The sequence below is a fragment of the Choloepus didactylus genome, chromosome 4, assembly GCF_015220235.1.
Source record: "Choloepus didactylus isolate mChoDid1 chromosome 4, mChoDid1.pri, whole genome shotgun sequence".
NCBI classification, from domain to species: domain Eukaryota; kingdom Metazoa; phylum Chordata; class Mammalia; order Pilosa; family Megalonychidae; genus Choloepus; species Choloepus didactylus.
In genome coordinates this window covers 122004413-122148591 of record NC_051310.1, presented here as the reverse complement: position 1 = coordinate 122148591, position 144179 = coordinate 122004413, and the positions used below count along the sequence as shown (strand labels likewise).

The 144179-nt window shown below is 41.7% G+C and overlaps 2 protein-coding genes and 1 pseudogene across 5 annotated transcripts in view; all 3 read left to right on the top strand.

Annotated features, from left to right (window-relative positions):
- Positions 1 to 31691: 31691 nt before the first annotated feature.
- Positions 31692 to 122264, top strand: LOC119531961 (myocardial zonula adherens protein). Of its 3 annotated transcripts, none has more exons than XM_037833857.1 (13): positions 31692 to 31903; positions 43441 to 43527; positions 55820 to 55972; positions 59903 to 59995; positions 64523 to 64636; positions 67581 to 67733; positions 73647 to 73772; positions 74711 to 74839; positions 79723 to 79802; positions 81272 to 81377; positions 102828 to 102911; positions 113780 to 113880; positions 121311 to 121407. In XM_037833857.1, the coding sequence occupies exons 1-13, from the start codon at positions 31829 to 31831 to the stop codon at positions 121405 to 121407; spliced, it is 1398 nt and encodes a 465-aa protein (XP_037689785.1). In that variant the 5' UTR covers positions 31692 to 31828. The 3 variants fall into 3 exon arrangements, with proteins under 3 accessions (XP_037689785.1, XP_037689784.1, XP_037689786.1); XM_037833856.1 differs by having other exon boundaries at positions 31829 to 31903; positions 55817 to 55972; positions 121311 to 122264; XM_037833858.1 differs by lacking the exons at positions 102828 to 102911; positions 113780 to 113880; positions 121311 to 121407 and adding an exon at positions 87505 to 91582 and having other exon boundaries at positions 31829 to 31903; positions 55817 to 55972.
- Positions 91974 to 92128, top strand: LOC119533722 (annotated as a pseudogene).
- A 15356-nt stretch (positions 122265 to 137620) lies between the features above and the next one.
- Positions 137621 to 144179, top strand: part of POLR2M (RNA polymerase II subunit M) — a 9489-nt gene continuing 2930 nt past the window's right edge. The window contains exons 1-4 of one of the 2 annotated variants that reach the window (XM_037833860.1): positions 137621 to 137867; positions 139977 to 140150; positions 142102 to 142306; positions 144037 to 144179. The exon at positions 144037 to 144179 is cut by the window's right edge and continues 2930 nt beyond it. In XM_037833860.1, coding sequence (XP_037689788.1) covers positions 137755 to 137867; positions 139977 to 140150; positions 142102 to 142306; positions 144037 to 144179 — 635 coding nt within the window. In that variant the 5' untranslated portion in view covers positions 137621 to 137754. Of the gene's footprint in view, positions 137868 to 139502; positions 140151 to 142101; positions 142307 to 144036 lie in introns of both variants that reach the window. The other variant, XM_037833859.1, reaches the window with a different exon arrangement.

The following is a 144179-nucleotide window of genomic DNA, read 5'->3' as shown; positions in this document are numbered from 1 at the left end:
ATTGGGGGTTAATAGGCAAGCCTCACCCACCCACACACACAACAGTCAGAGGGCAAACCTTAACTCCAACAGGGACTCTATAAAATCTAATCAATTGTGCCCTGCTGAAGGACCCAGTGGTATTTTGGGGCAGTGGGGACGATTCTTTAGTAATGCCTAAAGTCCCTTAACAGGGCAGGAGCCACAGTTGGGCAAATTCTTGTGTGCCAGGAATTTTTGTACTTTATCTGATTTGGTCTGCACCTGTTAGGGGTGGGAGGGTAGGACCCCTTTCACATGTCCAGGAACATGTTCAGAAAGGTAAATAATTTGCTGAGTTCCCCCAACTAGAAAATAGTGGAGCTGGGATAAAATCCCAGGTCTGTTGCTCTTGCCCACCCGTGGATTTCCCTGTGCCTTAGCTATTCTCTCTCTGCTGCTCTCTGAAGTAGCCATGCTGATCTCCCCTGCTGAGGACAGGAAGGCACAAAAGCTGGGTGGTTTGTCGGAGTTCACAGCGTCCTGGCCTCTGGATTCCAAGTTCTGCCCTGAGGGCAGGTGGCCTGCAGGAAAGGAAAGCAGACAGCCTGCTCTCTCCTCCTTGCCTGCCACCATCTTCACTAACCAGCTGCCTCTGGGCCTTGTGGCCCTTCCAGGACACGGTTGCTTTCCAGGAAAGGGCTTGGAGATTAAGATAAACCAGGTGTCTCCAGGTAAATGCCTTCCTGCCTTTGAAAGGGCTGGGCCCTTAAGCCTGCCAGTCCAGCATCCAGGTTTGCTTGGTTCTATCTCTGTGGCCAGGGCTACATTTCATGGGTTCCTGTGGCTCACGGCTTATCACTGGGCGTGAACACTGGGGCTCTTTGGAGATAGGCACAGAGCTCCCTGCAGAGCTAGGCAAGGGAAATCAGATCTGAAAAAGACTGCTGCCCAATTTCCCTTTTGGGCTCTTGGCTTCTCCAGGAGGCATCCAACCCTGTCTGCTCTCCCAAGGGAGACTCCTCCTGGCATTTGGATAATGAAGACACTAGAAAATAGAGCCGGCCTCCACACAACCTGCCTGTCTGCAGGCTCTGGCCCAGGTATAATCCAAAGCACTGGTCCTCCTAAGCCGTGCTTGTTCCTGATTCATACATGGCTTCCTAAACCAGAGTCATTTTCTGAAACGGGGTCTTAGAGGAAATGAGTAACTCACCTACTAGCCCCTCCCCTTTCTTCTCTTTTGTCTGGTGCATTGCTGCTGGAGCCTAAAATCAAGGTGCAAAGTGCTTTGGGGCTTCCTAGTTCCTAAAACTATGTGGCCCACTCAGGACCCTGGAAAGGTGGGCGTGCCCAAGACTACCAGGGGTGGCCTTTGGAGGTGTGCAGGTAAACTCCTGGTGTTTTGGGCTGGCTTCACATGGTGTGGGCTTTTCAGAGTGTATCCAGAGCTTTCCAGGTGCTAAGAGGCCAGCTGTGGAGTTAGTGTTCAGTGACTTTGCTACCAACATCCTCAACATAGACATTTAATGAATACCAAATGAAAGTAAGGTAACCGATCATGGCCTCTGATCTCTGAGAATTTCAAATTGAGGATTTGGGGGTTTGTTTTATCGAGAAATTTTTGTTCCCATCAACAAGAATTAACAGGGGTTAGCATGTGGTCATATCTGCTTCACATTTTAAAACAAAAGAAATTAAACCAGATTATGTTGGAAATTTCCCTTTGTCCCTGACTTACAGTCTCATTCCTTTTTTACTCTCCCAAAGGCAATTGCTGTTCTGTATTCTTCCATTCAATTTTTAATATTTTTACTTACATGTATTCATGAATACTATATAGTATTCTTTGGTGTATTTTTAAATTCTATATACATTTTAGCATCTTGTACATTTTAATCTGTGACTTTTTTTCATTCAAAATTAGGTTTTTGAGACCTATCTATATTGATGTAGATAGGTTTAGCCAATTCCTTTTTTTGTTTTGTTTTTGGTTTTGGTCAATTTCTCTTTAAGTGCTGAATATTGAGTTTTTAAAACACTGATTGATTTATTAGGCCATTCACTTTCAAAAAGGATTTGAGTTTTGCATCAAGCATGATACAGTAGCTGGTATACGATTAACCCTGGAACTGAGAACAACTATAAAACTGGATAAAATATTTTTTAAAACAGCTGCTTGAAGGCATTGAGGAACACCCAAGGTAGCCAGGACACAGGGGGCTGTGATCCCCAAAAAATGTTAACTGCAGAGAAATGCACTTGGCCTTCTCTATGCGATTTCCCCTTAATGCATGGGCTGCCTCCTAAGCTGGACAGGATGCCAAGAAACCAAGAAGACAATGGCTGCTGAGAGGCTGAGATTCTATTAGCAGAACTACTGGCAGTTTCACAGTTCTGGGAAGACAAAAGTTTGGGGCTTGCAGTGGAAGGGATAAGGAAGGCTTTCAATTGATATCCCAAAAAGGGCTGTGTCCTACAAGTTAGGACAAATTAGAAGGTGACCTGGCTTAACTGAATCCAATTGCCTACCTGAAGAAAATGAAATCTCCTCAGAGGAAAATAACATAATACAGATTCTGTATAATTTTTAAAATAGTATGTCTGGTGTTCAACACATTATTAGGCATGCTGGGAAATAGGAACAAATACCCAAAACCAAGAGAAAAATAGGGGATGGACACAGGTGATTCTGATATTGGAGCTATCAGAGACAAACTTTAAAATAATTTTGATCAATATGTTTAAGAAGATAGATAATAAGATGGAGAATTTCACCAGAAAACTGGAATTCTGAAAAAAAAAAAAAATCAAATGGAAATCCAAGAACTAAGAAACAAGTAACTGAAATCAAGATTTCAACAGATGGGTTTAATAGCAGATGAGACACTACAGAAGATAGGCCTGAGGAACTGGCAGGTCAGTAGAAAATATCCAGATTGAATACAGAGAGAATAAAACATAGAAAATTGAGAAAAAAATGTCAGACAAATGAGATCCAGTAAAAAGTCTATCATATATGAAATTGGAGCCCCTGGAGGAGAGAATGGGACAGAAACAATATTTGAAGAGATACTGAGAGTTCTCCAAAAGTAATAAAAGGCATCAAGCCACAAACTCAATAAGGCCTATAAAATCCAAACAAAATAAATATCAAGAAACCCATACCTAGGCACATCAGAATAAGACTGCTGGAAACTAAAGGCAAAGAGAAAATCTTAAAAGTTCCAAGAGAGTAAAAGACACTTGTGGTGGTTTGAAGCTGTATGTACCCCAGAAAAACATGTACCTAAATTTAATCCATTCCTGTAGGTGTGGACCCACTGTAAGTAGGACCTATTGATGAGGCTACTTCAGTTAAGGTGTGACCCACTTCAATCATGATGGGCCTTAATCCTATTACTAGAATATTTTATAAGAGAATGAAATTCAGACACAGAGAGAGGGAAAGCCATGGAAGGAAGAAGCTGAAATCAACAAAACCCAGAAGAGAAGGGCGAGATGAGCAGATGCCGCCATGTGCCTTGTCATGTGGCGGAGGAGCCGAGGATCACTGGGAGGAAAGCATTGCCTTGATGAAGCCTTGATTTGGACATTTTCCTGGTCTCAAACTGTGAGCAAATCCATTTACATTGTTTAAGCCAAACCATTTCATGGTATTTGCTTAAGCAGCCTTGGAAACTAAAACAACAACAAAAGTGCAACAGTAAGACTGGTGACTGGTTTCTCAACAACAACAAAAAAATGGAAGATGAGATTGAGTGTCATCTTTAAAGTACCAAAAGAAAATAAATGCTAACTCAGAATTCTATATCCAGTGAAAATATTCTTTAAAAATAAAACAAAATGAAGACATTTGCAGACAAGTAAAAACTGGGATGATTTATTGCCTGCAGACCTTCTGTAGATGAAATTGATCAGAAAATCTGATTCTGAGTTTCCTAGAATCTGGGGAATAGAGAGAAACACAATCCAGTTAGTGAAAGATGAATCAAAATGACCAGATTGCAAGAACTATAGTAAATGCTAATGGAGTTTAGAAAGAGGAAGAAATTTGTAATGGCTGCGGTAGCTAGGAAAGCTTCATAACTGAAGACCTTTTCCCTAAAAATGGTTCAGGAAAAAAGAGTGGGAGGAAGAGTATAAAAAATGAGCAGAGGTGTAGGGCCAGGAACATGTAACTCTGTGTTTGCAGAACCATGAATCTTTCTAATTTTTAATCTCCCTCCCTCCCTCCCTTCATTCCTTCCTCCTAAAGGGACTGATGTAGAAAACATTGGAATAATTAGTCAGAATTAGTTGGTAATAAACCTGATTTCATCCCATTGGCAATTGGAGCCATAGAAAAGGTTTTCCAGGATAATGACTTGCACAGTCTATATTTTTAAGAAAATTAACTAATGACAGTACCTATTGGAAGCGAGGATACTTGATTGGAAAAATTCACCTAAGATTGGCAATATATAGCTGGATGTAGCTAGATGATGGATCCATAGGTGTTCATTATAATATTCCCTCTTAGGCTTGTGCATATTTGAAATTTTTAATAATAAAAATTTATTTTAAATATTTTTTAAAGGATTGTGTAACAATGATAAAGATCTTACTTAGAATAATCGGAGTGAGTATGAAAAGGTAGAGAAATCTAGTTGAATCGTGAGGAACACAAAACAAGAATCCACCTGCCTGTGGATAGAGGCCTAGCAGGAAGAGCTACTTTGACCAGATACATTGGCTTCCTGAGTACAGTGAAAGCAAACCAAACACCCCAGGCATGGCTTTGAAAACCTACAAGAGAAGGAGGGTTTTAAAAAAAGCTGATTTGCAAAATCATGAGTATGCTATGCTGTGTGTGTGTGTGTGTGTGTGTGTGTGTGTGTGTGCATGCGTGTGTCTGTTTATAAGACCAAATACCCAAAAAATGTTTAAAAATGAAAGATCATTCTCTAGTTAGAAACTGAAGGCCAATATAGAGGAATTTCTGATAGTGGGGAGTGTGGATACCAGAAGAGCTTGCAGAGTGACCCCATAGAGCAGTCCAGTTGGGTACCATTTTGTAGGTTGCTCAAAGTCCACCACCACTAAGACATCATTGGAAATGCAGCTTTATGGAGAAAATTGTTTAAAACAAGTGTGCTATGGGAAGTCAGGGAGTGGTAAGACACCTACAGGGTGTACTTGACTAATAGTATGAGGAGTAAGCTGCCTTCTGTGGTGGGTGGGCTCAGATAGGGGCAGGGCCTTGGTTTAGCTGAGTCTGGAAATCCAAGTTTGGGATGGAGCTGAAGTGCCCTGAACAGTGGAGGAGAGACGGGGTTGCCACCCGAGATTGGCTTTCTTCATCCTAACCCCATCATACTGCTTCCCCTTGTCCCTCAAATATGGTGAACAAACATTAAAGAATATAGATTTGAAGGAACACTAAGTTATTAGCCTGTTTGGAAAGTGGCATTTTCAGCTTGCCGGGGGGTGCTCACATGTCAAGTTCTAGGCTCATAGAGACCAACATTTCACCAGCTTTATCCCCTGGAGAACAAACAGCTGTGACATCCTGTGTCATCCCCAGCTTCCGCCTGGAATTGGCCATTGTTCCTCCCTGTCGGTTGTCTCTATGGGCCCTTATGCTCGCAACCTGCCTTTGGAAAGTCAGGCAGGTGAAGGGGGATGCTGTGACTTCACTCAGGATGAGCTGGGAGCTAGCTGCTCTTTTTATTTTCCCATACTTCATGTGGACCCTTTACAACTGGAGTTTGAATTACATTTGGTAAACTCCTTTGAACTTCAGTATAGTAGAGCTGGAGTCCTTACATCCCAGCAGTAGTTTTCAAATACTTTGGAAATGGAGGCATGTGTCATGGTGTTTGTTCTTCCTTCACTATGCATTTCCTGGCCAGAAGTTTCTGAAAATAGCCTAACACTTCAGCTTACAAGAGGCCTCATGGGTGCTCTGCTTTGCAGACTGGGGGGATGGAAAGATCTCATTTCTTTCTTCACATAGTTTTCCATATAGAATAGGGTAACTATTACAAGAAAGATTAGAAAATAATCCTACCAGCCTATTGCAAACATTAGTATTTAGGTACATTTCCTTCTAGTCCTTTTTTCTGTGCACTCTTTTAAACATAGCTAAGAACATAGTGTTTATGTAATTTTGTATATATTTTGATTGTCACTTAACATTATAAAATAGGCACATTTCCTGTTATTAGATAATTTTTATTACCTTTTTAAATGCTGCATAACCTCAAATTGAGTAAATCATTCAGTTAATTACCCGTCCCTCTATTGTTGGACACTTAGGATTCCAAATTCTGCTTTCTTATAACAAACATCCTTGTATCTATAGTGTTTTCCATATTTCAGGTTATTTGCTTTGGCTGGATAACCAGAAATAGAATTACTGCGGTATCAAATGAAAAAAAAAATCTATCTCTATAAATGCTGCCAAATTGCTTTTCAAAAGATTTTACCAGTTTGTATAGATGCCAGCAAAGTACAGATGTGACAGATTCTTCACTCTGCCCCCCACTCCTAGTTTTCATTATTAACATCTCTTTCTGAATAATAGACTAATCTCTCTTTAATCAGATTAATCTCCTTTTTTATTGTGAGGTTTGTTTTATAAGATGTCTTTTTGTGACTTGTCTATTCTTGTCTTTTAAATTTTTATCTATTATATTCAGCTTATTTCTTAAATGGCATATAATAAAAATTTCAAATAATACAATATGGTAAAACAGTGCAAAATAAGTCCCCTGTCGTTGACCGAATTTCTCCAGTTTTTCTACCCAGAAGCAACACTATTTCTACTATCTTTTATTCCTTTCAGTCTGACTTCTTGTTTTATCCAGGCCCTAGAAGTTATAAATGTCGCACTAGACACATTCATAGAAAAGTAAACAAAAGCAGCTTGAGGGGATTTGTAAAAGATGGTGAGGTAAGTGTGGGCACGAGGAGCCCCTCAAGCCATCCCCTCCTCCACACGGGCTCCTCAGACCCCCCCCCCCACCTTCCCCTCCATAAAGCATTTGGGTAGCTCCCTAGAATCATTATAACCAGGCACAGGACTTTGAGTCCCAGTTATGGGACTTTAAGGTGACCCTAAAAGAAGATTGTCCATAAACTTACTTTCAGTGACCCTCCTATCAAATACATGAGGGAGCTTCAACTTAAGAGGCCGAGGTCTGTCTGAAGCAGCCTAGGTCTTCCAACGGGCCCCAGGCACCCAAATCCCTGTGCCTTGGACTAGATGTGCTGGAGCCCCAGGCCCTTGTTGTGTCAGCCCCAGTCTCCCTGGTGGGTTGTCCTTTCCCATTTGCCCACTCAGGCTTCAATAGCTCTTGCTGTTTTGGTGATTGCTTTCTGCTTCTTATAAGATTTTCTCTGCGGGTCCCAGATTCCTCACAGTCTGGCTTCCCACTGGCTATCAGGTTCTCTTTCAAGGCACCCTCTGCCCCAGCTCCAGTGTCAGTCTGGTGGCTCTCTCTTCCCCAGCAGGTCCACAACCATCAAAACCATATAGGGCCATGTAATGGGAAGGGCAGTGTGGATGGAGACCGGTGGGGCAAGTGGCCTGGGAGAACATATCTGGACCAAAAGCTCAGGTCTGTGGGAGCAGCATTCCTAAAAAGATATTAGTGGCTGCAAGGATGGAGTTTTCTGAAGGGTACCTGTGTTTTCCAGGGGGCTTGTTAAGGGCCTGGTGGGATAGAAGGTTTCCCAGAGCTACCTGGTGGATACCTGGAGTAATACCTGGAGTGCCAGCAGGGGGAGCTAGTGGTCTATCCTGGCCCAATATAGAAGGTAGATTAGCCGGTACTGGGGATCCTTTTTGGCAGAATCCCAAAAAAGACTTTGGTCAATATCAAGGTTTTTCCTCCCAGCCTTGCCAAGGTCATCTGGTGCTCCTAAATTACCCTTACGTACATTTTCCTGTTGCAATGTCTGCATCACCCTGATTTTAATTCCAACATTTGTTGTGAGCTGCTGTTTGTGAGAGACCAAAGTCATTCATTTACACCTTTCAAAGAGCATTTGCCGTGCACCTGCCCTGCATTAGGTTACACTGAGATGAGTAGGACTCAGTCCCTGTCCTAAGGGGTAATAAATGTCCATGAAGAACTGAAATGCAAAGGGTGAAGTCCATAGCAGTAAAAGAGAGATATAGATGAATATAGTGGTGGTTCCTGGTTGGAAAGATCATTACTGGCTGAGCAAGCAGGGAAGACTTCAAAGGGGAAGTGGTATTTGAGAGGGACTTAAAATGGGTACAATATTTTAGAACTCTTTATTTTGAAACTTTGGTCTTAGAGATCTTAGAGATGGGTGCATCTTTGATGAGTGAAAAGGAATAGGGTAAATGCAGGGATGAGGCTAGATTCAGAGAATCAGCCAGTTGCATTAGAGTTTAGGATAACTGAAGTGAAGGAATGATGGAAGGTGAGACTGGGAAACAGGTGTGGGGCCAGATTTTTGGAGGCCTTTGAATGCTACTCTCAGAAACAGGGAAACAGTGGATGTTTATAAGCAGGAGCTTCTCGGTAAAAGCAGAGTTGCATTTTGTGCCTTCTTGTCTCTCCTTGGAATCAGATGAATAATATTTAAAGTGGCCAATAAAATTTAGTGCTTATAAAAGGCATGACCTTTGCACATCAATAAAAATCAGCCTCTCCCAATTGAGAAATCTCTGATTATCCATTTCATGCCTCCCAGGGTGCAAATAACTATTCAAACTTGAGTTTGACAAACTTGCTTGTCAAACTTGAGTGTGCATCAGAATCACCTGAAGGACTTGTTAAAACACAGGCTGCTGGCCCCACTCCCAGAGTTTCTGGATATGACGCTGATGACGCTGGTCTGGGGACCACACTGAGAAACTCTAAACTTCCTACCTGAGAGTTCTCAATGGATCCACTGGGTGGCAGTAGAGCACATCATAGCCACTGCACTGCAGCTAAACCTGGATTCACGGACTGAGGCTGCGGAGGGCTGTTTGCACGAGTCTCTATTTTGGTCTTCTATGCTAGCAAATGAGAACTCAAACGAAGCACAAAATCAAAGCTATTCAAAGCACAGGGATGCATTGTAGAAGGAGTGATTTGTTACTTGGATCTTGTTCCTTCTCTAAGACATCCCCTCTGCAACACCACCCCAGAGACCTTGGAAAGGGAACCCAGGGTCCAGAATGGAAGGGCTGTGGCTGCATCCTCAAACCAGATCACTCAAACCACTGCCCACTGTCTCAGCAGAGACCAGCCCTACTGAGACACAATTCTGAAATTAGCAAGATGCCATCCTGAGTGAGGTGGCTTTCTGCCTGCCCCTCCAGATGTCTGCAGTGCCTACTCCATCTCCCAATAGTTGACCCCGCCAGCAACTTCACACTTGTGGGAAGGTGTGGACATCTGCCCTGATGTCGCAGCTTCCCTTCAAAGCCCAGTGGTGGAAGGATGGTCAGGGACCCTTGCTTCTGCTTCCAGGTCCTGTCTTCTCTCTCCTGTCCCCCTAAACTCATTATGACCCTTCTTGGGCTTATTTATAGTTTCACCTTGTATACCCTTTCGTAGATTCTGATAGAATTGCAGAATTGAATGTGATGTTAGAAGTGACAGTGTATGTTCCGCCCTTTGGGATTGTGTCAATCAAGTTTTCCCCCTTTTCTCATAGCAGCTCTTTATTCAAGAAGGCTGTTGTGACCCTTTTGTGTTTTTCTTCTTCCAGGCTAATGTTCCTTGCTTCTTTAATCATTCCATATTTGACATGATTTTGAGTCAACTCCCAACCCCAACCCCCACCGCTAGCCCATGCCAGTCATTCTTGCATCACTCTGCAAGTGAAGGGGCCCCTTTGGAGCACCACCTTGGGGGTACTCCCCAGGCAGACTGTCACTTTCTGTCTCTATGAATTTGCCTATCTGGACATTTCATAGAAATGGAATCATACAATATTGGCCTTTTGTGTCTGGCTTAATTCACCTAGCATGATGTTTTCAAGATTCGTCCATGTTGTCATATGTATCAGTACTTTGTTCTTTTTTATGGATGAATAATAGTCCATTGTATATATGCATACCACATTTTGTCCATTTGTCAGTTGATGGACATTTAGGTTGTTTCCAATTTTGACTATTATGAATAAGGCTGCTATGAATATTCATTTGTAAGTTTTTGTTTGGGGATGTTTTCCTTTCTTTTTGGTATGTACCCAGGAGTGAAATTGCTGGGTCATATGATTACTCTAAGTTTAACATTTTGAAGAACTTCTAGATTGTTTTCCAAAGTAGCTACACCATTTTTCAATCCCCCCAGCAAAGTATGAAGATTTCATATCTTTTTAATTGCACTTACCATGACAGTCCCTAAAAGCCAAGCAGTTGCAAGCTGACTGGCTCACCTGCTCCTAGGCTCACAATTCCACAGTGCAGAGGAAATTCTCAACTCAGGTGGGATCCTTTTACCTTTCTGCAAGACAAGTTAGAGGGTATACCAGGTCTTTGTGCCCCAAGATTGCATACATTTTTAGGTAATCATCTCTGTTTAGTGTCTAGAAGTGCTACTGATACCTGACTTTGTCATCATTGATGACCTATGAGCTTGATGATGTCAGTGCAGTGCTTCCATCACACTTTTACCCAGATTCCTGTTGCTTGGGAGAAATAAGAATAACACTCTCTTTGTACAGCAATTTGTGGTAACAAAGCACTATTCTACATCCCTTTCCTTCAGGGCCTTGTGCTCGGCTTTCCAAGGTGTTGGCCTTCTTATAACAAAATAATCCCACTTGGCCTTGTTAATGGCCAATAAGACTTTGGCCTTTCAGCAAGGGACTCACTGAATCCTAAAGAATCCTAATGAATCTTTGATGATGAGAGCACTGGGCCCTATAGCAGAGCAGAATAGCCTTTGAGGCCATCTCAAATCTGGCTCTAGAGGATCCTTAGATGTGCAGGCTGGAAGCTTGGCATTGTTAGAGGAACTTAGTACCATGGTCAAGCCAGCAGATATTTCTAGATCTTCCTTCTTACATAAAGAACACTTAAGAAAAAGCTAAAATGGGTGGTGGGATTTGAAGCGATTGATTTTTCTTCTTGCTTACTTTTATTTTATGAATCTAAAGAGTGAGCATGTAACAATTGAAAGTTTTTAAAAGAAAAAAGAAATTGGTGGTAGGCTCAGTATCTAGGAGCCTTTGGGTTTACAGTTCTTCTACAAGGACAGTTCCTGTTTATGCCTGGTCCTGACTTCCTGTCTCTAAGCCATTTCAAAACATTCCCCCAACCAGGGCTCCGTTAAAAGGACCAACCTTTGCAGAAGAATCTTGTCACACGCTTCTTCATTGTCTATAAGTTATACACAACTGTTTTCCCTTGACATGAACATTAATGTTTATGTTAATTTCCTCTGAAATTGGTGGGGCATGATTTCTCCTTAGAGAAGCCATATTCTTGCCCTTTCCCAGTAGTTTAAATATTCCCAAGCATTCTCTGTATTAGCTATTTCTTGTGTAAACTCAACCTAGAGGAAATGGATAACAGAGTCCATGGATGAACTCCTTCAAAACTCAACTCCAGGAACGCTGCACAGTTCCTGAACCTGAGCAGGCCAGAACCCTAGTGCTGAAGGGCCTGTGCTCAATCTAATGGCTGGGCGTTCCTTGTCTGAATTCACATTTATTTTCCAGCTCTAATGCAAATACACACTTGCAATACATCCCTGCACTGCCTACTACTGTAATTCATCTGCGCATTTCCTGTCCTCACATTATGTCAATCTATATGCTCTTATAATATTCCAATAAGCTCCCAGCCTGGAAAATGAAGCAATTCAAATACCTAGGAACAAAAGGCTGTTATATTACCATTGCCCTATTTCCCTGTGATATTTATTTATCAGAGATAAATTGATTCTTTTTAATTTTAGAGGTCATCTCATCCAGTCCTCTGCTTCCAGGAAGGACTATATCTAAAATAACCCAGGCTGTGACTATCCATCAGATATTTAAAATTTTATGGGTGTGGAAAAATGACATCTTTAACAAACAGTTACTTCCAGAGGGGATCTGCTACATAGCAATAGTTGCCATTATCTATTGAGCACATACTATGTGCGAGAAACCACAAAAAGTGCTTTATAAACATTACTTCATTTTATTTTCAAAACAGCCCTGAGAATTATGTATTATTAACAGTCTTTTCCATATGAGAAAGAAGAGGCACAGAGACATGAAATAGCTCACCAAGATGACATGGGTGCTAAACATGACTGGCTGAAAACACTCATTGCCATCACCCCTTCCCTAAATCCTGCTAAAACGACACTAAACATATATATATTTAAGTCATAAAACAACATTGATAGAAGAGAACAGGAGAGGAAATAACAGCAATAAAATCTGGGAAGTAGGGAAGAGATGGACAAGGGTCAATTTAGCAGACTCCAGAGAGAGGTATAACCCATAAAGACAGTTGGAAAAGCTTGAAGTAGGCAGAATCCTCTGATAATGGTGCGTGAGTGGGGCTAAAATTAGGAGGATTTGTTGCAAATTTGTATATGAAGCAGTTAGGTCCCCTCAGATCCTCTCCCTCCTCCTAGCAGAAGGCCAGACCCTTATGCTCTGGAGCTGCTGACCTGGGCAGCACGATGCTACACCCAGGGGATGAAGTGGAAGTTTGGATACCAAACGGTGAGACCACTGGCCCCTCCTCCCACCCTGCCCCAAGAGCCCTGGCAGCCTATTTTCTATCTTCCAAGCTGAGGAGTGGATGATCCCTTTCAGGGGAAGATGACTGGGCCAGGGCATGGTACCTAAAATGCCCAGCCGTTTGTCCTCCTTTGCATGTACCTGTCAGTGGGTCCTACCCACCCACATAGGTTGCCCGTCAGCTACTCAATGCCCCGTTCTTAAATGTGAGTGCACAGCCAAGGGTCAGCAGGTATCTGAGAAAACCTCTAAAATCAACGACAGAGATGAAAACAACGAAAAAGAAAAAAATAAAATGAAATAAGAGGAACTTGAAAGAAACGGACAATCTAGGCAGCAGAAGGAAACCATCTCCACGCCAGCATCCTCTAAGTCCTAGGATTAATGGACCCTCAGAGAATACACCCTCAAGATCAGGAGACTATAATAAAGGAGCATTCAGAGAACAAAAGTAACTCATGGAAATTCAAAGTTTGAAAGCAGAAGGAAAAATTGAATAAAAGGGTTAGAAAATGAGGTTAAGGGAATCACCCAGAGAGTAGAACACTGACAACATAAATGCGATGGGAAATAAGGAAGCACAGGTGGGCTGGGCAGACAAGTCAGCAGGTGTCCATCATGCACAGCCTCATATCCTCCAAGAGAGCTGTAAATATTTCATATGGGCCTACAAATAAGGAGTGATTAGGGACTTGGGAAAGGGATGAGATAAACCAGCTTGAAAGCCAAGTTCTGGAGGGTTGGAGGAGAGGTCCCAGTTGGAAATGAAGGGAGTCTTCTAAATGAAGGGGCTTTTGGTTCCAGGACCCTGGCTTCCCTGAAGGTATTTGCCTTGTGCTGTGAGGTCTCATCAGACCTCAGACTATGACAGATGGCCATAACCTGGATGGGTGGCTGGGCTGGGGGACCTTTAAAGGTATCCACAGAGAAGTCATTCACTTGCATTGGAACCAAAGAGGCTTTGTGTGGCAGACTTGGGGTCTGAGGAAGGGGGTCTTAATTTTGGCTCCTTCACTTACTAGCCCTAGCCCTGTGTTGTGTGGCTATTAATCACTTGAAATGTAACTCGTCCAAATTGAGATGTGCTGTGTGTGTAAAATGCACACTGGATTTTGAAGACTTAGTAAAAAAAAATGTAAAACATCTCATTAGTATTTTAACATTATTAATATTAACATTTTAATATTAATGTGAAATGATAATATTTTGGATATACTGGGCTAAAAAACATAAAATCTTAAATTTTATTTCACCTGTTGCTTTTTACCTTTTGTTTTCATGTGGCTACTAGAAAAATGGAAATTACAAAAATGACTCATTTCTATTGGACAGCGGCGATCTAGACACTAGACCTGATGAGTTGCCTTTATTGAAAAGAACAAAATCACAGAGACTTGGCACTACTCTAGAAAGGTGGAGAGAGGTGTTTATGAAATTTTGATGCTGAGCCCTCATTTCGTTTTAAGTAAATAGCATCTTGTCCTCCAGGGACCCAAACTCTGGCCCAAATCACAGCGCCCTACCCAATGCACTGCCTGCTAACAAGCCAGCTCTAACCATCAGAGACAATGTGAGAACAAAGATTCTGGACATAGGACCTCACGTACCTGTAGAGGCCTGGAGATGTTCTAATGGCCATTCTACTACTCTGGCGAGCTTGACAGAAAGAATCTGTAGAGCTATCCAAGTATAGCTGTCCAGCCAATGAAATCATTTCTTGGCTTGGTGGTCTCAGCTGATCAGAAGCCCTAATTGGCAATTGTAAATCACTTTGATTAATGAAAAGGGTGAAGCCATATTAATTACTTATAAAATGTAGTTTGGCAGGCAAAATCTTTCCAAATGCGCAATTCTTGGGAGTGTTTTCAAAACAACACTAAGTTCCTAAGTCCCCAAACCCAGAGGAAACAGCCTTTTCAAGAACATCAACCAGTTGCGTCCCCTTTTCCCATAATGTTGACATTCCTTTTCAACATGAACAAGTTACGGTGGTCACTGCCTAGACATCCCTGAAGATCGGGAAAGTGATTAAACTAGAGGAAGGGGTAGCAACAGACAAGATGTAATTCAACAATGGGTTATGAATACTGAATCTCTATGTAATTTTCTTTTTCTTAGTTGCTAGGGTATTAGAATAGCTAGAAGGAAAGACCTGAAATGGTGGAACTGTAACCCATAATATTCTTTGAAATTTCCTATATAGCTACTTGTTAAATTAAATTTAAAAATTATCACCTTTTTGTATATATATTTCAAAATAAGGAAATAACTGAAACTATGGTACTGTAACTCATAACATTTTTGGAAATTTGCTCACTAACTACTTGTTAAATTGTACTTGGAAAGTTATCACTTCTATGTAAGTATGTTATATTCCAGAATAATAATACTAAAAAAAGATGCCCTTGGTGATGGAAAATGTGGGACCACTGACAAAAAGCAATTGTATCCTTCAAGGTCCTGGTTCTTGCATGTTCTGTCTTGACATTTGGTTGGTAATTGACAGGCAATCCTTTAGTTTTTCCCCAGGGATATGTCTTTGGCATGTACATCCCTCAGAAATTCACAGAATTCATAAAATTTTCATTTTGACATCTGGGATGATGCACAACCTGTTGCCCATCGTCAAAGCCCCAGGGCTGATCCTCATGCTCTTTGTTTCCCTTCCTCCCGCCACTTCCTGCACACTTTGGAACGGCCACATCTTTAGACCACCCTGTCTCCCAGGACTCAAAATCAGAATCATAACCACAAATTCCTTAGCTTATGCTGCAGCTCTCCATCCCCACTGCCATACTCAGAGAACAAGTTCTTCAGCTCATGGAGACACTGATGCCTGGACCCCTCCCAGTGAAATAACACCACACTTCTCCTTGACCTCCACCTTCGCTTCCAGCACCAGCCCCCACCCTCTGGGAAGAAAGCTGGACCAAGCATGATGTGCAAGTGCTGGGGAGTCAGACTGTGTCCTCACGCCTTCCTTACTGGCTGTGAGACTATGGGCAAGCTACTTAATCTTTCTGGAATTCAAGTTCCTCATCTATAAATGGGTTTATGAGGGCACCTAGCTCATTGGGATGTTGTGAGGATGCAATACCATATAATGAAATAATGTGGGTGAAGCCTTTAATAGTGTGTGGCCCATAGAAGTTCTCAGTAACTGTTAGCTGTCGTTATCATTATTGGTCTTTCTTTTCACTTGCTTTCTTCACTCTGCCACTGGGGCTTCTCAGAAAAAGCCAAAGAATCAGACTGAACGGCTCTGCTGCAAAATCATGCTATCTACTTCCACTGGGCCATGATGTGGCCTGGCAAACATTGTGTGCGTGTGTGTGTGTAAAATTTTATTTCACAAATATGTCTGTCACAGTGTCTTTTTCTTTTGGTAACAGCTTTATTGGGATATAATTCACATACCATATAATTAACCCATTTAAAGTGCACAATTCAATAGTTTTAAATATATTCACAGAGTTGTGAAACCATCACCATTATCAATTTTAGAACATTTCCATCACCCCAAAAAGAAACAACATGCCCTTTAGTAATCACTACCCATGTTCCCCCAGGCTCTACTAACCCTAGGTACCCAGTAAGCAACTTTCTGTCTCTATGGATTTGCCTATTTTGGACGTTTCATATGTCATATTCCTTTTAGGAATCATAGATTATGTGGCCTTTTAGGTCTGGCTTCTTTCACTTAGCATAATTCCTTCAAATTCATCCATGTTGTAATGTGCATCAATACTTCATTCCTTTACATGGACAAATAGTATTCTATTGAATGGATGTACCATGTTTGTTTATCCATCAGTTGATGGACATTTGGTTTGTTTTCACTTTTTGGCTATTATAAATAATATTACTATGAAATGTGCAAATTTTTGTATGGACACATGTTTCCGGGTCTCTTGGGTATGTACCTAGGAGTGGAATTACTGGGCCATATGGTAACTCTATGTTTATCCTTTTGAGGAACTTCCAGATGGTTTTCCAAAATGACCACACCGTTTTACATTCTCACCAGCAGTGCATGAGGGTCCGGATTTCTCCATATCCTCACAACATTTGTTAGCATTTGTCTTTCTGTTGATAGCCGTCCTAGTGGTTGTGCAGTGGTACTTCACTGTGGTTTTTATTTGCATTTCCCTGTTGGCTAATGATGTCGTGCAGCCTGGCAAGCTTTTTATCCATCATTCATCATCTCTTGGATTCCCATCTCTTTTCCAAACTTCACTAGGTCCCTATCCCTGCCAGCCTCTTAACCTCCAGAGAGCCTTTCCTTTTTGCTCTTATGAAAATGTTTTCACTCATTCATTAATTCTTCAACAAATATTTATTGAGACGGTTTTGTAGGGTGTGTGCTAATGGCTAGGGAGACACAACTGAATAGGCCCTGTTCTTTGCCTTCATCATGCTCTCCCCTACTTAAGTGCTTCAGTGGATTCCCATTGCCTTTGGGATAAAATTCCAACGGCAAATCTCAGGGCAAAAGTCATGGTGACTAAGGTCCTGTGATATACAATCTGGGCCCTGAGTGTCAGCCCAGCCCAGCCACCCACCCGGCCATTCTCCCACCCTCTTGCCTCCTGCTACCCTGTTAGGTCTCTGAGCAAACACTTCTTTCCTGCAGCCCTGCTCTTCTTTTCCACTATCCCCCTCCACACTGTAAACAGAGCAGGAGGTGACTCTGAGGCATGCTTGCAGTTCCTGCAGCCCTGGTGCAATGCTTGACACATTAAAGATACTCAACAAACGGCTGTCTCTTGAGTTAGTAACTGAATAGATGACTAAGCAAGTGAATGTGATTCTGCCAAGCAGTGCAATTTATTCACTTTATTTTAGTTTTTAGTGGGCTGAAGTTGGGCACTGTTCTGATCCCCATTGCAAACCGGCCAACCAGAATAACATGCTGAGCCAGCTAAACTGGGGAGGTTTTACTTTAGTCAAGTATTTATATTAAATTATGTTTCCGTAGAGAATTTTAAGTCATGGCGTATTCGTATCTGTTTGTACACTCTAGGTTTTTTTTTTTTTTTAATTAAATTAAGTTTTATTGAAATACATTCACATACCATGCAGTCATCCATGGTATACAATCCACTGTTCAGAGCATCATCATATAGTTAACACATTCATCACAATCTATTTCTGAACATTTTCCTTATATCAGAAAGAATCAGAATAAGAATAAAAAATGAAAGTAAAAAAGAACACCCAACCATCACCCCATCCCACCCTATTTTTCATTTAGTTTTTGTCCCCATTTTTTCTACTCATCCATCCATACACTAGATAAAGGGAGTGTGATCCACAAGGTTTTCACAGTCACACTGTCACCCCTTGTAAACTGCATTGATATACAGTCATCTACAGGAGTCCAGACTACTGGGTTGGAGTTTGATAGTTTCAGGTATTTATTTCTAGCTATTGCAATACATTAAAACCTAAGACGTGTTATCTATATAGTGCATAAGAAAGCCCTCCAGAGTGATCTCTAGACTCCATTTGAAATCTCTCAGCCACTGAAACTTTATTGCGTTTCATTTTGCTTTCCCCTTTTGGTCAAGTAGATATTCTCAATCCCACGATGCCAGGCCCAGATTCATCCCTGGGCGTCATATCCTCCATTGCCAGGGAGATTTACACCCCTAGGAGTCAGGTCCCATGTAGTGGGAGGGTAGTGAGTTCACCTGCTGAGGTGGCTCAGTTAGACAGAGAGACCCTCTAGGTTTTTAAGCAAAATAAAGTAAAATCAAATACCCCACAATCCAAATATAAATATGTTAACAGAGTCATGTTAAGGGAGCCTGTGTTTAAATTTGTCAGGAAGGCTAGGCTGGAAAGTATCAGTTGTCGTGTACCTTCCCCTTTCACCCTCATTTAGACAGGACAAAGGTCTGTGTTCACACAGGACAGGAAAATGCTTCTCTCATGGACAGTTTTGTTGAAGGAGGGTATGGGAAGGGCGGAAGTGGGCTTCCAGTGGGGGATCCTAGGGGGCCGGGCCCTGTGGGTGACAGGATGTGGCGAGCCAGGCCCTCCAGTCCCCGCTAATGCAGGCGGTTTCCTATTTGCAGCAGTATGTGTGGTGGCCCCTATGATGAAACCGTGATAAATACATTGTCCTGAAATCTAAATTGGAGAGGGAGGAAACGCCTGGCAATTATGATATATGGTCTGCTTATGCACTGAGAACGTTGTTTGGGAGAGATAATAAGCAGGGTGCAGACAGTGTATTCAGAGATCTTTGTGAAGATAACGTCTTGGTGAAGGGCTCAGGCATCGATGATGGTCTGAAATGGGTCTCACAGCCAGGGCTGTGCTTGCCCCTGGTCCTCTCAACTCCCACCCCACCCTGCCCAGCCCAGCCCTCCCAGCTGTCTGCTGTCTGTCCACTGAAGCCCAGCCTCTGGCCTCATTTCTCCCTGACGCCCCTTCACTGCCAAGGGGCAGAGGCTCCTCAGGATGCCCACTCATGTCCACCGCTACCCCCAGCTTCTTCCTCCCTGACTCTTTCTCCCCTAACCCTCCTGAAACTAAAGAATCAGATCTTCCTTAATAGGTCAGTGAGTAAAGGCTACAGGACACAGCCCTCCCTGCTCCTCTCCTTTATGAAGAATTTACCATGTGCCAGGTTCTACATACACCATTCATTTAATCTGAACAAAGTTTAGGCAGCGAGAACAGACATTTTTGCATTTTACAGACTGAGAAACTAGGGCTCAGGGAAGGAAACTGACTGCCCTGGTAATGGGTAGTGCTGGGATTTGAACTTGAACAGTCTGATGCAGAGCCTTTGCTCTTATTCAATATTTTCTAGTGCCTTCATATTTGCCAGGCACCATATAAATATCTGATGCAACAGGCATGCATAAGGCAAGTCCTTCCCTTGAGGAGTTCCCAGTTACACAAGAAATGATGAGGCACCGGGAGGAGCACTGCCACAGCAGTGACGGGAGGGGAGAAGAGTGGGGAGCTAAGGGCAGGTGCTCAAGAAAGGTGTCACCTGTGGGAGAGGGAGAAGCACATGCAAAGGCACTGTGGGAGAAGCTGCAGTGTGCCATGCACATCCCCATTCACCCAGCTGCTGGGATTTGACGGATGCCAATGGCTCACAGGAATTGTCTGTGACTGGAGGGAGCTGCCTCACTCAGTGTTAAGCTGTCTCCCAGAAGATGCCTGCATCCAGTGACTGGTCCACAGAGAGGCACAAAAGTCTGGCCCCCTTGCCTCAGTGGAGGACAACTCTGAAGGGCCATCCTCCGCCAAGCTCGCTGTGGGTTCGGCTGAGGCTGAGGCCCCTGCTATAACCGCATCCTAGGTAGGCTCTTCCCTCTACCTATCCCACTTTCCTTGCCCCAGGACACGTATGTCTCCTGAGAGCAGTCCCCTTAAAAACTTTCTGCATGCAAACCTCCAGTTCAGAGTCTGTTTCCCAGGGAATCCAAGCTGACAGGCACGGAGATGTAAAAGCATGCAGCATGTTCCCGAAAGCAAGACTATCCCAGGGTTGCCAGGATGTAGGGTGTGTAGCAGATACTGTCCAGGCGACTCTTCTTTCCTTTTAACCTGAACACCCAATACGAGACCTAAATCTAGAACCCTCAAGAACTGGGTTCTCTTCTTTGCCCAGTGGTGCAGAGACTTAACCTATCATGTGAGTCAAACTGCTTAAGAGTTAGAGGAAATGACAGTCTATATACCCCGAATAAACAACAAAAGACTGTTTGGGAAACATTTTGTTCATCAATGTTTTGGGGATGTCAAAGCTAAAAAGCAACCTTAGGGAGCACCCAGTCCAAAGCCCTGCAGTTAACACTTGCAAGTGTAAAGCCCCCGAGAGGTGGAATGATAGGGCCAACACAAATAGTGTCAGTACTACTACCAGAAACCAGGTTTCCTGGACTCCAATTCATTGGTCACGTCGCCTGGTAAGAATTGTAAACAGAATCTTTGATGGTCTTATTCCTCTTTGGCCTCCCACAGTGACTTGTCCAAAAGAGTGCAAATACGCCCTTGAAGACCCTCAGCCAGCTTCCCCCTCAGGCTCCAGCAATTTTCACAAGGCTCTGTACCCAATGAGTCTGCTTTGCCAGTGCCAAAGCTCATTGCTGTTCCAGAACTTTCTGCATTTCCTGTGGGCCCCCGCCCACCAGGTCAGATTGAGCTGCTTTTCCCCCAACCACCATCAAGATCAATGCAGAAGCCATAGAAACAACAACCTGGAACAGCTCCGCCGGTGTCTGTACTTGTTCAGCGTTTGGTTCTGGCCCAGGATGGGGGCAGTGGCTTCTAGTCCCGTCACTGGCTGGATGAGCCGGGCTGCTCCTTCTCTGGGGAAAGTCTCACCAGGTAACTCCGCCTTCGGCTGGGCATTTGTTAGGATGAATAACAGTCCTCAGCTGGGGTACTTTAACCTCATAAACGGATGACGCTAGGTCTGTCACTTGGTAGGAGACGGAGATGGCAGGGCTCAGTTTAGCTGTCGTGCCTAAAACAGACTTTGTCCCTCCATGTGCTTGGCAATTATTAACCCACAGTATCAGACTCTCTGTGAACTTCTCTTTCCAGATTAGGCACATTCCTGAAGGGTTCCCTTAAGAGCAGCCTCCCCAGCTGGGTTTGGTGTTTTGGTGGCTTCCTCTGGGTGCTATTTTAATAGGTATTCCATGGGGTGGGGAAGTGTCCTGTGGTTAAGTGGGAGAAATGCTGCATAATTATTCATCTTCTGAAGACGCTTCATATACTCTAGAGCTTTAAGTTCTTTCATAAACCTGTCTACTTTTGTTTAGCCTGGAATTTCCCAATTTTATTTGACTACAGAAACTTTTAAATTTTTAATGGAACACATTTTAGCCTCCTTGAAGGGATTTAATTCCACCTCCCTCGAAGCCCAGTTTCTCTCATCGCCTTGACTCTTACCCCTGGGCTTTCTACCTGAGTCGCTCTTCTGGAGTCACTGTGTTTAAGTCTCCCGGGTGTCCCTGGCCTTGCTCTGGGGCTTCATGCCCTGCTCCTGAACTGGAGTGACAAACCATCCCAGTTTGCTCAGTCCTGATAGAGTTTCTCAGAACGTGGGACTTGCACTGCTAACACTGTGAAAGTTCAGGCAAACTGGGACAGGGTGGCCATCCTGTCCTGGCCTCTGCTCCATGGCTAAGTCCCACTTGTCCCTGGCAGCACCCTGGTGCTTCTCTGGCGTCTTCTCTGGGATTCCCTGCTGCTGGGCCCAGCCCACCTGTTTGGCTGGGCAGCCATTTAACCTTAGATTCCCAGTACCTGATTGCTGGCCTGGGGCTGTAACCTGAAATTGCTTCGATTCCCACCCCCATCTGTTTCCCAGCTAAACTCAATCTCCTGTCAGCCCCGGGGGCTGGGGCAGATCCTAATGTGCTCCTCCTGGCCCTCTAAGCAGACCCTGGCCCCGGAAGTGGATGAGAGTACACGGCCCAGGGTGTCCTCTGGTCTGGCTGCAGTGGGGTTGCTCAGTGGCTCTCAAGAGGAGTCTAAGTGATGTGACCTTGGCTGAGAGGTGCTGATGGGGAAGGGGTTGCCTGGGCTTGTTGGTGTGAAAGGCAGAGAGGAAGCCCATTTGTCTAGGAGAAATGGAAGTGCCCTCCCAAGATGTCCCCAGAATGGGAGGAAGGTGAGGGTGTAGCCTCCCAGACTCTCCTCCACCTCTGCCCCGTGATGGAGTTAAGCAGGGTGTGGGGGTTGGCATCTGAGACCCATGAGCTCTGACATCAAGGGCTCCTTCACAACTGAGGAAGGTGAGGCAGACATGGGAATGAATGAGAGCAATGAAATGTTAAGGCGTGTCTCAGCACAGTGGATGGAGAGATTAATTTGCCCCTTGTTTTTACTGCTGTAGGTAGTTTTCCTTATACCTCCTTCTTTCCCCAGATCTTTCTGTTCTCTTTTGTGTAGGTCCAAATCAGGAATTCCTTTTGTTCTGTAAAGCCCTTATTGAGGAATTGGCATTTGTTCTTGATGGGGAGTGGGTGAGATGAAGTGTTGAGTGGTGGAGGCAGAAATAGATTAGAAGGAGCTTTGGACCAGAAGTTGATTTTTTTTTTTTTTTCCCAGGTCCTGTGAGTAATGGAGCCCGCAGTCGGAAGGTCCCTCTGCTTACCCCTAGAGGTGCCAGGACCTTGGATGCACTGATTTGAGCATGCCGTAGCCCTGGGGACCATGGCAAAAGATCACTCATTCATTCAAGAATGATTTATTGGATATCTATTCTGTACCAGGCACCATTCTAGATGCTGGGCGGAGAGAAATGAACAAAACAGACCAAAATCTCTGCCCTCATAGAACTTAAATCTTAATTAGGGGAGTTGGACACAAACCAAATACACAAGACTTTGGCTTCATCTGAAGAGCTGTGAAGCCACTGGAGGATTCTGAGCAGAGGAGTGTGGATACAAAGGATCACCGGGACTGCTGTGCTGGGAGTGGGCTGCAGGGGGTGAGGGCAGAAGCCGGAAGACCAGTGAGAAGGCTGTTCCAAGGATCCAAGGGAGAGGTGATGGTGACATGAACCCTGACGATAGGAAGGGCTTAGATTCGGGACATGTTTTAAAAACGCAGACACATAGATGAAATGTGGGGCATGAGATGACAGGAAGGAGTCGAGGGTGACCCCAGGGAGTCTGACCTGAGCTACTAGAAGACTGGAATGAGTCCCCAGTAACTGAAATGGTCAAGGCTGTGACAGGAGCAGGGTTATTTTAATTTATGGCCAGGAGATCAGGCACAGAAATAGCAAAGCCCCCCACCTTCCAGGCAGCTTTGTGTGGATTGGAAATGGCGCCCCTTCTTCCAGTGGACATGGGCCCAGGCTGGGGTCTCAGCTTGACGAGGGGAACATTAGCTCTTCTGTACCGAAGCCCTGGGCAGTGAACAACCTTCACAACCACATGCGGAGGCCCTGCCTGAGGAGCCTGTTGGCATATCAGAAAGACCCCTGTGGGCAGGAGTGGAGCCGGACGGGTCCTTGGGACAGAGGAAATTGGACTTAGGTAAATAATTGTTCACATCCCAAGTTCTATAGTAAAATTTATACTTGTCTCAGCAGTTATAATGAAGATTGTTCACATGAGTTCATTAGAGGCATAGAGGCAGAAAAATAAAGTTAGGGATCACTGTTAGTCTTTTGAGGATAAAAAAAATGTTTTGTTTTGAAGTTATGTGATCCTCTTCCATTACATGCTAAGAGCAGATAAGCTCTCTATTAATCTCTCTAAACAGAGCAAATCAAATATAGGAAAAGCAGGCCTTTTATTCTTTTATTCCAAATGTCCTACTGGTATGGAATCCTCAATATTTTGGCTTTGAAGAAGTTGTTCAATTCTAAAGGAGTGTCCAGTCCTCTTTATCACTCAGCATTCCTCAAAAAGTGACCAGTCAGTTCATGGTTTTTTTAAGAAGGGCTCTCATTTGCTGAGGGCTTTTGAAGTAACGTGTACTATGGTCCATATTTATAATCTCATTCAAGCCTCACTGCGACCCTAGGAGGTGCCACTACTAGCTCCCATTTTACAGGTGAGAAGATTAAGGCTTAGAGGGTGGAAATATCCTGCCCAGGACCCCTAGCTAACACGTGGCAGAACCCGAATGCAAACCCAGGACAGTTTGACGCCAAAGCCCATGCTATTAAATGGTGCTCCTCAGGCTGACTCCTGACTCCTCTGATGTGTGACCTAGAATTCCGCAATCCCAGTGTCACAGATTTCTAGAATTTGAAGGGAATGAAGGCATCGACTCTGTGTCCCATCCTTGGCCTAATGGCTGAGTCCCCTCTTCATCTGCTCTGCTCCTGGTACAAATACTGGATAATGGCCCAAGATAAACTAGGGAAGCTTATTAGAATATGAATTCCTGAGTGTCATCCCAGACCTGCTAAAGCAGAGTGTCTGTGAGGAAGGGCCCAGGGATGGATTGTTAGCAAGTCCCCAGGTGACTCCAGTGGGCAGTTGGGTTTGGGGACCACTGATGTAACCACTTTCCAGTGATGGAGAATGCCCCATTTCAAGTCAGCTCTGCCCATCATTTTCACCTTTCTCCATTTCTTGCACCCTGCACCCTCTGTTTGGCCAGCTCTGACCGCTGGATTGTACCTTAGATTGCATTAATCTCCATCTCCCTGCGGCTGTTACCCATTGGCCCCCACCCTGTACTTTGGGCTACATAGAACAAGGCTAAGCTCTCTGACAGCCAGTCAAGACCCCATGGTCTTTTCTAGGAACAGTATTCTCAGTTCTGTCACCTGCAGCTCCCCTGATTCAGTGTCAAGTTCTTATACCATCTGGGAAGTATTTTTCTGAAATCATGCTGGTGGCCTGTGTTCCTTTAAACTGTGGCACCCAGACCTGAAGGCCACATTACCAGCCAGCACCACACAGGAAGGACTCCTGCCTGTCAGTTCCAGAACTTGCCTTTCTCTAAACACAGCTTGAAATTAGATGAGATGTTCTGTGTCACACAGGGATGGGCTTCATGGAGCTACTGGCCAAACTGCGTCCCATAAGTATTTTTAGTACATGATGCTGTTGAGCTGGGTCTTCTATGTCCTGTATGCCATGGTTGACTTTGGACCCAAGGTTAGGGCCATAGATTTATCCCAGTCAGCTGCCATCTTCTCAGATTCTGCTCCTTGCTCCAGCCTCTTGATTTTTTTGATCCTGCCTCTTCCATCAAGTAAATTTAATGTTCCTTGCTCTGATTCTTTCAGACTCAGTCTGCATTCAAACTGTTTTGAACCAGACTCTCCAGGCCACATTGTGGTTTATGTTTATTGCTGTTCCAGAGATCTTTACTCTGAGCAGTGACCTATTACGTATCTATTGGTATTTATATTTATATCCAGATTTGTATATAGAAATAATATATAGATGTAGCAGATGCACAGGTGGTGCCTACACCACACCTACTACCTGTGTGTCTGTTCCCCAACTTTTGTGTGCTTTGATGTTAATAGTTGGTACCTGTGACCTTCAGAGAACTTTCCAAGGGCATGCGAGTTCCTTGCCCCTATGGAGTTCCAGAAATGCCTGGGAGTTTATGTCTTTCCTCCACCCTCATCCCCATACCCAGGGACCCTTAACCAATGACCAACTAGTGTGGGAGTGCAAATGCCCCAGTTCCTTTGTCTTGAGATGGGACTAACTCTGAGGTGTGATTTACACTCCAGAGCTGCCATGGGGTCAGGCAGAATCTGGCACTTCACTTAAGATTGTGCCCTTGCTTGCTCCTTTCCGTTCTGGCATCCAACACTCCCTTTCTGGTTTCTCCTGGGAGCACTTCTTTAATAAACATTTACATGTGAATCCTTGGCTCAGAGTCTGCTTCTAGGAGAAGCGAACCTAAGATGATAGTTATAGCAAATATATCAGATGTTTTATATATATATATAATTTTTAGAGCTTCTTGATCAATTAAATAGAAAAAAGTGAAAAAAAATTCCCTTGTTCCCTCCATAGATTAGCTATTTCATTTTTGGTATACCTTTGATTGCAGAAATCACTCATATTTTAGTAGGCTGAAATGATTTACTGACCATTCACCAGTTCAGTGGCTTTCAGGGAAATCACTCAAAGAGCACTTGGGTTACAAAAGGAGAAGCGTTTTGAATCATCCTGCTCAGGAAGGCCTCTAATTCCTTTGACATTTCTCACCTGACTTAACTCCTTCCCTTTTGTTATTATTTTTTCTGACATTGGGTGGAGACTGCTTCCTCTTAAAGACAGTCATCAGGATGTGCACCTGAAAAAATAAATACATACGTTTTCCACCTTTGCATCTGTGCATGTTCTTAGAAAGTCAAGGGACGCCTTCTTCTAGGTTTTCAGATTTACCCCTTTGTGCTTAAGGCAGAGAAGCCCCAGGACTGAGAAAGTAATCATTCCCCCTTTCTTTCATTCTTTTTCTTGACTGATTTCCCTTCCCTCAGGATCTTTAGAAGTACTGGTCAACTACTCACTTTGGTGACTGACAATTCTCAAAAATCCTCCAACTTCTAGTTGGTCACTAAGTTCTGTTGGTTTTCCGCCTAAAGCCTTTGATTCTGTCCCTCCTTTCCTTGTCACTTCCACTAGCTTTTCTGGTTTAGAGTCTCTTAATCTTGTATTGAGTTGATATCAGTAGACCCCAAAGTACTTCCCCTCCAGTCTCTGCCTTCCATCCATGCTGGCCTCTCTGCTGTCTGCCGTCTTTCTCAACATAAATCTGATCCTATTGCTGCCCTGCCCACAAACCTTCAGTAGTTTCCTATCGACTGCAGATGAAGTCTTAACTTTATTCTAGCCCCTCTGCCATCCAATCTCACCCTACTTGGTCTCTGGCCATTCCCTCCTTCCCTCAAGACAAGCTAAACTGGCTACTGCAGATTTCCCAAGCCCTCTGCATCTGCTGTTTCCTCTGACCCCTCAGTCTGGAATGCCCTTACCCTTTTCCTCCTTATTCTTCAGAGCTAGCTCCCACACTACTTCCTTGTGGAGACTTTTCCTGCTTCCTGTTGCAGCAGCAGCATTTATTCCCTTCTCTGCCCACCACAGTGCTTTGGACATGCCTCAAATTTGGCCCTTATCTCAGCCCAGGAGGTGAATTGTCAGTCACACAGACTCTGGAGCCTCTTGCCTGGGGTCAAAGCTTCGGGTTACCACTTGCTAGTATTGTTGCCAGGGGCAAGCCCCTTCACCTCCCTGTGACCTGATTTCCTCATCTGCAAAATCAATGAGTTACTCATTGTGAGGGTTAAATGTGTTCATGCAGTTTAAGCTTTTTGAACACAGTGAGTGCCATGTAGGTGTTAGCTATCATTTTACTTTACAAAGTGCGCATCTCTCTTTCCAGACTGACCAGGAACTCCTAGAAAGCAGGGGCTGTGCCTTCCTCATCTCTGTGTTCCCAGTGCCTGGCACCTAGTAGGTGTTTGGTACAGTTTTTCAATGAATTGGGTTATTATAACTCTGCCAGTTGCTCATTTGTTCATTGGTTTACTGGGTGAGCCAGGAGGCTTGTTTTCAATGAGCTCATGTTCCCCTAGGGTAGGTCAGCAGGAGCTCCAGTCCCTGTGTCTAGACAGTTTTATAAACGCTGTGCATCTGGGTGACTGGCCAGGGTATTGGGTTCCTTTCGGTCTGCTTTCCTTATCTCTGGGCTCTGTTCCCTGTGTCTCAGAATCTCTGCCTGTGAATACAGGGTGTTTCTTGCTCTACCTTATCCATAGGGGCTTTGTAATTCAATACCCTTGACCTTGGATTGGAAAGGTGTTCCTCTTTCCATTGTGAAAGGTTGGTCTCCCTTAGCCTTCAGAGCAGGAGAATATGCCAGGACTTGGGCATGCTGTCACAGCTAAATAGATGAGGGAAAAAAGGGGGAGCTTCAGAGACATAAGAATGAAGAGTGCACAGAACATCAGGAAGCCTGGTATTGCTTGAGCCCATCTACTCTGTCCTTGTCCAGTGATTCAATTCCTGATTGTTTCTGCTAAGAAATAACAACGGTCTTTGCTGCTCAGGACTTTGCTGGAAAAATGGATCCCATCATAAGCACCTCAACTGAAGATGCCAAAAGAGAGTTTGGAGAGTGTTTGGCAGACAGCAATAAAGAAAAGTGAGAAGACAGAGGCCTGGGGGACTGAGAGAGAATTGTAGGTATTGGGATGGGAGAAGAAGGTGCAAGTTAGTAATGGATTTCAAGAAACTACAGAGCTTTTGAACAGATTTGTGGAATTTTCTACATACCCGTGCTTCATCAGAGAAATATAAGATAATTTTTAGGAATATGTGATTATTGCTGTGGATAGGAAAAGAAGACAGCTAAGACAGTTCTGTCGCCCTGTTCCTTGGTGGCTGCTCCAACCCAAACACCGACCACCCTCCATCATCACTGCTCAGGTAGGATGTGGAGGGGACGGGACATGTAGAAAGGGAATTGGGTGATCTCTCCCACCAGAGTCCTATCTCTGTCTCTCACCCCGCCCCTGCCCTCTTCCCTGCTCTGTTCTATAGATGCCAGAGGACTCTGACTGGGACCAAGTTCTCCGTCTTTGGTTTCTCTTTCAAAAGAGTGCTTCTTTCTTCTTTAGCTTCCCCTCCTGGGACTGTTCAAGACCTGTGACTATGACTTCATTTTTGGCTTTTTCCTTTGTTTCTAGATTCTCCTTTCCATTGATCCACCAAGCCCTACTCATCTTTCCTCTCCCTTTCTTCCCCTCACTTCCCACTTTCTGGGGGCTCTCCTCTCTTCTCTCTTGCTATTCCTTACACCTCAGCTTCCAGTGTGGCCGGGCAGGGGCTGTGGCATAAGCCAGAGCCAGGCATCTGCTCAATCACACCATCCACAGCTTTGGTGACACACAGATTTGGGGAACTGCCCCTGGCCGGACAATCCTGGGGCTCTGGCTGCTTATGCTGGTAAAGTGCTGGAAGACCCTGGCCCACCTTTGAAGCTGGGTCATCGTTTGCATCTTTCTGTTTGCTTTACCATGAGTGTGTCGAAATCTTATTCTGGTAATATTACTTCTCCATTCATTCAACTTTATGGAGGACTTACCACAGGTCACTTATTGTTCTCAGCACTGGGCATGCAGAAACGTCAACAAGATCCACTTCCTACAGTCAAACAGGTCACAAGCTGGAGCACGGTCAGATGGTTTTATAACAAACTATAATACAATGTGAAAAGTATTACAATGATGATATGAAAATGACTGGAGCAGACAGAGAAGAAATGAATCTAAGGACCACCCTTCCTCTTGAATGTTGATTTTGTCTTGGGTGGTCACCTGGGTGGTCACCATGACATAAATAAACATTGATGATGCCAGGTTATTTAGATTCTGTCTGAACAGCTGATTTCCTTTCTTCTCAGGGCAACATAACAAAACAACATTAATCATTAGCTTCTTTCTATTGAGGTAATGAGGCAGATGGCTGCAACCCAGAGTGGATTTCAACAGTCACATTTTGATCCCTTTTCATTAAAAGGCAGACTCAGCTTTCAGTCTGACAAAACTCTCCCAAGTATGTTGGGAAGGGATCTCTCATCCACAGCCTTTTTTGGAGTGGGCGGGTGGGTGGATGGGAGGATGCAGGGAGGAGTGTTGTAAAAAAGCAATAGACCTGGAGTCAGAAGACCAGAGATCTAGTCCCAGCTATGTCACCAATTAACCTAATGTTTCTGGACCTCAATTTCCTCATTTGCAAAAAGGGGATAATAACCATATCCAACTTGCAGGGTCATTCTGAGAATTTGAAGAGAAAATGCATATAAAGCACCTAAAACACTGGCACAGATACAGTGATGATGATGAGGAGGAGAGTGAAGAAGAGGCTGTGTGACCTTGGGAGAGTCACTTATATGCACTAGCCTCGTGGAAAATGAGCAAGTTTCACAGAGGATTTAGAATTCTCTACAGCACATTGACTGAGCACCCTCTTCCCTGACGGTGTTACACTAGGGGCTCAGAGAGGGACAAGGGTACCCCCACCCTCCAGAAGGGGACAGGCTCACATATAGATGACTCTAACATAAGACATGTCCCCAAAGAGCTGGTAGGTTCATGAACATAAGCCTTCAAGGCAGGAGAGTTCTGGAGCGCTCTGTGGGGAGGCAGTTTGATCCAGGCTTTGAAGGATGGGTTGTGCGGCCCCTGCTTAAAAACCTTTATTCTCAAGATAAAGGCCAAACTCTTTAGCTTAGCATAGAAGGATCTTCATGATTGGGCCTCCACTCCCTTCTGTGGCTTCTCTACAATTTGCCCCTCGCACTGTGATATTTTTGGTTCCTAAAAAATGTGCAATACCCTGTCTTGCTTTCCTCCTTTTTTCTTTTTCTTTTTTTTTTTTTTTTGGAGAAGTTGTAGGTTTACAGAAAACTTGTGCAGAAAATGCAGAGTTCCCATATACCACCCTCCACTTCCCACCCAGCACATATCTTTCCCTATTAATACTTTGCATTAGTGTGGTACTTTTGTTTCAATTGATGAAACAATTTTACTATAATTATACAATTAACTGTAGCCCAATGTTGACATTAGGGTTCACTGTTTTGTACAGTTCTACAGCTTTAAAATTTTTTATTCTGGTAACAAATATAACATATACTGCCTACAATTTTCCATTTTAACCACTTGCAAATACACAATTTGGTGGTGCTAATTACATTCACGATGTTGCGCTACTATTACCACCATCCACTACCAAAACTTTTCCATCACCCCAAACCAGTCTTTTTGCCCACGCCATTCTCTTGGCCTGCTACTCCTCCCTCCCTCTGCAAGAAGCTAGGGTCAGACTGTGGTGGCTCATTCCTTCCTAGCCTTGCACTTATAACCTGTGGGGCCTCTGGGATGTTACTCCATCCCTTGGTGATTCAACGTCCTCTTCTGCAAAATGGGGACACAGGGTAATAATAGCACCACCTGGAAGGGTGGTTGTGAGGATTAAATGAGGTAATACATGCAAAGTGTTGACAGTCCTGCCCACAGTAATCATTGAATAAATACGAGCAATCGTGATTAACACTATACCTGGCTTGCTCCTACTTGTATTGCAGGTCTTAGCTTAGTCATAACCTCCTCTGGGAGGCCTTTTCTGGCTCCTAAGTTCGGGTTGTGTGCTCCCATAGCACACGGTACTTCCTCCTCTACCAAGATCCACGAGGACAGGGGCCAGTAGGTTGTGTTCGCTGCTGGGAGGGACACGTGGTAGGCCCTCGATAAGTACTGAATGAATGACATGGGGCGAGGGTCCCAGTGATCCCCTCGGGGATCCTCTCGGGGGGCCGCCGGGGGCGGGGCTGGGCCGGTCAGCTTTGGGCCTTGAGGCTAGACGGACAGGCGGACGTCTGCTTCACAGATGGCTGTGGGGCGATGCTCAAGACCCTGCGAGGGCGCAGCGTCCGAGGAAGAGAACAGCCCGCAACTTTGCCGCCGTATGCGCCCGGGGCAGAAAATGCAGCCTGACGAGTCCGGCGAGCGCGCTGGGGCCGCGTCCCCGGCTCCTCCTCCCGTCCCGCCCCCGCCGGGCCTCCCCGTCCTGCGCTCGCGGCGCCACTGCTGAAGCCGCGACTACCCGCGCCGCCCCCGCGCAGGGCGGGACCCGCACGCTTATTCCTCCCGGGAGGAGAACCCGCGCCGCTGCCCGCCACTGGCTGCTGCGGGATGTTGCGCTCCACGTCCACAGTCACCCTGCTCTCGGGCGGCGGCGCCAAGGCGCCCGGGGCGCCCAGCAGGAGGGTGAGTAGCTGGGGGCGGGAGTCCCGCTGCCCCGCTTCCCTCTTTAGGTCGCCCACGTTGGAAGGGTCTGGGGATGGGGACGCGCGCGACCTGGTCCAGGGTTAAACTGCTGGCCCTGGCGCCCCACCCTGGGCTCAACTTCACGGTCCCGTCGCAGCCCGGGCGGTGACCCTCCCTCCCCACGTCCCAGGGGCGCCCCATTTGCTGGAAGGAGAGAGCCTAGGGGACTTTCTGGAACTCCCAGAGATTTCCTCTCCTTCCTGCGTTCTCTGCCAAGCCAAGTTTATTGGTGGCACCGGTTTAAAAATAAGCAAGGGAGATATTTCTGCAGTGTCTCTACTTTGAAACCCAAAGATCCTGTATGTTTTAACACGCAAACTTGCCTCTTTTCAGTGACTGAAAGCAAAGGTCATTTGTATCTCTCGGTGATAGAATTCTACTGATTCTAGAGTGGGCCTAGCTAGGGTGCACCTCACTTCACAAACTAGAAATACACAGCTGGGCCCCCCAGGTGTGCAGAACGTGGGTTTATGGAAGCCACTTTCTTCTCTCTGAGTGGCACAGGGACAGCAGGTATAGTTCTCCTGGTAGGGTGGCCCTTTTGGAAGAGCTCCGTTTCTCTGCAATCTTTGTTGCACCTTTTCTCACCTCTCCAGGTGCTGTATGAAAGAAATTCTAGGCACAGGCATGATATATCTTTCACCTTCTGTGTCTCTTCCAGGATCAGTGCCTCAGAGCACACTGCTATGGCTTTGGTTTGTGGCTTTTTAGGATTATTTATTTATCATGATATTCAATACTTAGCATTTTTACTGTGATGGAAACCTCTAATCGTGTTTTTCCAAGGTTTAGCTAAGCAGGTGGTTGAGTCTAAAGCAAAGCCCCTTTGGTACTCCTGTCTTACCCTCTAGTCTTGTTCACATGTGTATTTATTTTTACATGCTTCAACCAAGTGATGAGTAGTTGCCTTCCATGCTGTCTTTCTTTAACTCTAGAAGGAAGGCATTTTTTTACTCTTGAGTGTAGACCAAGTGATGGGTTCTGATGTGTATGTGTGTTTGTGTGTGCGTGTGTGAGTGCACACGCATGCAGCAGACGCTTAAGTTTGCCAGAACACTAGGTGTCTAATCATTAGTATCATACAGTAGGATCCACATTAGGTCCAAGTGGGTTTCCAAAAAAAGGCCTTGCCTTTCTCTAAGATGGGCGTTTGCCTTTTTTCTATGGAAATCTTTCTCAGTTGGAACACAATTGTGATTGAAGAAGAATGAAATTACTGAACAGCTAGTCCCGAGCCCAGAAATGGCCACACATGGGACCCGATTGCATGAAACTCTCCAAGTCCCTCTCCAGAGGTGGGGAGACCAGTGGGGGTGGCCAGGGTGATTTTGTGGGTGGACACAAATGTGATTAGTATACCATAATATTTCTGAAAACTTTTTTTCTCAAATATTTACTTTTAAGTATTTCTTTAGTTATAAATGCTTTGGTGCCCGACGCACTGCGGCACATTATCGAGAAGGCTTTGCCTTTTGAATAAGATGATAGGAATTCTTTGGGACTGGAGGGCTCAGGACCTTGCATCAGATCATCAGGACTGTGTCCCGGGCACACTGATACTTGTTCTGGAACGAAGATTTCGAAAGGTTCTAGGTCTTCTTAATTTATGGTTTCCAACTCTACTCATGATTCACAGAAGTCATAGGTACTGTTCGTGGGTGTGTGTTGGGGGGTGTAGGAAGTTGTGATTTGTTGATTGATTTATTTAAAAAAGCTGTCTAGGTCTCCTTCTCTGTAGAGGTCCATTCTCCCCGTGGAGACAGACATAGTCTGAAACGACTGTCATTCAAAGTGATGATTGTCATAGAGGGGTAGAGTATTCGCAGAGTTCTGTGGCAGCTCAGGGCAAAGGTTCTTCTTAAGACATCTGAGGCAATGTTTGACTTTAGCCTTGCAGGATGAGTAGGAATTTGTAGGATCATTTACCTTCGTGGGATACTAAAAGGGGGAACCATCATTGGTCTAAGTGGAATACTTGGTATATACTGTGTGACAGTGACATATTGGCCTTCCTGTAGGACAAGTCAGCTAGTTTTAGAAAAACAAGAACAGGTTGTTTTGAAAATAAAATTGTAGACCAAGCAAGTAATCACTAAAAGTGTCCCTGAATTTGGAAGTTTTTCATTAAAGTCTGCATCGTTCTCTCTTGCCTCTCATGACAAGAGGTCTTGAGGATGGTCTCGAACAATGACATTTAACCATTAAAATTGCGTTTCTGTTTAATCCAAAGAGCTTATCAAATTAGGGGCCACAGGGGAAACCAAGCCATGTTAGTCCAGAAGTTCAAGCCATCCATAAATGGTGGTGACAGCTGACGCTGAGCTGGGAGTTCTCTGAGTCAGCTGTGCAGGGCCATGTCCCTGGCCCTACTGGCACTGGTTCCCCTTTGTTCAATGACAGCCACCTATAATTTGCACTGCCGCTTTATCTGAAATCATTGCTAAAGGAAAAAAAAAAAAGGTGGGGAGAGTAATTTCTGTCAGCTGATAAACAAAGCTCTGAGAGGCATTTATGGATGCCAACCAATAAGGATTGTGAAATAAAAAAAAAAGTCTGCCTTCAAACCTGTTGTGCACTAAATATAGTTTTATCTATGGCAACAGCAGGAAGATAAATTGGCTGGAGAATAACTATAGCCTGAATGATGACCTTGGGGAATGGGGAGAAACATTTTTTTAAAATACTGACTTTTCTTCCCGATTTTGAAAGGAATTTTGTAAATACTAGTTAATACCACTGAATGAGCCTTTGAAATGAAAAGTCAGTTGTGTGCTTTGGGGGAAGGCACGTGCTACTTTGTGCAGCCAAATATTTTTGGGTAAGCTGTTCAGCTGGGATGGTGTGAGACAGTAGACCTGGCACCGTGCTCTGTTGACAATAAGAGACTGCTGGCTGGTGCTCCTGGTAGCATGGACCCTCCGTGGCATGTACAACAACCAAAAGGGCCACGAGGGTAGGATTATCTTCCGGCCCATCCTTGGTGATATTTCTTTCTGTTTGGCAAAGGCTTCCTCTGTTAACAGCTGGAGAGGGCCTGTCAATCATCACTCCCTGGCTAACGAACTACTCTTCTATGTCCCATTTCTGTTTAATTGGCTCAAAATGAAGAATCTTCCTTAGCTACCCTGTGAATGGGTCAGGCAGGTGTTTTCCTCGCTTCCCTTTCCCGGTAGACAGAAACATCTGTGCACATAAGCTCTGTCTCATTCTACAGGCTCCGAGAAAGGGACAGAGGGTGTTATGGGAATTTGGCTTCTGGCAGAAGGAAGCTGGCTGTAGCAACCATGGGTGGCGGGGAGGAGAGCAGAGGGTGGATTCCCCCTTGCACTGGCCCGGTCCTCCCCAGGGCCATCCAGAGCCAGCCCATGACAGGCCACGTTGTGAGCTTTTGGAATCATCAGGCCCTCAGGGCTTAGCCAAAGAGCTCCTGCCACTAAAAAAAATTGGTGATTGGAGGCTCAGAGGAAATGTCCCAACCTCTATGCTTTTGTTTGTTGGGTTGTTGTGCTGGATGTAGGACTACCAGATCTGAGTTTTGGGGCCTATTAAGGAGCCTTAGTTTCCTCAAGACGCTGATGAAGAGCCCATGGTTGCTCTGTAATGTTATGGAATTTGATCTGGACACATTCCTTGTTTCCAGTGCACTGAGGAGGGGCTGCACAAGAGGTCCCTGTTGTAGGTTATCTATACCATGCATCCATACCTGAAGGAGATTTGAAGGCTGGTGCTACCCTGAGCTTCTGATCACTTGGGAAGTGCTTTCAAGTCACTAAGCTTCAAATATCATTGTTTAATTGAGTCCAGGAAGTTATGGGTCTAGGACTAACTAACTAAGGAGGCCACGCTGAAAGGTTTCAAACTAGGATGCTTTCAATGATTACATGCCATATGGTCTTAGAGCTTTCGGCATTCTCTCTTAGCCTACAACAGCTCCAGTGTTTCTTCTACACACAGAAGAGTAATACAGTGGTGTTTACTTCTTTACCTCCTTAGATTAGTGGTATTTCCTACACATCAATAATAATGCTAACTCTTATTCATGTCACAGTGAACTTTCTACAAAGTAAAACCCAGTCATTTGAGTCCTCTGCCTCAGGAACCTCCTCTGTACTGCCAGGAAGACATATAAACATCTTAGTTGAGCATGCAGACCCTTCTGATCTGGCCCTTGCCTTCCCTGTTCCCCCTATAGACGCATATTTTTTCCACATTTTCCAAATGATTTGACAATCCCCAAGCTTTTGATGCTGTTCCCCGGCTCTTTGCCTGTATTTGTGCTTTTCCTTTGATGAAGGGTCATCTCCTCCAGGAAGCCTGCCCTGAATCCTACTCTTCAGTGTTCTCCTAAAGCCTGTGCACCCCATAATTGCTTGCCTCACTAGTGATTAACTACTTGAGGAGAGAGTTTATGCCCCCCACCCCCACCCACAGCCCACGCCCCGGCCTGATATGATAGATGCTTAAAAAGAGAAGTCTCACCAGGGTTGTCTAAACCACAAATGGGAAAACAGGAAGAGGAGTCTTGGGATAAAGCCAGCCCATCAGCCTCAGACCCACCTGGGCAGGAAACAGGTTACAAATGGATGGCAGGGCTGGCCCAGGTGAGGAGTTTGACAGTTCTGGAAGGCCTCCAAATATTCTGGTTGCATCATCCTGTTGTCCTGTTACAGTTTCATTCCTTTGGTTGAATCATTGGTTCTCAACTCAGGTTACACATAGAATCACTGGGAAGTTTAAAATATCTATTTCCAGGCCTTACCCCAGACCAATGAGAACCACTGAGAGCAGGGAATATATCAGTATTTTTTAGGAGATTTCCCAGGTGATTTCAATGTGCAGCCACCAACAAGAACCACTACTTCAGGCATTGCTTTCCCTGTCCGGTCTTCTAGGAAACACTGACACTCCTGGGACAGCATTCCAGAAAGGGCACTTTGACCTTGTGGGATGAAGGGCAAGGTGTGGTGGGGGCAGGAAGGGGAGTTGGAACACTCCCAGTCACACTGGTTTCTTTGTATGCATTCATTTGCCTTCATGTTCTCTCTGGATTTTGGCATTTTGGGGCACATTGTGTACCCGGTGAGAAGTGAGCCAGAGAGAGCATGAGAGAAAGACAGGTCACCATCCTCCAATCTGTGAATTTTTTTTGGAGTCAGTGCTGACAAAGGAAAGAGGACCTCCAAGAGACTTTACACCACCTGGGAAAAATGTCCAAGTATGTAGATCAGGGGTCAGCAAGCTACGGCCTCTGGACCAACTTCGACCTTCAGCAAGTTTTCATATGCCCCTGAAATGAGAATGCTGTTTACAGTGGCCTACGAAGACTAAATATTTATGATCTGGCCTTTTACAAAAAGAGTTTGCTCCACCCTGATGTAGATAATCAGTCCTGCAAGTTCGGGGCCACAGCAGGGCTAAAAAGGCCTAATGCAGATTGGGAGCACAAGGTTCTACACATAGCCTGGCCTACGTAGTCTGGAGATTTTATGCTTGTGCTGAGCAGAAAGAGTGGTGTCTTGTTCTCCCTTCCATACCCACAGTGGTCACACCTTCTGTTGTTAGGTGGAGCTGGGCAGGGACCCACTGTCACAAAGTGGAGCAGGCCTGAGTGAAATGCAAACACATTTGGCTAATTTCCTTAGGCAAATCCATTTTGTAAACTGATAAGCAATACCCTGTCACCTCGGTGGATCATCGTTTCAACATTTGAGATCTGTTTTTCCCTTGGGCAAGCCCAGGTGCCTGAAGCTGAGAGCATGATGGTACATATCCCCGGAGTACCCCCTAGTCCAGAGATCTAGGCCCTCTGCCCCCACAAGGAGGCCCAGACGCACTTAGCTCCCCAAGTTCCCTGAGTTTCAGACAAGAGCTTGGTTGTTTATTTTTTTGTGGAGGAGGCTTGAATGCTGTCTGCCCCTCCTTTGCCATCCCTCCCAGGGGGGTTAGTTTGAAGAAAGTGCAGGGGCCTCTGGGGAGTTTCAAGTGTTTTCTGCCTATATTGTGTGTTTTAGTTCAACCTAAAAAAAAAAAACAAATACAACAATCCCCCTACCCCACCCTACGTTTGTTGAGCAAGCACCCATTATGTGTTGATACTATGCTAGGCACTATAAAGACTACAAAAGGGATTAAGGTACAAAGCTTGCTTGCTTATCACTCCCTCTTTTTTCCCCCCTTCTATCCATTTTGTAGTGCATGGAACATAGCAGGTGCTGAATAACTGTTCACTGACTTATTGAAATGTGCTGAGATTTGACTCTTAATTTCCTTCTCCAAAGATTTGAATGGTTCCCCATTATCTTCTATCTAGAGCCCACATGTCTCCTTCAGGTATTTATAGATCGTTAGTGATGGGCTGCTGCTATTTGTCCAGTTTCCTCTCCCACTCTAGCTTAGGATGCAGACCCACTTACCTTTCCCTGAACATGTTCACCTCAGCCTCCGCAAGACTGGAACACCTTGCCTGGTGGTTGTCTGTTGTTGTCATGATGATGGATTCTCCAAACTCTACTGCCTTGCAAAGTCCTTTCTATCATTCTATACCCAGCTCAAATGTCATCTCTAGGAGCCTACCCATATACTTCACCACCCATTAAGATTTATGTTATCCTTCCTGTATTTCCATGGTAATAAAGAACATGTACCAAGTGCTTAATATGTCTGCAGCATTCCAAGCCTTTATATGTATTAGCTAATTTAATCCTCAAAGCAGTTCTCAGAGGATAGTTCTACAACATTGTTAGTTCTCTTTCACAACTGAGGTATCTGAAGCACTGAAGATTAAATAACTTGCCATAGGTCTCAAAGTTAGTAGGTGTCAGAGCCAAAATTGGAACCTACTCAACCATGCTTTCAGCACTGAACTGCCCCAACTGTCAGTACATTGAATCCCTTGCTCTAAATGTTCTCAATTGCCTTCTTTGGGTGTGTTTCTAGATTAGGAGCTCTGAGCTCCTGGGCAGGATTGTTTTCTTTTCATCTTTGTATTCTCACAGACCCCTAAAGGATTTTACAATAGTAGGTGCTCGGTAACTGAGTAATGAAATGTGCTGAGTCCAGCTTCCTGCTTTGGACCACTGGAAGGGACCCTTGCTTCCAGTGTGGCTGGCCCAATAGCAGAGGTGTTCAGAGTAAGTAACAGTCAGTTCTCCTCACTGGTTAAAACAAGGGCTGGACCAGCTGCTATGGTGAACTGCTGGGGATAAAGTACCATACTTGCCTCTCAGGCACGGGGTATTGTTTATCTGAGTTTCAGGGAACCATGGAGATCAGCATCATAAAATGCTCAGTGAGATAAGCCTCACTGCCTTGAACTTGCTCTGCGGGAAATTTTCCCATAGGGAGTTTCCTGGAGATGAATGGAAAAAGGGAAGTGGACTGTACCAGGTCAGTCTGGTGGATGGGTTAGGGGTCACTGTTCTTAGTGCATCTGTTAAGGAATTCACAGCACCCTTCAGAAGCAGCCCTCTGGAAGGACTGGTGTCTCTGTCTGCCTGTCTCTATCTTCTCATGTCCTTTCTCAATCTTTATTATTGCTATTACTACTATTATTATTTTAATCTAAAAACCTTACAGCAATGTGTACATAAAGAACTTTCGTCATCCCACTTTCCAGAGCTAACCATTATCAACAGTTAGCTCTGTTACCTTAAAAACATTTCCCCCTAAATCTACTCAAATTATTAGAATGAATTTAAAAAACAAAACTGTGATTATCCCTAACATTTGTTCAACTTTTTTTAGCAGATCAACTTGTTTTATTTTTGTTTTATACTTTTTTTTTAGTTTTTTTTTTATTGTGAACTTTAACACATGTACCTATCAGTGATAACTTTCAAAATATGATTTAACAAGTAGTTAGAGAGCAAATTTCAAAGAGTGTCATGGGTCACAGTTCCACAACTTCAGCTATTTCCATTATTGTAAAATAGATCAGACTTTCAAAAAGGTGTTAACTTTCTGTGTACAGCTCAACAAGCAGTTATATAGGTAATTTCAAACATTGTCATGGGTTACAGTTCCACAGTCTCAGTTCTTTCCCCATTATGCAATATAAGGTATAGACAGAAAGGTGAAGACTTTCAAAGCACAATTCAACAAGTAGCTATAGACCAAATTTCAAAGGATGTTATAGGTTACAGTTCCACCATGTCATTTACCTCCTTCCAGCTATTCCAACATCTCAGCATCTATCTATCTATCCATCTATCTATTTGTATAAAGTTTCACTATTCATAGACCTTTGTTAAATCTTCTCGTTTGTTGCTACCCCTTCCTCTCACTTAATCTCTGTCTCCATCTTCAGTCAACTTTCTTTTATTTCCTGTGACAGCATATTTGGCCATCTTGTTAGGAAGGCATCTGATCCTCTTCCGCTCTGGGTTTAAAGTTGCATCTGTACAGTCAGTCTGTTAGTGAGTCAGCATTTATTAAAGAATGCTAGCAGTGCTTCTTGTTTGCATCAAAGCACCTTGAATGACACGTGCCTTCACAGGGGCTTGGGGGTGCAGCCTGAAGCAGCTGCTGCAACCATCTAACTTATTTGAAGTTGAATGTTCATGTCATTTCATTTCATTATCTATCACCTGGTAAAACTGGCCATTTATGGGAGTGCGTTCTGTTTATCCCATGGCCCTGCCCAACTCCAGGGGACACACGGCTCAGCAGGAGAGCGTGGCATATACGGGGTGTCCAGCACGCTGTTAGAAGCAGGATGAGGAGGGTGACGAGTTGGCCCAAGCAAGGGGAGAGGATAGTCTCCCTTTGTACCACTGGACCTGTGGGGGCCCCTCTGGGGGCTTGGCTGCTCTTTAGTCTGAAAATTATTGCCATGAGGGATTATCCTTTAGGGCAATCAACCGATCAAAGGGTGTAACTTGCAACTTTAGTGTCCGCCAGATCCACTGACTAAATTGTGATTCTCATGGAAAGTGGAGCCTTGAAGCCAAGTAGGTCTGTGTCATTTTGGAACATGTAGGATGATAAGAATAAAAATATCTAGCATTGATAGGGGGCTTACTGTGTGCCAGGCAGTGTTCTAGGTACCTTCCTATTATGCCCTTTTGCCCTCGAGGAGAGTGAGACTCAAAGAATTTGATAACTTGCCTGTGTTCACATAGCTAGTAGGTGCTGGTGCCTGTGTGTGCACATGAGTTTGTATATGAACAGGGTGTGTGATACAGGGGAAATACACCTCCTTTTCTGGGAAGAATTATGCCATGGATTAGACCCAGCTTAATGAAGATTCTTGAGCATCACAGCTTTGAATTGCCTCTATGGTGTGAGTGATACTTTGATGTTTGTGCAAATGCCAGATGGATTGAGCCAGTCTGTGAGGCCTGGAGTCAGAGGATTTCCTTTCTCAGGAAGGATTCAGATTCCCAGCAGTGCTGTTTCCCACCAGAAAAGAGCTGCCTGGTGGAATGGCCTGGTTTCTTTTCGGCCAGCATGACTGGCGGTGAACTTTGAAGGTCTGGTGCAAAGTTAGCCACATAGGGAGGCAGTGAGAGCCCCGGGTGTCAGGCTACATCTGACACCCCTGAAGTCATGGGTGGCCTGAAGCTTGCCCAGAAGAGAGTAACAGTGGAGAGGAGTCTTGAAACCATGCCATGTGGCTGAAAGAACTAGTGTTGTCCAGTCCAGAGGAAACAGGGTTCAGGGGACAGGAGAACTCTAGAGAAAGGGGGATTCTGCTGCAGTCCCTGAGGGCAACTCTGGGGCATTGGGTATAAGTTCTGAAGAAGAGCATTTCAGCTCAGCAGGAAGTGATAGGTGCCCAGCAGCCAAATGGGATGCCTCAGAGGGAGGTAATGGTGTACGTTTAAGAGCCAATATTGTGTCTTAAGCTTTGGCTCTCTCACCTGCTCATGGGGCATGCTACGCTCAGGCTGGGTGCCCACCTGCCAGCTACATTGACAGGTGTGAGGTTCCTCCATAGGATGGCAGATTGGACTTCAGTGGCCTTTTACAGTCTCATCCAAGTCGGGGCTTCTAGGCTCTGGGCAGGGTAGTTTTGCTCAGAGGCTGCCTATGAACCCGTGCAAACTGGTGACCCTGCAAACCAGGCCGGGGGCCAGGCAGCTCCCCATGAGTTGAGCTGTGTGGCTGTGGGCTGGGTTCTCAGGGTACTACTGGGACCCTCTCTGGGCCTTCTATGGTGGGATCACTTCTCCCCGCAAACCTTGCAGCAGGACCCGGCTGTGACAACAGGGTGAAATAGACACGTGCTTTGCCTGCCCCCTCCTCTCACCCATTTCCCTCCTCCCCCATCTTGTCCCTTGCAGACCCCCTGTCTTTTAATCCTCTCTAGTCTTCCCATTTTGAAGGGAAAATATCTGATAAACACTTTGAGTCTTAAAAACTATATATTGCTTCTGGGGTGGGGAACTGGGAGGGAGATATTCATTGTAAACCATTTGTGTCTTTCAAACCACATAAATATATGATCTCTCCAGAATATACCAGAAAATAAACTAGTAACCTTTCCCAGGAAAATCTGCACCTGTGAAGAGAGCCTTTTTGCTCAGCACAGTGACCTATCAGGCAGTGGTGTAGCAGGCAGTTTCGGGCTAAGAGCACAGGCTCTGGGGACTGATTGCTTGGGTTCAAATCTCAGCTCTGCCATTTCCTGGCTGGGTGGTCTTGGAAAAGCTGTGCAACCCCTCAGAGCCTTAGCTTCCCCATCTCTAATGTGGGGCTGGTAAGAGAACCTATGACCACAGTGTTGTAGTGAGGGTTCACGAATAAATACATGTAAGGCACTGAGAACTGTGCCCCACAGAGAATGTGTTCAGTACATGGTAGCTGCTATTTTTGTTATTCCTCTCCTGCCACATGTTATCAGAGGCTACTTTCCACTGTCTGGCGATGGGAAGATGACTTTGCTCATATTGAAGAGGGCAGAATCCTTTGTCAGTAGAATATTAATAAATCACACAAGTTGTAGCTTCTCTCACCGAATGGTAAAATGCTTACTTTAAGAGAAATGGAGCAATTTTTTCTTCTTTTAAACTTTGTAATTAAATATGCACATGTCTTATTGTAGGAAAATTAAATATACAGTTGTGTAGAAAGCAACCCCACCCCCACCCCAGTCACCTGAAATCGTACCTGGTAACCCCTGTGCATATTTTGGCCTCTATCCCTCTAAATGTATTTTGGCATAAACATGTGAAGTGAGATCATTCTATAATACTGTCATGGAATCTGAGCCATTTAAAAAAAGTGAGTGCAATTATTCAATAGATTCTTTGTTTTGAGCAGTAGGGTGTAGAGTGCCCGTGTTGGGCCAGGTGAAGGCTGGTCTTACACTCACAGGCCCCTGTGTGAGGTGTACCATGATCCCCACTGCTAAGTGGGGGAAGCAGACTCTGAGAAGCTCAGTAACCTGCCTGAGGTCACCCAGCTCGAAATCTAAACCCAAGTCATCTACCCCAATCACTAGCTCATAACCAGGCCTCCCCTCTGTTCTCTTGTAGGCAAACGTCTGCAGGCTGCGGCTGACCGTACCTCCTGAGAGTCCAGCTTCTGAGCTCAGTGAGAAGAAGGCTGAAAGAAAAGAGCAGGTGAGCCATCTCCAAGGCATAGCTCTGACAGGCTCTAATCTTAGCTCTGCCTTTCAGCCTCTCCCCGTCTCCGCCCCACCCTAGGCTCTTCATAGAGGCCAGACGCCAGCAACTCTGCTGATAGAAAGGCCCTCTCGACCCAGCGCCTCATCTCACATCACCCCGAAAGTCAGGCCGCTCTGCCCAGCTGCCTCTGCCCCTGCTCTTGTTTCTTGCTGAATACTGTGGCTCTGTGTTGCTCTGAAGTGTGTAGGGACACTGGCTTTAGTGACAGGTGCTTTGTCAGGGGACATATTTTTCCTGAAGTGACGCAGGCCGGGGAGTCAAAGGGCCCATTGTGAGCTGCCTGCGGGCTGGGGCCTGGAGGTTGGCACCTGGGGAGGCCATGTAGTAAGGTCCCGTAGAGAAGAGTATAAGGCCACGGCTGTGACTGGGGAGAGGGCACCCGGCTGGGGGTAGGAGGAGCGCAGTAGAGGACTGGGTCATGAAGGTAAAGATGACCTTGTCCTGGCCTTAGAGGAACTCACAGTTTTTCAGGTGAGATTGTTGTGTAAGTAGACAATGATGATGTGATATTGCAAATGTTGGGATCCAGGGATGTTAGAAGGGCTCTGTAAACACAGAGAAGGGACTAACGGACTGCTTGGCAGGTTACATTGATGTGAAACCTTAAAAGATAAGTAGGAGGTCCTGCTTACATGTAGGCATTTCCTGGGCAAGGCGTTTCACTCATTCGGCAAACAGTTACGGAGCCACTGCTGTGTCCCAGGCACTGTTCTGGGCATTGGGAGTGTAGTAGTGAACAAAGTAGTAAACATCCATGAAGCTTACATTCTAGTGGGAAGAGAAAGAAAATAAACAAAATAATTAAGTCTATTTTACAGTGTTTTAGAAGGCTGTAAATATGGAAACAGATAAAGTAAAAGAACAGGACAGGAGTGTCAGAGTAAGCATTACTTTTTCTTGTGCATATATTTTATAGGAATATAAAATAAAACAAAATGATATTATATAATGTAGTATAATATAAATTATGTAAATGGAATCATGAGACAGTGACTTCTTGAAATATCACCTGGCTTTGGAGATAACCAGTAATGTAGTAAACTATAGCAAAATGAAGCTTCTTATTGGCAGATAATTGGTTGATGATTAATGTCCCTAAATTTACAGGAGGCTTCTGTCTTTCCTTCACTCTTTTTACAGCCATTTTCTCCCCACTTTCTACCAAGGACCAAGAGCTTCCTGTGCTAATGCAAATGATGAATGATAGGGAAAAGAATTAGGGAGGTAAGAAATTGAAGTTAGGACTAGAGAAAGGGAAGAGAGTGTCACGTTGCATATCTGTTTAATAAGTGAGGGTGAGTACCACTAAAATGATTCAGAAAATCAACCTGGTTCCAAGTTGAAGCAGGGAAAGTATAAGGTGAGCCTGGGACATCTCACTGTACTGGAAAGCAAGGTAGCACTCAAAGAGAAATGGGGTCATGTCAAAAGGACCCAGAAGCCAACTTGAAAGGACTCTCTCTGATCAAAATTGGAACAACTTGAGCATGAAAAAGAATAGTGACAGTAATGGGTTGTGACACACTGAATGAAAAAAAAATCCATGAGTATATAGTGATAATCAGAGAGAGAAAATAAAAAAGGAAGGCTCTTCTTTATAGAAAACCAGCTAGTACACACAGAAAATCTCTGTTTTGCAACCCCCAGGTAGGCTTAGCATTAGAGGCTAAAACTGATTGGTAAAAGATTGTTGTGGAATGGGATACATTGGTCTCAAAGCAACACCTCACAGATTATTTACTCATTCGAAAGGGACACGTGCATCTTTACAGTGGAGCAGCCTGGCAGTCCCCACTTCAACCAGGCGATCCAACTCAGCATCATCAATTTTGGGACAACCTGCTGTTATATGATTTTGGAGGTGATACATTTAAGATATAGGTGATGTTAATATTACCTATGTAATAGTCATGCCAGACTTATTTAACTGAATTAATAAGGAAATAATCAGAAAAGTCCAAAATGTAGGCCCTTCTATAAAACAATCGGTCTGAACCCCTCAGTAAATTCCATACCATTAAAAAAAAAGATGAGTATCTGTTGAAGAGAAGAGACTAAAGATACTTAACATGAAACGTAAAGAGCTTGTGGGCAAAACTTCATAACACTAAGTGAGATCGGGAGAGGTCAGGCTGCAGCAGCTGCAACCCTCTGGATGCCCACCGTCAAGCTGGACCTTCCGTTGTTCTTTTCCACCCTCCCTGCTCATCCCTGTTAGAGCTGATGGCTTGACCAGAGCACTGGGTCTCAGCTTTGACCAGGGGCAAATGGGCATCTTAGACCAAGGGGACCCAGAAGGAGCAGAAGGAGTCTGAGCCGGAGTGAGAACAGGATGAAGGCCTTGGGGGTGTCCCTTACCTGTGGTAGAGGAAGTGAGGAATTTGGTCTGGCAGAGTTAGAGATGGAGGGCTGAGTTTGATGTTTGTGAAGGGTTTCTTGGTGCTGAAACTGGAGTGGTGGGTGCTGTGCGTCACTGCCGGCCATGTCACCACTGAAGAAGAATCAAGTGTTCCCAAGAAGGAGCCTCATGTGTCAGCTGTATCCAGTGGGGTTGGTAACCAAGTTGTATGTCTGTGATTTGCCTATTTGTCTGGAATGGTGCTTTTGAAGTTTTTTTTTTTTTTTTTTTTTTTTTTAAAGCAACAGGACCCTCTTTTTTTTTGATCAGTCTATTATACTGAAACTTCGTCTAACAGCCTGGCAAAAGTGGAGCTTCTCTGGTTGAAGTGCTTGTAGGGGCCAGAGTCCTCCAGGCTGCCTTCGTCCCTCCCATCCCCAGGCACCTCCTGCAGGTGCACAAGAACTCCAGGGCTCCGAGGAGCTCAGGGTTGAAGCTCCTGGGGTATAGCGTGCTCCATGATGCTTACATTGGGTGAACCTGGATATCGTCTGAGTGCTTGTCTGCAATGTGTGGGTGACTCATGCGAAAGAATGAGGCCAGAGAGGAGGAGGGCGGGTCTCAGCTGGCTCCTCAGTACTGAAGTCCTTGGGTGGTGGCAGCACTTGAAGATACTGGTAGTAACTGTGAGGCTGTTCTGGGTGATTTGGTCACTGTATCCTGGCCAGGTTTCTGAGCATGAATCATCAGAAGCCAGAGGCGAGGCACCAGCCAGGAGACTCTGGAGGGGCCATCTCCTCTGATGTGGTTTCAAGGTGGCTGCCTCTCCCTGGTACATGGTAGCTGACAAAATTGCAAGGTGCCAAGAGTGTGCATGACCCTCCCTGCTCAGATGACTTTGGTTCCTTTGAAGGAAGGGAGAGAGGGGCCCTGCAGTATGTAAAGTCCAGGGAAGTGGAGCTGGCTGGAATATAGAAGCAGGGAAATGTAAATGCAAAACTCTGGAGCTTCTTGGAGAATTTCTAGGTCCCTGTTAGAGCTGCAGTAGACTGAGGGCAGAGCTGGGCCTCATTGTTTAACACTTTCTTGGGAGATGCTGAGTGTATTTTAAGGATAGGGGATGCCATGGGGCAACTGGGCACACACATGCCACTGGTAATTGGGCTATTCTTCTGCCACTGTTCCCAAGTCAGGGAAGAAAGGAATTATTCAGAATGGAGGGCTATGGCCAATGGTACATTTTGCCCAGCTCCATAAAGATGTGTTTAGAGACATCTGGAAACAATTACTATACCATCAACATGTTGTCATAGAGTCAAGGATTCATGGGATGTATTTGGGAGGCTTCCTATCCCTTGGACAGATGTCCTGGCTGCCAGTCCTTCTCTTCCAGAGGATATCAACTGCCCAGACACTAGTTTCTGCAGTCCACAGATGAGCTCCCAGACACTTAGTTTCCTCTGATACTCAGCTTCCCATCTGTAAAATACTCATAATAATGCCTGGTTGCAAAGAGTAAATGAGCTAAGGTGTGCCAAGCACTGACCGTAGTCTCTGGTTTTTAGTATTAATCAGAGGGGCAATGTATAAATGCCAGATCTCTTACCTTTGCATGCCAAACCCAGTGGCCTTTCTTCTTTGCTCTTCTCCCTTGAGTTTTCCGAGGTCATTCTCCTTCCTGAAACTACCTGTTCTGCCTTTCTTCCTCCTTCTTGGCTGTGCCTCTGCAGCTTTTCTCAATGCCATTCTGTCCATAAATCTGCACATCCCTCCTCTGATTCACCAGACTGTGCCTCAGCTCCTGTCCCTGCACCACCCCTGCCTCAGAGAAGCTATCTTAGCTGACTTGCATGGCCTCTCTGGGGTAAAGCACACCCTGCATGGTGGTTCTGCTCTCCTGCGGCCTCGTCCTCGTGGTGGCCTGCCGGTTTCAGTGTTCTCTACATGGCTTCTATTTATGTTCTAGAATACGAATATTTTCTTGTTGTAATTCCATTATTTTACTATTTAAAAATGTGAAATCTAGACTATTATGTGAACAGATATACCCAGAAAGTTCTAGGCTGCATTAATAGTTTGAATTGAACACAGGTACTTTCATTTAGTAAACATTTTGACCATATCCCAGACTCAGTCCATCTAACCAGCTCAATGATATCTCCTTTGTTTTGGGTTGGACTGCCCTGCCAGAGAGGTCCACTTATTCTTTCCCAAACACATGGCATCTCCTCCCTCCTTAAAACCTTTGCTGAGACGCTAGCTCATGCCTGGAGTCCCTTTCCAGCCGTCTCTCAGTTTATCCAAGTCTTCCCTGCTTTTCAGGGCTAGCTCAGGTTCTCTTCCTTCCTGAGGCCCTCCCTGACTGCCTCGTGCTTCCGTGATTATTCCCTCCCTTAGGCTACAGGATGTCCAGTCTGCCGCTCTCTTGGGAACTCCGCATATGGATATATTTATATTTCTGTCCAACTTTCTGTATAACAAATACTTATGCATATGCACATACATATAGAAATGAGAGATGGGACCCACTAGTTACTACAGATCTGTCGTGTTGAATCAGGTTCTTGTTGCATAGTCCTATTTTAGGGAATATGAGTCGAGCCTGCTGCTTCTGAGTCTGTGCCACGAAGTCCTTAAACAAACTGATAGAATAGCTTGAGGCAGATAACATGTTAGTTGCCCTTTCGTTGTCCCATGTCCCCATCTAGGCGTCAGGGAGTGATGTGTTTTTATTCTTTCTTCCCAGAGGCTAGTTCCGTGCCCTGCACATAGTAGGTGCCTAAAGAATGACTGTTGATTATGATGATTTTGCTTATTTGTAGAATATTATCACTTGAATTATATTAAAAACTCAGATGAATTAGCCATTGGTATTTATTTGTATATTAAGAACTCATTAATAATAAGGGAAAGGATGTGCTGATTAGTTTATAGGCCTAAATTTCATGTTGAAAAATTTATAAATATGGAAATGATGTTTACAAAACTGTTGAAGAGTTAAAGTCGGTAATAGATAATTTTGCAATTAAACACCTATCAGTCTTCAAAGAATTCCAGGAATGTATATGTCCATATTCCTATCAAAATCTATGTGCACTGTATTCTTATGCAGACACACACTCCTAGAAATGAGAGACAGAACCAACACCAGTTATTACAGATTTATCATGTTGAATCAGAGCCTCACTGCATAGTCCTATTTTGGCGAGTTCCATTTGAACTCTGCTGAGTCTGAGTCTGTGTGACGGTGAAGGCCTTTGCAAATTGACCAAATAGCTTGAAGCTGTAGCTTGAAGCAGATCACAAGTTCAGTAGCTGTAGCTTCTCACCAATATAGGTGTCCTTTGGTGACCTGTGTGTTCTAAAGAAGTTGTTTTCCTCTAGAACTTTGAGAGCTCTGAGTGAGGGAGAGCAGATGCATGGTTATGAATACAAAGTCGGAAACTTCCTTAGCCCAGTGAAATGTTTAAAAGGAGGAAACCCTTGCCATTAGGTTTTATAGTCTCCTTTCCTTTAAAAGCCCTGGATGAATAAGCCCGCTGACTTCTCGTCCTTGGTGGGACTGTTTATACAACATCACCACTGTTGCCAGGCAAGGGAGCGTGCTGCCATGATTCAGATGGGGGGGCGGGGGCTGGGTCTGCTCTGCTTGATAGGGTGCAGGGACTCTGTGGGACTCACAGAGATTACAGTGCCACGGCGACGTGAAGAGACGTGGGTTCAAGTCCCGGCTCCCTCCCAGCCACTGTAGTGGTCGGCAGATCAGGTCATCTCCAAGCCTCAGTTTCTGCGTCCAGCCAATGGAAATGTTAGCCCAGAAACAGTGGTTTTCACATTTATTTAAATCTGTGGCAGTGCTGTTGGTAGAACAGTGACAGTGCCTTGGCTGTAGGTTAAAATAAGGTCAGGGTTATGCTGGCTGACCCAGCAGCCTCCCTTTAACCCCACCCCCAACCTTCTCAGACACGGAGGAGGAACTGGAATTACTGTTTACAAATCCACAGGACCATACAACTCTTTTCAGTTTTTCTAACATTCTGAGATTTGTGATTCTCTCCCCATGAAGAGAAACCAAAAAGAGTTTGGGGGTGAGTCTTTCACTGTTAGAGCAAATTTGATGACTGAAGTGGGAACAGCAAAAAGACCCCAAAAAAGAGAGTTGGACAGACAGAAGTATCTAGATAGACATGTAGATTTTGGTAGGAACCCAGATACCCAGAAATGTACAGAAAATCACACTACTGATGATAGAATCTGTCACAGGTACCAGGTGTTTAAGGTACATTACTGTGTGTGTTCCTTAGAATGCCACTCTGAGATTGGTGGCATTATCCCATTTACAGTTCAGAACCCTGAAGCTCAGTGGAGTAAACAACTTGCACAGGGACATATGGCTAATACATAGTGGATTTATGATTGCAACTCAAGTCTGTGACTCCAAAGCCAGAACTCTGCAGCTGGCCATATTGTGATGGGAACATCGACTTGCCTGCTTTCTCCTATCAGCGAAAGATTGTTTGGGATATTTACACTTTATCAGTCAAGGGGATCTAAAGTGTGGACTCTACAACTGGGTTCCAGAAAAGCAGTTCCTGATTTTTTTTGTTTTTTTCTTCAGATACTCTTATTTCTCTTTTTCCCTGGAGTTGTTAGGCCTAAGCAGCTATTGTCTGGATAGAAGTTGTAAAGGAACAGCTTTAAGAAGTTGCCTTCCATCAGAATGCTGTCACTGGAACTACTACTCTCTTTGGGGTTTCTGCTGGGCTAGAAGTTTTTCTTTTCCTTTTCATCTATAAGCATTTGAAGTGGTGGGTCTTTTTTCTGAGGATGTATTTATTTAGGGAGTGGTCTCAATTCCGCCTGTGAGATAGTCAGAAATAACAGGTATTTAATAGATCAAAGGCTTCCATTGCTGAGACTACAGCACTGCCTGCCCCTCCCCGTTCTTCTCCCAGGCTGTGAAAAGCCCCCTGGGCTCAGCTGTAACGTCCATTTTGTCATAAGAAGGCAAAACAATGTCACGGGTGGATAATGACTGGGGACCAGTGATTTGCTGAGACGGACACCCAGGCCAGACCGGTGAGAGCACATTCCTGAGAGTGAGCCTCTGCCTGCAAGATGGTTCTGTGTGGATCGGATGTCCTGAGGCTCAGCGCTCAATCATCCCTGGGAGCGCTGCTGCCTTTGGGTGGAGACGAGAGGACCAGAGCAGGAAGCGTTGGGAAATAACTTGGCTTCTAGTCTACAGGTCATTCAATTCATGTTATGCTCCTTTTAAGTCATATTTGCAGCCTGTTCATGTGTCAGCTACTTTTCCTGGCCTCTGGGGCTGGACACTGGCTGTGGCAGTTGACCACCGTCAGTTTTGATTTATGTCAGTTAGATTTATGTGTTTCTTTTGTTATTTACTCCCCGAGGGTCTTTATTGACCAGGGGATTTTTCTGCCTTTTCACAGATTGATCCTCAGTATCTAGAATGACCAAATAATCCAAATATTCTGACTTCAAAGTCTATATATTGAGCATCTATTTTTAATTACTGGGGATATAGTAGCACAGCAGAGCAGAAATGGTCCCTACCTTTGTGGAGTTTATCACATTGTAAGCTCATATTCTGATTTAGGATTTGGAAACTGCTCACCTGTCTCTGGCTTCACTAACCTAAACTCGTCGATAGCAGTAAAGACCTTACAGCAGGAATTTGGGCTGAGCTATTTTTCTATAGTTTCTCCTTTCTACATGTATCTTTAGGGAAAATGGCCATATCATGAACCTGTAGGTGTGTCTTAAGCTGAGAATAGATCATGGGGGACAGCTTAATTGAGAAAATTCTCAATATGTTTTTCTGATTATACCTATTTATTTGGGTGCATTTCACTTAAGGATTATGGAAAGCTATTTTGGTTGGTTGTTTCCTTTTCCTTTCTTTGATAATAATTTTCTTTTTATTCCAGGCATTTCTTAGGGCTTTTGTTTTCAGGGCAAATTTGCCTAGTATTGTTTCACACCCAGAAGGCTTTTAATAGTATAGTATACCTTTTTTTATTTGATTTTTTAATACCAAGCAGTACTGCAAGGAGGTTTTAAAAACTTACTTATGGAGAATTTTAAACATATACCAACGAAGACCAAGTCGTGCAATGAATCATTGTCCCATCACCCAACCCTGTCAACCCTCAATCCAAGGGCAGTCCATCCAGCTGCACCCTCACCCACTTCCTCCACCCCATTTGCTAGGTATCAATTATGTTCATTTAGAAGTGTGTCAGCATGTTCCTCTAGAAAGGTAGTCTGTTTCTTAATATTATGATAGTGCTATTATCATGTCTGAAAAATTAGTATTTACTTTACAGGGAGATACTTTGAGGGAGGTAAGAGGAGAAAAATTCAGCTACAAACATTTTGCCAAACATATTGGCTCATATCATTCATTTTTTTTTTCTGTATTTCCCAGTTTTTATCAAAACTATATTGACATTTTGCAAAAATGATAGCAGTTTCTGCACCTTTGCGTCTTTACTGGATATACATTTTGTGATTGTGAGTGGGGCAAAATCAGCTACCTGCCCTTCCATCTGAGAGGAACAAAGTGTTCTCTTCAGCTAGCCCATATTTATGTACTCCGGATAATTCCCCAGAATGTCTTGTAACTTCTAAAGCTTCCTTTTCATTCAGCAAGTATTTATCCAGAAACCCATTGCATGTCAATCACTCTTAGCTGCAGGGGGATTATGGTGGAAAAGAAGGCAGAGGTGGAGGGCCCTAGACTTCTAGGAGCTTACTGTCTGTAGGGGAGGCAGGCCTTATATTATAACTGTAATCTCCATTACAACAATAATGACCATTTGGTTTTGGTTGTGGTTGAGTATTGTGGAGAAGTGCTTTGAGAATGTGAAAGGAGACCTAATTGGTCTGAGGGGTCAGTGAAGTCCTCCTGCAGGGAGGGTCATTTCAGCTGAGCAGTGAGCAATGCAGACAGCAGCAGTGGCAGCATGTGCAAATGCCCTGAGGCAAGAAGGAAGTTGGCTGTTAAAGGAACAGAAAGGAAGCAGTGAGGCTGTAGTGGAGGTTTGGAGGTGAAGAGGATTGAGTTGAGGCTGGAGAATAGTCTCACTGTCCTGGGCAGCCTCTTTTCAGTGGCCCCAGGACTTGAGGGCCAGGCTCTTGGCTTCCCTATCCCTCGAAGCTCTGGGCTACCACTAGGAGAGATGAGTTCCAATTCCACTCCTGACTCTTAACTACTTTGGAGGTATTGTGGTCAAGGAAAGAACTTAGATTTGGAAAACAAAGACGGGCACTTGAATCCTGCCACCTTAGCAGAGCTAATAATATTTATACAATAGGGTTATTGGGGGATTAAAGAAAACAGTATATGATAAAATGTCTAGACAACAAGTATTTTTCTCCTTCTCTTTCTTAATATTCTTTCCCTTCTCCTGTCATAGCCCAGCAGCTCCCCACGCTGCTTCTGGAATCCCCTCCTTGTGGAGTGACCCATACTGATTGCCCTATACCTGAGCAGAGTTCTGTGGCCAACTTTTCCCTGAGGATCTTTTATTTAGACCCTGACATTTTAATACGTTTTATTTGTATTTCTTTTGAAAATGGAAATATAAATTATTAATTCATGAATAACGCTTTGGGTTTTGTTTGTTTTTGCCAAAAACAAATTCAAAGAGTACAAAAGAACATAAAGGAAAAAAATCTCATTCTAATGAAGAAAATGTCATCAGAGGTTTAGATTCCATCCGTCTAGATGTTTTACTATGCAAATACACACAATTTTAAAAACAAAAAATGGGAACATGAAATCTACTCTTTTCTCCTTCATGCATCTTAACTATCTTTCCATGAAAATAGCTTTTAGATCTGGGACCGCTAGGTTGTGTTTCTCAAGACCTTACTGTCCTGCACTATGTTTGTATTTTCTTCCGTTATGGTGACCTTCATTTCCCCACTTGGTGCTGGAAGGCAGAATCCTCTAAATCCAGCCACATGAGGGTTTCACTGCAAACCAATCCACCTGCAAAGCCTTTACTTTGTAGAAACGCATTCCACCAAAGCCTTGCGTTGGCACTGGCTTGTTTTTCAGGAACTGGGTGGAGTCTGTAGTTGAAAGAGCAAGCTTTTGTTTCCTGGTGTGTAGGGGGTTTCATTAGTGATTTTCCTCTCCATAACTATTAATCTAGTGAATCAGGGATGTCTTAATCCCAGCTTGTCACTTCACAGAGAACCATTTAACAGCCTGGTGACTTAAACTTAGGTACACATTTCAGGGCTTAGCATCAGTGTCCGTGCAACCCAAATGTGAGAGACTCAGGTGGAAGTACTCACCAGAAGCAAATACAAAATGTCACACAGTCCCTTGCATCCCATCTTTTCCCAAGTATGTGCAAAAGGGTGAGAAACAGTAGATGATTAAAAAAACTCTTATTGTAAAACAAACAATGCACAAAACAATAAAGAAATAAGTGAAAGCCACCCCATCTCCAGCACTCTTGTCCCACCCAGTGTCCCCCCTCTCAGAGATCATCACTATTAATACTTTGTCATTTAACTATTGCTCTTAGAAACTTTGAATGAATGGGATCATAAAGTACTTATTGTTCTACCACATGAATGATTTTAAAATGCAAGTTACAGTTTTGTATGCCAAAAATATTTTGTGAGTTCATGGAAAGAATCTGTGCAAAAGTGGTTTAAAATTTAGGGGAAGAGCAGAGTTGCCATTATGGAATTCAGGCTTCCGTCCTGTGGCATTGTCAAGGTGTCCGAGGTCAGCCCAGGGAAAATTGGGAGTAGGCCAGTTGGTCTTTGAAGTCTTGGTCTGTGGTCTTGTTTTTTTGTTTTGTTTTGTTTGTTTTCTTTACTTGCCTCTGACCCTTCCATGTTGTGGAGGGCCCTGTTCTGTTTCCCTACATCTAACAAAGCCTGCAGTGGGGGAAGGTGTAGTCAGAAAGAACTGGGTTTGATTCTAGCTGTGTTACCATGGGCAAGTTACTTAACCTCTCTGAACTCCCATTTTCTCAGCTATGAAGTGGAAAGGACAATTGCTATGTTACAGAGTGGTTGTGAAGACCAAACATGCTAAGAAATAGTTCTAGCTGATAGTGTGTACTCAACAAATCTTAATTTTCCTTTTTCCTACTTCCTGAGCCTTCATTCTATAAAGGTGTGTTAAGACTAGGTCTTGTTACCCCTTCCCAGGAGTATTTGCATTTCAACAATGATCAAAGCTTTAATTGAAGGAATTAAGGATCAACCAGTAGGAGAAGGAAGACTCTTTTGGACCCAAGTCACACCGCCTCCCCTGACTTTCCAGAAATATTTTGATGAGTGGTCACAACAGGCTAACCGTACCTGTGTTTCTCAGAACTTGGCTGGAGAATCAGTCCTAAGCTCAGAGGATAACTTGGCTGCCAGGTGGTGGCCCCGTTCTCTCCCAGCGTGCCTCAGCCTCATGCATTTAGTGATGGGGTTGAAACCCTGCAGAGCAACTGGTATAAGGGGAAAAACAGCATTAACAGAATGGAGATTGCAAACACTTGTTTTTGTTATCAGGGACACAAGTCCTTCTTGCCCCTCTGTGAGAGTTTGAAAAAGGCGCCCCTTCTGGGAAGGAACAGTCCTGCAGGTGCACTACCAGGCGTGTGGATGGGGCCTGGGTACAAATTAGAGAAAGGTGCTCTTCCCTCTTCCTCCAGGGAGAAGGCAGGCCCAGCCCGTGCCAGGTGTGACTGGGGGAGCAGAGAGCAGGCTGGACCTCTCCCCTCTCCCCACTGCCAGGCGCCCATGTGCTGGGCACAACCTCCTAGCCATCCGTGGTGGGCCTGTTTAGTATAGTTGTTTTCATCGTTCTTTCTCTTTCTTCCTGCCTTCTTTCAGCAGCCGGACCAGAGCAATGGAGAACCTGCCAGGAAACTTCCTCAGGGTGTTGTTTATGGTGTGGTGCGAAGATCAGATCAAAATCAGCAGAAAGAAATGGTGGTGTACGGGTGGTCCACCAGTCAGCTGAAAGAGGAGATGAACTACATCAAAGACGTGAGGCATTTAAGAACTTTTTTTTTTTTTTTTAGTTAATTCTCTTTTATAGCATATAAGAAGGTAGGGTTGGAAACATTGATGTGAAAGTAATAAGGCATTGTGAAAGAATTCTTAGTGTTATCATTTTGGATAGAAATGTTTCTGCATACCTTCATGGTAATGTTAAAACTACAGATGTAATTCTGTGATGAGGTGAAGTTTAAACTGTGGGATGGATGTTGCTAAGTTGAGATACTCAGGTGTCCAACTAACTTCTTCCTTCTTTGTATGAAATGGAGGTTCTTAAGTGGTTTGCTCACATTGGATACCCCTAATGTGTAAGTTTGGACACCTGTGTAAGTTTGCGTGATTTTTGTCTCCAAATCAAACTGGCTTAATCAAAAATGAAATTTCTCTCACATGGGGGTAGGTGGGCTCAAGGCAGGGCACTTTCAGGCTCCAGTTCCACTTCTCTGAGGTTTCCTTGACTTTTTCTTCCTTCAGCCTCAGGCTGGGGGCATCATCTGAAAGTATGGCAGTGTCTGCAGGAAGAAGAGAGGTTGCTCAGGTCTGTGTTAATTTTTAGAGGCTTTCCGTTAGCCTTCCCCTCAAGTCCCATTGCCCATTCTCAAACCAGTCTCTGGCAAGAACAATGGGATAACAGTGGCTGGTTCAGACCAATCAGTTGGGTTGAAATGGATGCTGGGAAGCCAATCAGAATAGACAGTACAACACAAGCCCACCAGTGCCATGTTTTTTTGTTTGTTTTGGGTTTTTTTTTGTATTCAATATTATGTTTCTTATCATTTTGATTACATGTTCTTTTTGAGAAAATTTGGAGAATCAAAAATGTGTCAAAAGAAAACAGAATCACCCATAATTCCACCATTCAACTGAAATAGTTGTTTACCTTTTGGATCATTTCCTTTTAATCTTTGTATCCCTCTCTCTCTCTCTTTCTTTTTTTGAGCCATTCATTGTCTCCCTAGATTGACTATTGTCCCTGCTGCCCAAATCAGACTGATTAGACAGAATAGGAAATGCGCTGCTCTGACATGGATGGGCCCCAAATTCTGACCTGTGGGTTAGAAAGTGCTCGCGAGAAGCCAAGGCAGCACAGGGCAGTGGAATGCACCAGGCCTGTGAGCCCTGAGCCCAAGGACTTGGTTCAAGGTTCAGCTCTGTGTTTGGCCCAGCACATCATTTGCCCTCTGTCAGCTTCAGTTTTCTCATGTTTAGGTTGTGGGAGCTGGGCTGTGCCCCCTAAGGTCAAAACCTCTAGCTCTGTGAGCCCCATTTTATTACAGATAAGACTCAATGTCATGTTGTCTTAACTTTTGTGTAAATTTTTTTACAGCTTTATCAAAATATAATTCACTTATTTAAAGTATACAATTCAATGGTTTTTAGAATAGTCACAGGCATGGGCAACCATCACCTCTATCAATTTTAGATCATTTTCATCATCTCAAAAAGAAACTCCCTACCCTTTATCTATTAGACTCCTCTCCCTCCATCTCCCCCAGCCATAAGCAACCATTGGTTTCTTTTCTGCCTCTAAGGATTTCCATATTCTAGATATTTCATATAAATGGAATCACATAATATGTGGACGTTTGTGACTGACTGACTTCTTTCCCTTAGCATGATGTCTTCCAGGTTTATTCATGTTGTGACATGTATCAGTACTTCATTCCTCTTTATGGCTGATTAGTATTCCATTGTATAGTTATACCACATTGTGTTTATCCATTCATCCACTGATGGACATTTAGGTTGTTTCCACCTTTTGGCTATTAATGAATAATGCTGCTGTAGACATTGATGTACACATTTTTCTGTGGACATATGTTTTCCTTTCTCTTGGGTATATACCCAGGAATAGAATTGTGGGGTTACATGGTAACTCTGTATTTAATCATTTGAGGAACTTTCAGACTGTTTTCCACAGTGGCTGCACCATTGTACATTCCCACCACAATGTACGAGAGTTTCAATTTCTTCACATCCTTGTCAACACTTATTATTATCTGACTTTTTGATTATAGGCATCCTAGTGTATCTCAGTGGGAGTGAAGTGGTATTTCATTGTGGATTTGATTTGCATTTCCCTGATGACTAATGATGTCGAGCATCTTTTCATGTGCTTCTTGGCCATGTGTATGTCTTCCTTAAAGAAATGCCATCATATTCATGATCCTTTACCCATTTTGTAATTGTGTTATTTGTCTTTTTATTATTGGATTGTAAGAATTCTTTACATGTTCTGGGTACAAGTCCCTTATCAGATACATGATTTGCAAATATTTTCTCCCTTTCTGTGTGTCATCTTTTTACTTTCTTGATGGTGTATGAGTTTTTAAAAAGAATACCCTTTATTGAATTTCAAAAATAATAAATGCTTAAAAGAGAAAATGAAGAAAAGTCAGAAAATACACACATATACATACGTACAGCAAGAGTGTGACAGCTGTCAGCCTCAAATCCCCAGCCATCCTACCTCAAAGATAATTTTGAACCAGAGAATTTCATTCCTGATCTAAGATCAGTTTGAACATTCTAAGTCGCCTATATTGTTCTCAAGGACATGCTTAGGCCTTCCTCATTTAAATGCCCCACGTAGCTTAGCATTGCTTTGGAGGTAAACATTCTTGGCACGTTGCCCAAGACAGAGATGGCAGGTTTGGACTGATCATGAGCCATATGCAGAGGTTTCAGGGGTGGTTCTGATCTGGAATTACCACCTCCACTATGATCTGCAACGTAAAATTAATTTTCAGGTCCTACCTTGTGTAGCTAGCCATCAGATTCGTCACTGGCTGGGCCGGGCCGTTCTTATGTGTATTCATGGGTTTGTTGAGCTTCTCTTCCTGGTGAGTGACTCTGACCTAGCTGACTTCCTGCAGTGTTTGTCAGCTCAAGATTCCACCCCTCAGGGCCACAAATGAAAGCCATTCGGCCTGTCCTGAATGAAAGCTGTGCTTTTGGCCTTGTTTTTCCACAGTGTTTAATAGTTAATGGTAAGAATGTTGATTCTTTTACTAGAGTTCAGCTGAGGAGGGCTTGGGTTTTAGGACCCCATGCCCTCCCCAGCCACACCTAATAAACATGAAGCCTAATATAAAACATTGCTTCTATGCAAATACGGCTTCAAGACAAGTCCTCCCATCGTGTCCTCTATAGGCCTCTCATTCTAACCAAACTTAAAGCCCTTCCTATTCGGAAATTCTGGGCCTTCCCTGTAGAGGGCTCTCCTGAGACTTCCTAACCCTTCTGAGGATCCCTGACCTCTGTAAGGTGTTTTGTTTTTCAACTTTTAAGGCCCCGTTACTCCTCTGGCAGTGATACTACAGAGAAACAAATGGTTTTGTTCAGTCAAGTGTTTTGGGGGTCACCTTAACTTTTGTTATATTTAGTATCTTGTGTATTATTGTTATTGACAAACTCATTTTCAAATGTATGGGCTCTCCAGGTCTAATATTTTCCTTACATTCCAGACATTTCCTTGCTCTTTGGCAGTCAGCAGAGATGGGGACAATTCCAGAAGTTGTTTTCTAGTTTTTGATTTCTTGGTTCTCTGGACCATATGTTTGCAGAGTCAACTTATTGAAACTTTCTACTTGTAAAATGTGTGATGGAAAAAGAGGCAGCCTTGCCTGAATGTGGTTTGAAGAGGATCGGCAAATTTAAGCAAACCGTTTTTTTTCCAGCAAATCATTTTTTCTTTAGAATTTATTATTTGGGTAATTAAAAGTTAATAATTAAAATTTCCTTGATCTCTAACTAGATGTCAGACGTGATCTTCTCCCTTAATTTCCCAAATTGTCCTGTTCTTAAGGATGTACGTTTTGTGGGGCCCTTCTCTCATTAGAGTTTCTTAAAAGTTTTGGAAATCTTGCATGAAAATGTTCTAGCTTGATCTCTAACTAGCATCTTTGTGGGCTGCAGGTGAGAGCCACTTTGGAAAAAGTAAGGAAGCGAATGTATGGAGACTATGATGAGATGAGACAGAAAATTCGACAGCTCACCCAGGAACTATCGGTAAGTCCATCTCTCAGTGGCTTGGAAAATGGGGGGGATGGTACAGCCCAGAACCTCCTCTCAGTGGCTAGTACCTAAAATAATTACAGCATATAATTTTCTTTATAAATAGATTCATATTTTAAATAAACTGAGAGAACTTCATTACAGAACAACATTTAAAGGACAATTTTTGTGGGAAGAATAATCTTCTTTACATTAGAAGCATTCTCACCAAAGTCAAAAGCAAGACAAGGAATCCAGCTATCATTATTATGTGACATTGTACCTGAGGTACTAGCTAATGCGATTATATGAGAAATAAATTTAGAGATATAAAAACTGGACAGGTAGTTGTAAAACTATCACTATTTATAACTGATAAATCTGGAAAGCCCAAGTGAACTAACAGGGAAAAAAAAACTACTATAAGCAATAAAAGAATTTGGTAAGGTAGTAGCGTATAAAATTAGTAGATGGAAACAAAGAGGTTTAAATATACAGGAAACAATTAGGTTGAAGAAATAAAAGTGACAAAAAATTTCAAACACCTTGGAGTAAACTTTGGCAAGCAGAAAGACATACCATGTTCTTATAAAGGAAGATTCAATATCATGTTAACACTCTTCAGATTAATATACAAATTCAGTAAGACCCCAGTAAAAATACCAACAGTTTTTTTGTTTTGTTTTGTTTTTGTTTTTTTTAGAAATGAACAAGATGATTCTAAGGTTTATATAGAAAAATATAAAAAAATGACAATCATAAAAAATTATGGGAAATTATGGAAAAAAGAGTAATGAAGTGGGGACTAGCCATATCAAGTTTTAAAGTAAACTGAAAAAGCCTCAGAAATTTAAACATTATAGTACTGGCACATGACTAGACAGACATCAATGAAAAAAAGTCCAGAAACGTACCCCAATATAAGACAATTGTAGTATTTCAAATAAAGGGAAGAAAATGGACTAGTCAACATACACTGGTGAGAAACTAAATACTCTTATACCTGGATATATTCCAAATGGATTAAAGATTTAAATCCTAAAAAATGGGTGAATTCTTTTATAACCTTAGAATGGGGAAGGTCTTTCTCACTATGACATAAAATTCAGAAACCACAAAAGTAAAGGTCAAGAACTTTGACTACATTAAAATGTAACATTTCTGCAAGTCGAAAACGTCAAAGTCAAATGACAAACTGGGAAAAATTATTTCCCTTTCACACTATAGACTCTAGGATAATTTTCTGAATATTTACAGAGATTCTATAAATCAAGAAGGAAAAGGCCGCAACTCATTAAAAAAAGAGCCAGAATATTTGAACAGACAACCTATAGTATAGGAAAGGTGGTGACTTCTTAAATGTATGACAAGATGGTCATCTTTACTCACAACACAAGAAATGCAGATTAAATCCATCCTGAGATATAACTTTTATCTATTTGAATGGCAAAACTCTAAGAGTGGGACATGACACTGTGTTGGCAGTGCCATGGGGATGCAGGCAGGTTTCTGGTGGGAGTATGTAGTTGTATTACTCTTAAGGAGGGCAATTTGGTGATATCTGTAACTACAAATGCCTGTATCCTTCAACTCCGCTATTCCATTCCTCAGAATTCTACAGATGAACTGTGACACGTGAAATAACATATGTATGAACTTATGTTTCTGGTGGGAGTATGTAGTTGTATTACTCTTAAGGAGGGCAATTTGGTGATATCTGTAACTACAAATGCCTGTATCCTTCAACTCCGCTATTCCATTCCTCAGAATTCTACAGATGAACTGTGACACGTGAAATAACATATGTATGAACTTATGTTTCTGGTGGGAGTATGTAGTTGTATTACTCTTAAGGAGGGCAATTTGGTGATATCTGTAACTACAAATGCCTGTATCCTTCAACTCCGCTATTCCATTCCTCAGAATTCTACAGATGAACTGTGACACGTGAAATAACATATGTATGAACTTATGTATTGCAGCATTATTTGTAATAGCAAAAGATTGGTAACCTAAATGTTCATGAAGAAGGGGCAAGTCAAATAAATTATGTAATATGTCTACAATAGAAAATCCTCAATTGTTAAGAGAGAGAGTGCACTAAGCTCTTTAAAAAGAGCCATGGAAAGATTTCTAAAATATATGGCAGATGGTGAAAAAGACAAGCTGTGAGAAAACGTTTATTGAATGCTATCATTTGTGTAAAACAAGAGGGAAAAATGTATGCATCTAAATTATCATTTATGTGCGTAAAAAGTTTCTGGATGGATATTCAAGAAAGTAACAGGCAGTGGTCTCTAGTTTTGGGGTGAGCAGGGTGGTAACTGAGTAGATGGGACAGGAGTAAAAGGCAGATTTTTTTTTTCACTGTGTATGTTTTGTACTTTTTAAATATTTGAAGCATGTGAATGCATTACCTACTTACAAATTTTTAAAATGATAACCTTCCTCTCCTTTAAGCTAATGCCTGTAAGGGACGGGGTTGTATATGTTGTTCATAATCTCAAAGCTAAAGATTCATGAATATGTGCATTTACGTTCCCTAAGAATTAATATCTGCAGGAAAGAAGAGCATTTACAACAGAGGTACATGAGAGTTTAGTTTATGGCCAGGCTGTGAGATTTTCCGCTGAAGTAACACCTGATTATAGGGATGAGGGAATGTAAACATATCCACCTAATCTCATTCTCACTGGCATGTAGGCAGACTTGTGAAATTCTCACATACTTATGGAAATTCATTGGCATCCAGTGACAGGCTCCAATGACTGTAATCAAAGCAGTAGATTTGCAAGGGACACATAAACAAGACCCGCCTCTTGCTTGCCATTGCCATCCCTTGCACACCTGCATTTCCTCAGGACAGAACCATCATAGAAAACCTGTCTCTTTACCAAGTGTCTCATCTTCCTCCAGGCTATACCCCATACCACAGCCGGATTAAGATTGCTCAAGTACTGCGTCTGCAGTCACACCTGAACGAGAACATGCCATGTGTTCCTGGCCGCAGCCCAGTGTTTCAACTCTCTCCTCCACCTCTTCCCAGGGAGCACCTCCAGTTCCATTGTGCCAGGGTGCTTCCCATGGCTCCCTCAGGCCACACAGAGGTCCACCCCTGAGCCCCTGGAACACTTACCCCTCATTCTACTACCCACCTGCCTCTCTACTCCAGCCCTTCATGTTGAGCTCAAGACCAGCCTCTGTTGAAGCACCCACCATCTCTTCCAGGCTGCAGGGATGACTTAGCATCACTACCACACAATCTAATAATTTAGCACTTGTTTATATAATACCTTAAATATCTTGTGGCTCGCAGTCTCATGAATAAGCTTGGGCCACATCGATACTTCTTTTGTGAAAGTGTCCAGCAAAGTGTTGTATTCAGTGTTTGATGTACTGATTGGCCTTCCCTGCTGTGGACTATTACCAAACATGGCCAATAGGTGTTGAGTGTGGGACACATGTGTGGTACATTTGCCAAATCTCAGATCTGCTTCATTGATTTTATTTTCTTAATGATATCATTACTGTTTGCTAATCACCTTTACCTCCTCTAGGAAAGAGATATAGGGTGAAACAGCTAATAAAGAAAATGATGATGATAGCTGCCGTATTGATTTCTTACTGTGTACTAGACACTATAGACTAGACAATGCTCAGTGTTTTTTATGTTCACATGCTTCATTTTAATTTTTTCAGAAAATTGAAACTCTGAAAGTATATGTAATTTGTTTAGGTCCCCATAGGTAATAAATGATGATGCTAGGCTTCGAAACCCTGTGCACTTAGTCATTATTGAAGGTTACACTATTGGGTACTATCTGCTCAAATTCAGCAAATGATTTGGTGAAGGTATTCCCCCTCCAGTTTCATTTCCTCATAAAAGCCTCCAATATTTATTCTTTTTATCAGTTACTTCCCCAGCACTGGTTGTACCTCTTAGGTTAGCAGATATTGATGAAGGGCAGTCAAAAGGGTTCAAGGCCAGATCAGTGTAGAAATCATGATGAACTCTATAGAGGACATACAGTCTTTAAGTCAGTTGAAAACTAAAACCATTGATTTTTCTGGTTTCAAACAATGAGGATAATAACAGTAACAATAATAAAAACAAAAAACAACTCGAGAATTGGTTGAGCTCAAAGTACATCCTTTCTATGGAGAGTAGAAAGAACAAGATGGCGATTGGGTTCTTCCGACTCGGTTCTAGTTCTAGCTGCACCACTTCTGAGCTGTTTGACTCCGGGCCCTTAACCTCTCTGATTCTGTTCCCCTTTTGCAAAGGGGAATGTTCTGACTGCTGTGTGGTGTTCTGGGGCTAACTGAGGTTTGGTGGGTAAAGGTGAAAATGCCATCCAAAGAAAACCTTATTGTCTTTCTACTCTCTGGTTCTTGTAGAGAATAACTTTTTAATTTAAAGCTCTATTTGAAATATTGTTGAAGTGGACATGGCTGCTCTCAGGAAGAAGTTCCAACCTAACTAAAGATTGTTGTGGTTGTGTCTGGATTTGTTTTGAGTAACTGTCTCCTCGATCTGTCCAGGTTTCCCATGCTCAGCAGGACTATCTAGAGAATCACATCCAGATACAGTCGTCAGCCCTGGACAGGTTTAATTCCACGAACTCGGCCTTGGCATCGGACTCCCTTGGCCTGCAGGTATTCGTCCTGTCACTGTTAGACGGGGTTCCCCTCTGGTACAGTGAAACCAGGCCACTTACGGGCAGGCCCAGCTCCCTTGCAGAAAAGTAAGTTGCAGGTGATTCTCATCTCATTATTCAGAATCCTTAAGTATAACCACACAAAAGACTGTGTCAGGAAGACCGTGAAAGAAGTTGAAGGAAGCGTTTCCAAGCTGAGACTCTAAACCTTTGAATTGCAGATGTTTCTGCCCTCACTATAATGCAGGTTTAGATCTCGAGTTCAGTACTAGAGATGTCACTTAGTCTGCAAGACACCCGAGTGATGTTTCAATGCCTATCACAGCACCCCAGCCCCTTTCTCACTGTAGCCCCATGTTGCAGAAGTGCCACCTAATCACAGAAAAGACAGACTTAACCAAGGACAATCTGCATTCAGTCTTGGTATAGCTCCCAAAGCCTTTTAAGTTCTTTTTCTGAATTTAGAAATTATTTTGCATTGGTAAGAATCATGTATATTCCAAAGAATGTCTTGTAGTACTAGATGGGGAAACAGAAAGACCCTGTGTCCTAAATTTATGACAAGATGTTGTCAACCCACTTCAAGGGGATTGTTCTCTTGATAAATATGACTTGCTGGGAGCTAACCATCAAAAACATTCTTACCCTTCCAATTGAGTCTACCACCTAACATGCAAATTAACTTGAAAATGTTCAGAACAAGTGGTATATTCACCTGAAATAGCTTCCCTTGGCCTTCATTTCCAAATATGTAAACAGTAGTTTCTGACCCTCCTCCAACTTGATTATTTGGCCCTTATCTTTCTACCCTCCTTTTAAAAGTTCCACAAGTGATCTCAAGTCCTTTCTGGTCTAATGTAAATAATTTGTTAGATAAGCAAACAAATATTCATGCTGGAATTAGCCACTTCCCCTAGAACTTAGTGTTCTCTTATAGCAGCAATGTGGCAAAACTGCCAAAAACAAAGCCAGGCCACTGCCCAGCAGTGGGTCTGGGTAGGCCTCGTGTTTGGGTTTGTCTGGGAAACCCACCCCTTTCCTGGCTTTCATAAGTTGGTGCCAGTTTCCCCCTGGCATCAGGCCAAGCCCTGTCTTGGGTTCTGGTTCACTCAGTAGACTTTCTTTTCCCTTCCTCCTGCCATCAAGGGGGCTCTCCAAGGTCTCCTTTCCTTCCCTCTTGGACATCCCATTCCCAGCCAACTGGAAAGTGCTTTACTTCACCTGAGTTAGGTCTTGGTATCTGTACTAAATGTATGATTTTCCTTCTCCATTCTACTTCTGACTGGCCATTCAGCTGACACTCAAGACATTTACCTCAGAAGTTAGAACACGGTCAACCATAACCCAGGTGCCTTGACCACCTTTACTTTATTAGTACCATGAGCCTTATAAGTAAAAGATTCAACCATTATTTTTAGTTTGTTTGTTTTTTAAAAGGAATCATCTAACAGCTGCAAAACTCAACTGAGTCTAAAGTTGGCTCTTATTTAAGCCAGGTAGCAACCTCTTTCATTGCCCGTCCAGCCCAGACACTTGGTTTGATTTCATAGAATGTCAGAGCTAGAAAGAAATGCTGAGATGACAATTCCAACCCCATTGTTTTACAGATAAACAAACAGGCCAAGAGAAATGACTTGAACGGGTGTGTAGCTAGTGGCAGAACCAGGACTAGAAGAACCCTCCTCTCTTGATCCAGACTGTAGGTTCATGAGCAGAAGAGTAGTATCTATAAAGCCGTTAGGGTTTGGAGCGGGGGTGGTTGGCTGGATGGTTTCTAAAGCCCCTTGCTCAAATGGTCTGCAATTCCATGCTTCCAAATGGCAGCAATATTTCCTTTAATATCTATTTACCACCATCCTTTTTCCTGATTCAAATAGGTTTAGGAATGAGAGGCTTTTTATTGTCCAAAGTGGAGACTAAGGAGTTGGGAAAGCTTCAGAACTAATAGTCTACAAAGAGGACAACGGTGTCAGAGACTGTGCCCAACACCAGGGCTTTCAGATCTTCTAATTTGAAGTTGTAGATGACTTGGGGAGGTGGCAGAAAGTGCCCATAACTTGGTGTCCAGTGGTGGGAATTCTGGGGTTTATGGAAGCCATTTCTCTGTAAAGAGAGCCAACCAGGTAGACACTGAAAGAGGAAATAGCAACAATATTAATTTAAACATTCTTGCTCCTGTGGGTGGCCTGGGGCAATAATCAACAGGTTTTCTCAGGCACTTGTCTGAGTCACCAAACTCTACTCCCTGACGCTCCTGTCTCACCACTTTTCTCTGCCCAGGGGCGGAAGGTGAAGCATTTGTGGGCATTGGGATAACCTCAGCCATGTTCTCCCTTCCTGCCAGGCAGCCTAGAAGTACAGAAGAGATAGCCCCTTTAAAAAAAAGAGGTGGGGTAACTCCGTTATACAAAACTCATATTTTTTTTTCCAGTTTCATTGTGGGTATTTGGAAAATATAGAAAAACACAAAGAAGAAAATAAAAATCATCCATAATTCTATCACATAGCAAAAACTATTATTTGGATTTTGATGTCTTTCCTCCTACTCTTTTTTTTTTTCTTACGCGTAAACACATATTTGAACAAATGCTTATATATTTTTTCGATATGAGATTGTACTCTACGTAACTATTATCAAACTATTTTTTTCATGCGAAATTATGTATTATGAACACTTTTCCTTGGAAAGATTCCATTTTCATCCGTTTCCATCCATCCTGAGTGGTGGTAGTGTGGGGGAGAGGTGGCCCACCTGGCTGCAAGGGGAAGGCCTCTCGGCACTAGGAAGCCCTCAGGTCCTTAAACACCAGGCCCGGGCTGGCAGCTGCCGTGGCTGACGTCTCCCTCAGTGGCGAGTGACAAAAGGAACATCCCAGTCCATGACTTTGGCCACGTCTTCTCACACCACTGGGTCTGGGTTGTTTTTTTTTAAATCCCAACAGAAAACCCTTGTGGATGTTACTTTGGAAAACAGCAGCATTAAGGACCAAATGAGAAATTTGCAGCGGACATACGAAGCATCCATGGACAAGCTGCGGGAAAAGCAGAGGCAGTTGGAGGTTGCGCAAGTGGAAAACCAGCTGCTGAAAATGAAGGTAAAGTATGTGAGCCTAGATTTCCTGTTAACCTCCCTCTTCTTTCCTTCTCCTTTCTCTCCTCCAGTCCTCCATCTTCCACTTCCCTTTTTCTTCTTCCTTGAATTTCCTCACCCTTTTTGTGGCCAGCCCCATAGGGCTTGGCTGGAAGGCACGCACTTGGGAGGTTCACTGTTGTCTGTGTCCACTGTGTCAGTTGGATGTGGGTCCTCGTGAACACTCCCACTGGGCGCTCCTGCAGTGACCTCGTGGCTGCAAGGGCGGCTTAGTCACCACGGCAGTGCTGTCACATTGAGGAAAAGGTGGTTGGGACGGTCACAGGTCTGAGACTGCAGATGCTTTGGAGATCTCTCCCCTAGCTGCTTAGATTTTCTGAGGTCCCGAGGCCTTTCTGTCTGGGTCACTGGTACTTGGGCTGTGGCCCCCTTCTCAGGAAGGAAGGTGCTGGGTGGCTGAGGGCTCCGAGGAATGTCCCTCTTTCCCACCAGGCCGTGATATCCCCTAGCTGGGTTTCTACTGCCCGGGAGGTGTGAGCACCTCTCCCAAATTTGAAACATGGATAGATTTCCTACCTAGTGACAGGAACAGACCCATGAATGGCTCCTAGATGGCATTCAAAAAATTGTGTCATGAATGGGTTCTTTTTCATTTAAGTCTGGTTTTCAAATTGTGTTCAGCACAGCCTTAGGGTATCCTAGAGGAGGGCGCCTTATGGGTAGCATATCCATACAGTTTATTTGCTTAAACCGGAACTATGTTCAGGAGTAAAAGGTGGTGCTGTTGGTAATTTAGTTGGGGAAACGACCTGGGACGTATGACCCCCTCCCTGCAGGCTGCCTCAGGGCCAGGGAAGGCAGAGAGGAGTGGGGCTACCGCCTGGCACTGCAGACCCTCCGTGACTGGCACCCACGGGGTCGGGCGGTGTGCATGTCACTCATCCAGAGAGGGGTGGAGTAGATCAGCTCCTCTGCTTTCACTTTGAACAAGGCAGCTCATCCTTTCATTATTAAATATTTCATGATTCTGAGTAAGAGGTACTTTAATGAGAAGGGTTTTGTTGCCCAAAAGTCTGGAATTGCTGTTTTATGTCTTTTCTTCAGCTTAGGAGCTTTATCTGTTTATTCATTCCACACATATTCATCGCACATGTCTGTCTCGTGCGTTCCTGTCTGCTTCAGGGTCTGTATGGTGGCAGGCGCCTGGGGACATCATTGGGCTGATTGGCAGTCTGGAAGCTTCCAGAGAGTCCAGGCCTCCCCTGCAGTGACCTGTTTTTAGGAACTAATGCTTGTTTTCACCCTGAGCAGCAGAATTAAAGAGGGTTTTCCCTGATCTTCCTTTTCACTTTACCCCCAAAATTAAAAATTAAAAAGTTATAGGGACTTTAGGGTAGCTCACATGACCTGCAGGGAAAACAGGACTCCAGGGACAAAGCCCTTTCTAGCAATATGTCTGCATGGAAATGGAGTGTGGAGTGTGCTGGGTGTCTCTCGGCCAATGATAATCTCTATTCTGGATTTTCCTTTTTGTGCTTTTTGGTGCCAAATCTTGCCCATTGATGAGAAGGGAGAATTAGAGGGCATCAAGAGAGACTTTGGTCAAAAACTTGAAGTGAACATCCTATAACTATTGAAGTTGAATAATGCCTCACTCATCAGGGACTCTATATCCAGCAAGCTCAGCTCTCTGGAACAAGCAGTAAATCAGAGGGAAGGGACAGAAACAAACCGTCATCAGTGTAAAGTCAATGTCATGAAGTCCACATGTGGGGAAATGGCCTGGGCTGCAGGAAACACCTGCCACCACTAACCAAGCCCTGCCCACCCACCCATAGGCCACGTCTTCTCAGTCTTCTTGTCTCCTCTGCTGCCTGCTCAAGCCACTAGAGGCCCCTGGCTTAGTGTTCCCCAGACTAGGTTGGCATATTTCCAAACTCGACACTTGGGAAAGCGCAAAGGTATGGAAAGCTTGAGTCCAGAGTTCTTATTTGAGCTGAACTGAAGTCTTAACTAGAGACTGGCTTGGCTACTGCAGCTAATGGGATGGCTTCACCTTCATGTGAGAAACTTCTCTTCAAAGGTCTCCCTCCTTTTTGACATTAATTTTTTTTAATAGTAATACAGGCACATGATGGGAAAGAAGCAAAACAATATGAAATGTAGTCTAGGGAAAAGAAAGTCTCTCTCCTACCTCTGACCTTTGGTTCTCTTTCCTAAAAGCAGCCATTGCTACCAGTTTGTTAGCCTCTCATAGAAATTCATAGTTTGTGTGTAATCTATCTTTGTTAAATGCAAACGTTAGAATACTAAACAGATTTTCATACCTTACTTTTTTCACTGATCATTTCACATCAGTACGTCTAGATCTATCTTGTTCTTTTTATCAGTTGCATATCAATTGCATTGATGTACTATAATTTATTTATACTGTTTCTTATTGATGAATTTTTAGATTGTTTCTAGACAAAGCCCCCTGTAAGACTTTCACTTCCCCCTCCCCTGACTTCCTTGACTCTCAGGCTTGTCCTCCGATCAGGTGGGGCAGCAGACTTAGATCACCTGTCGTATCATCCTTTTCTAGGGAGAACCTTTCTGATTCATGAATGTGTTCTCTATTCATAGACTGATCCTTACTGGGACCCAGTTCTTTTCTTTTTCTTAAAAAGTAACTTACTATTAGAGGAAATCCCAAATATTTAAAGAAGTAGAGAGAATAATATAATGAACCCCCACATATCCATTGCGCAGCTTCAGCATTTACTAACTCATCGTCAGTGTTGTTTAGCTACACCCTCATCTACTTCCCACCACATCCTGGTAGTTATTTTGAAGGGTTTAATCCATAAATATTTCAACATGTAACTCTAAAAGATAAGGGATCTCACACCTTTAAGAAATTATAATAGTATAAAATAGCCAGCCAACAATTGAATAATTGTTATTATTCAATTCAGGGTAAAATGCAGTCCATACATTGCAATTGGTTAATATATCTCATAAGTCTCTTAATCTTTATGTTCTACCTCTATCGTTTTGTTTTTTTTTGTTTTTTTCCTTGTGATGTATTTGCTGGAGAAACTGGTTTGTCCTGCAGGGTTTCCCATGGTCAGGATTTTGCTGATTGCTATTTAACATGTTCCTCTATTGCTTGTGTGTCTTGAAAGTTGGTATTTAAAGGCTTGATCAGAATTCAGGGTTTGGTTTTCTTTTTTTTGGCCAAGAATATTTTTTAGACGGTGGTGTGTATTTCTGTCAGGGGCTCACTATATCCTTGTCTCTCTTTTTTATGATGTTAATAGCAGTTGATGTTTGTCACTAGGTCCATTATTTCATTAGGAGTTCCAAAGTGGCGATATTCTTATTCTAGCCTTCTTGCTTTGTTTATTCACTGAAATAACTTTTCCGTTTTGAAATGAGTTGATTCCTTAACACCCTCTTAAAATGATCAGTAGGTTTTTTGTGTGCATTTCTTCTTTTAATAGCATCATGAACTAGTGAATTTAAACACATTTGATGTATTTCAATCTAATTTTAGTTATTACTCTTATTGAAGCTCAAGTTGTCCCATGTTTGACCATTTAGAATTTTTCAAGTTGACTTCTGAGTCCCCTGACAGGCCTGCCTTGCTTTCAGGTATGATAAGGTTTTCTAGTCTCCTCTTACTCATTTCCTCTCTGATGCCTGGAATCAGCCCTTGCTCCGAGGAGTCCTGATTCCTTTAAGTGGGGAATGTTATTTAAGAACACAGTGTGGGCACTTGCTACTGAGTTGGTCATTGATTCTAGATCCATTTCAGTGGATGACACTAAGAAATACTTTTTTTTCTATTTTAAAGGTATAATATATCATAAGTACATACAAATACTTCCCATTTCAATTTAAGACATTAGGATTTTTCCTTTAACTGGTTGATTTTGCATATGTCCCTCCTCATATGCCTCAAATTTCAGTCACAGTGACAGCAATGTAATTACTCATTTGCTTTATCCTATAATACATACCAGCTGTCTCAAAATAACTACAAGCACTACCAACAGGAATATAATTACTGAACATAGTTTAAGGTACTTTTTTTACAGTTCTTTTTGTCCTTAGGCTATGTCCCATTAAGAATAAATAGTTAAATTACTGTGCTTTTTAAAATTTATTTTTATTGAGGTAACATGTACAACCTAAAATTTCACATTTTGAACACTTTCAAGTGTACAATTTACTGGTGTTAATTATATTCACAATGCTGTGCTACCATCAACACCATCTATTATCAAAACTTTTCCATTACTTCAAACAGAATCTCTGTACTAATTAAGATTTAACTCCCTAATCCCCACCCCCACCCCGATATACTGTATTCTAGTTTTTGACCCTATGAATTTTCATAGTCTAGTTATCTCATACAAGTAAGTTCATACAGTCTGTGTCCTTTTGTGTCTGGCTTATTTTATTCAACATACTGTCTTCAAGGGTCATTCATGATGTCACATGTATCAGAACTTCATTCCTTTTTATGGTTAAATAATATTCCATTGTGTGTATATGCCACATTTTATTTATCCATTCATCTGTTGATGGACACTTGGGCTGCTTCCACCTATTGGCATTTGTGAATAATGCTGCTATGAATATAGGTGTGCAAGTATCTGGTTGAGTCCCTGCTTTCAGTTCTTTTGTGTATATACCTAGAAGTGGGATTGCCAGGTCATGTGGTAATTCTGTACTCAACTTTCTGAGGAACTGCCCAACTATTTTCCACTTTAGCTGCACTATTTTACATTCCCACCAACAATGCATGAGGCTTCTTATTTCCCCACATCCCCACATCCTTGCCAACACTTACTTTCCATTTTTTAAAATAATAATCACTCTGGTAAGTGTGAAGTGATATCACGTAGTTTTAATTTGCATTTCCCTAATGGCTAATGACGTTAGGACATCTTTTCCTGTGATGGCTGGCCATTTTTATATCTTCTTTGAAGAAATGTCTCATGTCCTTTGCCCATTTTTTAATTGGGTTTGTCGTTTTATTGTTGAGTCAAATTAGTGTGTTTTAAAGTCATTTGGAATAGTACCTCTCCATGTGGTGATATTACAAATTAGAAACACTTTTGTGTTCATTTGTTTATATTTTAAATTTAGATAACTTTTTGAAGTATAATTTTTTATAGCAGCTTAATTATTTACTTGGTTTCAAAGCCAAATCTACAAAACAAAGTATATTTAGAAATGTAGTATGTGTATCTGTAATATCTCCTTCCTTCTCTTAACGTTTTCCTTCTCCCCGCCTAAAGGTAACCGTTTTCTTATTTTTATGGTTTATTCTACTCTCACCCAATTCTAATAATTTAGTGATCTTATTTTGCAGCCCACAACAAAGTACTCAAGAATTAAACAAGTTTATCTTTCCGAGGTCAATTAGAGTGTGGACAGACACCCCAAAAACCCAGAAAAATGTGCTATTAAAATTCATAGATAAAAGATAATAAAATTTTAGGATCAAAAGAATGTTAGACAGAAACAAACCATTGGAAAAAGGATGTTAAGACAGTGGAGCATGAAATACATTTTATACGGAGTTTAATTTAAAATTGGTCTTTTTGTTTTTCAGGGGGAGGTTGGGTGGATACTTAAAGAGGTTAAGTTGCTGCTTTTTTGAAAAATTCACTCGTGTGGAGCACCTTTGTCCTAATAATGCCATATAAACTAGTGTGAAGCACCCTTTTTATTTTCCCGTGCGTCAACTCACCCCTTTTCCCTTCCAGTTCCTGCTTTTCTCTACTGCCAGACTCCAGTTGCCGTTTGGTCCTGTATTTACTCTTTGCTTTCTCTGTGTGTCCACAGTTGATGCATACAGAAGGAAAGCCTCTGATTCCCCCGGAACCTGTGAAATCCAGTTCTGAAATGGCTCTCTTTGTAGGTGGAATCATCCCAAGAAGCGAATGCGGAGGTGATGAGAGAGATGACCAAGAAGCTGTACAGCCAGTACGAAGAGAAGCTGCGAGAAGAGCAGCAGAAGCACAGTGCTGAGAAGCAGGCTCTCCTGGTGTGTATGTCTTGGCTGCAGTGAAAGTAACCAGGAGTTTTTGGCTCATTGTTGGAGAGGTTTAAATAATAGGGAGATGTGTTAGTGGGCTCCAGCATGGGTGAGGGATTAAGGAATTTATTCATTGGTCTATTCATCCCCTTCCCTCCCTTTGCTCAGAATAGTCCCCTGTCCCTCTGTCTGTAACACTCCCCTTTCTCTAGCCAGACGGGACCACTCACCAGCACTCAGGCAGATACTGGGCTTCCCTGCAGCCATACCCTGATGCACTCCAGTCCCTTCTACCTGGAATATCTTCCTTCCTTGTCCTTGATCCTACCTCAAGAGGCATTAAAGCCTTCGGAAATGCCACCCTTTCCATGCATGAAGTCTTTCCCAGTCACAGTCTCTGCTCTTTGCTATGGAATTTTATTTTACCTGTTGTTAGAGTTGGGGTGTATGTCACACATTGGGGTTTCTCTGGATCACACAATCCTTGAAAACAGGGACTCCAGGTCTGCCTTATCATGTGTCCTTAAAGGCTTAATAAATGTGCTGATTGATTTCTTCTTAGGGGCGATTTGGTGTATTGCAATACAGGAGAAAGATCTGGGAATTCTGCATTCAACTCCAAATCTGTCCCTAATTCCCTTTACACTGGTGGCAAATGGTGACACTCTGAGCATCTAGATAAGGGATGGGGTAACATTTTCAGGCTTTTTTATACAGTTTTTAAACAGAAGGAATCAAGAGCGAAAAGGAGAAAAAAATAACTAGATCCCTTAACCAGCCACACTTTGGGTGTTTATTCACAGGTTAAAAACCAAATCTTGGAAGTTGAATTCAGGACCTTTGAGGCACTTCTGGGCCCCAAGGTCATACTTTTAGGGAGAAATCATGACTTTACATGAACCCTGGTCAGTAACCTGGGTACTGAGGAGAGTGTGTTTCTTTTGCAGGAAGAAACGAATAGTTTTCTGAAAGCGATTGAAGAAGCCAATAAAAAGATGCATGCAGCAGAGATCAGCTTAGAGGAGAAAGACCGGAGGATCGGGGAGCTGGACCGGCTGATAGAGCGCATGGAGAAGGTAACGGAGCAGCCATGGCCGCCTTCCCCACTCGCTCACCCTCCCCTGTGCTTCCACAGGGCCCCTCGCAGGCCTGAGTGAGGACTTGAGAGGCCTCAACACTGAGCCTGCTCATCCCTCAAAATTGAGGTTAAAAAGAAGAAGAAAGAAACCATACAAAACTGTAAGATCTAAGGAAGTCCAAAAAAATTCTCATTTTCCCCATGGTAACTGTTTGAATGCTTTTAAAAAAATGTTACATATAAAATTCTTCCCTCCAAGAGCTCAGCTCTGCTGGTGCCCTGGGCATGAACTAAGCTTCCCCATTGAGTAATCAAGCCCTGTTTAGATGTTACATCAGCACCTCAGCCCCACTGCTTCTGGGGCGTGCCTCTCAGGGCCGACTTTTCCCTGATACGTTACACTTGTAGAAGAGAGGAGGATGCCACGTTTCTTGGTGGACGTGGCAAGGAGGCTGATGGGAAGGGTTGGGAGGAAGCTTCTGGAAGGCAGGAGCTCGACTGAGATAATGAAGCCAGGGAAGAGAAAGAAAGTAGGCAGGGAGTAGAGAAAGGGGAAAATAGAGTGGGAAAGAGAGCAAAAAGCAATAGAAGGAAAGAAGAGAAAGGATGGGTGGCCTTAAGCAGGTGCCAGCTGACTTCTAGGAGATGGGTGGTGATTTAGGGCCAAAGCTGAGGTTGGTTTCTAGAAAATGGCTCTCTAGCTGCATGTGAGTTTGCAGAGTAGTGATGATCTGCTGAGATGGTGACATTGAGAATCTCCAACATGATGATGGAAGGGAGGGGAATGACACTCTGAGCAAGACTAACAGCTGGGCCTCCAGGAGATTCTCAGAAGGAGTGTCCTTACTCCTTGGCACCTGCAACATAAACCCCTCGACAGTACATCGACAAGGCTAGATGCAGCCAGAGTGGGAACTGCGTTGAATTCAGTGCTGTGGAGCCTGGGGGCTCACTGAGGGCTCCTGGTTGGCTAATGTTAATATTTGAGAGGGACTTCAGCAAGCTAAAGAATCAGTTACAGTCTCAACCTCTGCCCTCTGGGAAAGCAGAATCCCATCTTTTATTGAAGAGTGGATGGTTGACTTGTTTAGAGAAAGTAAGCGTTGGATAGAGGAACACTGGTGAAGATTGAGTAACAAGGGCACTTTCTAGGACTTGGGTTTACTTTCTCCCACATCGCGGTTCTCCTACAACAGCAGAAGATGCTGGTAAACTCACATGCCCTCTCTAGGTGACAGATTCTGCACTGTAAAGAAATAAGGTGAGCAGGCAGCATGGGGGAGGTAGTTTGGGCAGCAAAGCCTCTTACATAGAGACAGTACATGCCCTGAGTAAGACCATAGGGTTTAGAATCTTGCAGACTGAGGGTTTGAATCTTATTTCTCCTTCTAGTTGTGGGCAGTTAATTGACTTTTCCAAACTCAGTTTCCTTTTCTGTGAATGCTTAATATAAATAATTCTTATTCTTAGGGATTTTGTGAGGTGTAAATGAGAAAAATTCACGCAGTGTGCTAAGCATAGAATCTGGCCCATAGCAAGTCTTCAGTAATGTGTGGCTCCAATGGTTACTCTTTACAGGTTTGCTTAAGTGTCTGTACCCTGGAATCCACTTTCTTTAGCTGGACCCGTTTTATAGTTTATCCTCTTTGTGGCCTTGGGATTCTGAAAGTTCTCAGATTTTTCCCACTAATTTCCTCATGCAGCCCTCATGACAGTTGTGGGTGAGGGTCAGGGAAGTGGTAAGGCTAGGCCTTCCTGCCGGCATTTATGTAACAGAGAAGTTCCCCGTGTCCTGTTGGCTTTTTCTTTAGCAACTGGAAACTTATTACTCTGCCTCTTAATCTTCTTTTCCATTTAGGCTTGAGAAATGCTTTCTTTTCTTAGCTAATATTGGATATTCTAATTTACTGCCTCAGGGATAAATCTTGGAGAACAGGAATGTTGCCAATTCTTTATCGCACACCGCCGGAACTGTACCTCCGCTCACGAGAACTGAGCCAGTGTTTGTATCCTGTTCTCACCCATTTTTGCATTTTGCTCAGGGACAAACTGAGCTTTTGAATGGCTTCTCTACTCTATACTTTAACTTACTGTATATCTTATTGGATGTTGTATTCAGGATACCTTTTTTCCTGATCAGTAAAACTCTTTTAAGGAGTGTGCCCAACCAGGGAACCTCCTGGGGAATAGATAAGTATTCTATACTTTGATTTGGCTCCTGGTTTTACAGGTTTATATAAATGTAAAAAATCATTGTGCAGTGTACACTAAAGGTTTGTTATACCTGAATTTTTTTTTAAAGTGATTTTTTAAAAAGTTTTCTGTTAAGTTAGGCCTTATCCTCTTTTATGATGACTTTTTTGGAGGGGCTCACTTGTGAAAGGTTCATCACTATTATTTCAGTGCTAATGTAAACTCGTAGGCCCAAGAGGCAGGGACAGTGTGGGCTTTTCACCCAGGCCAGGCGCCGAGAGCAGGGAATTTAAAAATGACAAACCCAACTAAAAGTCATTCTTCTTTTCTTATTCTAAATATGTTGATGATAATATATTCCTCCTGGCTGGTTGGACTGCTTTTTCACCCCTTTGGAATAGTTCTTGGCCTACCACTGCTTACAGCTTCTGAATTATGGGAATTGAATTTTTAAAGATTTGCTTTTAATAATTTGGAAGAAGAAAGGGTTTGGAATCTATAGAGCCAGTAAGAGTTTTGTTGGGGAGAATTGCTGAGACTAAAAATAAGGTACTCGTGTTCTTAGAAGAGAACCTAAAGTAAATATTCTCTTTCCAATTAGTCAGAAAGATTTGATAAGCTTCCATTTTAAGGACATTTATAACACTAATATCTACAATGTATTTCTAGTACAATTTTGGTTATGAAGGGTACCACACTTTTTTTCTTATTTTTTAATGCAGTTTTATTGAGATACACTCACACACCATATTATCCATCCGAAGTATACAATCAGTGGCTCACAGTATCATCATATAGTTGTGCATTCATTGCCACAATCAATTTTAGAACATTTTCAATACTCCAAAATAAAGAAGAAAATTAAAAAGGACACCCAAACCATCCCATACCCCTTTTCCCCCCCTATTATTTATATAATTTTTTCTTTATTTTACTGCTCTTCTGCCCATACACTGGGTAAAGGGAGTGTCTGTCATGAGGTTTTCACAGTCACACAGTCACACAATAAAAGCTGTAAAGTTATACAGTCATCATCAAGAATCGAGGCTACTGGATTATAATTCAATAGATTCGGGTATTACCTTCTAGCTATTCTAATACACTAGAAACTAAAAAGGAATAGCTATATAATGAATAAGAATAACCCCCAGAATGACCTCTCGACTTTATTTGAAATCTCTTCGCCACTGAAACTTTATTTTGTTTCATTTCTTTTCTCCCTTTTGGTCAAGAAGGCAGTCTCAATCTCATGATGCCAGGGCCAGGCTCATCCCTGGGAGTCATGTCCTGCCTTGTCAGGGAGACTTACATGCCTGGGAGTCATGTCCCATGTGGAGGGAAGGGCAGTGAGTTTATATTCCATGTTGGCTGAGGGAGGGAGGCCACATTTGAGCAACAAAAGAGGTTCTCTGGGGGTGACTCGTAGGCACAATTATAAGTACGCGTAGCCTGTCCTTTTCAGGAATAAGTTGCATAAGGGCAAGCCCCAAGACTGAGGGCTTGACTTCTTCAACTGGGATTCCCTAATATCAGGAATTCCCCAGGTGGGGAAGTCTAATATTTCCACATTTTTTCCCCAGTCCCTCAAAGGGACTTTGCAAATACTTTTTTTATTTTCTGCCCAAAATATTCCGGGTAGGGGTGGGGGTGGGGAGGCACCACACTTTAGTTAACATTTTTCCACTTCATCTAAATAAATAATTTTCCAGATTATCATATTACTTTTTTGCGTGAACTTTTAAATTTACGTAAATACAGCAAAGTGTACAAATCTTAAGTGCACATCTCGATACAATGTTCATTTCCTATTGCTACTGTAGCAAATTACCACAAATTTAGTGGATCCAAACAATGCAAATTAATCTCACAGTTCTAGAGGTCAGAAGTCCTAAAATCAAGGTGTTGGCAGGACTGCATTCCTTGTGGAGACTCTAGGGAGAATCTGTTTTCTTGCCTTCTTCAGTTTCTAGAGGCTGCCTGCATTCCTTAGCTGCCGTCCTTTCCTACATTTTCAAAGCCATCAGGATAGCATCTTCCAACCTCTCCTTTTCTGACTTGGGCCCTCTGCCGCCCTCTTTTAAGGACCCTTGTGATTACATTAGGCTCACCGAGCTAATCCGGCATCATCTTCCCATCTCAAGATCCTTAACTTAGTCACTCCTGCAAAGTGCCTTTTGTCATGTAAGGTTACATATTCACAGGTTCTGGGGATTAGGACTTGGATTATTCTGTCTACCACAATGTATCTTTACACATGAACACAACTGAGAAAATAGCACTCCGTGTAATATGTAGGGTATTGCCAGAATTCCAGAAGCCTCTTTTCTTGATGATTTAGAATATAATCAGGAATTTTGCAATATCACAAGCAACTGATTTCTAGTATTGATTATATCATTATTTAGGACTATATATTTTCACGAGACCTCTGAGGTTGAGCTGATGGAATAATTAAAAAAAAATAAATGATGAATGGCTTTATCCAAGTTGTCTGTCCTTATTCATAAATAGGTCTATAAATACACACCAACAGATTTGGCCTCATTGAACTCTGTTTGGACTATGAGTAATGGGTGTTACTCAGTGGGTGTTAGAGACTTGAACTCATTGGTGATGTAATTGCTTAGTATGCAATTTCTGTCCAACTTTGGATCCATTGATTAAAATACCAGTTTCTGTTTGTTTTAGGAACGCCATCAATTGCAACTCCAACTTCTAGAGCATGAAACAGAAATGTCAGGGGAAATAACTGATTCTGACAAGGAAAGGTAAGATATTATGCCCTTTGTCTTATAATGGATTTAGCTTTTGGATAGCCTGTGCTTCTGTGGGCTCATTTGGTCCTTGTATTTTCGTTCATTTGGTCATCACTTATTGCACCTTTATACATGTAAAACATTGGTCTAAGAGCTTCTGATACAGAGCCAGAGTCTTTAGGACTTTACAGCCACAGCTGAGAGCCCACAACTGGTTGTTAGCATGCCAGAGCACATCAAAGATGGTCAAAAATGTGAAAGTTCAGTCTCCATAACCTTGAACTGCACAGGATGCACCTTGTAGATGAGAAAACTCAACTGTGACTAATACCGTTTGCTCTGGAAACTAATTTTAAAATGTCTCTCATTGTTTCTGAACATTGGTTAGGAAAGCCTTTGTCCTCTGGCTGTGACCATATAAGTCTGCATGGAAAATGCAGGGGTAGGACTCACTGCTTCTCCTAGAAATGAAAATGCAGAGAGGCCATGCATGGCTCTTTAGTGAAGGAAAACAAGGCTGCAGGGGTTTGAGAATTTTGGGCAAACCACTTAACCTCTCTGAGATTCCCTGCTTCTCTGTAAAGTGGGAATTAGTTTTTAAAAGGGAGGACGTGATGATGATAACAACAGTGCCTGTTTCGTTGGGTTATTATTGTGAAGGAATTGTTGAGTGTACTGCCTGCTACATGGTATGAGCTGAAAAATAACTGTTTTCCTTCCTCTTTTGGAACTTCAGGGTTTTCAGAGTTATAGGAGTCTTCCCTGGTCCTTAATGTAGTGCTAAGGAGGGACCTGGAAGAATTGGGAAGTGGCGAGTGGCCCACTAGGCCCTTTGTCCAGTGCTCTGTTCCCATGACCCCACAGGACACAGAGTCCACCTACCACTTCCTTTGGTTCCTTCGAACCTAGCAAAGTCAGGGGATAATTTGTACCATTTTAAAATAAAAGTATAAAATCTTTTGTGATGTGGTCTACTCTACTTTGACACAGAGAAGATATTTTAGCATGTTTCCCGTTTACCCAAAATAATTGATGTGTAGAACAACTTTAATTCCCAACTGTGGGACTCTGCCACTTGATTTCAGATATTTTGTTGTGTTGCTAGACTCCTCTCCTTCTCTGTTCTCCAAATCAAGGCAATTAACTGGGCATTCTGATATTGTATTAACACTAAAACAGACAGCCTCTCACACCTGTAAGTGGTGAAAAAAAAAAAATCTGTCTTGGGCCCTAGAAAATATAGTAATTGTTCTTACCCAGGATAAAACTTGGAATTGGGAACTTGAAGAAGAGTCCTATATTTCTTCTACAATGGAGTGGCTGATTGGTAGTTGATCACCTATGATATGCATAAAGTAGGATGGATATATGTTGAGCTGTTGTCTCTTGTAACTTGGCAATATTTCTTCAAATGCAACTGCCTATGCTGGTGCTACTGCTTCAGTTTAGGTCTTTATTGCATTTTCTTCTATTTGTGTTAGGTATCAGCAGTTGGAGGAGGCATCAGTCAGCCTCCGTGAGCGGATCAGACACCTGGATGATATGGTGCATTGCCAGCAGAAGAAAGTCAAGCAGATGGTTGAGGAGGTAAGCATTCGTAAAATGTCACTGGCCCTGGATGGTGGGAAAATGTCATCCTACAGGAAGATCTGGCTCTCAGCTCAGTTTCATCTTGGCCCAGAGGGGAATTTCATCATATATGCCTTGTGGACTGATGAAGAGCCTTCTAAAAGAGAGACTTCTCCAGGTCAAAGGGTTAGTGTTGAGAAAACTGTGAAGCACAGTTCATAGCTCACCCTCTTTCAAGGGGTAGAAGTACCCTATGTGGTGCCTACAGCTTAAGGGATAACAAAGGGTATGACAAGAAAAATTTGTTTCAGCTGAGGTCTCTGCACACCTCCCAAACCTGTCTCCTCTTCCAGCTGCCACCTTTATCCTGTCTCCATTTTTGGGTGTCTTTCTATTTCTCTGTCTCTTTTGTTCTCTTTTCCTGCCTGTTCCTCTCTTTTATCTCTCGCTTTTCCCCTCATTCTCCTCTCCCACTCCTGTTTCTTCTTTACCTTTCTCTCCTTAACTGTCCATGTGATATGGAACCAGGTTATATGTTTACTACATACTGGACATAGTTTAGTATTTTATTTTTCTAAATGAAAAGAACAGGTAAGTTGAACATTTATATTCCTTTAAGAGGAAAAAATATTTTAACTTGTGTTAATATAATCTCTCTCTCTTTCTTGTGGTGATGCTCTATGTCAGAAAGTCAATTGTGGTGAGACGAATCACATATTAATAGTGATTTTTCTTGCTCAGTTGAAGTCTTATAGATAAGTGTGGTAGGAAATAGAACAGTTAGGTACCAACTGTCCATAAGAATTCCCTAGGGTCTAATTCCCTAACTTGCAAAAAGAGGAAAAGGTTTCAATTTATTTAAACATTTGGCTGGCAGTGGAAAAAATTGAAAAAATACTTTTCTTACATTAAACCCTACTCTGAAAAATTATCCATTTTCTAAAGCCGTAAAATGTTGGAGATTTGTTAGTGGGTGGGGATAAGGTCAGGGAATTGTAAGGATGGGGAGGGACATTCTTTTTTATTATGTGCACAGTGAACCTGTACATTAAATAAAATCTTGTTTTTCTCCTAAATGAGAAATCCAGTCATGCTGTGTTGACTCTTGTAAGTCTCTTACCGGCTCGTGTGCAGGTCTCTGGGGAGTGGTAGAGTACCAGAGGATTGGAAAAGGAAACCATGCACACTCCTTGCAGGCTTTGTGCACACAGACAGCAGAGCTCTCCAGGAACAGTGATGGGTGGATCCTGCCCCTATCAAACCTGTACGTAGATGTCAGGGGTTCGTTTTCCCAATGAAAAGCATTGTTTTGCCATAATTAGCACCTTGGTGAACCATGCTGTCCAATCATAGTTTTTTCTGCTCCTCAGTTTCACGCACAAGATGTCTGGGGCCACGACTAGCCCTTGTTTGCCCCGTGTGACCCCTTCACTGTCGAGTGCTATGTTCTTCCCATCTCTAGGATGGTGTCCCATATTGTTTTAGAACCTAACATTAGACAGCCACTGAACCAAACTGCATACTAGTTGGCTTCTGATTCCACTAAGATCTGCGAGGGTTTAAGACTGATACCAAAATTGGAAATGCCTTTTTTTTGGCAAGCACTTTCAAAGAAGTTTAGAATTCTCTGTTTTCCAACCTACTTCCAGAATAAAACGACATACCAATTTCAAGGGAGTGGGGGAAATAAATACCTGAAACTAGAGAAGCAAATAAAGATCAATGTCCTTGCTTTCCTACCTATGATTTCATAGCTCCCACAAAAACTGCTCGAAGTCCTTACAATGAATCTGGAAGACCCAGTCATTGGAATCCCAGGCTGAAATTTAGGGTGGCAGCATCAGAGTTAGCACCACCTAGGGGATGGCTGGGTTTCAGCAGCAAATGGAGACAAAAAAAAAATGACAATAATAAAAGACCTTTTATTCTAGATGTCAACAGCTATCTAAATCAGGTAGTCAAAATCAACGTGTTTGTCCAGTATACCATGTTAACTTATACAATGAAAGGATGGTTTAAAATTTCAGTTGCTGTAGCTATTTCTATTAAAGTTGGAAATATGGAAAAGGAACATTGACAAATGAGCGCATTCAGAAGAGCAGGACCTGATTGGAAGGGAGTAGAGAACTGTACAGTAATTCAGGGAGTGGGTGAAGGAAGTGGGGAAGAGATGGCCAAGGAGAGACTTGAGAATAGACCTCACCTCTTAAAAAACAATCCTTAGAAGGGAAAGTATATTTTTGGTTTGTATTATGATGCAGGGGCAGGCCAGGACCACTGAATGACACTTGAAAAGAGGCAAATTTCAGCCCTTCATTCAGCATGAGGGAAAAATTGCTAATATTGACCACCCTAAGAAGGTATTTAAACTGTCATCTGGGTGCATTCCTCATGAGATAAGTGTTGAGGTAGAAGCTCTCTAGTGTTGCTCCAGATTTCTGTGTTCTGTAATGTGAAAGGCTATGTGGAGGAAATCTGGCAGCTTTTGGTAAGTGTTCATTTTATAAAGAATTCTCTGTTGTTTACCATGTTGTGCCTGATTACAAGATTGTGGCACTATCATTACTTCGGCATAATGGGTAAAATCAGCAAAGTCATAACTAAATCACTTCAGATCATTTGAACAGAATTTTGAAAAGTCCAGACCAATGAATCAGTCACCTGTGGAATCTTGAACTCCGATTTTAGAAAAGAAGTATATTTTTATCAGTGAACTTTGGCTACCCAGATATAGAGACAGATTTGATCTAGAAATAGAGTCAAACTTTATGCATAGCAGATGTTAGGGACAGTTCTCTTGCCCTCACGGGAAGTCAGAAAGCTCATCAGCACAACAGCCTCACATTCACCAAGGATGGGAATGCAGTCTCCATCCTTTGTGGGTATTGTTTTGGTCATAATGTCAGTGAAGAAATTTAGTCCATTAAAATGATGGGCTTTTTTTTTTTTTTTTCAGTTCAAAATGTCCAGGTCTCATTTCTGAAGTTCTAGGAATCCTTAAATGTTAAGCAATACATTTCCTCTTGCCTTATAGAATGTCATTTAATAATAATAATATTACTACTACTACTACTATGCTGAACAAAAGTAACTGCTTCAGGTTTTACAGTTCTTAGCTCAGTAATAGCTTGGTTTCCCCTGTGTGGGACAGTATATGTTAGTTTGGACTTGTCCTATGTAAGAAGGGCCGGGTAGGGAGGATGGGCCCCTTTGAAATGAAGAATCTGTATATATCTTATGGAATCAAGTTCATTGAAAGATGACACAAAGCATCTTCTGTGAAATATGGGACCAGTACTCAGCTACACTGGATCTTCCTATCTAGTTCATTCTCCTTTTGCTGCGGGTGTCAGCGATTGGTTCTTTCTCGCCCAACACCAGTTCTTCCAGCTAATTCCTACTTTGACAAAAAAAAAATCACTTTTAAGGATTTGACAGGAGATATAGAGAAATACCAAGAGACTGAAAAATAGCACTCATGGAGAAGTTCATTTATTCATCCATTCACCAGATTTCCACCAAGTGCCTTCTCGGTGCCAGCTCTGGGTATGCAGTGGGGAGCAATGCTACATGTGGTCCCTGCCCTCCAGGATCTTAGTGTCTTATATGACCTGAGATCCAGAGAAATCCTGCCCTTGCACTTCATTCTCTTGTTTAAAAGCCTTGTCAGGGTTAGGTCCTTAGTCTTGAATCTGGTTGCATTCTCTTTAGATGGCCATTAAAGGAAGCAGGAGAACAGGGAGGAGCAAAACGCTGGGGAGGGACCCTCAGAGGCCCAGGCAGGGTGGTTAACCACCCTTCACACATCTTTAAGTGCTATTTCTTCAGTAATCAGGTCATTCACACCTCTTTACCTGCTCACACCGAGGCTGATTCTGCTGCCAACCAAAGCAGCTTTCCTGCCAAGGGGAAAATTATCTGGAGGGAAAAACAAATTTTTATTTGCCTTCCAATAGGTTGGGTTTATATTTTTGCCAATGAGCAATGATATTATTCAGTTGCATAAACAGTAATTTAATAGGAATTCTTTTACTGTTTTTCACCATTAGGCATCCTTTCCTTTTATCATTTCTTTCTGATTTCCTATTGCAGTTTGTGATGTGTGAAATGTTTTTTTGAACAGAAAGAAGGGAGTCTGAAGGGGGTTTCCGTTCTATTGCAGAGGAAGCATTATTTTTTAAGACTATTTTCTTTTGCAGAAAGCAGTCATTCTTATTTTCCTCTTACTATAAATTGGATGTTTAACGAGTGGATTAGACCATATTAGTGCTTCTCCATCCAGGCTGCACAGTAGAATCACCTGGGAGCTTTAAAAAATGCCAAAACCTGGCAGTACGTGGGGTAGGGGTTGGAGGGACAGGATATCTTCTTTTTTTTTTTTTTTAAGTTCCATAAGTGATTCCAACATGTACCCAGGACTAAGGGATTCTGCCCTGGATTCCCTCCTTGCTGGGTTTTCCTGCCATTGATGTCTGTGGCCAGCCTCTCTCTGCAGCTCCTGCAACTGCGGTGGAAAGCTGGTGGTGAACGCTCCTTCCTCCCGAGTAAGACAGGCGGAGAGGAACAAGCAGGGCTCCATGGGCGAAAGCCAGGGAGGCCAGCCACCAAGGACAAGGGGCGCTGAAGTGGGATCTAGCACTCGCAGCCAGTCCTCTCCTAGGAGGATCCTTGACAGCTCACTCTTCATAGTTATCCTGGCCTGGTGGTGTCCAAATAACAAAAACTTCCCAGGGGCTAGAGGGAGATTACTAAGTAGGATCAGGCATGCTTATTAAATGGATAATAGAGACCTGAGGGGACAGGATCCACCTAGTGTCCTTGGAAGCTTGGAACCTACCATTACCAAAGAGACCAAAAGTGGTTCTCATGGATCCTTTTACCACTGTGGGGGGCGAGGGGTTGGCACAAATGTGAGCACACATCTTCCCATGCCCTGGTTGAATGATCCACTCTGTTTAAGCAGAAGACCTTACACTTGGCTACATTGGGCGTCTATAGAAGGAGGTGACATAATAGTATTAATGATGATCACTTACCAAGTACAGGACAAAGCACAACACTTTTGCAGTTCCTAAGAAATGGTTTTGAAATTATTTGTCATCTCTTAGATTTTTTATAAGAGTGATGCCAAAGCCATAAAATGACAGTTCCTTGGGGAAACAGACAGCATCGGGCAGACTAGATAACAGACAGCTCTTCAGAGAATTGAGGCTTTGTGTTTCTGGCTTGTGAACCAGTCAGCAAAGCTGGGCTTCCCTTCTCTTTTCCTAGGACCCCAAGATTTGACCTCCCCAGGCCCTGAATCCATGTGCACCCCTTACTGTTAGAAGCCTGGGAGAAGAGTTTTATAGGGATACAGTGAATGGTGGCAGAGAGCACAAGCTTTAGAATCAGACAGATCTGTGTTTGTTAGTTGTGGGTCCTTCATCAAGTTATTAGTTTTCTTGTCTATAAAATGGGGTTGATAACAGTATCTACCAGAGCCTGTTTTTTTTTAAGAGTTAAATGAGATAATATATATAAAATACTTAGCATATTAGTTGGAACATAGTAAATACCAAAGAAATACTATCTGCTGTTACTTATTATTATTATTATTATTATTATTATTATTATTATTATTATTATTACTGATGATAGTTCTGCTGTGGATGCCCAAAGTAAGGTTAAATGAGTTAAAAGCAAACACTAGCTGGGTTGATTTCTTGACCAATATGCAGGGCTACCTCTCTTCACTTTTGGGAATCTTGTAGGCCAAATTGATCTATGGGTTAGCTTTTCTCTTCTCCGCTATGCTCTGTGCTGCTTTCTAGCTTAGCATGAGTCCTTTGGGTAGCATATTTATGCACAAAGCAATTTAAAAAATTGAAATTCTCTCCATCCCAAGAACCTTCCATTTTAAATGCCATAGCCATTTATTAACACATAATTATATTTAAACTATTGTGTGTTGTGCTGAAATGTACAACACACAAAAAGGCATTTTTGCCTAATGTCTTGTGTCCAGAGGATTCAGAGTATTTCCATCACTGACGATTAGCCAAATGTCATTTTTAAGTGGGGCATGGGAAAGGAGCCTTAGCACTGAACCCCACAATTCACTATTTCACAATTCACCTAATTCACTCAATTGAACTGTTTCCAGATCATGTCACACGAACTCTTCTCCGGATTTAGTCTCCGGCTCTTTGGAAGATGATAAAATGGTAGCCTGCTCTGGGTTGGAAGGAAGTCCTTTTATTGTTCGTGACTAGAAGAACACTTGTACTCTCTGTGCTGGAAAGAGGTGGCATTTATCTGTGAGGAGCCGATGAACAAAACAGGAGGGCCTTGCTCTTGAAAGGACAAGTTGACCATGTAGGGCTCTCGTTTGAGAGAACACCCAACTCGTACATGTCACCTTGTACATCCTCAAACTGCAGAGTCAAGAGAACTCAAAGAGCCACAGAGCATTTTTTAGAAACTTAGGTTGCTAGACCTCCAAGAAGGAAATGCAATGAAAAATAGTAGTAAAAAATAATTCGGAGAATGCCAGGTGGAAAATGAAGCCTTACTTATGGAAAAACTGCCAAGGACATCTGCTAAGGAGATGGGAAGAGGGCTTGAAGAACTTCAGTGCTCCAGGAAGGAAGTGCTACCCACCATATCACACCCCAGAAAATACAGATGCAGCCGAGTTTCCGGGTAGTCTGATTATATTAATGTGCGGGAGGCGGCCCTGAGGTTGTCCTTTGAATGGGTATCAACTGCACTAGTCGATGTAACCCTCTTCTTGTTTGTTTGTTTAAGAAAGGTTTGGGTTGCATCTATCGCCAAGGGTATTTTACCTGAATAGAGAGTTAACCACCTTCTTGAAAAGACATACATCTGATGAAAAGAGAAATATAATCAGCAGAAATTTATTGAAATGAAATATACTTCATGGTACTTTATTCTTAAAGCTGCCTTCCTTGAGGCAGGTGCAGGTGATAGTATTTCATCAAAACTCAGTGATGCTTAGAATCTAATAGTAGTGGTTGCAGTGGGTGGTATTAGCCTACGTATGCTAGTAGGCTGGGTTGAGGGAGTGAGTTTATTCAGAGTCCCAGTGTCTGTCACTTAGATGCTGGGTGGTTCTCCACACCCACCACTTTCCCATGGCAAAGTGGGCCTGTAGATGCTTTCTTGTCAATATTTGTCACTAGTCTTTCATTTAGATGCTTCTTCCCAGCGTAAGCAAATAGAGAGTGGATGGGAAAGGAAGCAGATGAATAATTTTCCCCGTTAGTAATAGCCTGTGCCTACTGCTCTGTTTAAATGCAGATTCCCTGCTAAGGCGGGGCAGCTGATGATCTGCAGGGTAGGCGGAGTTCCACCAGAGAGATTGGAGTCAAATTTGATAAGTGCTAATCTGGATGTCATGCTAGCGTAATCCGCCCTATTTGTTGGAATACCTTTTCTGCCATGTTTTTCTAAGCCCTGATGGACAAGTTACTGTCCTTTGTTCTAGTGGAATAGATTCATTACCCAGTTACAAAAATTGAAATAATATTTAAAAGAGGGCCTAATGACTTTTAGAGCAAGTGTGTTGCCCATGTGAGCCTCTCTTCCCTGGTTACATGCTCTTCCCCTCCCCACCCCCGCCCTTGGTGCCCTTGGTGTTTCTTCTCTCTCTGGGCCATGGACAGTACCTGCAGGCCAGGTGGGCCTTATTTTGGGGAGCAGATGGCAAGCAGCCTGGCCCTGTGGGGCCTGGCTGTGCTGGGACCAGGCTGGGGGACTCCACGAGGAAAGGCCTACACTCCTCGCTCGCCTCACCCTAGTCCCAGCGCTGGGTCCTGCGCTAATGGGTGATCTCCAAGATCTGGGACCTCTGCTTTCCAGGACCTACCTCGACTGGCTCCTCCCTGCCTTTGCTAGCGAACCTCACCTCACCCCTTTCCTGCCTAGACTGTCGTGTGGTCTGAACTTGACTTATTGCCAGTCAAACCTGAGTTATCTGCTCAAATCCTACCCCAATACCACTCCCCCTACACACACACACTTAACACACACACACACACACACACACACACACACACACTTACCACCCCCATCCTTCCCCACCCTCCTTTTACCTGGATCCTTATTCTTGGACTCCTAAGGCTACAGTCGGTCCCATATGCTGCTAACCTGCAGGAGGTGCTACTCGAAAGTTCAAGGCGAAATTTATCGATAGTAAGTGAATATGTCATAGTGTCAAATTCTAGTGTTTAACCTTATATTAGTCCCTTCTTTTAAAATCTTAGGTATTTTATCTAAAATGTGAAGCTTTTAGATGTTATCAGAACTATCACGTGTGTAAGCCTTTTCTCCTATGCATTTTAGAAAGAAATATTGCAGGTTCATTTTGTGATGTCTGTTGATTACTGTATTTGCAATACAAATTGTCCTTTCAAGGCAGGAAGTCTGTTCTTTGTAAATGTCATTGAACCCACTTTCTCTTTGTTGTCATTGTTTCTAACAGGCTTTGCGATATTTCTCGCAGACCTGGATGCCTGAATTTTGCCTGTAGAGAGTGCCGGCAGGCTAAGGAGTTTGTATTCCAAGTAGCAGCCAGTTATTGAGTGTTTCTCATGTTTCAGGGCTGGCCATAAGGCCTCACTGAGAGTCCCACGGTAGCCTCATGTGGGGGCCGGTGTTAGCTCAATTATTTTAGGACAGAGATTGAGGCTTAGAATCTTAAAAACTGAGTAGCCTGCAGTCCCTCGGCAAATAATGGGGGTGCTGGGGTCCACACACAGACCTTTGACTCAAAAGTCAGTGTTTATCTTTTCTTCTTGTTTTTATTTTTGTTTTGTTTTTTAGATTGGAAAAAGAAATTTAATACAGAAAATTATAGAGAATGATTAAAAACAAAAATCCCATTTACCCTCCTCCAGAATTAACAAATGTAACATTTTGGCATATTTGTTTCAGATTTTCTTTTTAATAAAAGAAATAAAATATTACAGATAAAGAAGAGGTTCCCTTTTTATTCTTCCTCAGTTCTGTTCCTTTTCCTTCCTCCCCTCTCCCTCCTTCTTCAGAGGGAACTGCTACAGGAATTCGCTGTCCATCCAGGCCATGTTTCTTTGCTTTTACATACTTATATATGTATCAATATTCAGCTTAGTTTATATGCTTAAAATTTTACATAAGTAGTTTTGTACATATTTTGCAACTTGCTCTTTATCCCAATTTTGATTTTGCTGTTATTATGTACAGATCTAAGTTATTCATTTTTAATGTCTATATAGTATTCCATTATATGATTAGATTGTGACTTATTTATCCAAGACCCTATTAATGGGTATTTAGTTTGTTTCAAAGTTTTATTCTTTTATAACCAGTGCTGAACATGTATCCATGCTTCTCTAGTTAGGGGATGTACTTAGAGGAGGAATTACTAGGGCCTGGGGTTGGCCCAATTTCAGTTTTACTAGATATTGCCCACATGCTCTCCAATATGAGCACTTCCATCAGTCATGTATGACAGGGTAGATTTCTCCACATCCTCACTGCCACTTGGCACTCACTGCTAGACTATAATTTTAGCTAGTTGTGACATGGTATCTCATTTTAGTTTTGTCAGCCTGACTGCTACTACTTATTTCAACTAGTGAGGTTCAGCATCTTTTCATAAGCTTATTGACCATTCAGGCTTCCTCTTTCTTTGAATTGGTAGTTCAGATCTTTTGTTCATTTCTCTATTAGGTTGTTTATCCTTTTTCCTGCTGATTTGTAGGAAGTCTTTATATTTTATCAATAGTAATCATTCATCAAAAAACATTTGGATGCAATTATCTTCTCCCAGCAATGGTTTTTCGTATGATTATTTGTTTATGGTGTCTTTTATAATATACAAGTCTTAAATGTTGGTATGGTTCAGTTTATCAGTCTTTTTGTAGTGTTTTGTTATGTCTGTCTGTTATAAAGATATTTTCTGTTATATTTGAAATTATTGTTTTTCATCTTTAGATTTTTAATTACAATCCCCACCCCACACTATTCTCACCTTCCTTATTCTCTTTTTCTCCACAGTCCTTATCATCTTCTAATTCACCATACACTTTACTTATCTGTTTTGCTTATGTTTTGTTTATTGTCTGTTTTCCCTCGCTAGAATGTACGCTCCATGAGGGCAGGGACTTTTGTCTGTTTTGTTCACGGCTGTATCCCTAACACCTGGAACAGTCACTGGCATATAGTAGGTGCTCAATAAATATGTGTTGAACAAATAAAGAATAATCCATGTGGAATTTATTTTTGTGTGTATATGGTATAAGTAGGGCTCTGTTTTTATTTTTTTCCCCATGAAATGCATGTTTCTCTAACAGCTTTTATTGAATGGTCCACCCTTGACCCACTGATTTTTTTTCATACCACTTTTCTACTGTGTTTGGAGTTGTTTCTACTGTGCCATTATCTTTGAAAATTCCCTTTCTACTGCCCCTCTGCTGAATCTTCAGGAACCTATTCCTGGGGTTAGGGGTGGGAATGGGGGTGATAAGGAGCCAGGCACAACTTGTTGGCAGTTCTTGTCTGATGGTAAATATTTAAGAAGTGCCTTTTATAAACTGAGTGTGAAAATGGATGTTAGCTCCTATCCTCAGGGAACTTACCTGGCAGGGGAGGTACCATGATTACTAGGTGGTTTTCCCAGGGTGAGGCTTATCCATTGCACTCTGGATGTGCTGACCCCTACGATTTCCCCAAATGTGGGAAACTGGACTGCATGATTTGTGATTGATATTAAAATTCATTAGAACTCGAGGCAGAATGTGATATGTGTTAAGCAGGAGTATGAGCCATGTGTGCTGGGAACACAGAAGCTGGTGAAGTTCGTAGACTTGGAGTAAGTTAAATCGGGCTTTGCGTCCTGCCTCTGCTTCTGTCTAGGCTTTGTGATCTTGAACAAGTTACTTGTTATCTCCAAGACTCAGTTTCCTCATCAGTAAAAGGGGAATGATCATAATAGTACCTCCCTGCGAGATTGTTGTGAGGGTTGACTGATAAAATGAATGCTGAATGCTTAGCATGGGCCCTGCAAATGTTAACTAATTCTGATGTGGGTGGAGAGCGTTTAAGGAGGAGGTGATATTTGACCGGGTTTTGCAGGGTGGGTTGGATTTTTCTAGGCAGGGAATGAAGGGGTGGAGAAAGATATGTCAGAGGAAAGATGTAGAATAAACAAAAACAAAATACAGAGACCAGAAAGCATAGGGTAAGTTCAGGGAACATTAATCTAGTTTGACTGGATTGTAGGAGGGAATGATAGATAAAAAGGCTGAAAATGTAGGTTGAGACCAGTTGTGTTGGATTATCAGTACCAAGCCAAGAAAAATGTCCTTATTACACTGTTCACAATTCCTCAGTGGCTCGCCATTGCCTGATCAGATCTGAGCCCTAAGTGAGACTTCTGCCAGGGGTGCTGGGTGAAGAGGAGGGGAGGGGGTAGGAAGGGTAGCCCTGGCTAATGCTGGTGAGGGTCCATATTCCAGGACATTTGAATTTTAGCAACATTTAAAAAACTACCGGTTTTGAGCATTACCTTTGTTCCAAGTGTGGTGCTAGGTGCTTCCTTGTATATTATGTGATTATTTTAGTCTGAAACATTTCTCTCCCCTGGATATTCCTGCTCAGAGGATGGTGTTTTGCTTTGAAACTACATCCATCCAGGAAAATATGGTGATAGAGAAGCTTAGAGCACGTTCTTCCACATGTCTCCATTCCTCCTTCCTCCTCTAAGGTCATAGAGAAAAAAGAGCAGCCTAAAAAATTAAGTCCTCAGCAAATCCTTTGTAAAGGAAGAAATGCCGTGCCACCATTATTTCCAGCCTTGCCTAATTTCTGGGTAGTCTTGCAGTGATGGGTTGATAGAGGAATAAAAGAGTCTGGTCCTTGGCATCAGAGAGACTTGGATTTAGAGCCCAACCCTGCCAGCGTCCAGCCCCACGGGGACCAACCGTCCTTGATTGCCAGCGACGGAAGGGTCTTCTTGGCCTGCGAGACAGTCAGTGTGAAAACCTGCCAAGTCCCAGGGCAACCAAGATGAGCTGATCACCCCATCTAGCCTGTGGTTTGAACCTTTCCCTCACCCCATTGACAGTCGGCAGGTGTGTCCTACCCGTGGGGTACCAGACCTCACTCTGCCTGTTCCCTTTATTGGACTTATTTGTGCATTTCCTTCTTTCTCCATTGATTGCCTGCCTTCCTTACCAGTGTGCTGGTTCCATGAAGGTAGACACCATGCCTTCCTTGCTTCCCCATGCCTAACACTGCCCAACGCAGAGGTGCTCAGTAGATGGTTGTTAAGGGGATGCATGAGGGGAATGAAAGAATGACAAAACTTTTGGAACCTCATTTTCCTCATCTATAAAATGGGGATAACCACCCTTAGAGCTCTTTCTGAGACTGAGATAACCCAGCAAACGCCCTGGTGTTTAATATGTCATTCTTTTTCCCTTTCCAGTGAACGAACATGGGTTGAAAAGCCACTTTACTCATCCTTCCATGATATTTATATAGCCAAGTCATTTGGGGCCACCTAAGAGAATCAGGGCACTATTTCTTTCCTTAAAGAGAAGTGGGGTTACCTTTAATATAAGATAAAAATCAAACCAAATTGGATTATTTTACCTCAGAAGCCAGTTTCCACTGATCTTTATGAATGATATAGTCTTATTATTATATATTACTTCAAACTTAATAGAAAAAATTGATTAAAATATGTGTCCTGTTCATATATAGCCTGGCTGAATGCCACAAGACACATTAATTGAAAATGAATTTCCACAAACCCAATCAAGCATCATGAAGATGAAAAATGTACCTTTTTCCTCCATTCCTTCATTGATTTTTCATTTTCCCTACTCAGAGCTTCCTTTAGCAATTTTTCAGCTTCATTTTGTTGTGGCCTTAATTCATTCCCTTCACTCCCCCCCACCACCCATGAGATAATGTACCATTTTCCTTGTCCTTATTAAACTGTTCTTTCATGCTGCATTAGTGCAGGGCAGATTCTGATCTTTATCTTTTTTTAAAAAAATAGGGTAACTTGATTATTATTTTTATTCTTGCATTTTGTGGTGGTTCTTTTCAAAGAAAATGCACTTTAAAAAATACAGTAGCTATGAAATTACAGTGTTACAAGACGTCTAAAATAGCATTAAGAGAGAATATAACAAAAATAAAAAAACCTTTTCAGTGGAGGAGTATAAAATAGCAGTTATTCTCATTTTGCACTGTGGCATGTGAAGATCAAACATGATTCCCATTTTGGTGAGGGAAATGGAAGCAAATGTTTGCCAGATCACAGAGGAGACAAGAGGTTGGGTTGAAAACCAGGCCCTGTCAGATGGAGGAAGGAGGAAGAGACGGTGACTAAAGCTCGGAGTGAGCTCTTGGAGGTGCTTGCCTGTCCCCTTCCACCCCTGCCCCAGCCAGTTCACTGATTCTCTGGATCCCAAGGGCTTTTGAAAGCAGTAATGGAGATCTTCAAGCTGTTTTCTTGAGAAATTTTCAAGTAACCTAATAGCATGAATCCCCCCTCCCCTGCCCCACCAAAAGACAACAAGGTCTCACTGAAGTATCGCTTTACTTTATTTATTTTTTCCTAGAACTCGTAACTCTGGTTATCACATTTTGATTAGTAGCTTTGATTGACAGTGATAGAATTTTGATGGATTTTTTGATTGGAAAATGAATTGTTTCTTCGTAATATAATTTCAAGTAGAAACTATCAAGATGAGGGTCCATAGGAAGGAGTAACAGAGCAGGGGTGTTGGTAGTAAAAGATGGGGAAACTTTGGTTTTTTTATTATTGTGGTCAAGGTTTGCAATGTGCTTGTGTACATACGCACAGTTCTGCACCCTGATTTTGAATAAATGTGGGCTTGTGGACCTTAGTTGATGGTTCCTAAAATTAAAATGAAAACAAAGTAAAACAATGCAAATTTCCAAGAAAGTAAACAATATCATACATTTAGACTGGATTTTAAAAATAATCCCCTTTCCCTTACAAGATTTTAAGCAATTTGATTAAATGTGACCATCAATTTTAATGTCCCTCCTAGAATCAGTGATGGGACTATAAAGTTGGTTGCATACTTGACACTCCCAGTATATAATAGAGCTGATATGCACTTTTAGTGTACTTCTTTTCAGTGCATTTCATATTTTTTGTAAGGCATTTTTCAGATTGCAGGTGTAATCTGGCAAAAGACAACACCCCAAAAACAGTTCCTTAAAAACCTATGTCAAGCTGCTGTATTTCTTATATTCATTTACTTTTCTTCCCAGTCCCTGAGTTCAATATTGAGCTATGTTTCATGAATCTTGCACAATTGGTAGTGATCTCCATCACAATTCTAACAATAGGACTGCCTCGTATTCTGACATCTAACATGAAATGACCCGTGTCTTCCATGCCACCAATGGAGAGAAAATTCCAGGAAGCCAAGAAGCCTCAAAACCTCCGTGGTTGCAATGAAACCATAACAAATACAATTTCATGTACTCAAAATCTATACTACAATTTTTTGTGCTATTTCATTTTGTTCTTATCGATATACAAGCTTTTTTTGCAACAAACTGGGAGGAATTCTTTCCGTATAGCAGTTTTAAAAAAAGGTGTGGGCTGATAAAGGTGATTTCAACTTCTAAGAGAAGTGTTCTTTTATATGAGATAATTGATGCCCTGGACATTTGTCTGCTGTGAGTTTGCTGTCTAGTGAATGGGGAAGATGTAAACAATGCATGGCAATAACAGTAATTTGTCCTAGCAGGGAGTTTTTCAAAGCGTTGAGGTTGCGCAGAGAAGGAAGATGTGAAACCAGCTTGGAGGGCTTGGGAAGTGCTGGCCCAGAAGATGACTGCAGAGTAGGAGTTTTCCTCGTGAAGGATGGGCTGGAGGAGGGGAGGCATTCACAAAGGAGGCGCCAGGTGGTCCAAAGGCCTAGAGGCAGGACCATAGCATGTTCATGGAGTGCTGGGAAGGACCGAAGGGCTTAGATACAGGGTACATTGGAGGAAGAGGGGAGCCACGTGAAATGGAGCGGAAGAGAGAGTGGGACCACAGTGGAAGGGCCTCATGTGCCGCACCAGGGAGTTTAAATGTTAGAAGCTTGGGAGCTTTTTCAGTTAGGTCCATGATACATTCAGCATCTCTAGAGGCACTGCCTTTCTAAAAGCTTCCCCAGGTGATTCCAATGTCCTGCCAGGTTAACAGTCATTGCTTAGCTCAGACAGCCTGTGCACGTAGCGCGATTGTGGCTAATGTGAAGAAAAGCCATTATCAGCTTGAAGAAGCCAGGACTTTTATCCTCCTTGTCCTCCTCATGTATCCAACTGCCCTATGTCCTGCAGGATTGATCAGGCAGCAAGACATATATTCAGTTTGAGTTACAAAAAAAATGCTGAACAAGACAAAAATTAGAAAAAAATTTTTATTAACATTAGTTGAAAGGTTCCAGATTTTACCAGGGTGGGCTTTTTCCCTCTTGTTCTGTAAAGGGATCTACTACATGATACTTAAATTCAGCTGCTGCAACAAGGTTCTGTTCTTACTTAAATAAAATAGGTGAGGAAAATGAGTGTTCCTAATTTCTCAGTTCTTAATTCCTTATCGTGAATCTGGTAACTTGAATCCATTTACCACCACTTAAATGCAGCTTCGGTGATATTGGGAATGGTAAATGAACCTCTTTAAGGTCATCTTTACAGATTTAGATGCATCAAGAAGTGAGAGCAAAGGTGTGAAACGGATTTTTTTGCATGGCAGCTGCATGGTGCCCCAGATTTTAGAGTGACCTCTGATGGGGGCTACTTTGGAGACACATGTTTAGCAAGTCCACCTTGTATCAGCTCAGTCTCCAAGAGTCTGTTCAGGACAGTTTTGATGGATTGTTTAGAGATTGGCAGATGGATTAATTGATTGATTCATTCATGTTCTGAGAATTTGAAGGTGACCAAGATCTTCACTCTCAAGAAGCTCAGTCTAGGGAGAGAGACACACTAGTGTTAACATAGGCGTGGCTAGATTTTGTTGAGTGCCTCCATGTGTTAGGTGCTACTTTGGGTTCTTTGAAGCTGGCAGTCAAAAGTAATACTGTATTCTGTGCAAATGGGTGATTCGGAAATTGTGAAAAAAGAACTAAAGACGGGTGTCAGATACTACCAGAATGCTATCAAATCCTGAAGCAGGTGAGTCTGCTTATTTTAGAAACTGGGTGCCTCACTATGGAGAAGGCAGGGGGATGTTTTCCAGGGACAGACCCCAGGGGAGACTGAGTTAGTACTCAAAGTTGGCGCCCTTTGCCAAGTGTGCAGTGCCAGGAAAACATACTTTTTACTCTCATCTGAACAAGTCAGTCCCGGTCACTGAATGCACTGTACAAGATCCTTCTGAAGACATGCGCAAGGGTGAAAGCAAACATGATACTCGGCATTCATTTAGCACAATAAGGCCATGGCTTTCTGAAGCATCAATTCCTGAAACACACACAAGCCTTGTCCTCAGAATCTTTGGTGCCCTAAATCCTTCTCAAAATCCCTTTTTTTCTCCCCAGAATGAGGTGCCTCTTCACTCTGTATTGGCCCTTTGCTCTCCAGACCCAGAGTTCTCCTTCCTACAGCTCCCTCTCCAGATGACATCTTTTATTTATTTTTTACACTAAAATCCAGGGGACAAAGATGAGAGAATGTTCTCGGTCTTTTCTTATGAGCTGCTTATTAGGGTGTTCTTAAACTACATCTCGTTTCCCTTGACTCACTGACCACTCTGATGACTTCAGAGGTAGTGAAACTAGTATATTTGAAATCACTTTTTATGTTTTCTATTTCATTAAATATTACCTCTGAACTTCTTGGAACATTTTAATTAATTCCAATACCCATTTTGCCTAGCATATAAGAATTTTAAAAGGCAGTTTAGAAAATCTTAGTACTATGAGAAGAAATGAAAAGGAAACACTATGAGGATGGTTTTTTTTTTTTTAAAAGTTTTGTTAGAGCAATTGCAGGATTACAGAAAAATCATGCGGAAAGTAAAGAGTTCCCATATACCCTCCACCCCACATTTTCCTTATTAACATTTTACATTAGTGTGGTACCTTTGTTACAATTGATGAAGCATATTATTATAATTATATTAGTAAGTCCATTATTTATATTAGGGTCACTCTGTGTTACACACTTACGGGTTTAAAAATTTTTTTATTCTGATAGCATGTATACAACCTAAAATTTTCCATTTTAACCACATTCAAGTATACAATTCATTGGTGTTAATTATATTGACAATGTCGTGCTGCCATCAGGAGGACAATTATTCCTGCAAAAATGGAAGAGAATTTAAATGAAACAAACTTCCCCATAATTCTACCCCAACTCCTAAATAATTTCATTTATCTAACTTCTTATCCAGTTTTTTATCGTCATTATTGTAAACTTTTGTTTTTCTATTCTTCAAGGCTGACTGTAAACACTTTTCTGTGTTGCAATATAATTGTTTTTAGTGTTTGTGTAATATACTCCATCAAATTGATATTGTGATTTATTACTTATTCCTTTAGTGCTAGACATTAAGGTTATTTCCATTTTCCCTCTATTATAAATAATAGGAACGGGAACATCTTTGTATATATTGCTTTTCTTTCTGTGTTTGAATTACATCCTTAGGATAAATTCCCAGGAGTGGGATTAGTGGGTCAAAGGGTATGAACAGCTTTATAGCTCTTAATATTTATTGCTAAATTGCCCAAAGGGTCATTCTAATTTACAGTGCCACCTGCAACACATGAGAGTAGCTGTTGCTCCCAGTCCTGCCAACACTGGTTTCTCCAGTCTGCAGTTTTGGGCAAATTTAATATATTAAAGAGTAACTTGTTACTGTTTTTCATTAGTAATTTCTTTAATTATTATGAACATTGGACATTTTAAAAAGTGTATTTCTCATTATATTCTATTTTGTATGATTTGCTTTTCATATCAGAGAATTGTATTTTTTGGCACCAGGTAGAATTTAAAATATTTTATAATGAAAATATCAAATGCACTTAAGAACAGAAGAATCAGTGAAGTCCCATAGACTCATTACCCAGATTCAACAAGTTGCAAGATTTGGCCACATTTCTTCCTCTACCCCTTTTCCTCTTTTGTTTTCCTCCTTTGTGCAGTTATTTGGAAACAAATCCAAGACTACGTATTTTTCCTCCATACATCACTATGCATCTTTAAAACATATGGACGTTTTCACAATGCCATTATCACACTTGCCAAAATTATTAATTCTTGAATCCTGTATGCCAATCTGTAATAAAATTTTCGCAAATGTTTTTAAAACATTATTTTTACTGACGGCATGTTCCAATCAACATACAGACAAGGTCCATTACATTTGGTTGTTACTTTTCAAAAGTCTTAATCCGAAATATCATCTTCCCTTAGTTTGTGCCCCACCCACACTTGTTGTATGAACTGACCCAGTTGCCCTGTAAAAGGGCCCACATTCTGGATTTGACTGTTTTTGTTTGTTTGTTTGTTTGTTTTAATTACCTCTAGAAGCTTGATTCCATTCAGATTCAACTTTTTTGGGGGTAGAAGCAAGAATTCTTCATGGGTGGTGCTGTGTGCTTCGTATTTTATTGCTTTGGGGGCACGTAAGTCTGGTTGTCCCACTTTGGGGGACGATACGAGGATCATGGATTCAGGTGGTAACAGCCCAGTAACACAATAGTTAAGTTCCCTGTCAGCTTTTTTGCCTCGCTTTCATCTTTTGATGATGGTTGCTTGAATCATTATTTCATGGGGGTTGCAAAATGGTGATTTTTCTAATTCTGTCATTCCTTCCTTGCTTACTTACTAGAATTCTTCAGTAAAGCAGAACTCTTTCCTTATAAACTAGAGCCTTCTAGCACCCTTAAAAGTGAAGTTTGTAAAGCAAGGCAGGATAACTGCTTTATTGTTTTCTCTAAATTGTCAAGTTTCTGAGCAAGGAGTGGGTGCCCTTGTCACTTTCAGTTTCCTTCTTTTCATTTTGCTATTTCCTTTTTTAAAAACTCTTAAGACACTCATGGTTTTAAAATATATGTAATTCAATTGTATTTTTTTTTATCTTCATTTTATTGAGATATATTCATATACCATGCAGTCATACAAAACAAATCGTACATTCGATTGTTCACAGTACCATTACATAGTTGTACATTCATCACCTAAATCAATCCCTGACACCTTCATTAGCACACACACAAAAATAATAAGAATAATAATTAAAGTGAAAAAGAGCATCAATTGTATTTTAATCAATTACCTTCCTCATTCTTTTTGATGCTCAGATTATCCCATCCTTGGCCAAAGGGATGTGTCCTTGTTTTCAGGCATAACAAGGTGTTTGAGGGACACCTGTGTATTTCTTGCTCCAGCCCTGGGATGGGCCTTCAAGATGCCCCTGTGTTTTTTCAGTAGGAAATGGAACTTAGAGACCACAATCTGGATGTGCATATATGCTGTTGTTATTGTTTCTAAGTTTTCTTAGCAGACAGAGCTAGGAAATGCATATTTTTACAAACAAAAGATTGAGTTCATACTGGTATTTTCACTTCAAATTCAACAAAACTTTTTTTTTTTTGTTATTATTTCTATGATTTCATTCTGGTGTTTCTTTTCACTTAGACTAACAGCCCCAACCATCATTATAGTACAATATATATCAAATAGTTTCAAAATACCAATAATACTACTAACAGTTTTCCTATTGGGTGAGAGATTTCTTTGCGGCTTTATCTTTAGAATATAGTCCATTAAAAATATAGTCAAATTGCTGTGTTCTAACCATATTTGAATTAATTCTTTTCACCAAGTTGATATGCAGTTAAGCTCCTTCACTGCAGTTTGTTTTCAAGTTTTAGGGTTTGCTTTTTTTTCTTTTTGGTTTATTTATATTTTTTGAATGTGAAATATGTTTTCTTAATTAAAATTATGTAAGAAGCTATTATCAGTAAAGTCTTTCTTGTATTGTTTCTCGTTCACCTATTTTCTCCCTCTCCCCTATTGGTTACCACTGTTAATTATTTCTTAGATTTTATCTTTACTGTGTTGCTATTTGCAAACACCTATGCATTTATCTTTTTCCATGTGTTTTACACATAAGCTAGCATGCCTCATATACCATACTATTCACTGCTTTAGTGTTGAGACATCATTTTTTTGAAAGTTATGTAGATGTCCATTGTTAGGATGTACTATGGTTTATTTAACCAGCCCCCCTCACCTTTGATGGAGTTTTGCTTCATTTTGTGTTTTCTAAGAAAACAAAAATCCTGTGTCCAGTCATGTCATATTTTGGCCAGTGTGTCTCTGGGATCTTTTCCTAGAAATGAGATTACTGGGTCAAAGAATAAATGAAGGTTAACTGCCAACACTGAAAATGAGGTTCTGATAGCTAGTTTTTCTTTACCATCTTACTCTCCTCATCCAGCTTGCTGTTCACTTCTGCTGTTTGTTTCTGTTTTTCTACGTTGAAGAATTATCTTAGCAAGTCTGATATGTTGTTGATTAATACTGATAATTTCCTACATTTGTTGTCATGCATGTGTACTTTTTCTAGATAGTGCTAGCTTTCTCCATAGAAGTTGTACCATTTTGCACTGAGAGGGATTAAAAAAAAAGTTTCGCAAATGCCCAAATTTAATTTACAAGATTGTTGGAAAGTTAATGCTTTCTTAAAATTAACAAGTTATTTATTGGTCCTACACAGTGCTGCCACTATTGTCCAAGGCATGGCCTGACACACAGTTCCATGGTTTCTGCTTGTAGGGAACCTGTGGTTTGTATAGGAACACATGGCATATGAAGGAAGAACAGAGTAGTCCAAGATAGAATATGTTATACAAACAACAGTGAAAGCCCAGCTTAACTCCTACCTCTTTAAGGAAGCCCTCGCTGCTTATTCCAGGCCACAGGAGCCCTTGATCCTCTGCATTTCATTAGCACTTTTAGTGACAGTGATCCTTTTCCCAAACCAAAACTTTTCACACATGGTTCAACAAACACAATCGTACTAACAGGGATAACAAAGATGAATGTTTGAAATTTGGGCTGCCTCAGAAATTCAAGTTGAATAACTGTATGTAAAGTTATGTCTGCATTTCCCAAACATATTCTCTGGAACATCTATTGGATGATAATAAGAGTATTATGGTGAAATCAGTGTGGAAATGATAAACAAATGCTAAACTAAGTTAATAAGGTGTTACTTTCCAAGATTTTGTTGGATATCCTAAACGTGCCTGGCCACAGAATCCCCCTTTTCACAGAACAGCTCTTGTTAATACTGTTCTGTGGAACAGAAAGAAAAATGTGTAGATTCTCTTTAAATGAAAACCACAGGCATCTCTTCCACTCAATTTACTTGTATTCATACAATTCTATATTTTTATTAACAATTTTTTATTTGCTTCTTTCTAGATTGAATCATTAAAGAAAAAGGTGCAACAGAAACAGCTCTTAATATTGCAGCTTTTAGAAAAGATATCTTTCTTAGAAGGAGAGGTAAGAAACTGTGTCTCTTTAAGTTGGTGTCTTCCCAACCATTAAATTTTATGTTGCTGAGCCTACCACCGACACTTAATTAAAAATATGGCTATTTCCTGGCCTTATAAAATTGATTGAAGGTTAACTGCCAACACTGAAAATGAGGTTCTGACAGCTAGTCTTTCTTTACCATCTGACTCTCCTCATTCCAGCTTGCTGTTCACTTCTGCTTTTTGGTTCTGTTTTTCCATGTTCAAGAATTTTCTTAGCAAGTCTGATACATTGTTGATTAATACTGATAATTTCCTACATTTGTTGTCATGCTTTATGATTGGGAAAGTATTTTCACATGCATTCCTCACATGATTTTCTCAACAACTTTAAGAAAGGCAAGACAAGGATTATTATCTCTTTATTAGCAAATGAAAAAGCTGAGGCACTTAGAAAGCAAGTGGTTTTCTCAAGGTCACCCAGCTTAGCAATTGCTGGAACCACTGATTCCTAATCCCGTGCTCTTCTAATACTTCAGTGAACATGTACTAGAGGGACTGAATTTTACCTGAAACTTTAAGATATTTAATATTCCTGACTTTCTGGCCTTTTAAAAGTCATTCTATAGATTTTGTGTAGGTTCCAGAGAAGGAAATTATAGGTTCCTTAAGAGTTTAGCTATTAATTGAGGGGGAAGCCAAAATCTATTTGCGCTGAAGGCTATTTATTAAAAGCGTGGCCTTGAGCCTCCATGAAGAGCCAATTTGCCAAGTATGTGCCCTTGTCTGTTACTTCCCAGTAAGAGACAGCCCAGGAGAGAATGATGAAGTAAGGAGAAAGGAAAGAAAGAACATTTATTAAGCACCTAGCATGTATTGGGCATTAGTTACTTTCCGCATGCTCTGTATAACATAGAAGGTAAGTGCAGAATCAAACTTCCCAAGTGTGAACAGGATCTGCTTCTGATTTGCCTGGTGACCCAGGGAAGTTTTGTATAATTATAAAATGGTGATGTTAACAGCACCTATGTGTGTGTGACAATGAAATGAGAATGCGTATGAAGTGCCTGGCATGTACGAAGTACTTGATAATTGTTAACTTACTGTTGTTCTCTCTTTGTTAAAAAAGGAAGTCCTATGAGTTAGATATATATTTACCCACATTTCAATAGATGGGGAAACTGAGATTCAGTGATATTAAGAAGCGCTGAAGTTACAGGTAGAAATAGGTTGGCCTGAGTCCAGAGCCTGAGCGTCTTAATAACCATTTTTTTGCAGGAGTGGCAAGATGGGTCTTTTTTTACCTTATTTTTGAGGGGCTGCCTACAAGTCATAATCAGAAGTTGCTGATGGCCCATGGAGATCTGTAGCAGATTCAGGACCCAAGAGGCTCAGTCTCCTGACAGTGGAGGAAAGGGGTATTTGCTTTGCCCCCACTGTCATCTTCCCCTCCACCGTCTCTGCTTCCTGCTCTAGCCTTATGAACAAACATTTGTATTTCTAAGATTTCCCTGTGAAAGTGCAGTCCCCTGTCGGAGGAATCCCACCTTATTCATTCATTAACTCCTGGGTCAGGAGAAGTGGGTGGACTCACTGAGAAGCAGGGCGTGCGTGCTGGAAGGCTGAGTGCAGGGAAGGAGGGCAGCTCCAGGACGGAGACAGCAGTGCACACCAGAGAGGCTGAGGTCACCCGAGACAGTGTCGCCCTCCCCCTCACCTCTGGCTGTGTTCCTCAGACAAGCTCTCCTCCTGACAGATTCTTAAATATTCAAGAGGTTGCATGCAAGAAGAAGAACCCTACATATATTTGTACTTTGTTTAATGCTCAATGTATTGAACTTATCTCTTCTCTTTGGTAGGGTTGCCCCAGACTCTGAGATGTGGATATGAGACTGAATAGTTGATTTGGGCAGTGATCCCAGGGGGCACCAGTGAGGGGTGGGAAATGAGACAAGACCGCGAAGAAGGCCAGTAATGGCTGCCTTATGGTACAGGTTACCACTGTAGGCAACTGAGGTCACTTGCCCTGGGGATCTCTAGGAGATGGAGTGCATCCAGCCTCTGAGATTTCCTTACCAAAAGGCAGGGAAGCTGGAATATGTATCTACTAACTCGTCAGTCATTGGTTGAAGACTCCTTCTAGGGATTGTGGCAATTCTGGCCTGCACCGGGCAGAGCCTGTGGGACTCAGGTAATCTGAGCAGCTCCGAAGTAAAGAGTTGCAGGTGGTTTTCAATTAAAAGCCCATTAGGCCACATGCTAGGACATGGTGAGGGCTTGGAGGATATGGGTGGAGCTGACAGTGTCTGCTATGTATATCTAATAAGCAAGACTTTGAAAACCAGATTTCCTTAAGCATTTACACGTTTAGGTGAACGTGAGCAGGACTTGGCCAGGCCAGTCCTATTAGCAGGACATGGGGCCCAGAAGTCTTTTGCCTACAGCAGCCCAAAGGGTTCATCCTGGGAGGGTAAGACAGCCTTCCAGGGTGGGAATCTTAAATAGGCTGGCAATATGCCAACTTCTTTTAGCCGTTAGTCCAAATATTTTTAGAATTTGTAGGTGTTTGGGACCCATATCACATCTTGGGATTTGAGTTTCATAAACTGATTATCTTGTATGAGGTCATTTCTCTTGTTAATTTGTTCTGACTCCTTCCCCAGGTTGTGTTTGAAATTTATTGACCAAGTCTGCTCATCTTAGCCACAGTGCTGATGGTTTTGAAGATGTAATATTACATGTCTTCTCCTCTTGGTCGCTTTTAGACTTAAGAGTCTTGGATGATGTGTCTTCACTTAGTCTGATTCTGCCTGTCCTCTAGGAATGTTGTAGCTGCTCCCCTTTATCTGTAGATTTCAGGACAGCATGGAGCGTCCAGTGGGGTGCTGGAGCTGCCTCATGCCAGCTCACAAGAGCCAATTGTGTGCATGTCTTCTCAGATTTGCGTTCAGTGATGTCATATCGGTAGCCTGATATTAGCTATAGTGGGGATCTTTACACTACAGAAATTGGCAAACACCATAAATCAGTGTTTTTCTTTCTGGAGATCCAGTTGTTAAAAATTTACTAGCACACCACTAATAAAACTCAGTAGTTCTAAGCAAAAGTTCTGTTTTGTTTTTATTTTTACAAGCAAGCCCTCTCCCTCCCTCCCCACCTGCGAATCTACTTTCTGTCTCAGCCAATTTGCTGTTTATAGCCCTCTCTTGTAAGTGATATACAATTTTGTCCTTAGGAATCTTGTTTATTTCACTGAGCATGTTTTCAAGATTTTTCTGTGTTGCAGCATGTTTCATAACTTCATTTTTTCTTATGTCTGAATAATATTCCTTTGTATGTATGTACCACATTTTTTTTATGTATTCATTTGTTGATGGACACTTGGGTTGTTTCTAGCTTTTGGCTGTTGTGGACAATGCTGCTATAAACATTGTTGTGCAGGTATTTGTTTATGACTCTGTTTTTATTCTCTTTGGATATATACCTAGAAGAGGGATTTCCAGGTCAAATGGTAATTCTATAATTAGTTTTTTGAGGAATAGCCGTACTGCTTTCCACAGTGGCTGCATCATTTTACATTCCTACCAATGATGCACTGGAGTTCCAATTTCTACAATACTTGTTTTTCTAATAATAACTATCTTTGTGTATGTATGGAGTGTTATCTCATGGTTTTAATTTTTATTTCTCTAATGGCTGATGATGTTGAGCATTATTTCATATGTTTATTGACCATTTATGTATTTTCTTTGGAGACAATGTCTGTTTAAGTCCTTGAAGCAACGGTTTTGTGTTTAGATTGTGAAACTGCCACTTAGTAGCTGAGCCACCCCAGTCAAGTGCTTTTTACCTGAGTCTCAGTTTCAGCATTTGTGTAATAGGGATAATCATATCCACTTGGAAGGATTTCTTTTGATAAAATATATTTGCATATAAAGTATGCAAAGCCCTTAGCACTGTGCTTGCCCAATATAAGTGATTGACAAATGTTAATTCTTTCTTGATGGTATTCAGCATTTTGGAGACTTAGAATCTTACCTATGTTCTGCCACTCACTGTGCATGACCTTGGGCAAATCATGCTACCACCAACCTGGGCTCAGCTACTTCATCTTTACAGTGGAGGCTTAGATAGATAAGCTTTCTGATACTCTGAACAGATTGCTTTCCGTGTTTGTCTGCTGAAAATCCTAACCTTGCAGCTAAATTCAAAAGTCAGAACAAGGGTCGAAAGTCTTAGATTTGTCTCTTCTGCATTTAATGTGTGGTACAATAAACATCTCAACGTGTCTGTTGTGCTTTCTTGGGACTATTATTAATTTTCCTGTGTAGTAGTGGGGTGGCAGCTCCAGGGCTCCCAGAGTTTTCTTGGACACACTTTCTTGTTCAGTGCTTGTGCTCGACAGCTCAGGGCTGCCCACTGCCCAGGGTCTGAGAGAGTCGGGAGGGGTTGGCTGCAGTGCATTTGTAAACATAATTTCTAAAAAATGCCAAAAGGCGCCACACCAGGTTCTTCCTTCCTGGAAGGCACCACAAGCCTCCCAAGCCACCGTGTGGTATGCATTACACGTATAAACACAAGGTGGTGGTGTTTGAAAGCAGGAAAACCCTGGAATTTGATTCTCAACCCTAGAAGCAGTCTTTTACTGTGCCCAGTCCTGGCAGTAGTTGAAGCTTTCTTTGTTATGCCATATTAGCTACGTTTTGCAAAACTGAGAAGCAAATAGTCTCTGTTTCACTAGATCAAGTCCTGACCATTTCATTTTTAAACTATTTCTTAATTCTGTCCCTTCCTCTCTACCTTTCCTCTACTGCCCGTGTCCAAGATCTCACCGTCTTTTTTTTTTTCTGATCCATTTTATTGCGTATTAATTTACATAAATAAACTGCATCTATTTAAAGTACAATTTGATGAGTTTTGGCAGTTGCATATACCTCTGAAACCACCATCACAATCAAGTTAAAGAACATCACTCCCCAGAGATTCTCTGTTTTCCTTTGCAATCTATCCCTCCATTCACCCCCAGGCAACCACTGACTTTTTTGGGGGGACAGGGGTCACTTTTGTTACTTTTTGTCACTATAGATTTGTTTGAATTGTATTTAAATGTGATCATACATTATGTATTCTTTTGTGTCTCAGCCTAATGATTTCAAATTAATTCATGTTGTTTCTTTTTGTTGCAGAGTACTGTTTACCCATTTACCTGTTGATATGCATTTGGGTTATTTCCAATTTGGGGCTATTGTGAATAAAACTGCTAATGAGTCAACATTCCTGTACAACTCATTGTGTGAACATATGTTTTCATCCCTCTTGGGGGAATTTCCTAGAAGTGGAATAGTTGAGTTGTATGGTGGGTGTAGGTTTAACTTTTTAAGAAATGATCACACAGTTTTTCAAAAGTGTGTAGTGTTTTACATTCCCATGAACACTTTGAATTTTCTAGTTTCTCCACATTCTCACCCAGACTTGGTGTCGTCAGTTTTTTAAATTTAGCCATAGTAGAGGACATGTAATAATACGTCATTGTGGTTTTAATTTGCATTTCCGTAGTGACTAATGATTTTGGCCATCTTTTTCTGTTATTATTGCCATTTGAATATCTTATTTGTGAACTGTCTTTTCAGATCTTTTGCCTGATACTTTATTGAGTTTTTTTGTTTACTTATTATTGACTTGTGAGAGTTATTTATATATTCATGATACCTGTCCTTTGTCAGAGATGTGTATTGTGAGAATTTTCTTCCAATCTATGACTTGCCTTTTCATTTTTTAATGGTGTATTTTGAGGAGCAAAGATTTATTACTTTGGGTGAAGTTCAGTTTATCAATTTTTTCCTTTCATGGTTTGTGCTATGTTTACCACAAGAACAAAGAGATTTTCCCTTATGATTTTCTCTAAGAATTTTATAGTTTTTGTTTTTACATTTAGATCTATGATCCATTTTGGGTTAATTTTGTTTTGTGTGAGGGTTGATAGTCTTTTTTTTCTGTGCAAAAGTTCAATTGTATCCTTTTAATTTCTCTTTAATTTCTGCTATTAGTGATTGTATTCTCTGTCTCTTTCACTTTATCTCTCTTTTTCTTTGATCAGTCTAGCGAGGGAGTTATAAATTTTGTTGGTCTTTTTCTTTTTTTTCTTAAATAAAACGTCATCTGACTTTAATTTTTTTCTATTCATTTTCTATTTCATTGAATTCTGTTCTGCTATTTATTATTTCCTTCCTCTACATTCTTCTGAGTTTACTTTGCTCTTCTTTTTCTAGTTTCTTGAAGTGAAACCTTAGGTCATTGGTTTTAGACCTGTCTTTTTAAAAATAAGCCTGTAAAGCTATCACTGTTCCCTTAAGTTCTGCTTCCACTGCATCTCACAAACTTTTGATATATGTTTCACTGTCATTAATCCAGAATATTTTCTAATTTCCTTTGAGAGTCTTCTCTGATTTATGGATTATTTACAAGTGTGTTAACTTCTGAATATTTGGAGTTTTCCTAGATACCTTATTGTTTTTAATTTCTAATTTAATTATTTGTGGTTAGAGAACATACTTTGTACGGTTTTAATTCTTTTAAATTTATTAAGACCTGTTTTGTGGCCCAGCATATGGTTTCTCTTGGTTAAATATCATGGAAAAAACATGTATTCTGTTGTTGTATATGTTCTATAAATATCAATTCTGTTTTTGTGATTGATAATATGGTCAGAGCTTTTGTCTTTCCTGTTTTTTGTATAATTACCCCATCAATTGCTGAGAGAGGACTGTTAAAATCTCTTACTATGGTTTTTGACTGTTTATTTCCCCCTTTAATTCTGTCAGTTTTTACTTCATGTGATTTGAGGCTCTGTTAAGATAACATTTCTGATTATAATGTCTTTGTGATGAATTGACTTTTCTGTTATTATTAAATGTTGGTCTGTATCTTTGTTACTTTTTCTTGAAGTCTATTTTATCTGATATTGTTATGGCCATTCCCGCTTTCTTATGTTTACTATTTCCATGGTATCTCTTTATACAACTGTTTCTTTTCAACTGATCCATGTCTCTGTATTTAAAGTGATTGACAGTTACTTTCTCTCAATACTTTGAAGATGCCATTCCACTGTCTTCTGGCTTCTGTGGTTTCTGATGAGAAGTCTTTGGTCATTCAGATTATTGTTTCCCTGTATGTAATAGGGCTGTTTCAAGATTGGTCTTTACTTGGGTTTTTCAGCAATTTGACTATGATGTACCAAGGTGTGTTTCTCTTTTAATTTATTCTGTTTGGAATTCACTAAACTTCTTACATTTTAAAATTTATATCTTTTGCCAAATTTGGGAGGTTTTCAGCCATTATTTCTTTAAATATTTTTATCTGCTCTGTTTTCTTTTTATTCTCTTTCTGATCTCAGTACACTTACGTTAGACTTTTAAATCTGTCCAGTTTCTCTGAAGCTTTGTTTATTGTTTTCAAACTTCTCTTTCTTTATTTTCTTCAGATGGTATGGTTTCTATTAAAGTATCTTCAAGGTTACTGACTCCTTCCTTTGTCATCTTTATGCTTCTCTTAAGTCCATCTAGTGAATTTTTAAATTTCAGAAAGTGTGATTTTCTGTTCTAAAATTCCCATTTAGTTCTTTTTTGTATTCCCTACTTTTTTTTCCTGTTAGTTCTTCTCTCTTAATCAATTATAAGCACATTATCCTTTACCTCATTGAGCATAGTTGTAACAGCTGCTTTGAAGTCCTTGTCTAAAAATTACGACATCTTAGTCATCTCTGGATTGGCATCTGTCAATGCTCTTTTCCCTTGGAAATGGGTCATATTTTCCTGACTCTTCTTATGTCATGTGATTTTGGATTATAGCCTAGACATTATTTATTTTTGTTGTGAAGAATTTGGATTCTGTGTTATTGTTCCAAAGAGTGTTGAAGTTTTTGTTTTAGCAGGCAGTGAATTTGGTTGTATGCACCTGCACTGTGCCTTGCCATGCCTGTGGTGGGTGGTGGCTCATATCTCAGTTCAGTTCTCTCGGCCTTGACTGCAGACTTTTTCCAGTTTGCTCCACACACATTGTTCAGGGATTGGCCAGAAACTTGAACTAAGACTATATATAGAATTTGGGGTTTCCCCATTCTCTGACTTTCTCCTTTCTTGACTTTCCCTTCAATTCTGGTGGTCCTATTTATCATGAGCTTCTTTTCCTGACTCCTTCTGCCGAAAAGCTTGTGTGTCTTTTGAATTTTTCCCATTGCTGTGCTGCCACTACCATAACTGTGCTGCTTTCAGGATAAATCTGTGAACAGAAACAAATACCTCAAAACAAAAATATAACAGAAAACCGATTCTGTGCTTACCACCTGCTTGAAGTTTTATCTCCCTCCAAAATTTGTCTGTCTTTGTTCAATCTCTGAAGACCATGCAAGTCTTTTTTGTCTTTTGTCCAGAGTTTATAGCTCTTATTTGTAAAAGTCTCAGTTTCTGAAGCCTCACTCCTCCGTATTAGAAGAATAACTCTTCTAATATTTGAGCAAGATAATTGTTGTGGCCTTCCTGATGGGTCTTCTTGTCTTTAGTCTTACTTCTCTCCAATCCAATTTTCACTTTGGAGCCCAAGTGATTGAAATAAAGTCTAGTTTTGACCTTGCTGCTGTGAGAAATGGTCTAAGTTCATTGTCATGGCCTATATAGCCCTTTATGGATAACTCTTGCTCACCTTTAAACTTCAGCAAAGTCCCTGTACTCTACCCAGTGTGTTTGCACAGGTCTGGAATACTCACCCCTTTGCTTTCCCTTCCTGTCTTTTCCTTGGTTAACTTTAGGAGCTCTTCATGGACAATGAAACCCATATCCCTGTTTTGAGTTGTGTCCCCTCTCAGTTCCCCCTTACTATTCTTTGGGTCCCCCTAGCATGGCACTTAACACATTGTCCTATTATTTTGTGCTTACTTGCCATACCCACACAAGACTGAGCTCCTCAAGGCTTGGTTATCTTGCCTCATTCATCTCTCTTACTCCTAACTACTTCCATCCACCAAATTTCACAACCTGCCTAATACTGAATAAAGTTTTTTTTTACTGAATACATTGAATTTTCATAAATATAGAAGTTTATTGTTTTTGTGCTTTGTAGGTGTCTGATATGCATACATAGAGTTCCCAGAAATAGAACAAAGGGTTTTAGGCAACTTGCCTACTCTTCTACTATGTACCAGTCAGGGCATATTTGCTAACCTTGTCTTCTATGCCCCTTAACTATAGGCCCCAGATACAGCATTCTTTGAAATCCTCATGATTAAAGTCTTAACACTGAGAAGGGATAAGGCGATAGAGTTGCTAGAGCTTGTTAAGGGCAGGCCTCTTCTGCCTTTCTCTTTCCTTGTGAATGGGAGAATCTGGATGTTGCTGGGAAAGCTGTGTACATAAGTTTGTGTGTGTGTGTGTGTGTGTGTGTGAGAGAGAGAGAGAGAGAGAGAGAGAGAGAGAGAGAGAGAGAGAGAGAGAGAGAGAGAATGTGAATGTCCCGACAGTGGTAAGTCAGCACCACTCTCCCATATAGAGCATCAGGTGATTGATTCAGATTGCAGAGATCTGTCATGGTGTGTCAGCTCCTAGAGAAACTAGAATGCATTCTTTTCCTTTACACCATTTCTTATTTATCAGGAAGGATCCATAGAACTTGACATCCTGCGGAATGCAGGTTTGTACAGGAACAAACCTTTGCTCCTTGGAATCACCCATTCAGAGCAAGAGCTACTGTGCTATAACCCAGAAGGCTTCTTACAAAACAAATGAGCTTCTGTTTCCAAGAACTTTTAAACTTGTGTGTGTCATCTAGTATCTTAGAATCATGCCTCAACTTAGCTCCATCTGAAAAAAAAAGAAAGACAAATGCTTTAATTTTTTCTGTTTATGCAAATAATGTGCTCATTGTAAGATATATATACATATACTTATTCAACAAATATTTATCAAGCATCTCCTACCTGCCATGCTTTGATTATACAGACAAGAAGATAAACATGGTTATTGTCTCATGAAACTTTAGGTATGCCTTAAAAACATATTTAAGAACTTTTTGGAAAACATCCCAGAATCTCAATAACACAGAGATAACCACCATTAATCTTTGTGAACTTTTCTTAGGTTTTGCTCTTTGAGTTCCAGGCATCATAACTTCATCTTTTTTCATTTTAATATCGTCAACTTCCTTGCTCCTTTGTCCTTTGTATCGCTCATGGGGCAAATTTCCAATTCCTGAGCATCTAATCATCGAACTGTGTAATAGTTGGCTTGGCCTGAAATAAAACTATTCGGAATGCTAATTTTAACCTCAAGGGGCTTGTTCTACTTTATATGTTTGGGATTCTGAATTTTTCACACCTGTGAAATACTGATTATGAAGTCATAGAGGTATTTCCCACTAAATTAAATTAATAGACTTGTTTTATAGTTTAATGAGTGGGTGTTAAAAGTTGAGTTGAACCTTATTTATGATAATGCCATCCATAAGAGACTAGTTAAATAAATAATATGTATTCATACAATAGAATACTGTGAACTCATTAAAATAGTTTGTTGATATAAAAAGAAAACTGATAAACATGGAAAGATATCCAACGGCAAATTGTTGAGTGAAAATAAAAGCAGATTATAGTATAGATTAGGAAATTTAGCTGGCTTCTATTTATGTAAAATTGAATGCATATGTATATGCATGCCCAGAGAGCTGTCTGTAAGGATTCCATTGTTTAATAAATATTTCTTGAATACTTGCTGTAAGAGGTGCTCAAAAAATACACTGTGATATGTGTCCATGCCATGGGGGGAAGTGAGAATACCTGTACATTTTATTATGCGTATTTGTGAGGGAATATACTTGCTTTACTAAAAGTTTTCTTTTTCTCACTTATAGAATAATGAACTCCAAAGCAGGTTGGACTATTTAATGGAAACCCAGCCCAAGAGTGAAGTGGAAACCAGAGAGATTGGAGTGGGCTGTGATCTTCTACCCAGGTATTTAGGAATTTCCTGTTTTTCTGGCTCAAATTCTTCTTTGACTCAGAATACTTCACTGGGCTGTTATTGCCAGAATTTCATTCTTTCTATCAAAAATATTTCTGCAAAGCTAAGTGGTGGCTGTTGAGGGGTCTGACTGGTTTCTTTGGGAGCAGAGGCATTGTTCAGGGCAGTGGGGATAGTGAAGGAGAGAGCTGGGAAGCCACGTCAGAGAGATCAGTGAGTGCATGCATTTGTTCATTCATCTGTTCATTCAGCAAACCATCTGGGACACATCTTTCCTGTGGCAGACCATTGTGATACAGAGAGGAAAGGGTTTTGGTTCCTGCCCCAGAGTGCATTATGGAGGAAGTGGCAGATATGTAGACAGACATTCATACCAGTGTGAGAGGGACTTACAAGGTGCTTTAATAATGTGGAGGAGGAAGGACCTCAGTCTTAAACATTAGTCCATTCCCCAGTACCATAACAGGATTGTTGAACCCTGGATCAGAGTCATAAATAAATGGTCTGCTTGAGTCATGAGCAGATTTGATAACTATTACCTGGTTGGTTGAGTTGCCTTCCCAAGCTAGAGGACCGTTCAGGTTCCACTGCCCCATGCAGTGGTGCCTGGGTCTCTCCCCACTTGAGGTGAGAGCCCATGATCCTAACCTGCCTTGGGTAACTAACCCGCTGGCTCTTATTGCTCAGAACTGTGCTTGGTCCAAAGAGAACGTGAAGCAAGTTTACAACCCTGATTACATGGGGCTTGTGATTTAGGTAGCAAAGTGATAGAGTGCCTGGCACATTGTCTGTAGGAGGGTGTATTACCATGTAATCAGAGGCATTTGTGTGTGTTGTATTAGGCATTAGTAGCCCAGCAAAATGTAGAATCCTGGAACTTTGAATGGTACACCTGGCGGGGAACAGTGATAAGCTGATCACCAATCTGGGGTAGGGATTCTCTGGTTCTAACCCTACCTGCCAGCAGCAGGAGGCCTTCAGGCAGGTCTCTCATCCCTGAGGTCTTGGTTTCCCAAACTACAAACCAGATGATTTCTCAGGTCTCTTCCAGCTCTAACATTGTCCACAAAGCCTCGTTTCCCTCCTTATTATTTTTATTCATTACTGATGTTTTCTTTTTTTTTTTTTCCTTTTTTTTTTTTTCCATTAAAATGAGCCACTTGCCATTCTCAAAGAATCTACTGAAAGCAGCATTAAGCTTTCTTGGTCAGTGTTCTCTTGTACATTGCTTGCCTTCTGGTAAATGCAAGACAATTTTATCATCCCGAAATAATTAACAGAAAAAAAGGAAAAGAAAATGTAAATAGACTCTGGGTCTCATCAGTGTGGTGTACTACGTACAGATAAAAATATAGCCACCAAAAGAGATGATTGATCATGTTCAGGGACTCCTGAAATATAAATAGTTTGGCTATTTCCCTCCTTTTTTTTTTTTTATTTTTCAAGGACCAAGTGACTTAGTCCACACTAATTGCCCACATAATATATCTTGTTTGGCTAAAATGGGTACAAAACTATGTCTGAAACCAATAAATTGTTTGTTTTGTAATTCCCACATTTTGGCTTAAAACAAGCTTTTCAATTTGTATGCTGAAGTATAACCTGAAGCAAACTTTCATGACTAAGTTAGGAAGCCACAAAGCGGTTTTCATAATGGAAGTGCTGACAGACCCTTAACTTACGACCACAGTGAATTTGGAAGCCACTTCAGTATCTAAAAGCAGCTTTTCTATAAACGTAACATTTGGTTTCCCCCAGGATCCATCTTAGCACTTTAACTACCAAGGTCAGTCAGCAGAGGAAATGAAAACTACATATCCGCATTTCCGAAAATGCAGAATAACATTTCATTCGTTTCCCCACAAATATTTATTAAGTGCCTACTACGTGAAAGGCATGGGTCAAGTGTTGGTGGTGAGGAGCCCGGGATCTTTAGAGATAACTCAGTGCGGTGGTTTCCCAGCTGGGTTTCTGGACCTGCCTCGCTCTGGGCTAGGGCTTTGGGACAGGCCTCGGGGCACCTTGGGGGATGATTGGGTTTAGTGTGGGGCTGGCCTGTGGGACCCCCACCCCCAAAACAACCCAAGCAGCTCATCCTTTAGTCTCTTTTATATATTGAATTCCAAGTAAGATTTCCTTTGAATACAGAGATTTATGGTCACATATAAATTAGAAACCACTGGTCTAATTTAATCCCCCTGTTTTATAGATAGAAAAATTGAGGCCTAGAGAGATAGAGTAATTCCTTGGAAGCCACACAGCCAGGATTAGAACCAGGCCTTCTGAGCCCTGGCACAGAACTCATGCTACTATATGGCCATATCATTTGTAGGTTTGAAAATAACACATAAGGAGAGAGTTGCCAAACTGGGCTGCGTATATTCTAACAAAATTCCTGGTTCTTACTTTGACTTCTTATTTACATCTAACTGATGAAAGATTACATGATGTTTTCCAGAATATATTTTAAATTGACTTCTCCAGAATGTTTTAGATCAATAAAATTATTGAATTAAACCTCAATTATGCAGAAGAATTTTGTTCTCACTCACCGTTCTTCCCCCGTGAAGAACTCACAGTGTGGCCCAAGCCTCAGACTGCCTGGATTTCATCTCCTCCTCAGCCAACTGCTGACAAGGACAGCCTTAGACAAGGTATTTCATCTCTCTAAAGCCTCAATTCCTTCATCCTTAAAATGGGAATGAAGATGATGCTGTCAAACCTCATAGCATTGCTATGAGGATTAAATGAAAGCAGGTATAAAGCATTTACCATGGTAACTGGACTGAAGTTAAGAACTTAAATAATAGTGATTATTATTAACCAAACCAAAACTTTGATTTTACATATAAAACACTGTATCAAATATAAGTGAATTTTGGCATGCTAAGACAGTTTCATGAATTTAATTTTTATTGGTGGTAGGTAGTGATTTTATTAAATGGTTGATAGCCTAATCAATTGCATAGTGCTTCAGTGTACACTGGGCTCTTTAATTAAACTGTCAGTGTTGTAAAACCCACTAGACTGTGTAAAAGTCTGGAAAGCCCAGTGATGGATGAGGCTTCTGTCAGCTGAGATATCACAGTGGTTGCAGGGAGTTTCAAGCACCCAGCACAAAGCTTCATTGTAGAAGAGCATGTCACCTATACTCATTTCTCCTTGTACCTGCAAATGTTACATGCTGTGCTACTGCTGACAGCATTTGACTTACAATTAAAACTGCTCTATTTTTTGTCTCACTGAAAAAAAATCTGAAGCCAACTTTTGTTTAATTACAGAGTCACTGAGCCCCTCTTAGAATCCTGCCGCATATGCCCCCCATTTCCCCTGTCCCTACTAAGACTGTGAGCTTCTGGTGGACAAGGACCCTGGGTTCCCATCTCTGAATCTAGCACTTAGTGGATGGTCAATAAATGTTTGTTGGATGAATGAATGAAAGTTGCACACCAAGTTCTAAGACTTATGGCTTTAGGTGGCTAATCTGTATTATGGTGAATTGATTTAATAAAGGCCTTGGAAGAAGAAGTGCTTGTTTATGTTTTACTTCTTTGTGTTTATTATTTTCTTTATGTCTCCACACTGGAATGTAAGCTCCATAATGGCAGGGATTTTTGATCATTTCAATAATTTCAGTATCCCTGGGGCTTACAACAGTTCCTGGTACATGGTAGGCACTCAATCATGACAGTCCTTCCCAGGTAGAAGAATGCCTGCTTCTTACCCTTGTAGGATGTTTCTCTCTTGATTCTCTTCCTATCTCCCTAACCCATCTATTCTGGTTTGCTAATGCTGCCATTATGCAAAATACCAGAAATTGATTGGCTTTTATAAAGGGGGTTTATGTGGTTACAAATTTACAGTCCTAAGGCCATAAGAGTGTCCAAACTAAGGCATCAACAAGAGATTACTGTCACTGAAGAATGGCCGATGGCATCTGGAACACCTGTAAGCTGGGAAGGCACATGGCTGGCATCTGCTGTTTCTTTGCTCCTGGGTTGCATTGCTTTCAGTTTCTGATTCCAGTGGCTTCCTCTCAGAATCTGCAAGTCCTCTCTTAGCTCCTCTGGGGCAAACTCTGGGCTTCATCTTTTAGCTTAGCATCTTTAAGCATCCTTCTGTCCGCATCTCTAAGCATCTCTCCAAATGTCAGCAAGCATCTAGGTTTGCTCTTGAGCTCTCTTAAATACTCCGTTGAACCAATCAAGACCCATTCCAAATGGGCAGGGTCCACACCTCCATGAAAATAATTCAGTCAGAGGTTCCACCCTAATCAACAGACTAATCAGTCTGCCCCCACAAGATTGCATTAAAGAACATGGCTTTTCAGGGGGACATAATATATCCAAACTACATACCATCCTTCTCCATATCCTTTGATGGCTTCTCCTTCTCGCTGGTTCTATCTTTGTTACAGTAGGTCCTACAAAGACTGCATCCAGTCTCTTAGCTTTAACTCTTGTCTCCCTTTGGCTGAGCCACAAGGTAATTTGATCCTCTTCTCTGAATTCAAGTCCTTATTCCCAGCTACCCCGCCCCCCTCCCCAGCTGGTGTCAGCTTGATCTTCATGCTCACCATATTCAAAGATGAGTGCATCATTTTTTCTTCTAAGTTAGTTCCTCATGGTTACTAGTTAAAACACTGGCTTGGCAGTCAGACACCTTGCTACATCTGCAGCCTTGGCCAAATTCCTAACCTCTCTGAAATTCAGTTTCTTCACCTAGAAAATGAAGATACTGATAGTAATCCTTCAGAGGCTTACTGAGATGGTTAAATGAGATAACCTGCATAAAGTACCCAGTTCAAGTGTCTGCATTTCCATATTTCTATAGAAATAGACTTTCCTTGTCAACTAAGCTCAATATTTTGCAGTCACTTTTGAGCCCTCAAATTATTTTGCTCTTGGAGTCATCCATACAATGCTGTCTTTCCTTCAGGACTTGCTTTATACCTTTCCCTTCCTACTGCCACCAGCTGAGTTGGGACCGGTAATACCTTGTGTGTACTCGACTCAGTACCATCTCCCTGACTCCACTTTCTCCTCCTCAAATTCTTTCCTTCTTTCATCTAATCTTGTGTTACATAAATTTCTAGATAGCAAGAATCTTCTCATAATGGAACAAGGTGAGAGGGAAGGGCTGGGGAGGGACTCACTGTTATTTCAGTGGTTTTTTAACACCTATTTTTCAAAAACATCCTATAGATTGACTTTAAAAGCTTAATTAAAGCGATTGAGAGCAATTTCAGGTCCTCCAGCCTTCATTCACAAAGAAAAGCAAAAAACAACAAACCAGAAGAAAAGACTTCTCTTCCTTCTGCTACTGAGTGACACTCAGTTTCCAGCAAACTCATAAATTCTTTCATAATAGGTACAATTCAATGGACAATATTCCACATGGTCATAAGTACCTGGCACATAGTAAGTACTTTAAGAATGCCTGCATTTTCTTATATTTCTATTGCAGAGGAGAGAACACAAAGTTGCTTCTCTGTCAGAGTTTTATTTGCTGATTCTGTTGTCCCCCCAGGACCTACTCCTTTATGAATTAATAAAAGGTTAACAATAACCTGAATGTTTTAAAGAAAATCATTGAATTTCAATTCTGTGGTTGAAATCATTTGTGTTCTTGAAGTCCTGTTATTTTCTAGCAATCAACTAAATTAAATACTCTACTTCCTCTTCTAGCCTGTTTTTGAAACCCAGAAGGTCCACTTTTATAAATATTTCTGTACTTTATGGGCTTTTAGGATATTGTTACCAGAGACCATTTCTGTTATGTGGAATTTTTCACAATGGTTGGCACAAATTGCCATCTGGCTTTTGCCCCGGCACTTCACTACACTGCCTGGTCAGGTCACCAAGTTCCCCTGGATTGCCGTGGATTTCTGTGCCAGGTGTCCCTGGAACCACACACTCTCTCCAAACTCCCTCATCCCCTGGTCTCCTTTGTCATTCATTTGTTGAATGATTGCTATGTGCCCAGCCTGCGTGAGCTGCTGAGGTCATGAAGATGAGTGAGATGTGATGTTTGCCTTTAAAGAAATTGAGCCTCCCGAGGAGACAAATGTGTAGACCAGTAGTGCAATGAGTAGTGCAATAACATACCCTGTGGTGTGTTAGAAGCCTGACAGTGATTTTCAAGGTGTGTCTGATGGGGGTGGGGGGCTGGAGAAAATATATTAAATCTCTTGGGAGAAGACATGTGACATTTAGAATTTCCCCCATCCTTCTACTAGACCCCTTTAAGAGGGTGTCACCCACCATATTTGAGTTGAAAATCACTGCAGGGTAGTGGGATGTGTTGCTGATGAGAAAGGTTAGCAGAGGTGAGCCTTGTGGAAGAAGGAAGTTGAGCATCACTGCTCAAGGAAGCTGGAAGTACATAAAGAAAGGAATGATTATTTCTATCATTGGGGTGAGAGTGGGGCATGCTGGTGGGGGTGGGGGGTTCAGGGAAATCATTCTGTAGCAAGTAATACTTGGTTTGAGTCATCGGATGATACGATTAGGGAAATATTCAAGGCAGAGGGGACAGCATGAGAAAGGCAGAGAGATGTGGGGCAGCATGGTAAATGATGGAAACTCTATGCTGCTCTGCAAATCTAGACAGGAGTTATAACAGGAGATGGTGGAGAGGAGTTTGGACTTCATCCAGGATGCAATAGTGAAACTTGGAAGGGTTTTAAGAATAGGAACATGCTCTGAGGAACATGTCCATTAGTGGCTCCTCTTCTGAATCCCTTAGCAAGACACCCAGGAACCCTCTCTTCCTGGCTGCATCCTATCTTTCTTGTCTCGTTTTCTGCCACTTTCCAATATGGACTCTGCTCCAGTGGCACTAAACGTGTCTCTGTTCCACAGCCATGATGTATGTGTTCACCCTTCTTTGCCTTTGCACATGCCATCCCCTCTTACTGGAATGCCCATCTCCTCCTTGCCTGCTTGATGGATGCCACTCTCTGATCTCCTGCTGGCATCTCCCAACTGGTCAAAACCAACTGGAAGGTCAAAGGTGAGGGAGCCATTGATTCCGGCCTTCCGTGTCAGCTTCCCAGGGTGCAGAGCATGAGGAGAAAAGGGAGATCTGGATGGGCAAAAGGAGAATAGCCAGCACAGTTCTCATATCTCTATCACTGTACCTCTCCCATTTTATTAAAATCATTTATGTATGTATTTTTCCTACCAAATTATGAGTTTCTTGAATGCATATTTTATACTTTCCTGAATCACTGATGCCTAGCACAACTTTGAAAGTTGCTGAAATCATGCTCCCTTCAGTAATGTTGGCATGAAATATTAAACTGCATTAGAGTCCTTTTATTTTTAAGTGCTGAAAATCCGTTTCCTGGAATTGTCTTAACACATGAAGTATATGAGACTTTGTTTCATCTTCCTGACCTGCTTTTTCTCATTTCTCAGCCAAACAGGCAGGACTCGTGAAATGGTGATGCCTTCCAGGAACTACACCCCGTACACGAGGGTCCTGGAGTTAACCGTGAAGAAAACCCTGACCTAGGCTCTCAGATGAGTGTCCTTTACCACCGGATAAAAGCCCTGGAACCCTGCGGCTCGAAGTCTGGAAACGGTGACTGTTGCTTCCTCATGCACAGAGCTTAAGCCAGAATGGAAATTGCTGAGGTTCTGATCCACTTGCAAGACAGGAAATTGAAGATGGAGTGGGAGGGCAGGGAGGAGAGGTAAACCAAAGTCATATTTCAAACACCCAGCCAGCGTACACTGCTGTACTATATCGTTTGTTTTGCACATAGACACTGAAATTCTGTCAGGAGAATTCCCTCACAATTTATTTTATGTTTTATTAGACTTTGGTTGGGAAGGGCATTAATTTGAAATTTCACATTATTTGTGTCAGGACGATTTTTTACAGAGTGAAGGTTTTGTTTACCCATAAAAGTATTAGAGGTGGCATTTCTCCGGAACAGAGAAGTGTATCTACAAGGAGCGTGGGCACCTGTAGAAACCTGACTGGGAAAGAAAGAATTACCAGCATGCACTGTTCTGTTCTCTGGGTCCCAGGGGTCACTGCAGATTTTGTTGGAGCCACAGTTAGAGACGGTCCTTGTGTGAGCCAGACTCCCCAAGCTTCATTCTGATGCACCAATTGCTTGGTGTTAATTTGTGCCTTACGCCTTTATTGGGCCGGCTGAAATCACTTTATTTGTTCAACCTGTGATTTTTTTTTCTTTCTCACTTAACTTAAAGGAATTTTGTATTATGCAGAAATGTCAATCATTTAATGTTTTCAGTATCAATTGGTGTTTTTATTAAATAAGTGAGTAATCTGTGCATGCTCTACTTTGGTATTATAACCCATGTTACCTATATTTAATAAATACCATATATTTTGTTCTACTGATGCCTCTGTGTTTCATCCCTGACCAAGTTGAAGGGGAAGAGAGCAGAAGCGGGCTCTGGAATGAGTATGAACATCAGTTCATCGTGATCTTTCAATTAGAACAATCTGTAGTAACATTTATAACCATAAGACACTATGTATGTGAGTGTGTGTGTGTGCATGTGTATTTTTAATCCCTGATATTTAGTTAACTCACCTTCTGGAAAGACTAACATTCTTTGGTTACAAAATGCAAAAATAGTTTTTCCTTTTAAAACCTCCCTCCCTTGTGCCCAAGTCCCCCTAACACCTCAGAAAAAAGGGGGTGAGGTCCAAAGAAACTCAGTTGAATAAATCACTGTGAGTCAGGAAAGTATGATGAGGAAAGTGCATTCTTTAGAGCCAAATTTGTATTTCAATCCTGACTTGGGTCCTTGGGCAAGTGATCAAACCTCTCTGAGTTTAGAGTCTTATCCTCTAAAAACTGAAGATAATCATACCTGCCTGTTAGGTGGTTGTGAGTAGCCAACGAGATCACACACTCAGAGCCACTAGCATGGTGCTGGGTGCATACACAGTTGGGCTGATGTCATTCTGTAGGTTTGTTTGAAAGCACTTGACTCCTGGTTCCCCCATATGGAGGTGTTCCAGGAGTGAGAAAACCATGTTCTGTGGCAATCACCAAGGAGAAGCATTTAGGGAAAAGGCAGGCCTTGGGACCAGGGACCAGGGAAGCCGGACTCAGAGAGTGGCAGAGGGTCTGAGAAGCCCCCTGTGCCTCTGGATCTGGTAGCAATTTCTAAATGAAATGCAACAGCTCAAAGAATGTCAGTTTTAATGAAATCAAGGCAGAAATGAAACCTGCTCTGCAAATACTTCCTCATTCCCTCCCTTCTCTATTTCTTAAAACAAACAAGAAAAAGAACTGGAAAATTTAGTGAGTAATTTTAAGTTTAAAGAATTTAAATGATGCCAGGGATCATCCTACAGCACTAGAGATTGTCTCTATCTGAGTCCATTGTATTTTTTCGTATCTTCAACATACAGAGAAAAATTCTAAAATTATTTGAAATATTCAGAAAATTGATTAAAGAGAATTTCTAGTTAGAACTTTATGAATCTGCAAGAAACCGAAAGATGATACTTTGACGTCTTTTGTCAAAATTAACTAGTGATCCCCAACTCTGAAAGAGTTAACTCAACACCCTCTTCATGAGGATATGTTGTGTAGAACTGGGGGAATGAACTAATAATGCATAGTAAATTTATATATTTGATATGAAAAAAGAGTAGTGAGTTTAAAGTTTTTTATAAATACAAAAATAAAAACATCCTATAATTTCTCAATTAACATTTTCATTCTAGTCCTTCCAGATTGCTTTAAAAAAAAAACCACTCATATATACTGTTTGTTAAACCAATAGACCCCTCCCTGAGAAGCAGAATCGCGTGGTATTTAAGAGCATGGGTTCTGGCGTCTGAATTCCTGAGCTCAACCCAGGCTCTGTCACTCGCTAGTGTTGTGCCTTGGGCAACCCACGGAACCTCTCTGAGCTCCTGTAAAATTGGAAAGTGACAGTTCTTTCCTAATGGGAGTTGTTGTGAAGATTAAATTAGGTAATACACATGAACGTCTTAAAATAGTGCTTGGTGTATGGTAGGCACTTAAATGTTACCTATTATCATTACACACTTTTACAACCACTTTTCATTTATGATATTATGATCATTCTTTCATATCAGTAAATATATACCTACATCGTTTCTTACAGTTAATTGGATTCCATTTTATTGATGTACCATAATTTACTCAACCTATCCTCTAATGTTGGCATTTTAGAGATTGTTTTTATTCTTTTTTTTAAGCGATCTTCTGATGAACCATCTTGTACATATTCTTTGTATACTTGCCTAATTATTTTTCTCAGGAAAAATTCCTAGAAGAGGAATTGCTAGGTCAGAAGTTATGCACAGTTTAAGTCTTTTGGTGCGTAAGGTCCAACTTTGTCTCTGGAAATTTGTACCCATTGAAACTCACTACTGGCGTGGGGATGTGGTTTTCCTGACCCCTTTGCCAGCACTGGGAATGAGACATGAAGAAATGTATAAAATGACTTTGTTTAGGCATATTGGTCACAGTCAGTGAAAAAAGTTCCTTTAGGATATTGCCTTTTGAATACCTGAGGTCAGGGACTGTGCAGGTTTTAGCTGCAGACCTGTAGCGTCCCCACAGCACAGTGAATGCCTGGACAGCCAACAGGAAACAGGACTGGGCAAAGGAGTGGATATTCCCCCAGACCCAAGACTCAGGGCCTGCTGCTTACTGAGTTGGAAGTGAAGGCCAGCCACGGGAAGGAGGCCTGTGAGAACCTTCTAAAGACACAGAAAAACTGGATTGGAGCATTACCACATGCCTGAGATGGGAATTGGATCTGGGTGGGACATGCCTCAGAGGGCAGGTTTCAGGGCTAGCTAGCCAGGGAGAAAGGAACACATTTGGGAAGGACTTGAAGTTGGGTGACATGGTATGATCCCCACTGAGGGCACCAATCAAGGCTGGCTCCGGAGCTGGTCTGTGTGTCCTTGGGGCACGTGCTTTCTCCCAAGCAGATCTCATCTGCCTGCTCCAGGACCCATGGGCTGGTCTCTGGGGGTGCGAGGGTCAGGGAGGAGGTGATGGGAATGGTGGGATTCCTTCCTGTCCCAGCTCAGGCCGCATGAGGCCATGGTGATATTCTTGACACCCAGACCTGGAGGCTCAATTCAGTTCAACCAGCGTTTGCCAGTTGCCGAGTTTGGTGCTGGGCAAAGTGGTGGGCCTCAATCCCTTGTCCTCTCTGAAGTCTTTCCCAGCGAGTCCGGCTCCACCTGATCTTTGCTGTCTCTGAATCCCAGGGGTGCTTATTTTCAATCCCCTCTTTTCTATCCATCTAATGGAAAATCATTTCAAGTCTCCCCAGTGATATAAACTCTTGAGGGCAGTTTCCCATAAAGGACACATGAACCATTTAGGGGGGCCCGTTCCAAATCTATAAAAGAAAACTATTCCAGAAAGAGCCTGGGCCTGGGGGAGTAAGGGCTATAAAGGGGACCAAGAGTTACTGAGTTAGACACAGCATACATACATTGAATCCTCACAACAGTCCTATAAGGAAGACGTTGTCACCACCATTTTGTGCATAAGGAAACAAACTCAGAGAGATAAGAAAGTTGCCTGAAACCACCCAGGCCTGTCTGACTGCTGAACAGAGGTGGAGGCCTGGAGTCAGCCCCAAGACTTGCCACTAAATCCAATGCCCCCTTGGTCAGGCCACTTCAGCTCTCTGAGGCTCAGTCAGTATATGTGACAGGAGAGGTTGGACTAGAGATCTTAACTGTTCCTTCTAGGGCTCACACATTCTTAAAAATTGTACAGAGAAGCCAGACACAAAAGGCCACAGTTTGTATGATTCCATTTATATGAAATATCCAGAATAGACAGACAGATTCATAGAGACAGAACACAGGTTGGTGATTGCTGGACATTGGGGAGAGGGGGAAATGGGGAGTGACTGCTAGCGGGTATGGGGTTTCCTCCTGGTATGATGAAAAGGTTCTGGAACAAGATAGTGGTGATGGATGTACACTATTATGAATGTACTAAATGCCACAGAATTACACACTTTACAATGGTTAAAATGGTAAATTTTATATTATGTGTGTTTTACCACAATTAAAAAAATGTACAGATGGCACATTTTTCTGAAGGGACATGTGCAAAGCTTTTAAGAAGCGGTTTCTAGAAGCTGAAAATTTGAACTTAGTTAATAGATAGGTGTGCTGGTTTGCATATATTATGTCCCCCAGAAAAAGCCAGATTCTTTAATGCAATCTTGTGGGGGCAGACATATTAGTGTTGATTAGGTTGAAACCTATTGCTTGAGTGTTTCCATGGAGATGTGATTCAATCAACTGTGGGCAAGAACTTTGATTATGTAACTTCCATGGAGGTGTTACCCCACCCATTCAGGGTGGGTCTGAGTTAAATCATGGAGCCAAATAAAGAGTTCACAGACAGAAGGTGCTCAGAGCAACTAACAGTGACATTTTAGAGCAGCTGCAGCTAAGAGAGGACAAAAGTCCCCAAGAGCAACATTTTGGAGAATACCATTTTGAAACACCACCTGGGAGCAAGCAGACGCAAGCCACATGCGTTCCGAGCTAACAGAGGTTTTCCAGTTGCCAATGGCCATCCTTCAGTGAAGGTACCTGATTGTTGAAGCCTTACCTTGGACACTTTATGGCCTTCAGACTGTAACTTTGTAACCAAATAAACCCCCTTTATAAAAGCCAATCCATTTCTGGTATTTTGCATAATGGCAGCATTAGCAAACCGAAACAATAGGGTAAAGCCAAATTGTCTTTATACACCTTTGCAGTAATAACAAACTACTCCAGAAGGAGGCTGTGGAAGTGATTGAGAGTCTAATAGGGATTGCTGTAGTAGCTAAAGTTAATGTCTCACAATCTCTTGGGGTTTTTTTTTTCCCTCTTGCCTTCATGAGGGGTTTTTATGCAATTGGAAAGCTGAGGAAAACATTGCTGGCTGCTCCAGTAAGCAGCTTCGCCATGAAGTAAATGTGGATTAAGTGAAATAGTATGGATAAATTTCCCAGCACTGAGCCAGAGATGTGCCAATAATTGATACCCGCTATTATTACTCCTAATTACTGGGAAGGGGGTATTGTGGCATGAGTATTTGCAAGCCTAAGATTTCCTTTTACTGGGTATATAGCAGAGACTTAAATATCAGTGCATAAGATTTGTTCAGAAGGAAATGTAGGGCAAAACAATGTGGCAGGATAAGTGGGAGATCAAATAAACTGTAGTCTCCTTTTTCATATGCAAATTTGAGAATAAGCCATTTAACTTTCTCAGGGAAGAGAAGGCCCTAAAGGTGGTCTAGAAATGTGATTCTGGAAAGAAGGACCAAAAGTAAAGAGATCAGAAGGAGACAGCTGCTAAATTGGGGGGTATTTTGTTATGTAGCATGAGATAACTAAATACATGGTGTGAAGTATAAATCTGAGTGTTTTTTTTTTGTTTTTTTTTTGCATATGGATGTCCAATTATTTAAGCACCATACATTGACAAGACTATCCTTTCTCCACTAAATTGCCCTTGCACCATTGTTGAATCTCAGTTGGCCAGACAGGCATAGGTCTATTTCTGGTCTACTTCGTATAGGTCTACACTCTATGCTGTTGTATTAATCTATTTGCCTGTCTTGACACCAGTACCACAGTATCTTGATTACTGTAGCTTTATCCCATGCCTTGAAGTCAGGTAGCATATGTCTTCCAACTTTGCTCTTCTTTTCAAAGTTGTTTTGACTATCCTAGTTTCTTTGCATTTCCATATGAATTATACAGTTGTCAATTTCCACAAAAGGGCTGCTGGAAATTTGATTGGGATTACACTGAATCTATGGATAGCCAAGGAGAATACCAAGACCTAGCTGCAAATATCAGGTGGGCTTGTAACAACACCCTGGGCTAGCTGGTAGTGCTGGGCCATGTCCTAGACATCAGAGGCTGCTCCCTTACTTGGAAAAGTACTAGGTAAAAATTTCCATAATGTATTTTGATAATGGTATACTATAAACTTTGTGGAAGTCTGAACAAAATATTATAAGAAACATTAATTTGTGCCCAAGGGCCATAAAACTGATGTAATTTGAATGCAATAAAATATAAATAAATGACACAGTTCTTGGGGGTTTTCTCTTAAGTTTTCAACACATACTTTAGGGTTTTAACATATAGCATTTACAGCATTCACCTTCCTGAATTAAGGGCGGGGGGTAGGGGTTGAGAAATAATTAGTAGGCAATTTTTTGGCCCTGGGACTTTTCTTGTAAATGTTTTCTTTGGCAGCCATACTCCTGAGAACAGGAAGTTTCTCTCTTGTTACAGATTTAAGACTTTTCTGGGCCAAATAACAGAAAGCTGGATTAGTTCTGAAATAAAAGAGGAGGGGGGCAACTCTAGCTCTTGCTGGAGATTAATGACATCTTGCAAATATTTTAATTCTCCCTTTTCGTCTTAACTTGCCACCTCCTAAACAAAACACTCAGCCTGAAAAAACTTAACTGATCACTTTGTGGCCCAATCCTAAAATAAAATATCTTTACGGTACTCACAAATTTATTTAACATTTTAGGGGGGTGGGGTGAAAGATACTAGGGCTGTCTCAAGTTGATATTTTTTATTTTGTTTCAAAATCCCCAATTTGGCATTTAAAGCACAAAATGTGGTTTTAAAGAGGCTAATGTTTCCACGGTGATCATAGGACTCATGATTTTCTTTGACCTTTAAAAAATGACTTCTATTATAGACACAAATGTTCAATCAAGCTTTGCAAACAATGCCTATATATTGTTTGAGATGGCTGCAAGTGATTCTTTAGGAATTGTTCAAAATGACAGGATCTTTTGACTGTACCACCTATTAGTCTGACTAGAAATAAGGAAACTGGTTCTCCTAGAAAAGGCTGAGTCCATACTTACAATTAAAATTCAATGTTTGCACTTGATTCTAGGAAAAAAATTGTAATCTTGATTAAACTTATTATCTGTGGGAATATTCATTCTATGAATTATCTGAGTACCATTTGTGAGGATTCTTAAAATATACTTTTCTGAAACAAGTATTTATCTTCTACTACTGATTTAGGAAATTTCTAAGTCTTTATAGCCTTTCAGAAAAAGAAAACGGTTGGGCTAAATTCTTTATTTACTCTTGTGTCACAGGCCCAACTCGAGTGCCCTGGTGCCCACAAAGTTTGCATGAAGGTGGAAAGGGTCTGGGTTAGGATGATGGGGACGAGTTGAGGGGGAGGGTGCTCACCTGGACTGTAAGTACATGCCTATTCTAAAGTCACTTAAATTCATGCTGCCAAACAAATCCATGTGTACACCGGATATGGCCAAAGACCCGCAATTTGCAACCATTAATTTACATTATCTAATATTTTTCTCTCTATACATTAGTATGAAGAAAGAATACTTATTCCTTCAAACTACCTTTTTCTCCAGTGTGCTTGAAGTGCTGTTTCTCCCACATCATTTGTTATAGTTTGCATGACTTCTGCTATTTTGAAACCTCAGTTCTTCTTAACCTTATAAACAATCTTAAATTCCTCAGAGCTGTCATCCACTAGATATAAAAATTAAATTATGACCAAGAATTCTAGATAATGGAAAACAGTATCCAGTCCTAGAAGATATGGGCAACTATGGGAGTACAACCAAGGTTGATAAAACCTGAAACTCCATCAATGTTGGATGAGTATTTGTTTAAAGAGAGCTACCTGCTTCCTGGGCTTACCGCATACCAAATATTTCTTGTCAACATTTATGAGTTTAAATAGATGCAGATGTTGCCAAAGAATGTATTATAACATTAATCATCCTAAGAATCATATAATTTAAGTGTTGAAAGTTATCTTGGAGTTTATCTGGTTCAATACTCTCATTTAAAGAGGAGGAAACTGAGATCCAGAGAAGTTACTTGATTAGCCACAAAGTTGTATGCACACCCTCCCTAAAGAAAAAGTTAGAGATTGAAAAATTATCACACATACACCAAACACGCACATACACACACACCTCTGACCTGGATGAACTTTATTGTCCTATGCATTAGGACATAGAAATTCTGTCCTCCAAATTTTTGGAAGAAAAATGAAGGAGGATTTTATTTTTTTCTGAATAATTCTCCTGACTATCTATTATACGGGCATCCCTTATGCCTTCCCCCCACTCCCACTAGCTCAAGCTTCTCAGAGATGTGTTCTTTTTCATGCAAGACAGAAAATTAAAGGTGACCAGACACTTAATTCTGACTGGGTCTAGTAAGAGGAGAGGGACAGTCAGTTTTCTTTAACTCCAACCTGCAGCCAATCACATTTATTTCTCATCTCCAAAGCAAAAATCAGAGTTGTGGTGCCTCTGATGGACATCAGACTCCAAGAAATGAGAGATCTGGTGCACTGACATTGTAGTAGAGACCCTGTTTTCTCCATCAAAAGGAAAACTCCCTTCCCAAGGAAAAGTGAAAGAAGAGGAAATTATGAAATCCCACCCTGTAGTGATTTTGCAAATCACCTCCCTCACTTTTCTTTTCTCTTTTCTGATAAATATATGAGCAAACCGTCTTTCCTAAAGCACAAAAGAAGTGAAATCGTAGTTTATCTGAGCATATTTTATTAACGAAATAATTTTTATTAATGAGATAATTTTAATAGATTTGTGATATACAATCTTTTTTTGGTAATATACAGTAGACAATGTACTGGCTGTTTTGTGAAAAATCTTTAATGAAGCCTATTTAAGTATAAGAAGCTCTGCCCTCCAGCATGGAATTTGAACCAATTCCAAGCACAGTTTGGTTCTGACATCCTCCCACTTCCCCTTTTGCTTCCTTACATTTTCTCCAAATCCTGGAGACCAGGTCCTCCGTGGTCTTCCTGCTATCCTTTGCTCACTGCTATGACATTCTCCCTAGCCTGTCCTTCCCTTCAGATTGCTCAAAAGCCCCTCCATTTTCTTCCTTTCTCACCAATAAAATTCCACTTTTTTACTATAGATGCATCACCTTGGCTATTTTTTTAAGAACTGGAAACAATTTGTACTCATGTGCAAATGACTAAGAGCAACAACCCTTCTAGAAATATCTAGAAATAATCTTGTTAACCAAATAATCTTATTGGTGGAATTTTAATTAGTGTGTCAAAGAGAAAGGGGATAAGTCAAGGGAAATGGGGTGGTATTTGAAACTTTAAGATCTATCTCCTAAACTGATAGGACAGGCCTTAGCTATATACAATGTCAATATGGCATATTCCAAAGCTCAATACACTTCTTGTTGAAGGATTTTTTTTCTGGTTCGTGAGTTTGTTTGTATGAAAAGCCTTTCAAATGTGCTATTATTCAATCACAGTTAGTCACATATCTAACCAGTAATATTCATCAATTAAATAAAATTTGTTAATTAAAAAGTAAAATTGCATGGAATTTCAGAGAACCACATATTTAATAATTTTTAAAAATAGATTTTTTTAAAAAAATTAAAGGTATTTACACACTGATGTCAATAGCAGCATTGTTCACATTTGCCAAGAGATGGAGACAACCTAAATGTCCTATGTCAGATGAGTGGATAAACAAAACGTGGTACATACATATGATGGAATACTACACAGCAGTGAGAAGGAACAAGGTTGTGAAGCATATGACAACATGGTTGGATTCTGAGGACATAACGTTGAGTGAAATAAGTCAGAAACAAAAGGAGAGACATTCATGTATGTTACCACTAACGTGAACTCTGAAAAATGTAAAAGAAGTGTCATATATTGTAGAATGGAGGGGACCTAGAGATAGATAGCAGCTAGTGAAGGGGGAACGATAATCTACTAAGAAGAGAGAAGATATTGAGGGTAATCTTAATGATATGGGAATGCTCCAGAATTGACTGGTTTATTAATTTTCTTGTGGTATGGTAGGAGCATATTGGAAGAAAAGAAATTATTTCAGGATATCTGTTTTTCCTATTTCTTTGTTTTATTTGGAAATGTTTTTTTTTATTTTTTGATAAAGTTAACAAAAAACAACAACAACAAAAACTATCACTTCTCCCCACACTATCACAAAAAGATCATAATACACAAAGATAGTCTGAAATGGGAGATTTATCACTAAACAACATTCAGCCATGTGACGGTCTGAAGAAAAAAGAGTCCTTTCCCTCCAGCTTGAAACTTACTCGGCTGTGATTTTTCTCAACAGAGTCTTCACATTTTTTTTTCCATGGGCAACTGCCCCCTCGGTTAATCCCATTTCCCTTAGTCCTAGTTTTCCCAAGCAGCTGAGCAAACAAAGAAGCAGGCGGCCATTTTAACATGCTTCCTCCCTCAAGCCCTCTGGGATGGGCCGTGTGTTCATCCCGTTCATAAACCAAGGGCCTGAATGTGCTCAGAGAAAGCAGCAAGGATCTTCTGTCAGGATTAATTTTAATAGGCCATAGTCTGTCACCTGGGAACCATAGCCTCGGTAAATGGCTTTAAATTACTATTTACTAATAAAGAGGGAGATATGAGCTGAAGATTTGGTTCTTCATTTCAAACAGCTTGTATAACTAATGAAAGAATTCACTTTTAGTGTGGAGTGCATGCACTTTACAACCTAAACCCTTGGGTAGTGGAGAAAAACCTTTTGTTGCCCTGGGATTACAGTGAAATATAAGGAGGGGAAATGTGACATTTTGTAGACATATAGAATTTTAGAGGTGAAAGGGAAATCAGGAATTGATCTGTGGAATCCTAAGCATTTATGAAGCTTCATTTTTCTTATCTCTAAAAGTTCAGAGAAATGTTATTCTTCCTATTGCCCTTTCTACTTTTTCTCTCCCTCTTAGCCAGTTCCTTTTCATTCTTCCAGCCTTTCTCTTTCCTGTTTTCCCTGTTTTTCTCACCCCCCAATTCCAGTTCCCGGTTCCCTCCCTTACTTCCTCTTCCCCTACTGGCCAGGCTCCAGATACTTGGGAAGTCGTCTGCTGAGGCACGCACGGGCAGTGAGGTGAGAGTGGGGGAGTCAGGAGGTTCTAGCCCTTGTCTGTCCCTCTGTATAGTGGGGGGAGTAACCCACTGCTCTGCCCAACTGAGAAAGCAGCTTGGGGGCCTCTATTGAAAGAGGAGGTTTGATAAATGGTGCCCAGATGTCAACCATTACTGGTCAATAAAGTCTTAGTTTTACCATACTTAATGAATTTTTCATTAGCTGCTACTTTTGTTTGTTTAAAAGTTCCATATGTTCCATTCCCAAATAGATGTTTTAAAAAAAAGTCACAAAAGAAAATAGAATTTGCTTCTTACTTGATTATGACCCTTGGGTCCCATCCCTTCCTTGCCTTCCCACATGGATCATGTCATTTATTCATGGAGAAAAATTTCTCCACGCCCATTAAAAAACAAAATTGATAGCATTGAAAATGTTTGGTACATGTTCTGTGACCTTTCTTAAATGCTCAAGCCAGTGTACATAGACCTTTGGGCAAGAAGGCAGTAATCTGGCAGCTACAATAGAAATAAACAAGTAACCTAACCATACTAAGTTTACCATGTTAGTAATACAAGTGAAGGAAGGAAACTCAGATTTTCTTTTAAAGCTGTCTGACAGCAGTTTAGAGAAAAGGACACATCAGACTGTAAGTAGAAAGACCATTTAATAGGCTATTGCAAGTTCACTCAAGGTCTTGGCTGAAGGGTATATAGGGGGTGATGGAAGGAGTGATCAAGGAGACTGTAGACAGATGAATGTTTAGATTTGAAAAGTATTTAGGTCATAGGATTTAGTGACCAGCTGGATGTGTGGGGTCGGGGTTTGGGGAGAGATGAGGGAAAAGGAATAGCCAGGTATGAATGCCTAGTTTCTGGCTTGGGCACCATTGAAGAGTGGGTTGGGGAAGGGAAATATAAATCAATTCATTATGGACACATTGAGCCTCAGAAGCCTTTGGGACATCCAGGTGGTAAATACATATTTAAAGTGCACAATGTAGTAAGTCTTACTTATCAAATGATGACACCCACATAACCATCATCACAATAAAGATAATGAACATACCCAACACTCCCCAACGTTTCCTCCTGCCCATTGGTAACTTCCCTCCAGCCACTCCCTGCCACCCCAAATTCTGAGGCAAGCACTGATTTACTGTCATTATAGATTAGGTTACTTTCTTTAGAATTTTAAGCAAATAAAACCATACTATAGTTACTCTTTTTTTCTTTTAGCTCCTTTCACTCTGTATAATTATTTTGAGATTCATGTTGTTGCATGTACCATAGTAGTCAATATACCACAAATTTTGTATATCTATTCACCTGTCGCTAGTCATTTGGTTTGTTTCCAGTTTTTGGCTATTACAAATAAAGGTGGTATGAACATTATGTACAAATCTTTGTATAAATATATGCTTTCATTTCTTGCATGCAAACACCTAGCCGAAGAATCCTAGATTAAACAGTAGTTGTATATTTAATTTTTGAAGAAACCAGCAAACTGTTTTCCAAAATGGACTCATCCAAAGGTTAGCTCCCTCATATGCCTGGTAGTTGATGCTGCCTGTTGGCTAAGACCTCAGCTTGGGCTGATAGCAAAACACCTAAACAAACTCAAACTTCTTCACAATCACAGGCTGGGTTCCAAGAGCAGGCACCCCAAGAAAGCTAGGCAGAAGCTGAATCGCCTTTTATCACATAGCCTGGGAATCACTTTTGCTTTAGTCATAAGCACATCCAGATTTGAGGGTAGGGAAGATAGACCCCATTCCTTGACAAGAGGAGTGTTAAAAGTTACATAGTAAGAAGAGCATGTGGGATGGGAGATGTTCTTGCTGCCATTTTGCTCAACCCCTCATGTACCGTGGCCAGTTTTATGGCCATTCATGCTCTAACCCTAACAACCAATGGGAGGCGACAGAGAAGAGCAGGCTGAGGATTCTGAAGATGAACTTTTATCAGTTTTACACTTGACTGGCTTTTTTTCTTCAACTCTGAAAGGACGAATGAAAATCATTCCCAGGGGGAGTTTTTATCATGTTCAAACAAAGTCCTTGTGCAGTTTGGTGGCAAGAGGATGGCTAAGTCATCCTGGCAGCACTTCACAAGACTAATGAGTTTTCTTTTCCTTTCCTTTTCTTCAATGTAAATTTTTCTTTCTTTCTAATACAGCCAAGTTCATTAGTTTACTTTGAGAGCAACTGACACTCAAGAGATTAATTCAAGTACCATTGTGAAGGTGATTTGGATTTTTTGAAAAATGAGCATTAAAAAACAAAAACAAAGGAAAACTAAAAACCCTTGTCTAGATTCCATTTTATAACAGATGGGCTATTTATCAAACTTATTTTGATATGCAGCTGGAATTCTTTAGCAGAAATTAGTTGTCTGTGGTTTGTGGGTAGCATTTCCTCTCAAGGGTTTGCCTGGTTCAGTTGAAAACAGGTAAAAAATATTGGCACTCCTCCCTCTCTTTGAACATTTCTCCATCATTAAATTTTTCCATGTTATATTCTTTTCCCCAGACATTGATGTTAAAATCTGTAATCTAAATACTTATTTTGCTGTTATTGTTTGATGTATTATAAAACAAGACTTCCTGTTTTCATTTTGAAGTACAAATAGTCTGCTTTTGTTTCAGGGAGATGTTTCTCACAAGAAACACAATCCAAGAGAAATGGATGGCTTGCACATGGGTGTTGTTAGGAATTCAGATTTGTATTATGAAATCTCGTGTAAAAGATTTTATCCCACACCACTGAAGATATTTTCACAGTAATTATGGTTAATACATATATTCTTGTATATACCAAAGGGACATTTCATTGAGAAAAAGAGGAATATCGGGGAGGGGGAGAGAAAAATGAGAGGAGATTCCACCAATTAGTACCTCCTATGTGAGTTAAGGGAGACAAAAGAGTACAAACACAGCTCCCCGAAAGGACTTTACAATTTAGTTAGGAAGGGAAAAAACCTCACTGTGCAAAACCCAATCATTAGGAAGACATAATAAGCTGTACAATGAGGTTCTGGATTTAAGCACTATAGTTGTGCTGAAAAGAAAGAGCAACTTGTTTGGAATAATTTGGTAAGGGTCAGGGAGGAGATGAAGCTTCAGGAAAATTTGTAATTGGCAAAGGGAAAAGGGACAGTCTTCCATTAAGAGGAAAACAGCAAAGGGCAAAGTTCTGAGGTTTGAAAGAAAGGCATCCTTGCTTTACCGACACTGGTGACCCAGGATCAGCGGATGGGAATTCACTGCTGTGGGGGAATAAAGGGTCCAGCTTGAACATAGGGGAAGGATGGGGGAGGTCTTGGGAGAACTTGACTGGAGCCTACCTCCTGATCAGGGGGCTTAATCCAAGTATTTCTTACCTTGCTAGGACCAGAATGAATTACTGAAGTTCTTGAAAGCTTGCATTATACTAAGAAAATTTATTTTGCTATGCTAGTTAATCTGAACAGAATGGACTACACTGGGGGGATACAAAATGGCTGCAAATGTGATCCTTGGAATAGTTCCATATTTTATCTGGAGCTTCTGTCTGGTTGACAGGGATTTGCTTGAGAATGGGTTTATATAGCAACTTACTGGGGTCTGAGAAAACCTTAATTTCCCATTTCAAAGAATGAGGGGATGTGTGTGTGTGTGTGTGTGTGTGTGTGTGTGTGTGTGTGTGTGTGTGTGTGTGTGATGGTTTGGACAATCTGTTGTGACTCTTGTATGCTTCCTACCCTTTCCTTTGGGAGACAGCTCTGATAGCTAAACTATAAGCAAAGGTGAGAGCTGGGTGTGAGGCTTATTACACTGCCACCTTCTCAACAAATGGGAAAAAAAATTCATCAATTTTATACTTTTGGAAACAGGCCTCAAGTGAAGAGGGGATTCTCCAGTTGGTATGGTAGAAAGAGCAACTGGGCATTTGGGTTTGAATTCTGGTGTTATCACTGGTTTTGTGCCCTGGAAATATTTACTTTTGGTCTCTGTTTTTCTATTGGCAAAAGAGAATTGGTTTGTACAGTATCTCAAGCCCCCCTCCCCCCCATCACAACTCTTCTGGGCCTTTATTAATGTATGGGGGTGTATTCGGTTGTTTCAATGACTTAGGAGTGCCATGGCAACTAACACAGAAGCCAGGGATACCAAATGCCCTGCAATGCCTGGGGCAGTGCCACAAATAATGAATTGTTCTGTTTCAAATGCACAGAACCCCATTAAGAAAGGGTTATGGTCTCTAAAGAACCTTTCAGTGCTACCATTCCAGAACTTCACTAAGCCTTGAACTAAGAGGGACCACACCATAGGCCTGGGCCTTGAAAACTCAACCCCATCAACGGCTAACTCCATGTTTTAAGTTCCCATTTAAATTTTACTTCTCAGAGATACCTTTCCTGATGTCTATCTCAAACTTACTATTATACTGTTTTATTAGTAGTATCTGTTAATGTTTACCCCCACTGCCACATTGAAATGAGAATGAGGGGTCATGGCTATTTGTCCACTGATACATACACCGTTTGGTGAGGTCACGGTGGCATTCCATAAATTTTTGTACAAACGTGAGTAATGATGGAGCTCAATAAACACTTTCTGTACAAACAGATGAACAGACAACGGAAGAAAGACTCGACAAACGTTGCGAAAAAGGGACTTTGCCGTGGCCCTGACGTCACTCGTAACTTCCGCTCCTTCCCACTCCTCCCTGCGTCCCCTTCTCCTTGTCTGTGTTTGTTTCCGGTGTTGCAATAAAGCTCGATTCGGCTTGAAGAAGATTCGTTCTTCCGGGAAGATGGCGTCTCTCGCGCGTTCTCCGGAGTTGCTGTCGGCTGCGGACTCGACGCTGCCGGCGGGAGCTGCAGAGGAAGCCGAGTGCCCGCAGCTTCGCCAGCCTCAGCCCCCGCAGAATGTCCTCGCTGCCTCGCGGCTTCGAGCCCCAAGGTCTCGAAGACTTGGGGCAGCGGAGTTTGGCGGAGCTGCGAGAGATGTTGACGCGCCAGGAGAGACTTTTGCGCAACGAGTAAGCTTGGGTCCCGCCGGGTCACCACCAGGCTTCTTTGGTCCGGGCTCCCTGGGAAGCTCCTCCCCACCCCGCTGTTCCCTTCTCTGGAAGGTGACCTTGTCTCAAATTCATTTCAGTCCCGCAGGCGAGGAGACGGCCCACAGCCGCAAAACTGTACAGCGTTATGGCCAGTCACGTACTGTTTGCGTGATGGTTAGTGTACCCAACGGCTGTTTAGCGTTTGAGCTTTTCGTTAGCACCTGTTTGGGTTTGTTTACCCAGCTGATGTGTCGGGTCCTTGAAGGGAAGGTCTCTGCCACAAACCGTTTCTTCATCCCCTTCTTTCCCTACTGATGCCCAATACATTAAAAGGCTCAACGTTTTGTGAATTTAGTCTCTAAGTCTTTCTTCCAAAAACCCTAGGAAACGGAAAGAGTGGAATATAAAGAATGGTTTATTAGGCCTAGAAAGTTGGAACTCTCATGCAGGGGAGTGATACAATAAGTGATTTCTTTCTTTAAAGAACGCTTCATTTAGCCTCTAAGTAGAGGTTCAAGGAAGTAGGGGGATATATTCAGATAGGTTCCCACAAGGGGGTTTCTTAAGAAAGGGAACAAGGAAGGTGGATGTAGGATGGAGAAAATTACATCAACCTTGGGATAATTTGAGTATGTAGTTGACAGGTAACAGATGTGTCCCGCTGGCATGCCGAACCATTAACAAAAATAGGAAGATTGGGGGAGGGGAGTAGGTCCTAGGTATATTTTGCTTAGGGTTTGCTGAGTAGAGGGAAGGGCAGGACAGACATAGGGTTAATTATTTCTAGTTAAAAGCTGGAGAAGTCGTGGGGCTGAAGAGAGAAGACTGGAAAAACAGAGGAATCTCAGCTGCAGAGAAGTGCTAATAGTTGGAACTGTGGGAACGAATGTGGTGTCAGAGCAAGAATAGAGCGCCTAAGATGTAACTTTCCCTTCCCATGTATTGTATGGCTAAGGAAAAAAGGAGTTGGAAAAGGACTTCTCCACTCAGCAAAAGGGAAAAATTATAATTTGGGGGCTTTCTAGTAGAGATAGGTGTTTTGACTTTGTGAGAGTGGACTTTTTAATGTATAACTTCGAATTCTTTTTGGTTTCAGGACCTCTTTACACTCTTAAATATAATTGAGGATCACAGAGTTCTTGGTTGTATGGATTATAACTATCAATATTTATCAGTTTATTATTCATTAGCCATCATAATAGTGATATCATCATATCACGAAACCTCTGGCATATGAGAGAATGAGAATGAAAAAGTCAAATAATGTCTTAGTATTTTTGTGAAAATAGTTTTGACTTTGCAGACAAGGGTCTTGGGGATTGCATTTTAAAAACTGTGTTATCTATCAGAATGTCTTGTATTATTATTATTATATACTTAAAATACTTTTGCTGTAGTTCTAGTTAGATGAGACAAATGCAGCATCTTCTCTATTCCTGCATCCTTTGGTTTTTGTAAAGTATTTGGGTAATGTCTTATTTGTTTCATTCCTGTTTTGGGGCAGTTGGAAATTAACTTTTCTCCCTTTGAGGATAATGCTCTGTTTTTTTAAACTTCATACCTTGAGTTTAAAAACATGCCTTTAATGTATACATGTTCTTTTTCATTTGACAGAAAATTCATTTGCAAATTGCCCGACAAAGGTAAAAAGATCTTAGACTGTCTTGCCAAACTGAAAGCAGCCATTGCAGAACATGAAGAGTTTAGAGGAAAAAGTGAACTGTTTCATCCTGTTAGATTAGATTGTAAGCTAAGGCAAAAAGTGATTGCAGGAGTTGATGTGGACACAGATAACGCCCAAAATTCTGATCAGATACTTGATACTTCATTACTAGTTCCTGGCTGTTCCTCTGTAGATAACATCGAATCATCTAAAACGACCTCACAGAAACAGGGAATTGCACAGCTCACTTACAAAAGCAATGAAGAGATTTCAGAGGCAAAGTGCACAGTGAACAAGTGCCCAGGTTCCAACAGCAGAGCCGGTGCAGCTTTCTCATCCAAAGCTAGCAAGCGTCTTCCTCAGCATCGTGTTTCAGGTCAAGCAGAAGATATATCCAGCAGTTCTGACAGCCTGTTTATTGATAGGTTACAGAAGATCACCATTGCAGACCAAGGTGAACACCACTCAGAAGAAAACGCATGTACTGCTAACTTGACAGGCCTCCATAGTGAGACTCGGAAGAAGCCCCATTACGTGGAAGTGCTAGAAATGCGAGCCAAAAATCCAGTGCCCCCACCACATAAATTTAAAACAAATGTGTAAGTACCATTGGAAACAGATCTAGCACAGGAACAATAAAACTAAAAAAACTAAAAAAAAAAATTGGGAGAATTTGGGCTTAGTGAGAAAACTTTTAGTTAGAAATGAATGTATTTTGGAAATAGCAGCATGACTGGAGTGGATGATTCATGTTGAAAAATAGTTATTTTATAGCCAAACAATTAAAAAAGTTTTAAGTAACGGATGGAGGAGTATTACATTTCATGATACTTAGCCAGTATTTCATGATAAAACATAATTATAATTAGAGTTGATGAAAGTTTACTATGACTATTTTTCCAGAACTATTTTTTAGGATACAAAAAAAACAGCTTCCCCTTAAACTATAAGGGAACAGCAATTGCAGGAGCTGTTATAGACATTCTCAGCAAAAAAATATTTGAATGCTTACTCTCTGTATAGAAAACCAGGATTGTATTACCTTAATTTTTAGTTAGGAATAAAAATCAGTCTTTCATCAATTACTCTCCCATCTGGTGTATTTTTCCTCACTTCTATGAGAACATTGTAGAAAACCTGAAGCATCATCTAGTTAATAAATACAACCAAGGAAACACTGATTCCAGTTCTATATTACGATCATTTAGCTAGAAGTGGGAGGGAGGCAAGGGAGTAGAAATGAGGGCTACCAAAGGTTAAGGAAATTTGAGAAGGCTCCTGTGTTGTTAGAGGAGATCAGGAAAAGATGGGCCTTGATTAGTCCGGAGGCTATTGATGGGTGGTTATTGAAGGGGTTTGATGCACAAGCAGGACTTGGAGGTGAGAAAGTGGGTGAGATCATGTCCTTCAGCTTTCTTTTCTGCTCTTCTTTTAGCCTTCTGTATACTCTCTGGCTTCCTGTATCACCTGGGATGCTGGATGCTGAACCCTCGTCCCCTCTCGCCCAGTCCTCCCCAGAACTTGAGATTTCAGTGGCCACTTTTCTAGGAAACATGGGCACTTGGGTATTCTGCTGGCATCTTGGGCTCATCATGTACAACATGGAACTCCTGTTTCTTCCCAAACTGATTTTCTTCCCATATTCCCTAAGTTAATAGTGTTACCACCTCATTTTTTTTTTCTTTCTCCTGAAGTATCTCATTATCCCTCATTTCTATTTTTGCTAGTCACAAAGACCTACATAATATACATCCTGGACCTTTATCTCTCTTTAATCATTATCTTTATCCTCTATCAAAATGAAGGCTCTTATCCCTCTCTTGGCCTATAATTATGGCCAAAGTGATATCTGTAAGTGCAGATCTGAACCAGTTATATAGAATAGAACCCTGCATTTCAGCCTTGTCTCTTGATGCCTTTTCTGTACTCTCCACCTCACCTCCCGTATGCTGCAGCTATGTTGTTTCTCACTCCCCATGCTGGAATGCCCCTCTCCCCTCCTTTACATGGTGAGCACTTACTCTTTCAAGACTCAGCTCAAGTTTCTCTTCTTTGAAGCTTTTCTATCAAAAGAACTGGCCATTTGTTTCTTTATGTTGCAGAGTGCAGTGTATACATATCTGTCATAGTGTCTGTTGTGGTATATTGCACTGGAACTTTTAAATAGTTGGTTTCCTGTACTAGACAGTAGGCCCCTTTGCAGATATTTTTTGAATGAATACATAGGAAAATAGCTTCAGTTCAAGTATAAGGTTTAAAGAGGGAAGGAAAAGGCAAAGAAATTAGCCTGTATATATAAACCCATTATCTGTTAGAGCAATAAATTCTCAAATTATTCACCAGAAATGTGCCAATTTAAATACTTGTGGTTTTGAAGTAAATATATTAAGAAAAAGGAGATTTTATCAACAAATGTAATAGAGGTAAGTTGCTTACTGTTACCTTTACACAACAGTTCTAAGATTAAAGACCATTTGTGTGTGTGTATGTTTTAAATGTGTGCCTGTGAAAAGACAGTAGTCTTTTATAATATAAATTTCCTCCCTTCAGATTACCTTTGCAACAAAATGATTTACCTAGTCACTGTCAGAGAAGAGGGTCTCCTATTTCGTCAGAAGAAAGGCGGCAAAGGGATAAGAAACATCTTGATGACATCACGGCAGCTCGGCTTCTGCCACTTCACCATATGCCTACACAGCTGCTCTCCATAGAAGAATCCTTGGCACTTCAGAAGCAGCAGAAACAGAATTATGAGGTAGAGTATTAAAATTATTGTTTTTTCTGGACTATATATTGGACGCCTCTTGTATCAGTCGATTTACTCCAGGTAGTTTTGAAGGGGAAAGGAGATTAAAATATATATATATATATATATATATATATATATTCATGGAGGGGATTAGGTGCAGAGAAATGGTCAGGGAAAGCTGCCATTAGCTCTCAGATACGTGGCATCTCTCCTTTCTCTCATCCGTATGCAAACTCATGCATATGCTTCTCAGTGGTCGAATTGAATCCAGAGCCCTATTAAGTGATTCAGGGAAGTGTGTTCTCAGGCTTCCATCTCCTGCAACACAGGGGAGAGCATGAAAGGGTGGGGGGAGGAGGAATGGTGCCGAGTTGCCAACAGACAATCCTGAAAGCAGTATCTGTGGGCCCATTTGAAAATAGAAGTCTCCTACTTTTGGAGATTGAATTTGATATAGTGCTTTCTCCAGAGATCAGTATGTTCTGCATAAAACCTTAAACAAGTACAATTTTGTGTATAGAAAATAGAATGGGAGATGATGACCATAAGAGGGAATTGAAAGGGTTAGATACACATAGATAGTAATAATTTGTGCCCCAGGAAAACCACAGCCTGACTGACTTCCTAGAAACTGCTTGCTTAGATGTTAAGTCAGGTATTATACGCCAGCTAACACAAATCTAGGCTGTTATTCTGCCTTGGTGTTTTTCAGGGCATTCCTTTTTGAAAGCTATTTTTCTTCTGCTCACTGTATTAAAAATTGTTTTCTAGTTATGGCTGTTGCATTGAGGAATTGTGTTTTTTTATTGTTTCTGGTCTTAAATGCCTGTCCTGGCTTTGTCCTACTGCTTTAAAATGTCTGTCTGTCTGTCTGTCCGTCTGTCTGTCTGTCTGTCTATCTGTCTATCTATCTATATCAGTTTATTTTAGTTTGAATTAAACCCTTCAGTTTGAAATTAGCTTTCTTTGCAGATTAGTAGTAGTTCCCACTTCAGTCCTGCCTACCCATAGTGTGGCCTGAGGGGAAGGGCAGGTCATGCGGAGAAAGCACGAGGAAAGGGAAGAACCAGGTTAGAAATGAGCGTTCCAACCAGCCATCAGTCAGCGGTAATGTGTATATTAACACATTTCCAGTACCAGAAAATTAGTTGGACTTTTGTTGGGTAGTAATTTCTTGTGGGGCTTTATTCAGAGAGAGAGATTCAGCTTTTAAATAATGATTTATTTTATTTTATTTTAATTTTTTTTTTAAATTTTATTTTCATTGTGGCATTGAACTATAACTCTCAAGTCTGGAAGCCCTTATTTAATCTAAGGAGGAAGAGTCTGTCAGTTGGAGAATGAATACATTAGTGATTTTTAACATCTGATAGCTTGGATCATTCCTTCTGTGAGTCTACACACATTTGTGCCCATATATTTAAAAATATACGAGTGTTTTTAATTGTTCCAGTGCTGATTATCGAATTTCTTGTGTAGAGTTAGGATATTTCAATGCAGTGTTGTTTATTTTTGGAAGTCCATAACATCAATTGTAGCAGGCTGGTAGTTCTCATAAACTGTGCCCTGTTACATCTGTAGGGTACAGCCATCAGGCTTATTCTCTTGCTGCAGAGAGAGCATGAAGCTGGGTGTTGTGTGTCTTTATTTCTGATTCTATTTGCCTGACTTCCCATTGAAAAATTGTAGGAAAAAGATGTGAATGTGTAACTTTTTCTTTGCTTTTTGTTCTAAAGGAGATGCAAGCCAAACTTGCAGCACAAAAATTAGCTGAAAGACTGAATATTAAAATGCAGAGCTATAATCCAGAAGGTGAGACTTCAGGGAAATACCGAGAAGTAAGGGATGAAGGTGATGATCAGTCCTCCACTGATGATGA

Excerpts from the sequence above, each read along its gene's own strand:
- LOC119531961 (XM_037833856.1), top strand. The coding sequence starts at position 31,829 with ATGTTGCGCTCCACGTCCACAGTCACCCTGCTCTCGGGCGGCGGCGCC. Across the intron at positions 55,973-59,902 it reads AGATGAACTACATCAAAGAC|GTGAGAGCCACTTTGGAAAA; the intron begins GTGAGGCATTTA and ends TGTGGGCTGCAG. Across the intron at positions 113,881-121,310 it reads GGCTGTGATCTTCTACCCAG|CCAAACAGGCAGGACTCGTG; the intron begins GTATTTAGGAAT and ends CTCATTTCTCAG.